This window comes from Anguilla rostrata, chromosome 2, assembly GCF_018555375.3.
Source record: "Anguilla rostrata isolate EN2019 chromosome 2, ASM1855537v3, whole genome shotgun sequence".
Taxonomy (NCBI): Eukaryota; Metazoa; Chordata; class Actinopteri; order Anguilliformes; family Anguillidae; genus Anguilla; species Anguilla rostrata.
In genome coordinates this window covers 34,578,774-34,722,952 of record NC_057934.1, presented here as the reverse complement: position 1 = coordinate 34,722,952, position 144,179 = coordinate 34,578,774, and the positions used below count along the sequence as shown (strand labels likewise).

At 41.4% G+C, this 144,179-nt stretch overlaps 4 protein-coding genes and 1 long non-coding RNA gene across 8 annotated transcripts; 2 read left to right on the top strand and 3 right to left on the bottom strand.

The window, feature by feature from the left end:
• Nucleotides 1-61,041: 61,041 nt before the first annotated feature.
• On the bottom strand, nucleotides 61,042-63,827 carry LOC135247857 (ADP-ribosylation factor-like protein 4D). The gene is made up of 2 exons (XM_064321773.1): nucleotides 63,656-63,827; nucleotides 61,042-62,434 (listed from the first exon to the last, which is right to left on the bottom strand). The coding sequence occupies exon 2, from the start codon at nucleotides 62,285-62,287 to the stop codon at nucleotides 61,685-61,687; it is 603 nt and encodes a 200-aa protein (XP_064177843.1). The 5' UTR covers nucleotides 62,288-62,434; nucleotides 63,656-63,827; the 3' UTR covers nucleotides 61,042-61,684.
• Nucleotides 63,828-70,215: 6,388 nt separating this feature from the next.
• Nucleotides 70,216-79,212, bottom strand: tmem106a (transmembrane protein 106A). The gene is made up of 8 exons (XM_064321771.1): nucleotides 79,061-79,212; nucleotides 76,478-76,657; nucleotides 76,224-76,287; nucleotides 75,904-76,057; nucleotides 75,083-75,223; nucleotides 74,505-74,548; nucleotides 74,033-74,086; nucleotides 70,216-73,084 (listed from the first exon to the last, which is right to left on the bottom strand). The coding sequence occupies exons 2-8, from the start codon at nucleotides 76,644-76,646 to the stop codon at nucleotides 72,979-72,981; spliced, it is 732 nt and encodes a 243-aa protein (XP_064177841.1). The 5' UTR covers nucleotides 76,647-76,657; nucleotides 79,061-79,212; the 3' UTR covers nucleotides 70,216-72,978.
• Nucleotides 79,213-80,143: 931 nt separating this feature from the next.
• Nucleotides 80,144-104,883, bottom strand: LOC135247854 (next to BRCA1 gene 1 protein-like). 3 transcript variants are annotated; one of them, XM_064321768.1, is made up of 21 exons: nucleotides 104,606-104,883; nucleotides 100,975-101,037; nucleotides 100,536-100,554; nucleotides 100,355-100,377; nucleotides 99,789-99,974; nucleotides 99,556-99,630; nucleotides 97,480-97,715; nucleotides 96,922-97,044; nucleotides 96,199-96,402; nucleotides 95,765-95,924; nucleotides 94,783-95,034; nucleotides 94,089-94,196; nucleotides 93,909-93,984; nucleotides 93,526-93,636; nucleotides 92,314-92,484; nucleotides 91,795-91,968; nucleotides 91,034-91,502; nucleotides 88,524-88,606; nucleotides 87,285-87,414; nucleotides 83,745-83,844; nucleotides 80,144-83,184 (listed from the first exon to the last, which is right to left on the bottom strand). In XM_064321768.1, exons 1-21 carry the CDS (start codon nucleotides 104,705-104,707, stop codon nucleotides 83,008-83,010), a joined length of 3,042 nt encoding a protein of 1,013 aa, XP_064177838.1. In that variant the 5' UTR covers nucleotides 104,708-104,883; the 3' UTR covers nucleotides 80,144-83,007. The 3 variants fall into 3 exon arrangements, with proteins under 3 accessions (XP_064177838.1, XP_064177839.1, XP_064177840.1); XM_064321769.1 differs by having other exon boundaries at nucleotides 87,333-87,414; XM_064321770.1 differs by lacking the exon at nucleotides 104,606-104,883 and adding an exon at nucleotides 104,112-104,459.
• LOC135247856 (uncharacterized) lies at nucleotides 86,114-86,672 on the top strand. The gene is made up of 2 exons (XR_010328317.1): nucleotides 86,114-86,241; nucleotides 86,519-86,672. It is a non-coding gene; the product is annotated as an uncharacterized LOC135247856 (long non-coding RNA).
• A 2,174-nt stretch (nucleotides 104,884-107,057) lies between the features above and the next one.
• Nucleotides 107,058-116,689, top strand: psme3 (proteasome activator subunit 3). Of its 2 annotated transcripts, none has more exons than XM_064321766.1 (11): nucleotides 107,058-107,237; nucleotides 108,743-108,775; nucleotides 108,866-108,928; nucleotides 109,581-109,685; nucleotides 110,097-110,169; nucleotides 110,573-110,691; nucleotides 112,572-112,640; nucleotides 113,897-113,964; nucleotides 114,052-114,106; nucleotides 115,108-115,194; nucleotides 115,567-116,689. In XM_064321766.1, the coding sequence occupies exons 1-11, from the start codon at nucleotides 107,196-107,198 to the stop codon at nucleotides 115,645-115,647; spliced, it is 795 nt and encodes a 264-aa protein (XP_064177836.1). In that variant the 5' UTR covers nucleotides 107,058-107,195; the 3' UTR covers nucleotides 115,648-116,689. The 2 variants fall into 2 exon arrangements, with proteins under 2 accessions (XP_064177836.1, XP_064177837.1); XM_064321767.1 differs by having other exon boundaries at nucleotides 107,060-107,237; nucleotides 110,115-110,169.
• The last annotated feature ends 27,490 nt before the right edge of the window (nucleotides 116,690-144,179 follow it).

Genomic DNA, 144,179 nt, shown 5'->3' with positions numbered 1-144,179 from the left:
CTGGAGAGCCACAGGGAATGCTGGTATTCCTTGTTACTCAGCACTTAATTGATCAATTAAGGCAGAATTTAAGATGAAAACAAAACCCAGCAGACACTATGGCTCTCCAGGGGATGGGGGCTTTTTTATGGGGAGAGAGACACCTCCAGGGAGTAGTTCTTAGCAAAAAAAAAAAAACATGCCCAAAGTAGAATTAGACATTTTCATTCTTTACAGTGGAAACTAACTTGACATCAAACAGGCAAATAGCTAAGTGACTTTGTTGAAAGATGCTTTACAAAATGCCCCTCTTGTTTGGGAGAGAATGCAGTGAATCATTTCAGCCATTTGGTATGAACAGGAGCTTGGGGAAGTTAGCATACTGCAACTAAGTCCTACCTCCTAAATGTATTTGTCATCTTTACTACAGTGCTAACACCATAGACAAATAATTCCCAAACTTTAAATTTAGACTAGTACATCCCTAATTTCACCTGGTCGGGGGAAAATAGGGCAGCATAATGGATAGGAAACTAATGGACTTGTAACTCTGACATTGTAGACATGCTTTGGAAGTGGTGCAGGGCTGTTGTACCTGAAAGAATAGTACTAAAGTTATTTGTATTCAAAGACTTTAAGATGTATAAGTCTCTCTGGGTAACTGTCAGCTAAATACCTAAAAAGTCAATGTAACTGTAATTCTCAGGTCTGATACTAACTATAAAATTGTTCTTTGTAATGTTGTTTTTAGTTGCCATTGAAGAGCTTAAATATGACTAAATATGAAATCCCAAGCTGAACTGCAAAGGTCATATTTATATATTAACTGACCCACTGTGTACCATCCATCAGTCAGGTCATCACAGTAATGAACTAATCTAGGAACATGTATGACCTTTACTGACCTTTACTCTATTTTCTCTGTAATTCAGTTAGCAATGGTGTTGTTGTACTGTCCAAGTACAGAAAGAGGTTTCATTAATTTATTTCAATGTTCACAGAGGTCACATTAAAAATTTTAAATGTGCTTTGGGTTGTTGAATTTTGGGCCCATTAACCTGCTGTTGTACTCTTGAGGAACGTATTTGCTTCAGTAATTATCCAGTGGTATAAGTGGATTGTATATAAAAAGAATGTAAGATGCTTAAATCACTCTGGAGAGGACTGGTAGCTTAATACCGAAAATGTTAATGGATTCTACATAGTGTTTCCATTGTCATACAGGGCAGTTGAGATCGAGTCATGCACAGGATGATTTAAAGGAATACTCTCCTGAGCCAGCCAGCCTTTCACTCAAAGTCCACGTAAACAGCCATGCTTTTGGCACGGCAACAACACAAATCCAATCTACCGCAAACTCTGCATCCTCCCCTTTTAAGTTCATGTTGGGTTATCCCTTTCCAGAGAAAATGTATTTTTGTTGTCACAGATCAGGTAACCACCCCATTTACTTAACTCTCTGCCCTCTCCTCTGTCCTATTTACCCCTCCGTCCCTCCCTTCTTCCCTCCCCTCCAAGTATTCCTGGGCCCATTACAGGCTGAAGCAATAAAAGTGGTATTGGGGGGTGATAGCTGGCTGTGATTTCGGGTTATCTCACGGGAGCACCTTGCGGCTGAGAGAGGCCCGGGTGAGGGGAGATGGGAGATGGATGTCTGTGAGTGAATTTTCACTCTTCAGTCAGTTATGATGGGCATACCTGTGGGGTTCACCCACCCAGGGTAGGAGGGAGTTTTTGTGCAATGTATTTCCATCGCACTGTCCAGAAGGATCTTTTTCTGGATTTGCCATGAGAAAAAAAAAAAAAAAAAAGCAAGGTAGAATCTCACTCCTAGCGATCAGTCATAATTCCACATCACTCCATGATGACTATTTAGGCCTGGTAATATGCTGGCATGAAAATAGTCTCATCTGAATGACAGATTATTGCGCTTATCCAAGCGCTTTACATTGATGCCTCGCATTCACCAGAGAAATACATTACATTCATTAAGCATTTAGAGAGCTTTTATCCAGAGCGCTTAACACTTTTACATAGCACTTTACATTGATCATTTATACAGCTGATATATACGAAGCATGCGGTTAAGACCTTGCTCAGGTACACGCAGTGTCCTTACCGAATCGACTCTGACAGCAGTTCCACCCACTGTGCCACCTGCCTTATGGGGTTAGGTGTCTTGCTGAGGGACACTTCGAAATGCCCAGGGCGGGGGATCGAACCGGCAACCCTCCGACTGCCAGACAACCGCTCTTACCTCCTGAGCTATGTCGCCCCTGCATATTGAATGCATTTTGCAATGTACTGCAGCCCAATTTCTGGTATAGCAGATGTAAAGAAAATGTACAGACATCATGAACATACTTCATTCTTTCAGCTGTCTTTAATGTTCTGAACACAAACGCACAGAACACTGAATGCAAAAACATTAAAAACAAATGTATAGCATTGTATCTTACAATTGAAAATTAGGCACAGTAATAAGCTTGAAACGATTGTACATTTTCTACTTGCACCTCATTTGATCCCTCCATGTGGAAAATGTTCATTGGTTATATCTCTGGGGTAACTTTGAAGCCTCTGAGGAGAAGTGAAGCAAGCTGGGATTAACAACAAAAAGCAAAATCACCAAGAGATGTTCTGTCATGTTTACTTTCTCTATTGTTAAGGAAACAAAAAAGGTTTTGAAGCTGCAGAGTACTACATCCTAGAGGGAAAAGATGGTAGGTCAATGAAGGACAATAAACATATGGATGAAGGCCAGTTTTTTACAATACAGAGCTTTGACTCTATATTGAGAGGTACTACACTGCTTGGCAAAAAAAAAAAAAGTTGCACTCTAATATTTCGTTGGACCGCCTTTAGCTTTGATTACGGAGTGCATTCGTCATGGCATTGTTTCGACAACCTTATGCAACGTCACAACATTTATTTCCGTCTAGAATTGCATTAATTTTTGGCCGAGATCTTGTATGGACGACGGGAGAGTCGAACCACTCCGTAAAGTCTTCTCCAGCACATCCAAAAGACTTTCAATGGGGTTAATGTCAGGACTCTGGTGGCCAATTCATGTGTGAAAATGATTCCTCATGCTCCCAGAACCACTCTTTCACAATTTGAGGCCGATGAATCTTGGCATTGTCGTCCTGGAATATGCACATAAATTCAGGAAAGAAAAAATCCATTGATGGGATAGCCTGGTCATTCAGTACATTCAGGTACTCAGCTGACTTCATTTTATTTCCGCATAACGTTGCTGAGCCTAGACCTGACCAATTGAAGCAACCCCAGATCATAACACTGCCTCCAGAAGCTTGTACAGTGGGCACTGTCCAAAGAAATCCAAACGGCGACTTTTTTTTTGGCCAGGCAGTGTATACTGTAGTATACCAGCCTGTCTTTTTCTTTCTCACCTCTAGGTGGATTATGACAAGCAGAGCTGAGCCTGCCCTTGACAATGTGCTGGGTCTCCCTGGAGTCTTTTTTTTAATACCGTGACTGGCAAATTACCACAGTCGGGTGCAAAAGTCACTGCAGTTGTGGAGATAGCGAGGAAGAGAAATATCGCCTGTCAGTCTTATCAAGGAGACTAGGGTAACCCACTTTCTAGCAACGTCTTTTGAGGAAAACCCTTTCAAATGTCACTGTACAATTTGACAGCTCATTGGATTAATTAATATCCTAGTCATACTCACCAAATTGATATGAAAAGAGGTAGAGAGCATTATTTAAAATGACCTGAGAGTTCCCTTAAAGGACAAATGACAAACACAATATTTTGGTGAAGAACTGAAGCGAAAAACTGAACTGCGGCGGGACTGGAAATAAACAGTAGCCCTCATGTTCCGTAAATAATTATCCACTTCTAACTGTTCACACCTTCAACACAGCTGACAGGAAAATAGCACATATTTGTTGTTCGTAAGTGGCAAATGGAGAATATACAAAAACACTTGAGTGTTGTCATATGAATGGCATATGAATGTATGTCATTCCATGACCCGGTGGACCAGTAATGCTCTATGGAGGAAGAGAGAAACACAAGTTCCCTTTAAGAGACAGACTACCGGCCGCTATGACTTTTTACATAGCAAAAACCGCGCTGTATTCAATCATTCGTTTGGGGTGGGAAATATCCCCGGTCGCGAAAAAGGCGACGTTATCAACCCCAAAGTGTCCGTGCTTCTGGCCCCTGGTCCTCCATGCTCTTTAATTCAGTCCAGTCTGTCTAGTCCCCTTTGTCCCAATAAGGGCCCATTGTCAGAGAGATATTTGTCTAATGACACGAGGAACAGCAGAGACAATAGTGCTTTTCCAGAGCGGGCACCAAACAATGGCAGCCCATGCATAATATAACCATCTGCCTTTAGAAACACTTAAAGGATTAGATACAGCGGGATTATCGGTCAGACCAAGGGGTGGAATGGGGCAACCGAAAAGGGGAAAGGGGGGCAGAGACAGAGCACACGGAAAATAGAGATGTCAGCGCCAAATTTAATTTATTTGCTTGCTAGATGATATAATCTGGAGCAGCAATGAGGTACTGGATTGGCAGTCCATACTGCCAGAGAAGTAGTCATAAGAGTGCTTTTTGTCAGTTTCGGCATTAGCACGCATGCACCTGCTTGCTGAGCGAGGAAGATGATTTTTTGATATTCTGTTTGCAAAGTGGCTAACTCGTAATGCTTTTCTGGAGGCCCAGAGGCCATGTGTAATACACACCTTATAGGCAGCATGACATCATCATGACGTCATCTGACATCAGGGGAGGACGTGCTTGCATTGTGAATATGGCCAGTGGTAAAGAAGATGGGAAACATACATATCTCGATGGAGTAAAGGGTGATTTCTTCTCTGTTTCTCCAGAGTCTGAGATGTTATGCTTGCCTGGCGCATACACCCATCCCGCATCTGCAGAATCACTTACAGTAGAGGGATGATATCACTTCTCCAATCCAGCTGTGTTTGTCTGTGTGTGTGAGAGAGAGAGAGAGAGAGAGAGAGCATGTGTGTATGCACGTGCCAGGACAATTCTGCCAGTCAGACAGCCTTTAACCATGGTCTCAGACATGCAGACATGCAGAAAAATTTTTTTCTCAAACCCTTTTCCAGAATGAAATCTGAATCTTCACACATTAGAGCATTTTATTTGGAAGCTCCATACTTTTGAATTAGGTCAGAGTTTTGGCACTTTGGAATTGGATATTCTGATTTAGCTTTCCCTGCATTAAGGGTAATGGCTGCCACCCTGTATGCTTTAGGTCTTAGTTGCAGCCAATCAGTCTCTCATGAAACTGCACATGATGCCTACATAGGATTTGAGGGACTGACCAGCTCCAACTGCATCCCTCTGTCCAGTAGACTATGCCACATCACTGCATTAGTCTGTGATTTTCAAAATGTCATTTCAGGAATGATAGTGCGATAGTCTTCGACATTGCTCTGCAATCTCAATGTCAATTTGTGATGTCATTGTATCAGTCTAATATCACTATGTCAATTTGTGGTGTCAGTGTGTCACTTAAGTCCAGGTAAGAGAAATCCAAACCAAGATCTTTTCCATTTTATCCATGTTTATTCATATCCATATTCTATTCATCAGGGAGGAAATTAATATTATAACAGATTTGCTTCTGTAACATCATACTATCCATGCATGGAAAATATATTATATTTTAATTGTGATCACTGAATTTCATCTAACTAGAACAAGTCTGATATCCCTGTCAAGGCATGCACACATACATGTGCACACACAAACTTGCACGTGCGCACGTACACACACGCACACACTGGACTGTTCTAGAGCTGTCAAAGCCCTGGTATACAGTGAAAAGTGAAACCTTTTGACCCCGGTGTCCACCCTACCCCCCTACTGGGTGGCCATACACTCAGTTGCATGTCAGTGACGAAAAATGAGGTCATGACACCTGATATTTCTCAGTCAGACAGGGGCATCTGCCACCCCAGCGGGGTACAGGGGGTCTGTTTTTTCTTTTTCTTTTTTCTCAGACAACTATCAAACCACACAGGAACTATTGATCTTTCCAGTGGGAAAACAGCTGAATGTGACCAGTGTGGTTATGTCTGTGTATACAAGTTTATGTCTTTCAGTAATCCCTTTTAATGATATTTTAAAGAAATAAACATTCATGGTTTAGGTCAGAACAGGCCATTGATTGTGTTTGTGAGATGCATTTCTCTATCAGTGAAACACAAAAACAAAATTTAATCATACTACAAACCGATGACCACCATGAAATTGGTATAAAATGCTTGCATAATCAGTGGTGGTCTTGGAAATACAGATGCTATTAAGCTGAAGGTGAAATGCTAAATTGACTATTAATTAGGCACATAAGTGAAATTTAATGTGCGTTCTTATAGATATATCCCAAGTATCAGCAATAGTTGTTGTAATTAAGTTATAATTAAATTACACAAAGGTCACCCTCTCATAGCACGGCAGAGAAACAGCTACATTGTTTCAGAAACATTACAAAAGAGTTGTAAATTACTGGGAAGACTGTAAATTACTGACTTCCGCCATCCTCCCCCTTCAACTCTGATGCTTGTCACAAGGTCAGTCAAAGGGACAGAGAAGAGTGAATGAGGGAGCACTAATGTCCACCAGTTGGGGAAAATCAGCCCTGCAGATCTAAAATGGAGATAAAGAGGCAGCAAACATGAAGATAAAAATCCACTCACTTCTGTCTCTGCCTCATCTCCCATCGGAGAAATGGTTCATTCGTACATGTGGCTCAGGATAAACCTGGGGCTTGTAAATTGTCAGAAAAAGAGTCCCCCGGTGCGGTAAGATTCGGCTGCTCCCCTCGGCTTCAATTAAGGGTGCCGTCTGAAAGCCTCTCCTTTTTGTCCAGCACCCAACCCCCCCCCCCTAACCCCCACCCCACCCCAAGTTCCCCCACCTCTCTGTTTTTTTTTGTATTTTATCTCATTAGTGCACCAAAGAAAACCAGCGTGAGACCATCTACCCTGCATCGAAGAGGGAATTTGAAAGTCATGAGCTTCTCTCGTTTTATTTTCCTTTTGTTTTTTTTTCCCCCTCACAACTCTTTTCATTTTTTCCTTGGGACATGAAAGCTTCATGTCATGTCAGAGTGAGAGATAAGGCAGAAATAACCTGGACAGGCACAAGCAGGGATTGAAAAAACAATGTTAAAGAAATTTCAGGCGGTAGACATATTTGATGAAGCATCTGGTGATTGCACAGTCAGAACGATAAGAAGATGTTCCTCCTCAAGCTGTGATCAGGGAGAAATGAGCAGGAACATGAGTGATTTTTTGAAGGCACAGAGAACTTTCAAAATGCATCTCACTGTAACAGCACTATTTATTAGCGTGACATGCTAGCATGATGCTTTTATTCATCTCCATTTCAAGACTTGAAAACATATCGGGCAAAGTATTTATGAAAGGAGGTAATCTATCTTTCAAAACTGTGAACCTAACAAATGGATTCTGTTGACTCTCTTTGACTTTTTTTTGACTCTCTTCTCATGTTCTTACAAGTATCTGAGATAGAGAAATAGGTTGCTAACAGTACGTGTGTGTGTGTGCGTGTCTGTGTATGGCTGAGAGTGTGCATGTGTGTGTGTGTGTGTGTGTGTGTGTGCCCGTGCATCAGTATGTCCTCCTGTCACCTTTATAGTGTAATAATACACCAGTCCACACAATCGCTTTCCTTAGCAATAAATATGAAGTGAAGCAGAGACAGAGACGGCTGCTGCAGGCGACATAAGTAGTCAGTGTAAGCACATCATTTTTAACACTCCACCTGGAACTCTTCAGACATAACACCCTTGGCACTGTTGACACTTTGACGTAACAAAGTCTGAATGGCCACATTTTCTACTAATGGTAAAATTAAAAAACACTAGGCGAAGTTACATTAAATAATTTAAGAAACATTGGGTAGCATTGCTTTGCAATAGAGCTTGTTTAATTTGTGTGAGCTAGATAGCCAATATTGTTTGTTGCAAGTTGGTCTCATTTCAATACCAATACTTTTAATGGCAGGCCTAGATTTTATAAGTTTTAATTAATGACTTTTAGACAGTGCTTTGTATGTGTGAGTAACTTGGCATTTTTGTACATGGAAAACATGTTTTTGTTGAGGTATTTCTTTTTGTTTGTTATGAGTAACTAATAATAATAATGCATATAAGTGTATGAACCACAAAAAACATGCCGACCACTTTCTATTGGCTGAAAGAGCATCACATGTGCAATTCCTTATACGTCCATTTTGCCAGTGTATCAGAGTATCATGCAGTTGGCCACTTCCATCAGATTACTTTCATGAGGTGTTGTTATTGGCAGATATAGCTAAATGTTCAATGAGTAGACTGAAGCAATAGTGGGCTGGAGCATGCAACTGGAGGATTTGTGACAACAAAATCAGCAGGAAAAATAAGAAAAGCTAGAAATAACCAAAGTTTGCGGCTTTATTATGTTGACGTGTGAAGTTGAATCTGAATTCTGTGCATTTTCTTGGGGTCAGAAGGTTCAGAACTTAATATTCTGAAGGGCTGAGAGACTGGTCATTGTGGTTATTTCTGTAGGAAACCTTGAAAAGTGCCAAACCCTCAGTGCTTTATAGGTATGAAGCATGCCCTGCCAAAGCGTAATTTGGCAGATGGTATACCTGCCAGATTAGGAGGAATGAACTGACAGTTCATTCCTCCTAACAACATATTTAAGGTTGCAGGTTTAAAGCCATCCACAATGGATGTCTAAAACATATAGTTACAGGCATGAGCTAGCAGTGATAAGCACTGCTGACTGAGCTAGATTTGTAGCTTCTATGGCATAACTGTTAGATGATGTAATCATCCATCCACTCATTGTTACTTCTGGTTAGCTGTAACTCACGGAGCCTGCGTGATTAATATATAAAGAAAGAAAAGGTGAATAACAATTAACTTTAGTTTGTGGAGTAAGTAAATGATCAGTCAAAGCAATATCAACAAACTTGTCCATGATAGTTTAACAAGCAGCAAAGTGATTAACCTTCTTGGTAGCCCAGGAAGGGAGGCCACCTCTCTACCTTTTTTTTGAAGGGGGGGGGGGGGGGTGCTCTCACTTGGTAGAGTTACCCACATATTATCCAGGCCTTAATGGACTCTTCATGTCTAACATGTGCATGTACAGAATGGAGATGACAGGGATATTAAGACCACTGACTCATTGGCCAATAACCCTGTAGTCTTGAAGAACAGATCTTGCCTCCATTTTATTGTGCTTTTCATGCAGTGCGTTCTCTGCATGGTCTGAAAAATCACTGAGAGAAATCAATTTTTCCTGTATGAGTCAACGAGCTGCTATGATAGGCTATTCTGTTGCACCACAGTGCCTGTAGTAGTCAATGAGAGCCAGCCTGGTGACAGATTACAGAGAAATCACATCAGTATTCCTGCATCATTTGCATTCCATGAGCTACATTATTAATATTATGAAACCATAGAGAAAATCCATTAAATATATTAATAGGTACTTTAGAATTGGCACCGTCCACGTGCTCCATTCTGAGCTGCTTTGTGTTCCAGTGTACATACAGAACAGACATAAGTAACTCCCGAGGACTTAGTCTTGCTTTAATTAGGCTGGCTAATGAACTGTAGAAATCCAGGAAACCCATATGCAAAAAAAAGGTTGTCTTTTTTTTTTTTTTTTTTACTATATATGAAGATCAAATGTACATATGACAGTAGCTGGGTTTACATGGAGCCTAATATTCCAATTAAAAAAATTTAAAAGCTCAAGCAGAATGAAAATGCTTCATATAAACACCTCAATCAGAATAAATAGGCCCATGAAATTTCAATTGGTTGCAGAGGTGTAATTTAAACCTTTTCATAAACCTATCAAAAGAAAAATTGTACCATGCAAACGATGAAACTGATTATTGTCAGGCTTTCTGCGCATGCCCACTGTCTTGACGTAAATGCATGGTGAGGTATGTTTCTCTCAACTGATCAAACACGTGATGTAGGGGTGGGCGATATGACGATATTAGATTGTGAACGATTGAAATGTCTCCACGATCTGCCTTTCTAGAGAGATCGGGCTACAGTGAAACTGCACATTCTATCAGTTGCACTGACAACGCTCATACAAGGCATCCAAAGTTTTTTCTCAGCCAAACCTAAAATCTATTTTTTCTGTGCCGGTAAATAAGTCAGAGGTGGTCCAGGGAGCTCTTTTGGTTGCTAAGGGGACGTGTATCGACCACCCCATATAAATGAATGAATGGAACTTGACATACATTTGCTAGCATACTGTAGAAGTGTCCTATCTTCCGTATTTGAGATTAATATGAGAAAGGGTGGTCGCTATCAGCATGTCTATGAATCCATACAGATTCACAGTTGTAAGCAAAGTCGCAGGAAGCAAAATAGCCGTTAGGAAAGCAGTTTGAAATTATTAAGCAAGGTCTGTGCCATTGCTTTTAATGGGTCGCGATGAAATAATTCCGAGCGTGTTGCTTGTCTTAAAGTTGATACTGTAAATAAGACTGTATTAATATAACTACATGTATGAAGTTGGTTTTTTACATTTAGAAAGTTTATTATGTGTATTTTTTACAGCACTTACATTTGAATAGGTAACGATGTCCAGTTATTTCTAATAAATATGAAGTAAATACACTACTGGTTAAGGTGGTCGATACACGTCCCCCCCCCCCCCACCTCCCCCCCGGGTGGTCGATAACAGGTGCTCTCACTCTAGCTAGCTATATTAGTACAGGTGCGCCATGGGTCTGGATGGCTGACACTATGGAGGAGTTGGTCCCTAAAAAAAATTCAACGTCTGTGATATGGAACTGGTTTGGGTTTTCCAAAACCAACACGGTGCAAAACAAACAAAGTTTGCAAAGAAAATGTTCGCACATCGGATGGCAACACGACACACCTTTTTAGAATTGCACTTGATTAAAATCTGGTACTTTGGCCCAAATGGTCTCTGTTATTCTTTTTCTTTTAGGTTTTGTTCCCTTGAAAGGCAATATTTTCTTAAATAGGGATATTAGTTTGATTGCACTGTTCATTCACTTGAAAAATAGTCTTAAATACCAACATGAAAAATAATCGTGATCATATCGTGGATCGTGATCATGCCTGAAAAAATCGTGATATATTTTTTTCCATAATGCCCACCCCTAACGTGATGTATTCATCACTTTTGCACATGTCACACAGCTGTTCCGATTAAATGCGGTGGCGCATGTAAACACCAGACCGTATTAGATCACATTCCATGTAAACAGTTGACCCGAAATCTTCAATCAAAATGATTTCAATCAGAATGAAAAAAAGTGTGCATGTAACCGCAGCTAGTGACTTAAACCTTTTCTTGAAATGTGCAATATATGTATTGTCAATTGTATTGAGAAATGACAGCAAAGTATTTCGCAAAATTGATAAATGTTGTGTGTCCAAATGTATATACAGTATATAATTTCAAAGGTGATATATTTTTTCCATAAGGGAAAAATGTAATGTTCCAGACAATCTGATCAACAATATAATGTGCCACAGATATGCTTGCTAAAGAGTTTTGGTGTTTACCTTGCTGAAACAGATGACCATTCACTTATTATGACCTGGCAGTGATCTATAAATTACACTTGTTTGCTGAAGTCTGGATATTGAATGCAGTCTGCCATAAAGGTATAGTTCAGAGTTGCCAAAAATCTGAGGACACTACTGATTGTTTGATTACTGATTGAAATGATTGTTTTCATTATTTATCGAGGGCTCATACAATTATGATGCTCCATTTATACTTCTTATTCAAGAATACATTGTTTTAGGTATTTATTGAAGGTCGATGATTGTTAGTACTTCATGTGTCTGCCTTTTGCCTTAATTACTGCCTTTACTCTGCTTGGCATTGATTCCACCAGCTTATGCTCATGTTCATTCCACCTCATCTTCCTTTTCTGTCCAGCACTTCCTCAACACTTCCCATAGGTAATCTGTTGATGTTACTTGGTGTTGGCCTTGGCCTTTTCCCTCTTCAGCTGCTCCCACGGATGTTCAGTTGGGTTCAGTTCCAGTGACTATGTTGGGAATCCAAATAAGCTTCCCTTATTCTTAATAATGTATTCTTGAATGAGAAGAGTAATTTAACTATCATAATTGCATCATTCCTTGATAAGGAATGAAACCATGGACTGTAATGTGCTCAGATTTTGGTCCCCATTGCACATACATTTGCAGAATGGGAGAGGGTGAGGTTTGTTTATATTGTCGCTAACTAATATAGGAAATATAGCATAGTCCTACCAAAATGAATGCAGTCAGCTAACTGGTTCTTTTCCATTCTGTTACCCATCTATTACAACTGAGGCAAAGAGAGCACAGGTAACCTGCTGACCAGATGAATCGCTTATCTGAGAAGTGCTGATGAAAAAGAGCCCACCAAATCTCTGCTCTTCATGAAAGAATATGGCCTTGCTGTGACATTTCTCCTTACCTATGACTCCTAGTTAAATGCCAGTGTCACACTTCCCATCCAAAACAGTTTGACAAGTTGAGTTCTGGTTGCGTTGAAAATATATTGTGATTTAATCGTTGCTTTAAATGTATGGACTGGGCTAAGTGTGTAGATGTGTCTAGTGGTCTCTCAGCAGGATACCCAGTAAAATCTTGCTTAATGTATAGCAGGTGAAGGTAACAGGTATCGTGTTTTGTGATAGCTATTCCAGCTAGTTTTATCAATGCCAAGGAACAAGAGCATCATTCTTTGAAATCGTTACCGTATGTTCAACTCTGTGCTAGCTTTATCCTCATATGATCTATCTAATGGAAACATATGGAGCATACCATATATCCAGACATATGTTTATAGGGCAGAACTATATAACTTCACACTTCGATTTTGAAGTGTATGTCTGGCTCATGTATCCACAACCACTGTCCTTACTTGCCTTGCTTAAATGTTGGGTGCTGACTTCACGGTACTGGCTTCACAACGTGTAATCTTCTGTTTTCCTTCTTAAACATTCACTGTACAATGTAATGTGACATACATACCAAATAATCAGAATTTAAAATCAACAAAATATATAAAATAATAAATTTTACAGACATTTAGCAGACTAAATTAACAGTTGAATATGAAATAAGATGGTTTAGTAAAGAAAATGTAATACCAAATAAGCAATATGTAAAACAAAAAAAAAATGTTTTATGTAAGACTGAATATAACATTTGCGGTATAGTGCCATGAAAAAGTTTTTGCCCCATTCCTGATTTCCTCTGTTTTCTCCACAGAATGTTTTGTGTTTACTCAGTTTCCCTTTGTCTAATATTGCATGTTGTCTAAATATGTGAAACCATTCAGTATGACAAACATACTATAATAGAGGAAATCAGGAAGGGGGCTATACTCTTCCACAGCACTGTATATGATTCATTATATAATTACATTTTACCCACTAGTCAACATGAACTGCATCCCTATGGACCATATGTGGTAAATCAGATATAATACCATATATGTATTTCAATATTTCAAGAGGATGCATGACTAATCACAGCAGCATCATTTAAAGGTGGCCGCAGCCAATTTCACAATGGCTTATTTTGAGAAAAAAAAAAACATTTACTAGCACATCCATCCAACAACAAGAACACCCATAGACAGCCACAAATGAATTAGCTTGATTACAAGCATTTTGATTAATAGCCTTCATTTGGAATGATTCATTACAAGATTTGCACAACCGTTACAGCCCAGTAAATGACAGGGTGGGGCTGTCTCGGGATTTTTGCCAAAATGTTTCCTAAAAAAAAAAAAAGGAATCAGGTCAGTCTGTGGTTTCCCTAATCCCATCTTAATCTAGAATACAATAATAGCATGTAAGCTCTGTGTTCAGCCCTGGCTTTGACCTTGTGTGTATTTGGGACAGGGAGAAAAAACATCACTGACACACAATGAGATTCAAGGCTCAGCGTGATACAGAAATAATTTTTGCTGAGAAGACTCCCCATTCCCTAAAAGAATGGCTTGCTGAAATGTCCCTGATGTTGTTACGCACTATAACGGTGAAACAAAGCTTAGTTGTTCAGATGGAGAAAATGAAATCACTCAAAATATGTGCATGCTTTTCTCTTTTTTGCAGCAGTGCAGGGGAGTTGCCATTGCTCGACCTTATCTAAACAAGCTCAGAAAATGATAGCAGAAAGCTGGACTTTGGCGGAGCCCCAAGCATGCGAGATATTTCACCTTTGGCGCTGACTGAAAAAGGACAAGGACGATGGTATTGAAAATCTCAAACTGGCCTTGTGGCATGCTGTTCTGTAGGTCTAAAGGCAGTTTGTCAACAGAGTCCCCCAAGATAAGGGATAGCCTCCAGACCTGGACAGTGCCCTGTTTGACCTGCTGGAATCTCTGGGTTACCTCTATGGGCAATGTTACGCAACAGGACAGGCTGTTTATTGACTTGTGCTGCCTGAGCCCTGTCAGGCAGCTGGAGCTGCAGTCTGGTGTGACTATGACAGAGAGTGAGAGAGCTGGGCCAATGGCACTGACAGTGTGAGACTGGATGCTGGTCGCTGTGCAAGTGTCCTAGAAATGTTCAAGGAACGGAAATCACTGGAACTGGAACTCACTCCTCTGAGGCCAACCTCTGGCTCCAACCTCTTCCAAAAAGAAGAGAATAAGAATTGTCTGTGCAAAGGGTAAATTATCTCTCTGTTACCTCCAGGGTGCGATTAGGGATGCCGTCATGCCTCACGTCACTCAGAGAATGCAGAGACAAACCAGTCAATGGTAGGCACAGGCCTCCATCCTGCTGTGTGTCAGTTCCTTTATTACAGAGAGCCTCTAAAGTCCGTTATAAAGATAGAGCAATAAACATATTAATGCTGTCAGAGGGATGATGGGGGGTTCATAGTGACACCGGGCGTTGTTTATTGTGGTGCAGGTGCAGCTTAAGCACTGGTATTCTCCTGTCACACAAACACATAAGAGAGATGAGAAGCGCTTCTGTTTCCCGACCCACACGTCTCACTGTCCCTCTCTGATCGACTGACCATTATTGCTGAGGGCATGGAGAAGCGGGTGGTGCTGAGAGAAGATCTTCGTATTGAGCGTCTGATTCATCCTTGACCAGAAGAGGGGCACACTTGGACAGTACAATTATGATGACTAGATTTAATAATAAAACATTTATGGCTAATGAATTTGTAATGGACAAAATGAAAGAGAATAAGAGACAGACAATTTATGCAGAAAGTTTAATATTAGAAACCATTCAATACGGATAGATTTTGGTTAAACCCTCCAACCATCATTGCCAAAAAAATGTATTAAAAAGCTTTCCAAGCTCTTAATCACGTCTGCCTCTAGCCTCACTGATATTGCCTGTGCAATACTACTTAGCATCAAAAATATAGAGAAACAAATATTAAGGTCAAAAAGCTCAAGGTGAACATTTGAAATTCTGTGCAGGAGCATAAATGCCATTTTAATATTACAGTGAAACATACTAACATAAATTGTCCAGAGAGTAATGCTTGCCAGTTAAGTTTCAGTTCTGTCTTGAACCCTGTCTGGTTTGATTAGTCCAGGCAACACTGCAAACAACTGACATACAATCTGAGGCCTCAACTAGGGCCATGCATCATCATTAGTTATCATCAGTTGTATCTCACCAACATCTCACCAACTCATTTGGTAACCAGGAGTTAAATCAGGCCAGAACACTCCAGAAGGCATCTGTTACCTTCAGTAAATAACATTGTACATGAATTTGGCAATCAGTTGACAATCTCGTCAGTTATTCATTTTCAGTGTGTCACACGCCTGTGTGACACCCCCAGGAGGGAGATGCAGCAGTTCCAGGGGTGGACATGGTTGCCACTAGGAGAACGAGAGAGCGCACTTACACAAACTCAAAATTAAATAAACAGACACCTTCACCCTTCCCCTTCATGGGTTCTGGGCAAAAAAAAAAACTAAAACAACAAACTAAAATAAAGACAAGTCAAAGTGTAAAATCCAGCGATTGCTTTTCAGTTCGCCGCTGGGATCTGCTGGCCAACTTTTCAGCTGACCAGTTTCTTTGTCTTTTAGTGTGCAGAAAATGAAACACAAAAACTCGCTCTCTCGGTGTGTGCTCCCAGGTTTCAGAGAGAGAGAGAGAGAGAGAGAGAGAGAGAGAGAGATCATCACAAAAATTAATAAAACAGCTTTGTTGTTAAAAAGAATTTATCCTTTGATTTACAATATCATTTAAAAAAAATACAGATGCTAGTTTGCTCATGCAAAGACACAATTTTTAAAGGCTCTCTATGGTAAATCCCATTGTTTCAGGGCACTTCCTGGGTCCAGTCACAGTGGGCAAGACTTGAACACTATATTTGATATAGTGTGTGTAGCCTATTTATTGCGGATTCAAAACTGTTAATTTAATGACGCAGCGCAGATTCAGAGTCTGTAACTGCGATCAGAAAACACGGAAATGACAACGATTGCTGCAAGAAACAACACAGATAACAACAATGGTCTGATAAAGGAGCATAAACTTCAACCACAGAACTGTATAAGTTCTTATACAGTTATGTGACTTCGACAGATGGACGTCCTTGATTTCAAAGTTGCATTAGATTATTCAGGGCTGCAAAAAAGACAATAAGGAATTAAGCTTGTCACAGTGTCCAGTTTGACCCGTGGCATAAGGTGCATGAGCTTACACAGGTGTAGGCTAGTTATTTCCACACTGCTAATACTACTGTTTTGTCATGGCAATATAAATATAAATGTAAATAAATAACTAAATAGAATTGCATCTGAAATGCTATTATTACATCACATAATGCTCAATATTTTCAGATTGGCCACATGCAATACCTTGCTGACTCCCTTGCCAGGTTGTATATATTAGCTAACACCAGACAGATTGTTTGTTTAAGCTATAGCTGGCTAATATGTTACAGAAGTTGACAGTTCTGTTCCAACAAACTTCTGCTTCACAGAAAGTCCCCCAGATTCAGGTGTGTCCAAAGACAAAGTTGTATGGAGCTGGGTGTAACAATCCATCAGTATTGCAATGCTCATCATATCAACCAGTTTTCCACACACACACACTCACAATTCTACGATTCACCTACCTCTCAAATTAAACCACATTTGGTAAATGGTAAATGGACTGTATTTATATAGTGCTTTTACCCAAAGCGCTTTACAATTGATGCCTCGCATTCACCAGAGCAATTAGGGGTTAGGTGTCTTGCTCAGGGACACTTCGACATGCCCAGGGCGGGGGATTGAACCGGCAACCCTCCAACTGCCAGATAAGCGCTCTTACCTCCTGAGCTATGTCGCCCCATTTGGTAACCCAGCTGCAAACCAAACAATGAAATTGGACGTGGGTTACTGTCTCAGTCCATGCATGTGAAAAAGGAAACCTTTTGGCAAACAGCCCATCTAAAGATAAGAAGCCATTGTCTATCAGCACTGTGATAGAAGAATGTACTGAATCTGTTATGCATATGGAGTTTCCTTACAGGAGTTGTTGCTCTTCAGCAGCTGGCAGTGGTGTTTGTAGTCCTTGATCTTTCGAACTTAAGATGCTTACAGGAAGCTTGACTCATGCTTTTGTTACATCTTGACATCTGTTGATCACCAACACCATGCTTGATTGAGTTTCACCACACACTGGAGTTTTAGCACATTTGATACAGAATGGTTGAGACTGATTGTGCCTAATCTGGAAAGATGCATGTTTAGCTCAAGCTTACCGTTGCTTATATTCTACAGTACCTGCCAATCATAGTATATGTCTGACTTTCAAATATTTTGACATGTTTGTGGGTGTAACAGCCCACCATTGTCCTCAGTGTGTCAAACAAACAAGCCAGCGTGGTTCCTTGTGCTTTAATTATAATTTATGTATTTATTTATTTATTATTAGTTTTCTTTAGAATTAATTTTCTTATACTATTTCAGAGACACTAAGGAAACCCAGCTTTAATTAAACTTCAATGGATCTTGTGTTATAGATGGAGAATTGTGCATTGTTCCAAGAAAAGGATAATTTGATTAAATTAATTTAAAATGGCATATTAGTCATTGTAAAATATGCAACAAAAATCTTAAAATCAAATCAAAAGGTAAGAACAGTTGAAATAATTCAGTATTCAGAGGACAAATTGCACTTTCTTTTGGCGTCTGATAAATGCATTATTGGTTAGGTTGCTCAGAGTGTAATGGTGCTACACCTGGTGTACACCACATACTGTATCTAAGAATAAAGGCATGATTATAATTTCCAGCTGTGGTAAAACAAAACAAACAAACAAAAAAATAAATCACATGAGAGAATGTGAAATGAACAAGGACATTGCATTATCATCCATGACTGACTAAGGTTTCCTGGTGTAAATAAAGCTCGAAAGCTAGCCATATGATAATCTTGCTCTTCAAAAGGTGAATCACAAGTATTTTGTGTATGATGCCCTCACCTCAGGCTGAAATATACAAGAGCTCTAGAGGATGCCTTAAAATTAACTTTAGTGCTTCCAGGAATTGCATTTAGTAAATAGACAGTAGAGCAGAGGCAATACAAGCCTCCAACCCATTCTCAACAACTGACACCTCAAAGTCTAAAACTCTTATCTTCATTCTGCATACAATTAGGAGCAGTCTCTCCCAGGGTCTTGTGCTAATTCAAAGCAAACATCAGCCCCTGCCCCAGCCTCATATTGCTAGATGGGCATATCTAGTGTACTCTAGTGACTGCAGGGATTTATTAACAATGTAGGCCAAGTTCATGATCTATTCTGAACATTTGTCTGTTATAGTCATATTTAAGACAGTCTGACAATGATAATGATTACAACTTGCCATATGCATTGTGCTATAGTGGAATTTTGCCTCATTGATTTAGTTGATGTGAAGGTCATAGAGACTTCTGTCAAGTCTGTAATTATAGTTTGACTATCATATTGCTTCCAGCCCACGCAATACTATGAAATGTTTTCAAATGTCCATAAGGACAAATCCATACCTCTTTGGAAAAGCAGGAATGTAATTAAGATTGTAATCAGAACAGGTCCTTTCAACCTTTGATGTTTTTAAAAAACAGTGAAACCCAATCTCTGTTTCAGTAGCACTGAGCTGATAGTCATGCATAGTAATGGTTCGCTATTTTGCCCTCTGTGTCAAACCAAAATAAATTCCAAAGAACATAAGCGCTAAAGTCTGGACGGAGTATAGCACAGTGGGTAAGGAACTGGGCTCCTAACCGAAAGGTCGCAGGTTCGATTCCCGGGTAGGATACTGCTGTTATACCCTTGAGCAAGGTACTTAACTGAAATTGCTTCAGTATATATCCACCTGTATAAATGGATACAATGTAAAAGTTGTGTAAGTCGCTCTGGATAAGAGTGTTTGCTAAATGCCTGTAATGTAATGTAAAGTTCATTGAACTCCCTATGTAATATCCAAGCTATTTGGCATAGTATACAGATTCAGTTGTGGACCAATTGCTTCGTTTCTATTTTAATACATTGTCCTGTGGGTTTAGATATGACTGTTTCTGCTTCAAATAAGCACACATTAGTGGGTTTTATATTAGTCATCAGTTGGAATGGAAAATAAAGTACCTCACATTAACCCACATTATATTTTGTGTAGGGAGGGAAAGCTTCATCTGAAGGGTATCCCCCAAGCAGCACTTTTCAATGGTGACTAATCTGGTTGATCAGACTTCTACAGTATGTTAACACATTTTGTTAACATACATCCATTTAACATTTGTGTTTTTTAAATACAGTAAATTCCTATATGGCTCCTGCTAAAATCATTGTTGTTGTCAAATTAAATTTAAAGAAACAGAGGGGCTTTTGTTACTTCCAAACTGGAACGATCCCTTGGAGAATCACGTCAGTTGCAGTCGGCGATTCTGAGACACCCCTTCCAAACTAGGGTTTTTCATTTAGAAAATGGTCTTATGATGAAATTGTACCTTAAATAGCGGCTTACACATAAAAACACGACTAAATGTTTTGGTTTTTTTTCATCCTGCTTTGATGTGGATATGATCATATCTCTACATAAATTTTATACTAGATATAAGTTCATTACCTGGTGGTTATGTTGTGGTAGTGAACGTGTATGAGCTGCACACAAATACCAGATGTGATCTCGCTTACGAATAACAATTAAGCGATAATCAATTGTAGGCATGATGAACGCAAGTGTTGTTGAAATAGGGTTCAAATTGAAGTTCATTTGAGGTATATATTGCTATGTCACAGGTGCGTAAGACTGTAATATAAATCAAGTGCAAGCGCAATTCGGTTTTAAGATTACGTTTAAGTTTAAACCGAGAATATTTTTAGAAATGAGGACCCAGTTTAACAGCTAAGTCATAACAGACTGTTCCTTCCATATGATAATTATAGGTTTCCGTCTCATCGTAGCATTAAACATGAAGTTACACAGTAACAAACCACAGCGGAACCTTGCTTTCCCCCAGGGTAAAAAAGGCCTTATAACTATTTGTCAGTCAGGCTTCTAGTACAAAGACTTTCTTTGAGTGTTATATGACATGAAAATAGGGGGCATCTACATAAGATCATGTCTGATTGCTCTGCACACGGAAGATTATAGACTTTTTCAAACAACTACAGCTATTTTCATTTATTCATAGGTCACAACTCAGATCTATATTTAGTTTCTACTGTCGTGTGTAATTATTAGACTTTTTATAGAAGCCCAGATCACATGGCCTTCAGCTGTGTGGAAGGATCCAGCCCATCTATGCCAGTAATAGTCCTGTGGGGGGTTTGTGGGAGAGATATATTTGGCGAAATGATCTTTCATGTGCTTTTTAAAAATCAAGTCGCACAAAATCAAAGGGAGGAAAAAGCAGGTACAAAAATGGAGAGAGCAACAGCAGCCCATCCAAACAGAGACCGCTGGCTGCACCAGGACCTTTGGGATTAGGAGAGCCCCCTGACAGGATCCACTGACTTTGAAGCTCTACCTTTTTATCTTACAGTATCTGGCTGCTAGCATTACATCTCTTCCCTCTATGAAGCCCAAAAGCATGGGCTCTCAGTGGACGTCCCTACATGTGTCACAGTGTGTCTCCCTCTCAGTTTCCATCTTAGCGCTATTGAAAAAGGCAGGGACACTTCCATGAAGTGGATGAAGTCACAAATGGGTGTATCTCCAAAAGTAAAATTCAGTGATTCAAAGTCACTAACATATAAGCGTGTTTGAATATTCTATATTTCAGAGAGGGATACACTGCTTTTAGCATTCTGTTTAGGTATGGGGGGAAATCACAGCACCAATAATATTCTCTTATGGGATGGTATGTTCCTGTCTTTCCCTGTGGAAACAGAAAATAGGGGTGAAATAAATGCTAACCTTGAAAAACAACGCATAACATTTTTTTAAAAAATACCTTCATTCAGTTGAAAATTTCTTCGTATTTCAAAGGCTTGCACTTAACACACCAAAATGGTCACTCATTCTGCTGGGACTTTTTTTTTTTTCTTTCTTTCTTTCTTTTTTAAAGAGAGCTGACAGTCTGCTCCCTACTTGTTTTTTTTTTTGTTTTTTTCTACATCCTTCAGACAGGAAGCAAGCAGAGGGGCTTAAGATCACAGCACAAACTGCCATGGTGGGTAATCTGAAGCGGCATGGCGGGGGGGGGTGTATACCTGGGTTGACAGTCGGCTGCCCTACAGCATGGACCACACAGCCTCCCGTTTCTGGAAAGAATATTGGAGTTCACTTAAGGCCCTGCTTAATTTCATTATTAATTTCTTCCTTTTTCTTTCTTTCCTACATGAATACTTGCAACATCACCACACCACAATTTTACCGTATTACACCTTTAATTATCTTGAGTTATAATGTGCAACCTTGACTGCTCTGACTCCTACCAGTAAAAGTTGGGATTGATCTGTTCTGAAAAAACTGAAAAACATAAAAATCTTAAATCGGGAAGATAGAGAATCATACATTTTTGTATTTTCTTTGAAATAGGTTCATTACTATGCTCTATGGACAAAAGTGTAACTGTATGGAACTGGAGGTTAATTAAAGAATCTTCGATTCTAAAATCCAAACTGTTCGTGAAAATTCTGGGTCACCCTGTCCTCTGCACAAGTCAAAAAAATAGAAAATAAGTAAAAATACTGCGGACAGCTTTCAGAACCCCTACTGGGCATCATTCAGTTGGGCCAACTTGTTTCAGCAGAATGCACTGGAGCGTTAAAGCCCTACGAGCTGCCCTCATCGAGCCTTTCTCTGCCTGTCGCTGGGACCGTTTTGAAGAATTCCCCTTTCTGTACGCACAAAGCGCATGCATGCCATAACCTTGAGAGAGAGAGCCAGTGTGCCGCGTGCCTGGGAGCAGAGCGCTATCTTTAGCCTGGGTCGCAAGAGAGCTGCGTGGGCCTCCTCCTCTTCCTCCTCCTCCTCCTCCACTTCCCCTCTCAGTTCACTGAGCACTGTTACCAGGCAGATTAGGACGAACCTATTTCTCAAAAACGCGTGCGTGTTTTTGTTTCAGAGAGGTCCACCGGGCCTGAGACACATAGCATGACACTTAGCATGAGCATCTTAGCAGGACTGATAGCCTACATCCTGCCGTATTCTGCTGCCTGGGATGTACATGCTGAGGTAGCTCAGGTGCTGAGTGGGAAGGCTGCTGTGCTGACAGCTCTATACTATCTATCCTGGCCAGGGACAAGCCTTCCAGCACACATCCGCAGGAAAATGACACTCACATCTACTGAAGCTCACCTGCTGGTGAGCAGGAAGGCCGTGCATTGTATTTTCGCATAATAGTGCCTTTTCTGAAAATCACATTTTTATATCCCGAGAGTGACCTTGGACTGAAGGTTTCTGAAAAACAAGTTTGACAGATACTTTTTAGTTCAACAACCCTGAATAGAATGAATAAAGCATTTTGGCTCAACAAATTCAATTGTTTGAATTTTGTGAAGGGCACAAAAGTTCCATAGAGAAATTATGGTTGAGAGGGAATCATGTCTTGTATATGCAGCCCTGACCAAATGTGAAGGACAGAGCAATCCAGTGTACAGTATTTTTCTCAGAAGGGCATGCTTTCTGCACAAATGCCTTCCCTGTTATGCAACTTCAGTGAGCCCTTTGTGGCTGAATCTGAGTTTAAGAGCTCAGGGACCTTGATGCTGATGTAGCTGTGGTTGCTGCCCTAAACCCGCCCTTAGCTTCGACCTTCACGGCTTGGCGAAGGTCCAGCTCGGTATCTGGCGGAAAAGGAAAGAAGATGGAACTGAAGGTCTCTGTTTCAGGCACCCCCCCACCCCCCCTCTCCTGGCTCTGGTTTTCAGATCACCTGCAGATTCGCTCACGTGCGCTCTGTCTGCCGCAGAGCCAGACCGGGCCACAACGTAAGCTCTCCCCTCCTGAGACCATGGATTAAAAAGGGCCCCATTGTGTTCAGACAGACGTGACTTCCTGCTGAAGCCCCGCCAGAGCAGAATTAGACCCACCTTTCTTTCACCCACTTCCTCTCTCCCTCAATCGGAAAGGTATACTGAGGGACGCTATGGCACGAAGCCAGTAATTATGCAGAGCAGTATCTTTATGTGAGGCACGAGGACTAAACTGTGGCGTGCTTCTGGTGAGGACGTGTACTCATTTAAATGATTTTGGGAGTCATCTAGGGCAGTGGGGGTGGGATGCATAAGGGGGGGAGCTGGGGGTGGGGTGGTGGATTAAACAGATGGTGGCCTCTTGAGCGTGACCTACTAATATTTCTATTTAAAGAGGTCAAGTTTTGGCCTTGAAAATACATTTCCTTCTCGTTTCTCACCCATTGCATGTAGTGGGAAAAACCATATGAACAGTGAAAACCGCATTTGACTTCCACATCATAAGATGATGGTGTCACATAAGTAACTCTCTCACATGGCAAGGTGAGCGGCACCTATGTTGCAGCACATAAAAAAAGATCTACAAGCCTGTAATCTTCATGCAAAATAGATGATGCTTGCATTGTCGTTTGGAGTGGTGAAATCCTGACGGAGGCACAAACCTGCTATTTTCTGGCACTTTTATATCCAACCCTCTGCAGGGAATGTTGAACATGAGTTAGTGAGTGAGGAAACAACAGCCCAACAAAGGGAGTGAAGTTAACTCCCACATCTCACAATTCACAATTGCCATGTATGAGGATGAAACACTCAAGGGTGATTCCCCCGAGACCCATAGCAGTGGCTTAGGGCTTTTATATTTAATTAAATACAAACAGGGAAAATTCACACACACATGCACATGTGTGCACACGGTAAAAATGTCCAGTGTTAAATAAACTTTTAGAGTACATATTAGACTCGTATGTACTCTGTTAGACTTGAATTAACACTGGAAATTTTACTGTGTACAATTTTACTGTGTAAAGCGCTTTGGATAAAAGCGCTATATAAGGGTCCAAGTTGAACTATGCGGTTGTTCCCTGCTCTTGGACCGGTACTTCTCTCTAGGGTTTTCGTCATACTTGTTCCTGGTTATGGTTATACACTTTGTTGTACATCGCTCTGGATAAGAGCGTCTGCCAAATGCCTGTAATTTAATGTAATGTAATATAAATGCAGTCCATTTACCATTTACAAGCACGGTAATTCACGCGAATGCATGCGTGTACCACAAATGCTGTGTGGATTTGTAATTAGAATAACAATGGAGCCACCAATGGTCTAACGTGCCACTTCAACTGCCTTATTTCAGTGCATTGTAATTAAGACGTCCCTAATCAGCTTAGTATACACATTAATCCATTTGGTCTCCTCTTTGGGGTGGATGCTATGCTAATCGGAGTGTGCTGCAGCATGGGTTTTTGGTGAAGGGGTGGGGTACTTCATCAGTCTGGAGTCATATGCAGTGAGGCAGGTCCAGTACAAGAGTCACCTGCACCACCAATGTTCACATGAGGCCATTTGGTCCGCAGTGCCATGAAGAAGCATAAGAGACTCTGCTGAAGTTATATGACATTTTCCCCAGGATGACCCATCAATAATGCCTTTGCAGAGAGACTGCATGGTAAAATGTCCAGTGTTAATTGAACTGTAGCAGTGTTCATTGAACAGATAACAGATAAAATTTTGGTTCCACTCTGGAATGTGAGTTAAATTAAAAGTTGAATTAACACTAGACATTTTACTCCAACCATTAGTCCAACCAGAGGTTAAAACAGCAACAGTTTCCCAAACTGAGGGTGGACATGGAATATAGCTTACCCACTGGTGGACCATCGGGGTATTCTCTGCAAGCCCAACCAAAATTAAAGTCATTTTTTATGATTAAATCTGAATGTTAATGTTAATTATTAAAATATTTATTTCCTTTTGATTTCATAAATAACCTGTTCTATTGGAAAATATGTGGGACCATTGTTCATTCAGAACTGTGTGATTTCCGAAGGTTCCTGCTGTTCCAGCCTCATGAGGGCTAGCAACGGTCTGACTGCTGGACAGCAATGAGTGGCAATGGATCAGCCAATCAAATTTTGGTGTGTAGCGATTAGAACATTCCCAGGTCACCTACTACATTTCAGCTACCCCTGTTTGATGTCAATACGTTTGTGTCAGTAGCACTTGTTCAGACAGGTGACTATTTACAGTTCTGAAAAAAGACAGTAGCAAGGTGAACTTGATCTTATTGTGGATTTAATGCGAATCTCATTTTCAAGACAAAGTTATCCAGTCAAAAAACTATAGCTATACACGCAGATATTCCCAGATCTTTTTTTAAGATTACAAGATTGTAAGCTTGTTGACTGGAACTGCAAGAAAATAATTACTCCTGTTTCTTTGAGGTAATCTTTGGGTGTCTTACATTTGTGTTATGTGACATTTATGCTTACACAGTTGTTGATAGCATTGCGAGATTCAAAGAGAAAGCACTTAATTTGAATGAAAAATCTAAAACAAAATGTCACACGAGATAGCTTGCTCAACATGAGTAAATTAAAACAGAAATTGCTTCTAGAGTTTTTTCAAAAATATTATTAGCCTGTGTGGCAAAATATTTGTTTTGATCACAATGCCAAAACATTACGTCTAGCTTATTTTATCATGATATTTCATCCTTCTTCTGTTAGAAGTGTCATAATAAATCATAAATGACATACATCCATTGTGTTAACATTGTGAGTTGGTAAATTATGGCAAAAAAAAATATTTTCTATCAGAACACAAGTGTATTAGTGTAAAATGCAGATTTCGAAATGTCCTGCAGTCCAATGATGCAGCATTCCATAAGCTAGCGTGACCATATGCTACAACGGTTGTATAACTGGTGGAAATGACAACCTCCATTTCAAATGCTGTAACTCTTGCAGAATACAGTGTAAACTGGACAAACAAGGCACACAGCAGTAATGCATGCAAAACAATTCAGAACTATTGACATTGCTGTTAACAGGGCTAATCCCCCACCCATTTGTACATAGGGAACTGGCCTAGCCACTTGGTTTACAGTCAGTATGATACCTTCCTTTCCATTCAGATAGTGATGTCAGCATTGCAGCCATTACTTACATGTGAGAGCTAATTACATTAGCATGATTAAAGAGTGGTCTTAATTAAGCCTGCTCTGTATTAAAATCAGCTTTCACAGTGATCTCATTGTGTTTTGTCATCAAACAGTTTTCCTAAGATAACAGTTTACAAAGTACTCAAATCAATGGGAGGTCCATCTGCAATAATTACAGCAGCTGAAGATCACCACTTAATTTTGTTGATCCTTCACATGTTTAGTCATCCCACAGATTACAACCACAAACAAAGCTTTTCAAGTTAATTGACCATTAGCAGTTACATTCTATACACTACAGCACATAGCACAATGTTCAGCCATTCAGATGTTGAAAGAGTTTAGTTTCATCCACCCAAAAGGTAGAAGAGTATGCTCCAGGAAAAAAAAAGAATTTTAAAAATAATTAATCAGCATCTACCAATTTATTCTTTCAGAGTTCAGCAGAGAAAGGGATTTTTACTTTGGAAAAAAGATAAAGTGTAATTAAGCTTGAAAGCCACCCTGCTTGAATTATTCAGGCACGGAGCTATCTATGCTAATTTTACAGTGGAGAAAAGAGAGGGAAAGCATGCTTTAGAGGCAGAATAGATTTGAAAGTGTGTACGTGCCTCTCTTGCCACTGCATTGCAGTAAACTCTCTGCACCTGCTGGAGGCTACAGAGGCAGGCTGTAACACGGCCACTCCCACCGGCGCCACCGTGCTCCACTTCGCCCGCCTTAATATTGACAACAGACTCAGCAATATGTCACACAATTCCGTAGGTCATTTGTACTTGCCCTTTGGATTGTGGAAGCTCACCTGTGATTGGCCACAGAGATCAGGACGAGCCCCCCTGGTTGTGAGACACTGACGGGGTTTTGAACGTGTCTGCCCTAGCAGTAGAATAGAATACGAAATTCACAGTGCTCCCCGGTGAGTTCTGTATCCCCGTTTTTTATAAACCACTCCAGCTTTTTCTGCATGACGACAGCTAGATGCTGCATAGACCAGTACTGACCTACATAGTTGTCAGGAGATAGAAGAGGAGGGGGAAAAAAATCACTTTGTCACAACAGCAGAAGACCTCAAGCAAGAATAGTTACACTGAATATAAGATAAATATCAGAGTTGTTATTAAAAATCACAAAAAACTGCACATGCTACAATTTATATTCATATCATATGTTACATCTTCTATCCATAATCATATTTGCATGTTTGTGAAATATAATAGAGAATTTTATACAAGCTGCCGAAGCTACACGAGTATTTATGCCTTCACTGGTTCATGTGTGGTGCACGGTGACAGGCATACATCAGAAGCATTGCTTTCATCAAGTACACTGTAATGCTTTACACTGGTATAACGGGCTAGATAACTGGAATGCAATTACAATTTGCTGGCTCTGGTTTCATCTCACCCCTGACTCCAGGAAAGAAAGAAAAAAACAACCTTTCCCCCATTTTAATTGTGAGAAACATTTTGTTTCTGTTCCCAGACTTTCCACACTGCTGAACAAGGGAGTAATGAACAACAAGGGAATGCTTGATATGCGTGATGACCACTGACATCACAGCTCATTAGTTCAGTCAATGAGTTTTCTCAGAACATCTCTATGCATCCTGTTGTTCCATACTGCTTTAGGAACTGAAACGTCAGGCGTTACATACTGTATGTGTTAGTGTTAGATAACCCAACGTCAAAGGCACACTGCAGAAACATAACATGCTACTGATTTTTTTAAACAGTTACGGCAGCAAATATTTAGATGGATACTGTGCAGTTCCATATGCGACTCCTTGAAACAGGTGAAGGTCACAGATCATTTCCAAGTGTTCCAGACCTGTATTTTTAAAGGTAGTTTCAGGTTTTGATACCACCCCTGTGAATGAAAGACACACAGCATTCACAATGACAATACCACAGATAACAAAGCGTCCCCTCAGGGAAGAAAGGAAGGAAGAAAAGGAAAATGTGGGTATTCACAAAGTTGGGTATTTACATCCCTTCACAATTAAAGTTACTGAGTCTTGCTCGATTAAATTCCTGACATATTTTGAAACAGATTATTTCTATGCAGTTGGACATATTGAAGAATGAAGTGAATTAAAATATTCTACCAGAAACAGACTCCTGAGAGACTTAGTTTATACTTTCTTTCACTTTATTTTACTTTCTTCCGAAAGACACACTCCTCAGCTCAATCAGCCAAAAGGGCCTCTGACCATGGAGTACTGAAACCCAGTGTCCCACGATCCCCTTCATCTCAAATATAGAGACGAGTTTGCCCCCGATGAACAGAATATTGTAGAATCCCCTTGATAAACTTAGAATGCCACGAATTCAGTGGCCACAAGGCATGACTTGTGTTGCTTGACCACAGCTCCATAGCCAAGCCGAGGGAATGACTAGCTGTGTCGGCAGGTTTCTTCCTAGAGTATAGGCATTTGATTGATGCTAACCGGATGCCCTGTCCTGATGTTCTTTCACATGTGGGCGGGGCCTAGGCACACGGAACTGAGAGTGTGACTCATCTCGTCCCCTCCCCTGGGTCGTGTTCACTCAGCAGCGAGTTGTGAGCGGGCGGCTTCACCTGTCACAATCTGATCATGTTACAAGCTGCATTACCAGCTCTGGTGATTGATTGGAGATTGAACCAGTCAATTTAGCGCAGAGCCTTAATCCTTCACATAACACACAGATGGACTGCGGCATGCAATCACAACATACGATATATGTGTTTGAGCTAAAAAGAAACATTGCATGCGCACAATCGACCTTGTTGCACCATCTGTGATAGTTTTAAATTGATATATGGGCCACATGCAAAAGTCCCCTTGTGCTTTTTGCTTGTGAGGATTAATCATAGGGCCTCTCACATCTTGCTGCTAACAGCACAGCTTGGTCTTGGAGCATCTGGTGTGTAGAACACTGGGTCTCCTTGTTGAGAATCTTCAGGGAGACTCAATTCATTGCCGTGGATGACGTGAAGCTGTTGACCCCAGGTCCACAAGCCTGCACGGAATCTCCATCCACGTTCTGCACAACTTCATCAGGGACAAGCAGACAGAGGGAAAGTGAGAGTTCACCCTTTGTTTTGCCAAAAGACACAGCCCTGTGAACATTTTTGTGGTGAAAAGTTGGTGAAAAATTGGTGAAACACTGTCTGGGGGTTCAGGTGAAACCTCCTTAAAATTGGTTGAGAAGTGAAAGTTTCACTGCCAACTAGATTGTAGGCAGGCTACATCAAGGTAAACCTGAGCTATTTACACAAATTCATTCTTGCTGTGTTTGTTTGTTTATTTGAGATACATAAGTTGATTTATACCGTTGGGGGAATGTCTGGACACAATTGCAGTTAGCAAGGGTATACATGAAGGCTGAAGTGCTGTGATACAGTAACAGAGCACACTTTCACTATTGTGTTCTGCAAAATAAAGTTTCTATATGAAAAATACAGCAGCAGTGAGTTGATCACTGCGTACAGCCTTCCACAAAGTATTTGACTGCGAACCAGAAGCCCCACGGGGAAGATTCCAGGGACTGGAGACACAGGGCCAAGTACCTGCACAAGCACACCTCTCTTTTTCCCTTCTACCCGAAATGCACCCTGTCCTTTGTTTCCCTATGCATACTGAATGACTGAATCATTTTGTACTGTGTGTTATAAGCTTCAATTTCATTACACACTCTGAACTTGTGAGCATGAGTGGGCACAATGCATTTAAATGTCCATGTTAGTCTAAAACAACCATATAATCATTCCCACATCCTCCACTGGAATGCATGTGCAGCATGCTCCTACCCCAGACTTAAATTACTTTGCAAAAATCTTGCTTTCCAGTCAGCATGCAGAATGGGGACTCAGGTGATGAAGGGGAGAGCGGAGGGTATCTGAGGCGAGCTGGAGAGCTGAAATGGTTTTTCGCAGCAGACGGTGAAGGAATTGACAGACAGGTGGAGAGATGGGGAGATTTCCCCCAGCATTGCCGCCAGATGCTGTAGTTGTGAACTGTTCTCCAAAAGGACTAATAGCCTGAAATGATCCAAATCAGGAGATGAGGGAAAAGAAGATGCTCCTCTCATATGAGATGAGTGGGAATTTCACCATGTCTGGTATTCCTCTTAGCCATACATTTGTACGATGGAGTATTTATGTCTGTGTCTGGGGGCCGTGTGCCAAAATGATGTGTGATTCTGCTATGTAGCCTGAGGCATAACCTCCCCACATCACCAAAACAAAATTACATAAAGGTGTTGTGAAGATTATTACCAGAAACCAGAAGAAAAAAATAACCCCTCCCATACCCCCCCCCCACCCCCCCCCCATTTCACAATTCTGCCTGTTCAGAATTTTTGGCTGTGTCACTGGTGTGTGTGTGTGTGTGTGTGTGTGTGTGAGTGATTAAAACAGATTAAAACGTGCTTTTAAACTGTCATTGTTGAGCAATTTCATTAGCGATGACATAAACAATATTAGCATGTCTAACTGTACACGATACTATTGGCCATAGCTGTTAACTGTTTCTGCAAAATGGGGGTTACGTGGCCATTCCAAGTGGATATTTTCAATAAATCTCACAGTTAGCCATTAGTGAGGCTCTATTTTTAGGGATCACCTTGAAATTAGCTGTGAACTGTGAATTTAAATATAACTTATTGCAGTTTTACAGTAACCTTCTTTGCCTGACCATGATATGTGTTTTGTTTTGTTTTGTTTTTTGTTTGTTTTTCTTCATTGAATGCCATATGCAATGTAAATATTCTCTCAGTATGATAGGACATGCTGATTAATCAACAGACATCAGCTTCTTTGCACATGATCAGGTATGGTAAAGCTAGCTCGCTAGTGCTGGCTAAGCGGCTAGTGATAACTAAGTTATTATAAGGTAGGGCTATCAAACAAACTGGTTTGGTCTTCAAAGTGACAGAAAATTTGTGGAATTACTTGGCTTAACTTCATACAGCTAGATTGCTTACTCTTAACTAAATGGCTAGTAGTAGGGCTAGCTTGCCATAATTTAAACAGGTCAGACCAAATTTTTGTTTACTGAAATCAGTCTGAAGCATTTCATGCTGCTCTCATATTAGCTAACTACTACTTCATGCTAGTGCATGCTAGTGTTGGTTAGTTTGTTTGTCAGTCTTTCCATCTCCCTCATTTCTTTGTGAGACAACATTGCACTCACTGAGAAGGATTAGGAGAGTAAAGACCCTATCCCCTACAATCCTCAGCATTCTGTATGACTGTCTCTCTCTCGCTTTCACTCTCTTTTGCTTCTTCCATATTTCTGGCCACTGATGTATACAGAGAAACAACAGAATACTTCCCTCTTGAGTTTGTGGATACCACTCCACCCCCCACCCACATTCTGTTGAGAGTAAAATCCAGTATGCAGTGTCTCTATACATTATGCTCACAAACTGACAAGGCAGGTTTTCAATCTTATGTAATTATTCAAGGCCACATATAGTCAGCTGTCAATATTTGCTTTTCTGCTGCATTTTCTGCTGTGATACTCCCTCGAAAGTGTTCAAATGTAATGACAGGCTTGCAATTAACTTGTTAACTGGTTGTTGACACTGTGGCTATGTTTTTCTATGCCTTCTCTTATGACTATTTTTTTTAATTTTTCCTTTATTTACTTGCAAATTGTGCATGAATATCATAACCTACAAACCGATGGCGGAGGATGATGAGTTGTGATATGGTGTGCTCTTTACTTGATTCTCAGAGCTCAAGCGGCACCCTCAGGGTTTGTAGCTGAAGTAGATTATCTGGTTGACTGTTAGGGATAAAATTACAGCAAAAGATTTTTGATTTTCTTCCCGCCTGACCAGCCAGTCTGTTCCCCATCTAGCCACCACCACTATCCAAAAACGGAAGTAGGAACATAAATGATAACCCCTGAGTTGCACTGTTAAAGAGGCAAGTAACTTTATGGATCCAGAACGAACAAAAACACTGGACTAAACACAGGTAGGTAAACTAAAAAAAAAGGCAGTTTGTGCAAGGGATATTTTTATCCTTGGTGTTTAGTCCTGGAGCCAGGATAAAACACGTTAATCAGTTGTGTATTGATGGCTGGTGCAGACAAAGAAGAAATGCTTTCAGGCTACCTTGATGGTTCAGAAGATACAAAACAGAACACAGGCTTTGTGCTTTGAGCAATAAATTGCACTTCGTGTTCAGAATTGCATTCTCTGCCGCTCCACATTTCCCTGAGTGTAAGCACCGCTTTGTCCAACTTGAAATAAAATTGCACTCACCTCTGGCGGAAGAAAAGCTTGATAAAGTGCTATTTATTTGTGTCTTTCATACCTAACAAAAAATCCAAAATGCTGCAAAGGGAAAGTGATTTTCATTGTATGGGCTGAAACTATAATTGTGTTAAATTGGTCCCGTCAATTTACGTGACTGTTATGTCCGTCATTTGCACAGGAAAATGGCGCATTTTCCGTTACACAAAGGAGATCTGCTGAGGTGCAAAGTGAGGGCATATGGGGCACTATTTCCCAGAGGGCCATGGGAGAGTAGCGACCCATACAGAGATGAAAGCTGAACAGAAGGACACAGGGGAAGGAGGGGAGCCGTTAAGCGGCAAAAGGGATTCGGGGAGAGGAGAGGGAACAACCAGAAAGGACATACAAAAGGAAAGGCTTTGACCTTGAGCTTGCAAATGGACATAAGAACATAAGGACATGTGATAAGAGAAGCAGTACATTCCACCTACCCGGCCTCATAGGCACTGTGTCAAGTCTGGTCTTGAACACTGTCTTATGTTTTTCTCTTTTATCTCACTGAAACTGAAATCTCATGAGGAGCAAGTCCTCGATATGATTATTTGATTATCAAAATAATGGTACAATTAGGGACCTCAATAAAGAGATTCACCAGTGAGCATTTCCAAATAATTTCCCTTTATTCACTCTAGAAAATAAAAGGGATTCCACATTTAGGGTATATATTAGCTTTCAGTACTGGCTGCCAGTTTAGAGTGGGATAAAGCAGCAGCTTGTTGGAATTTTTACAGATGGAGAGCACAGACTGAATGAGGGGAAAACTCTGAAATCTGGAAACAATGGAGAGATGCGTTCATTGCACTTACATCACTCATTTAAATTCCAGGTGGTGAACAGTTGTTCATGGAATGTTCTGGGTGGAATTCGACAAGCAAATAAAATATGAAAATAATTATGCTGAAAAAGCTGTATCACAATCAATACAGATGGTTATTGTATATCACCAATGGTGTGTTATTCTCATGGGTTGCTGGCCCATGAGGCTTTGGAGTGACGTGACTGACCTGAGAGTAAAACTTGACCTGTTGCGAATTTCCTCACCACATTACTCACTCCATAAATGAAACAGATTTGAGTCTGGAGGAGTATCATCACAAAAATATGCTTTTCTGTCCCAAAATATTCCACATGTGTTTTACTTCACTTGGCTATTGCACCTTAATTGGCGCCAGGGCTATTTTTGGGCTTGCTAACACTGCTGCTGCAGAGTATAACTCTCTGCCAACCTCTCTTCCCTCATCTTCTTCCATATGTTCCCGTGCTGCTGCTAATTCTGGATGGCAGGTCTTTGGGCCGCCTCAGTGTGCTATTATCCTGTCATATTTTTAGAGCTTTTCCAGTCTCCATCCCACCCATAATTGAATCAAGGCCCTGCACTGGAGACATGCTCATGTGGCTTTTTTAATTTGTGCAAAAAAAGTGCTGAGTCGTCCATGTGCTGTGCCTGCCTCTTTTAGCTAGTCTGCTGCAGGCTATAGTCAGTGAACAAAAGCACTGCCTCTCCACAAGGAACAGCTTTATGTGAGACTGCATGAGGTGTGCAATGTTCCGTAATTTAGACATAGTACACCCCTAGATGTGGGTGTTTGAAATAGCAGATTGAAACAGCAGATCAGCTCACTCGGGCTGTCATAAAGAAACTATCCGTGGAGCATCGAGATGAAGTTCTTCGGAGGCAAAAAGCTGGAGAACTTTCCTAGGGGCACAGTTATGTCCATTGTAACAAAATGGAAAAAATATGGCACAATCTAGACACTACCAAGATAAGGCCATCATACCAAACTGAACAACCTGACAAGAATGGCAATTGTTAGAGTGACCAAGTGACCAAGTGACCAAGAGGCCAGCTAGGACACTAACAGAGTTGCAAAGCTCTTTGGCTGAATCTCTTCAGAACTTTATTTATACAGCCTCTTTGAGACAGTGGCTAGACAGACATCAGTTCTGAGAAAGGTCAACATTAAGCCACAAAGTTTGCTAGAAGCCATGTGATAGACCCTGAGACCTGCTATATGTTGGGCTGTAAACTGTAGTTCAAATTCTGTAACAAGTAATAACTAAAATGTAGCAGGACCAAGTTAATATTAGACTAGTTAGATGAAGTACTTGGTAATATGACTGGTTCATTTGCTTTTTACCTTAGACAGCATATGACACTGTATTCATATCTGAAATGCACTCGTATTTGCTAGAAAAAAAAACATATAATCCCCTAGATTATATGTTAAACTTGGGTATATCATTTAAGATTCTTGCACCCATATGCTGTAAAACACATTCTGCCCCTCCACTGAGGGGGGGAAATGACAAAAGTAAGTCTTCCTTTTTTGAAAGAAATGTTGTAAGAAAACATTTTTGCATCTCAAATACGTTGAATGTATTGTTTTGGTGAAGAGGAAGATGCATTAAAATGTTCTGTTACACCAATGTGACCCGATGTTGTAACAGGACAAAATGCGAAAAAGTTAAAGGGCAGTGAATACTTTCTGAAGGCCCTGTATGACAATAAAGGAGTTGGTCCTCCAACTTGGAAGGCATTGTCCATGTGATGAAACTATGTTGTTGTGTTTCATCACAAGCTGCTGGTTCTGTATGTGGAAACGAATATTACTCTCAAAGCTGTCAGTGCAAATGTTAAGCAGTCACGCTCCCTGTCGCGTCGGCTGTTTTTCAGTTTTTTCAAACAAGGTGACTGGTGTCTGGAAACGATTAGGCAGACTGTTCAGCCTCAAGCAAATGCAGGTTTGCCGCCAAGAGATGAGAGAATGGAAAGGCTGCGAAACTGTGACTCAAACGGGCTGCGGCTGCGGATTCCCAACAGGCAAGACAAATCAGGTGGGCAGGGGATACGGTTGCAGCCAGTTTGCTTCGAAGCTTCGAGTTCAGACTTTTCGAGGGGGGGTATGACTGTGTCATCGTTCCCCTGAGATGTGGGGGTGGAAGCTGCTGGTGTGCTCGCACGCCAGGTAGCCTATCCATGTTGCAATCCTGAAAGGTCAAAGTCACACATGTCCCTGTGTGCTCGCCGTAGCAGTGCCTCATCTCGCCCGGGGCATTTGAGCTGGTAGCCGGGGTTTAGCGTTGCCGGTTACCTACATTCCCCACTACGCGAGTCCGGCTTTTAGCAGATGGAGGGATGCGAGACAAAAGAGCATGGCTGTTTTTCAGCCTCCTGCCAGGACTCAACGTGAGCCCTCTGAACAAAACCAGAGCCCGAGGGCAGAGAAGGTTCTGAGTAATCTCTTCAGAACTGACAACACTGGCAAAACAAAGAGCGCGGCACTGTCCGTAAAAAGGATGGCATGCAACAGCGGAGTACAAAGACGGCACTATGCAATCATCTTTTGAGAGGCGAACGGGCTAATGCCAGATCTGCTCCGCATGGGTTCCCCTCAGCGCCCGTTCACGCGTTCCAGCGAGCCTGTCCTTTTCCCAGCCCCTGGCACCACACAGAACACGTCTTACAGTGGAGCCACCTGGAACCCTGCCCCGTCTAAGAGCTCAGTGCAGCTACACAGCTCCCAAAAGACACAAACAGCATGAAACATATCGCTATTAATGCATATCATTTTTCAAAATAAATTCTGGCCATTAATTGAATCCATGCGGGATCCTAGTATAAGGGGTGGCACAGAGTTGCCTAATGGTTAGGGCACAGGGTCTGTAACCCAAAAGCTCTGGGATTGATGCCTGGTTGGTGCTATTCTGCTCTTGAGTGAGGAACTTGAGCTGAATTGGTTCCAGTAAAATATTTGGCTGTACAAATGGATGGTATGTTATAATTTAAAATACCATAACATTATGTTCACTGTAGTTTTATATGTGCATTCATGTTCATTCGATTCAGTGCGTAATCATAATTTAATGCTTTCGATGGATACGTTTGTTTTCATGGTTTTCAGTGTTTTGTATTTTCTGTATATTGCCCATGAACAAAAATGATTAATATTCAGACTGGCAAGGGAAGCCTTTGGGGAAAGGGAGGGGGACCTCTGTGTCTTTGGACCAGACACGCCAGGCAGAGGCGTCACGCGGAGGGTGCGGACCACACCGGGTGACACCATCAGAGGGGGGTGACATCAAAATGACTGCCAATAATTTTTTTGTGCAGTGTTTTGTGTAGCGACGAGTTGAAGTTCTCCAAAGCAGTTTACTGCCGGTTGATTTAATTTCCGGTATTAATGTGACGAGAAGCGCTTTGTCGTTTGAATGCATAACACGCAATTCCTTGAGCCCACACCCGCCAGCGCACCCCCCCCCCGTCGACGAACTTCCAACTTGCCACATATTGAACTTGAATGTCAAATCAGGTTAAACTGAATAACACAGAATTTTGTCTAAAGCATACCAGGAATTGGAAATGCAAATTGGTAAAATATTTAAGAGGGAATTATAAACCTTTCTGGATAGTCAGAGTCATTCTCAGGGGTCTTTATCGTGACATATCCTGTCACATGGGTATCATCATGTGATCCAATCGAAAATGGTGTTACTGAATGCATAAAATCAGAGAATTATATCCGCTCCAGTGTAGATGCATGGGGCATAGTGGTACTGTATTGCTCAATATTCAGGATGGAAGAAAAGGGAAGTTTATCAAATCTAAAAACATTCAGTGTCAGTGGTCATGTGATCAGGACTTTCATGGTGCATATTGAGCTTGTCCACCCGCACCATTCCTGAAGGATCCTGCAGATGTTCCCTACAGCCTGTCCACACGGAGAGAATGGAGGGCATTATCAGTCATCAAGGTCCTCATGCTCCTTCCTTCATATTGACAGGGAAAGGGTGTTGTAAAAGTTGCTAGGGGAGTGAGGAGGGGATGGGGGCGGGGGTGAGATCGCCACAGGCAGCTACATCACGTGGGGCTCGCACACTCACGTGGGCTACAGTGCACACGTGCAGGCCTCCTCATTGTAAACAGCAAGTGACAGCTTAGAGTGAGTTCAGATTCTCTCTCTCTCTCTCTCTCACGCTCGCTCACGCTCACTCACACATGCACATATGGAGATCAAAGCTCTAGATCACCCACACTGAATTGTTAATGTTGACATGCCCTCCAGCAACCCTGGAAAACAGCAGAGTGATCAGGGACCTTCCCCAAGGATGATCTGGGATCAAGGAAACCAGGGAAGACGTGGGCAGGTCCTGTGCGTGCAGCTCATTCTCTTGACCCGTCAACACGCAACATGAATCAGGTTGTTCTCTTCCACTCAGAGATCCCTTTTTGCCTCTGGAGATCTCGTGTACAAACAACATGGTAAATCTCTTCCCTTCTCTCTCCCGCTGCCTGTTTCTCTCCGTCCCTCTACCACAGGAGATTTGCACAGCCTTGGGAAATCGGAGCACAAACAACACATCATAATTTCTTCCCTTCCTCTCTCCCTTTCCGTCTCACTCCACTTCACACGGAGATCTGCAATGCAAAAAAATATTGCACACTGACAAAACAGTGAACTGCACTTACAGAGATCCACAGAAACAGACGTGGGTGAGGGAAACGGAGCGAGAGCAAGGAGAGGATCTCTGCAGACACACACTGGATGTACTTTTTCCCTTCATCACTCTCTCCCATATGCACACCCACACTGTCATCAGCATACAGACAGACAGGCTGTCAGCTTCATCACATATATGGGTGTTGTCTTTAACCTTGAGCTTAAATGGAAGGGCAGTTAAAGTGCCCTTCATTTAATAGGTTCATTCCTGCACCAAGCATCAGTGCTGTTGTGCTGAAAACAAAATTGTTCTTGTCCATCCACTCTGTCCATTACTGGGTATTTCACCCTGGCCTTATAAGGACCTACAGGCCTGCCATAGAATTTTGCAGCCCATTGATCCACAGAGATTACATACAAATCCACAGGATACAAATTTTTTTCTGCGTGTGAACTGGAATTGTGTCCTGATATTACAGCTTGGGTCAATGCCAAAACTGAGCAGCCTTCATTAGTTAAATGCAAACACAGCAGGAAATGCAACCCACAAATCTCCCTGAAAGCTAGCCTATACATTTTGCAGACCTGTGTGTGTAGTAATAGTGCACTGAAACACCAACTTCATCTTATTCGATGGCAATAATCTACCACTATAGACATATAATACATACAGTGCCAGTGTATGTGTTTTGAATTTACTTTTCTATTCTCACAGAAATAGACCAGACCAGAACAGGGTCTTGATACTCCTCAGAAATTATCCACCCATGAAATTAACAGAATTTCTGTCAACCATCGTCAAGATCTGACCGTTCCAGTTTCGCTTCCAAGATCAGCCAGCAGTGTCTTTAAAATGTGATAATGACCCCTGAATGCACCATTTCACCTCACTTTCCACCCACAACATTTCAACAACCAAAAACGAGAAAAACAAGATTGCAGCCAATCAATATCAGGCTTCTGCCAGATTTTTGAGAGCTCAAATTTTTCCCATTAATTCCAGGGATTTCCCTGCTGTCCGTGTACCCTGCACTCCTATAATCTCCTGCAGCCACGGTTGAGGAGACGGCCTGTCCAGATGGGATGCTGGGTAATCCAGACTGGGGATCAGGGGGCCTCTCGAGGGACACGCACATTAACAGCAACTCCAAGCTGAAAAACAAGAAGAGAGTCTGTCCTTTGCCTGGACACAAACAAGCTCCAAGCTGACATTGCCTTCAAGGGTCTTGTTACTCTGGAAGACTAAGTGCTTCCAGTATATTGTAATAATAATAATAATGACAATAATAATAATAATTCCTCATATTTTTATTGAGCTTTTCTCAAACTCAATGCACTTTTTACAGTCATGAGGGGGAAACCCAGCTCAGCCACCACCATTGTGTAGCACCCACCTGGGTGATGCACGGCAGCCATTTTGCACCAGAATGATCACCACACATCAGCTGAGGTGAAGAGGGAGAGAACATTTTTTTTGTCAATTAAACTGGGGGATGATTAGGTGGCAGGTTGGGAGGGCCAACATGCCCGGGAATACCCTACTCTGTGCGATAAGTGTGATGGGATCTTTAATGACCACAATGGGTCAGGACCTTGGTTTAACATCTCATTCAAAAACTCCTACAGCACAGGGTTCCAATCACCACACAGGACCATGGAGGTTTATTTGATGAGAAAGGAGATCAGCCCCTACTAGCCCACCAACTCCTCTTCCTGCTGAAGTTAGTTCCATGTACTAACCAAGCCCATGCTTGCTTAGCTGCAGCCATTTGACCGGATTTGGCAGGATACATGGTGGTATGGCTGGTGGCTGCAGGCAATACTGTCTGAAAGAAAAGACTTTCCCACAGTGATGCCTCCCAGGAAAGTCAAGCCATACTCCATGCGTCAATGTCAGGTCTGTGTTTGCACTTCTGCAACCTTGAAGTAGTGAATACAATAGCTGTGCCCTTCCACGCATTCTAGGATGGCGTGGAAGGATGCAATCACTTACCTGGCCAGATTTAGAAAGGACATGGGGAACATATCATGCATCCAGGGATTCAGGCCAAGGTGAATCAATGGCAGATTTTCAAAGGAGCTGCCCACTGTTCACCCAAGAAGGCCTTGTGTTATATTATTGTAACACAGAACAGATCAATATGTCAATGCAGTTAACTGGATTTTGTTTGTTATTGCATGTCTTTCTCTCACTTGCATGCTTTCAAAGTTGTGCATACACTTAAGGAGATGGAAGGGCTAGATCGCCAACACTGTTTACGTCCCTGCTGATGACTTTGTAAAACAAGTAGCGAGCATCAAAGCGTTGTGCAGCTTGATAGGCAAGTCTGAGTTTGTTGAATACATCACCATCCTGATGAGTTGAATACATCAGGACAGTAACATCTGGGGATATACTGTACTTTCTCTATGTTAAAGCTTCTGGAGTTGTCAGTTCATTTGAGAATGCTAATATTGCTGTGTTGCAGGCTCCACTGTCACCGACAGTTTTATATTGTGTTGAACTCCATGTGTCAGGGCCTACATTAAAATATATGTATACAGAGAGGTTTCTGCTCTCTGTGCTCCCCATTGAATTAAGCATAACCTGAGGCATGAATGGTTAAATATTAACTCAATAAACAACAAGGCAATTATTTCTGAGAGGCCCCATGCTAGTAGCTGTCTTCTTGCCAAGGTTGGCAGAACTATGTTTTCATTTCTTTCACTGTCAGCAAATATCTTGATACCTTAACATCTGACTTATGGACTGCTTTAAGTGGCATTACAGCCTTAAGTGACTGACAGATGCAATTCAAGAGATCAGCTAAGGTTTAAAGGGATACACCTCCTATTACAATAAAATGTTTCACCTACTGATAATTCTCTGTAAAATTAAGTGCATCCATTAAGAGCTTATTGCATTCAATACCCTTAAGGGGGCTAGCCATTAAACAATCAAAGTGATTTTCTGTAATAATTTTATGTGCCCCATCCTGTGTCTGAAACAGGGTTCTTTGACTTGGCTATGCCAGGCTCCAACTGCCTACAACTTATTACACTCTTTTAAGTTCAGTCAGAATGCTAAGCAAAAAAAGGCAAACCATTATATTAATTTGAACAAGAGCAATCACATTTCTGCACCATACACCAGCCATCATAAAACTGTTGTTATTTGTTTCTCTTTGCACAACAAGTTGTTTAATACAAAGAATAATCATTTACATGGTATATGTGTAAATATTATCCAGTTCATAAATCACTAAAAATAAACAAAAGTATTTTTTTTTATTTGTTATAAAAATGATGTGTCAGCAGTACTGTAATTACATGAAGCAGCATGAGTAACATAACAATGATAATGTTGGACTTCAAATAGTCTGTGAAAAGGGATTTGTTTAAAGAATTAGTTAAGCACTCAGCCGGTATAACAGGTACTAGGGCCAGTCCCATTCCTAAAAAAAAATTCAAACTCCACTTTAATGAAAAGAGAAGTAATGTTTTGTGACACAGCTGTGCAATTTGAAACACGCATTTTGCATACTGTAGTATTATGAACATGTTTAAAAAGCTAGAGAACAATGCTTCTTCAAGTTTTTATAAAAAATAAAAAAATGCCTCTGTTTACTTATTTGCATAACACAGAAATGTATTTGTCTTATTTATCCAATTAGAAACCCTCTTTCTATGGAAGGCTTCCACTACATTATCAGCCAATGTGGAAACATGACACTACCTCCTAAAAATAGATAAAATAGAACTTTCTCTAAAGTGATGACTATTTGTCTCATTTCGCTCTGCCTCGGTCAAAAGCAGATCAAATGTGATTTTGAAGCAACTAGACATTTCAATTATTTCAGCATACTATAAGGGACAACAACCAATTGAAGCCTCTACTTTGTTGATTCAGTTATTCTTGAAAGCATACAAATGCATTTTTAATTTAGAAAAAAGTAGCATAAATTGCACGCTGGCAGCATGACTTCTTTGAAAGTTTAAATTATTGCATGAAGGTACAAATCATCCAAAAGAGGGTGATTCTAACCAAGCTGAAGAAAAAACACCCAGAAAAAAGCCTTGGCGAGCTATTCAGAAGTGTTGTGGGAACCCTGGAACGGTGACTCCAAAACAAAGCCTGGAATATAAACAAAGTGCAGAAAATGACTGCCTCTAAACTCAACAATGACGGTTCAACCTCCTTCAACCACATAATCAACAGTCAAACATAGTCACCGCCCCTTCAGTAAATCATGTTTTTCTGAGACCAGAATTGTTGAGCTCATCAGCAGTAAACAGAGAGGGCCAGGGTGTTACCCCTTGTCTCAGAGCAGAGTGAGCCACATAAACAATGCAGCAAAGCCGTCCTTAAAAGGCTTTTTTGGATTTATGGCCTATCTATGGTCCTTCCTCCCCTAAAACTGTGCTGTCTTTGTCTGGCCTCCTCTCCCTGGTGATTTAACACTGGAGTCTCCACTTTCGGTTTCAGCAAAATGACGGCTTTATGGCCGTCAGACAAGCCTGCTTAGACAAACCCCCACCTCCTAACATCAACACTCACACTATGAAGTCTGTGCTCCCTCTCACACCAACACAGATACCCACTGAATCAGCTCTTTCGCCGAGAGTTTTTCACGCCAGATACAGGTTTTTGGGTACAAACTGTCTTGTACAAATCTGTCTTGCTCTCAGCGTGGTTTCTAAAAGTGTGCATTTCAACAAACACCCCACTGTAGAAATGGACATAAAAAATTTGAAATATGTGCTCTTGTCTTGGTCCCGCTTGGAAGCTACTGTTTAGACTGTTTGAGATCTGAAATCACACAGATTCACGTTATGAAATATCCGGTACTCCACGGAGACTGCCAGGCTGCGATGGCTCATGATTGCACAGGTATACTAAATACAATATGCTGATAGCCCCCTTTGATCTCCCCCATACCAGTTGCTTTGTTAGATGCTGATTCTATCTTGTATTTCACAAGAATCGTTTGACCTCCAGCTCCTTGCTATAAGCCAAAATCAACTTATGTCTAACCAGAGACAACAAACTGTGAAAACAAGTGAAGCCCTTCTTCTTGATCATACCTGATTTTGCATCATTTCAGTTCATACCAAAGCTATAATAATGATTTTAAAAAGTGAATGCACTGTATAAAACTTATTGCTATTGAACTGCAAGGGACCCTCTGTTTGTACTGATTCATAGATTATTATGGCAAGATCATGGAAATTAAGGCCCTTTTCATGGTTCAGTTCAGGCAAACAGTGACTGGACAATGCTGGATGTCCTAATGGACCAGACCATGGGGTTAAGGTTTTCAATGCGGGCCTTAGAATGGAGGTCTGTACCTCCTCACCATCCCCACTGGTCACTGTGCAACCCCAAACAAAACGTGCACCCAGCCACAAAAGCAATTACATCTTTACCGTGGCTTCGAGAGGTCACCCTTGGAAACTGGCCCACGGTTGCTGTGGTGACAAACAAGGAAGACGGGGCTATTTTGGCCCCTTGCCATTCAGAGAGGGGTTCCCTTGCACCTTGGCTGCCTTTGTGATTGCCTGAATGCGCAGAGAATAAAGAGACCATCGCACATTCCAGAGAAGTTCTCACCCTAAACTGCTCTTGTCTGCCAATCTCCGCAGCCCCGCTGCAACTTTTCACAGCTGGAAAAAGAAGCCACGCCTGATACAGAATGATCCTCCATACTGCTAACTGAGGATTTCACTGGTCCTACAAGCATAGCGATGCATGCAGTACCTCTGGTTTTCTACACTCCCTGTTGCTGAAGGTCTTGGCAACAACAGGGACCAGGTACACCATGCTCCATGTATAAAAAAACCCTTTACTGACCGTGAACCCAAGACTATGCAGGAGTTGCCCAGAAGATATGTTGCAATGCAGCCTCCCTGGGATAAAAAAGGTCAGCTGATATGCATAGGAATCCTCTCCCTGAAGTGCATTTTGACAGAGAACAGGGGACCACAGAAGGGGGGCTACAATAAGCCTGTGACAGGGAGGGGAGACGGGTGCTGCCAGACAGATAAGCCAACCTGTGGTGCGTGTGACACGGTTTCAGATCCGCACCTGTCAGTTAGAGACTCCCTCATTTAATTCTCCATAATCCCACAAGGTCTCTCTTTTTTCCCTGCATTAACACTCTCCATGGAGCCAGCCACACATCCCACATGCGCAGAGGAGAGCCCCGTCAAAGATAGAAGATTTACACCTTTCCCAACACGCTCATCGAAAGGTCCCCTGATTTTTGAGCTGGAATGTGACTCAGCAATGCGTGGGGAGATTGTTTAGAAACGCTATATAAATACACTCAGCTGAGGCCTACCATGCCTACAATGTTTTTGTTATATAACTATGTCATGGGGCAATTTTCCTTCTTGCTGTCACATGTTTGTTCTTATATTTGTGATATCCCCTCTGAAATACAAAACAATAGCATTAATAACCACACACTTTTGCAGTCATTAAAGACATTAATTTGGAAGAAAAAATGTTCTGAGTTAATGTTCCAGGGCACAGACCATTACATAATGTCACAAGCTTTGATCATGCTAAATAAATAAATAAAATTCAAACAAACTTCTGATAATTTCAGCATAATTAACTCTTACTTGTCTCTTCCCAACAATGAGAACACCTACGTAGCGCTCAACGCTACACCGCATGACCTCGGACTGTTCTGCCCCAGCGGGGCCACTACTGAGGGATTTATCACCCTCATGTGCAGGAAACTGAACTGGGGTCATGGCAGTACAAGTCAACAGCCGCATGATGCCTCGACCAAGAGAGGAATACAAATCAATTTCAGCCAGATCCTCAACAACAGAAACTTAACTGAAACACACTGAGACCTTGAAGCAAAGAGCATTAATTAAGCTGCGATCAAATGTTTAGTGGTTTCAGATGTTTCCGTTCCCTTTCCACAGTCCCTGCAACCAGTTATGTGCACACACATCGTAGCACATGAGGTAAACAGGAACAATCAGATGCTGAATTGAGCATGGCTCATCCCCATGAACAAATATGCACTTTGGCTTCCAAGGGGCTTAGAACGTCTGACCTGTCAACTGGTTGTCAAGCACTCGATAGGACAAACCTGTGTTCCACCGAGTCCAACATGCACTCGATTAAGCGAGTCTCCACGGTTGGCCAGTTGATCAATAGGTCGCACAATGCAGAGGTTGAGCCAGGGTGACCCTTTAAACCTACAGGATTAGGATCAGACCTGGAAGCCAGCAATCCAAATCCCCCATCAGGATGCTACTCTCTGGGAGAAATGCCGCTAATGCCTCACTGACATGGGGGAATCAAAGCCAAAATAAACCTTTCAGATTGGACCCTGTTTTCTGTATTTATCCCCTTATCTCTATCTGCCTGTCTGGGTGAGCTGACAGACAAATATTCCATCTGCTTAAGTCCGTATCTTAATAGGGTACAGATCAATCTCTCCATGACTGTCCCTCGGTAATGCGAGAAATTAATAAATATAAAAACTTGTCTCTTCCACCCATGAGCCAGCTGATTTCACTAATTAGTTCTACCTCCTGACTGAAGAATTGTGCTAATGAGCAAATCTAGGTGATTGAAACAAAATACTGGGAAGGACTGTTACTTTCTGAACCTGAATTTTCCACCTCTGGCTAAATGTAAACGATACCATGAGAAAGTATATAGTATAGCTCTCCAAAACATTGTTAATATTACAAAACAGAAAAATCCATGTATTTTGTAGAATGTGTAGCACAAGAAAGTGGCAATAGTGGTCTGATGTATGCAGTATATTTTGAAATAAAAAGTAGAATTTCCTATGTATATGTTCCTGAAAGAATGTTCAGCATTGAAAGTAAGAATTTACTTTCACGAGTGAATTATTCAACAGCACAGAACACCACAGCCCTGCTCTCACTATTCATCGCTATTCTGTTTAGCATGATAATTTACATTAAGGAAAACAGGGAGTGCTTGTTTGTGAGTGACAACTGAAGAAGCTACTAAATCCATAATTTATCTGTATCTCTTGACCATGCCTGCTAATAGGATGTTAACACTGGCCCTTACTTTCACATTACATTACATTACATTACAGGCATTTAGCAGACACTCTTATCCAGAGCGACGTACAACAAGTGCATTAGTTCAGGGTGCAGAGGTGCAAAAGAAACACACTAGAGTGAAGTAAAGATCGTAGTGCCAGAAGTCACCACATAGATCAGGACTCCAACCCTGTAGAGTAACCTGTTCAGCAAAGAACAATCCTGCCAAGTACAAATTAGCACTGAAATCACATTTGCCTAATCAGAATCAGACAAAAACAAAAACAATCCTGCCAAATAAAAACTAACGTAATTGTATTAGCCTAACTAGGTATATTGAGCTAAACTATAGGCTGGGGAGGGGTGGGGAGAGGTGCAGCCTGAAGAGATGAGTCTTTAGTCTGCGTTTGAAGGTAGTCAGATTCTCTGCTGTTCTGACCGCCACGGGGAGGTCATTCCACCAGCGAGGGGCCAGGACAGACAGCAGCGGTGCGGAAGTGCAGACGCGGAAGGGGAGGTGCAAGCGCAGAGGTGGCGAACGGAGAGGTCTGGTGGTGTGTAGGGTCTGAGATCCTCTGAATGCCTGGTGCTGACTTAGCTCCCTGGTATGCAAGCACCAGACTGGTGATGCGAGCCAACAGGCAGCCAGTGGAGGTCAGTGAGCAGGGTGACATGGGAATGTCTGGGGAGGTTGTAGACCAGACGCGCTGCAGCATTCTGGATGAGCTGCAGGGGTCTGATGGCGGATGCTGGCAGACCAGCCAGTAGCGAGTTGCAGTAGTCCAAGCGGGACAGGACCATCGCTTGAACCAGGAGCTGGGTTGCGTAGGTGGTGAGGAAGGGGCGGATTCTCCGGATGTTGTACAGGAAGAACCTGCACGTTCGACTCACCGCCGTGATGTTCTGGGAGAGGGACAGTCTGTTGTCCATCACCACTCCAAGGTTTTTTGCGGTGGGTGATGATGACACCACGGTGTCCCCTAGGGAAATGGAAAAGTCAAGGAGGTTAGAGGATGGAGCAGGGATGAAGATCATCTCTGTCTTACCTGGGTTCAACTTAAGATGGTGGTTATCCATCCAGCTCTGGATGTCCCTCAGGCAAGCAGAGATGCGAGCGGAGACCTGTGTGTCAGAGGGGGGGAAGGAGAGAAAGAGTTGGGTGTCATCGGCATAACAATGATAGGACAACCCATGGGCAGAGATTACAGGACCAAGAGATTGGGTGTACAGGGAGAATAGGAGGGGACCAAGGACTGAGCCCTGAGGAACTCCTGTGGCAAGGGGGCGAGGTGGCGATACTGCACCAGCCCAGGCGACTTGGAAGGAGCGACCGGAGAGGTAGGACTCGATCCAGTCTAGTGCTGTGCCACAGATCCCCATAGCTGCCAGGGAGCACAGGAGGATGGGGTGGTTGACTGTGTCGAAGGCAGCTGAAAGGTCTAGGAGGATCAGGACAGATGAATGGGAGGCTGCTTGTGCGGCGTGAAGCGACTCACTGACCGAGAGGAGTGCGGTCTCTGTCGAGTGGCCAGATCTGAAGCCAGACTGGTGGGGGTCCAGGAGGTTGCTTAGTAAGAGAAAAGAGGAGAGTTGGTTAGAAGCAGCTCGTTCAATTGTTTTGGATAGGAAAGGGAGAAGGGAAACAGGATGGTAGTTCTGGATGACGGAGGGATCCAGAGTGGGCTTTTTCAGTAGTGGGGTGATGTGGGCCGGCTTGAAGGAAGAGGGGAAACATCCAGAAGACAAGGAGGAGTTCACAAGGGAGGTGACAAACGGGAGGATGTCAGGTGTGATAGTCTGGAGGAGAGAGGAAGGGATGGGGTCAAGAGCACAGGTGGTAGGGCGGTGGGAGAGTAGGAGCTGGGAAACATCAGAGTCAGTGAGGGGAGAGAAAGTGGAGAAACAAGGGGAGGGAACAGAGACGGGGGAGTGGGGAAGAGTGGCGGTGGACGTGCAATTCTCATCAAAGAAAACTGCGAAGTCATCTGCAGCGAGGGAGGACTGAGGTGGGGAAGGAGGAGTGCTGAGGAGAGAGGAGAAAATGGAGAACAGTTGATGAGGGTTAGAGGCAGATTTATGAATTTTTGTTTGATAATAATTAATTTTAGCAGAGGTTACAGCAGTAGAAAATGTAGCCAGCATAGACTGGTAGGCAGACAGGTCGGATTGAGCCATGGATTCCTCCACTTCCTCTCCGCTGCACGTAGGCTGGCCCGGTTGGTTCGGAGGGGGTCAGACATCCACGGACTGGGAGGGGACGAGCGTGCCGGCCTGGAGACTAGAGGACAGAGAGAGTCAAGTGCTGAGGAGAGCGAGGAAGACAGAGCGGAGGATGCAGAGTCAGTGGGAAGGTTGGAGAAGGATTCAAGAGTGGGGAGTGAAGCAGTGACACTAGAAGCGAGAGAGGAGGGAGAGAGGGAGCGGAGGTTACCATGACAGTAGGAGTGGATGGAGGGGAGGGAGGGAGGGGAGCAAGAGGGTGGGAGAAGGAAATGAAGTGGTGGTCGGACTGGTGCAGAGGGGTCACTGTGGGATCGGAGGAGGAGCAATTCCTCAGGATGACCAGGTCTAGGAGGTTGCCAGCTTTGTGTGTTGGTGGGGAGTGCATCAGGGAGAGATCGAATGAGTGGAGTAGGGGCAGGAAGGCTGCAGAGTGGGAGGCATCAAGGTGGATGTTGAAGTCTCCCAGGAGGATCAGTGGGGTGCCATCCTCTGGGAAGGAGCTCAGCAGGGTGTCGAGCTCATCGAGGAAGCTTCCCAGGGGCCCTGGAGGGCGATAGATAACCACAATATACAAGTTAACAGGATAGGTGATTGAGACAGAGTGGTATTCAAAGGTAGAGATGGAGAGGTGAGAGAGGGGGAGAACAGAGAATTTCCAGGAGGGAGAGATCAGCAAACCTGTGCCCCCACCACGGCCAGACGGGCGGGGGGTGTCAGAGAAGGAGAAGGAGGAGGAGAGGGCTGCAGGGGTTGCAGTGTTGCCTGGTGTGATCCAGGTCTCAGTGAGGGCAAGAAAATGTAAAGAGAGGAGGGACGCGTAGGCTGAAATGAAGTCAGCCTTCTGCGTAGCAGACTGGCAGTTCCATAGCCCTCCTGCGACTGTGAAGTTGTCACAGGGGGTCAATGAGGGATAGCGAAGGTTGGAGAGGTTCCGTCGCCGCGGGGGGCCTCGTCTGCTGAAGCGAGTTCTGTAGGGGAGAGAACAGGTTGGGATGGGGTTGACACATAGCATAGCGTCACTCCAAGCCAGACTACAAGCCCTAATTACCAAATGAATAGCAGCTGATGACTGAGCAATTACCCCACAAGCCTAGCAGCTAACTAGCTCCACAGAATACCTGCCTAATGCAGTTAGAGCAAATGAGACTAATAAGATACTACACTACACAAACAAACACCAAAACTAATGCTGGGCAAACTACAAAACAGGTAGAAGTCTAATCTAGCTACACTAATGGCAAAAAACAGATACTTAGCCCACACGTGGTCAAGAAGAAAACATTACATTGTTGAAGAAGGAATCAGGGCATTTCTGTTTACAGATCCTTTCCTTTATAAATAAAACATAAGAGGAAGTTGTTCAATGCTTTTGTAAGTTACTAAATTGATTAAATTGAGGAAGAGAATGCATTTGAGTCATGTTGTAAACAATGACATTTATCTGACTGAGAATGCGGAAATTGTGCTTACTAGCTCAACAGGAATTGTGTTTCTCTGAGCCTTCTAACAAAGAATAAAACCAGATATGATAAAAACCACATCCTTGTTGATATCATCAACCTTTGTTGAAAATTAAAATGTAGTTAAGACTAAGTGTTGACTAAGACTCAGGGTTGCAGCTGGGTCAATATCTCTGAGAGGGAATGTGATATTTATTAATTTATTAAAGTATTAATATTTATTAAATATAATAATAGAATTATAGCAGACTTTTAATTTTGTAAACTAGTAAAAGACTGAATTTATTTAATAATGTTAATAAACAAGGAGTTTAAAAACAATTGAAATGGTGCAGGGCCAAAATGCTGGGATCCAGCAATACCTGGATATGGCCTGCAAGAACAAGTTAGATAATGTTGCTTGGCACCCGCCTATTCCGTAAGGAAATTATTCCATCTGATGTACTCTGAAATAAAATAGCCTTTATGTCTCAAGCTGCATCATGTTGACACTGTGGGAAGCATACTGCTTTTATAAAAGCTTTGGCAGGCATGTGGAACCTCATTACTGTCTTTTTAATGAGTTGTCAACCCATTAGCATAGTTTTATGAGTGTACCTCTGATCAGTTCTAACATCTCAAATACAAAGTGACAAGAGATTAGGTAATAGTTGTCTTCATTGTTGACATACTCTTTGAATGTCAGACGTAGTGTGTGTGTGTGCGTGCGTGTGTCTCTTTGAGTGTGCGTCTGTGTGTAGATACTTCTCTCTAAAGTAGAACAAGCTCAGGATACAATAAATCACTGGTGAAACACTATACATTAAACTTAGACTGTTTCAGGTCACTGTATCCCAGCTCAACAAAGATGAGAAAACATAATAATTTACCATTTGAAATGTGAAAGACATAATAATGATCTGCCATCTGTAATTCTGTTTCCTGTTGTTTTATGTGAGAGCACTTGCAAAAGTTTTGGATAGTAAATATGCCATCCACCATGTTAGGGGTTAGTGGGTGATTCTCCTTTTCCCACAGAAATAACTACAACGACCACAGGCTGTAGCTCAAATCAAGTTTGCACAACCACACAACAAAAAACCATACATGAGTTATTTTATATTTCTTCCCCTTCTTCCTCTGTTAAATTTTCCTGCTGACTACATCACCAGAACCACACCAGTACAACTTTATTCAATGGGGAGAGTTAACTTCATTAAATCTTCCCATTGATCAATACCTACTTCAGCCTATAAATGAAATCTTTTCCTGTTGGCTCCAATCAATAACAACATCTGTTCATTGAAACCACAGATTTGTGGACATATCAAATGATATTTGACCATTCCTCGATGCAGAATATTTTAAGATGAGTGCTTGTGGACTGCCCTCGTCAATTCAAACAGCACATTTTTGAATGGGTTGAAGTCTGATTTTAAAAATGATGGCCACTACAACACAGTAATTTTATGGTCAGTTTGCCATTTCTTTTGTTTGTTTTTTGAGATATGTGTTGGATCATTGTCTTGATTTTATTTTATTTTTATTTTTTGCCTCCCAAGCCATCTGCCTCATTTTTCATGGGGGCAAAAATTGGTAGGTTTATGACTGTTCTGATTGTATAACTGTTCCAAGTTTTAAACTAATGAACTATTGACCTAATAATGGAGAGTGGTATCTTTTGTTTTTATTCATTCGTTTGAAAATCATCTAATGACTGGGGAAAGTCAGCAACCGTTTATCTTGCCCAGTTCTTTTCCATTCCCCCTGGTGATAAATGAGACATGGGTTTTACATGTGTCACAGTATCAAGGTATGTAACTAAATGAAGGGAACACTAAAGAGAGTATTCCTCTCTGTGAAGTCCTTCACAGATGTCCTTGATGTAACTGCCCACTCTCACCCTAGATTGACATTTGCAGTCAACTAAGGCTCGTTATGTTTGGCCTTGTATCATGAACCAATGCACGGACATCATGATCAAGGAATATGCACTTTCAAACACATTAGCTCCTAGTTCATGTCACTCTCTCTGACTTCCATTCCAACATCACCTTAGCCACTGTACCCTGTAAAACATCAGCAAGTCAAGAGTCTTAGCCACTGACTTGCCAAACATGCCCCAACAACCACCCTCTTTCAAAGTCACTGAGATCTCTTCTTTTAGTCATGGTAGCCAAAATAATGGCCAACTGGGCATACCCAGCACTTTTGTATACAAACATGAGAATTCTGGAATGATAACTGCATAATTAACTCACTGTGTGGATGCACCTGAATTCAATATGTTTTGTTTCCCTCATTTATTCAAGTACTTCCTTTATTTTTGCAGTTATCGGGGGCTCATTAACTGCTTATTTTATATAGCTGTCTTTGCTAATCTGGTGTGAATACCTTTGGAGGGCACTATAAGCTTTGTCTGTATAACATTTCTTTGCTGAAAAGAAAGTTGCTTAGATTTTTGCTAAGACTCCATATATACCTTTGGAAAATGTTCATGGGAGTTGACTGGATGAAGCAATTACTGTAATTATGGGTCCATAAGCCATAGCCATAGTCTTAGCTGTAATTTAAAAGGAAGCCTTTAGCCCTGGGCTGTGTCAGCTGCACAAAAGAGTATGTTGTCTTCAGCTTCTTCAGGGTTTGGTTCTCTCACTCTCTAGCCAGGTCCCATGTCCATTCCAGTCAAACTACAGTACAGTCAGTATCCTGTTGACTCAGGGGTGTCAACCTCCGTATTTCAGTAGGGCTTACTGTCATTCACATACCAAACCCCATCCCAGAGCATTCCCTATCTAAAAACACTTTTATTCTCTGATCAAATAAGGTAGTCATACCAATCCATGAGTAAGATATTGTAAGATAAAGTGTCTTTTTATCCAAAATGAGGGGTACACCACATGCCACTTTATAGAATACACTGTTAACCCCCACAGAAAAACAGACTATACTGAAGGACAAGGGGATGTGATTTAAACTGCTGAACAGAGCTGTTACAATATGATAATAATCCTAAAAATGTATTTTTTTCTGTTGAATCTATAGTCTCTAAGCCCGGAGTGTCCAATCTTACCCGAAAAGGGTTGGTGTGGGTGCAGGTTTTTGTTTTATCCCAGCACTATGACACCAGATTTTAATAATTAACTAATAATCTTGAATCAATTGATACATTGACATTGATACGGTTAATAGAATCAGGTGTCTTGGTGCTGGGCTAGAACAAAAACCTGTACCCACACTGGCCCTTTCGGGATAACGTTGGACACCCATGTTCTAAGCTGACAGTGATATGCTTTTCATATGTCTCTGGATAAGACTACGAGACTAATACATAAAACACCATTGCTAAATTAAAAAGATATTCACACAGTTTAGTAATAATTTTACTATTAAGTGCAATTTTTCTCTTAAATAAGAGACCAGTGTACAGAAGGGAAAGTAATATGCATTATCAGACTTGTATTTGGAGCTTTGAGGAACTATGCTCAAAGTCTGGAATAAATTATAAATAACTCTTGCATGATGTGAGAGCTTTTATACAGTCTATGTGTGAGAGCCTCTCCCCAAAAGCATGCAAAAATGTTCCATTTCGTGAATTCAAGAATATGGAAGGAGTTATTTACATTTTATTGCATTGTATTAGAATTCAATTCCAATCCATGTTTTAAAAAGGGGACTGTTTACAAATCATTACTGCACTTGCCATTCTCCACAATGGCGTTAGTAAAGTTATTAATAGGTCAGGCAAGTTTCCACAATAGAGACTCTAATGCCCACATTCCTGAGAATAAAGTAGGAAATATTGGCGTGGGAGTTTGTATCATTCCAGTGGGAGTCTACAGAGAACATTTCACATGTCGGTACAGAACAAGGAACATCAATTGGTGTTGCTATACGAACGCGAATGGCTACACAGCAAACAATCACACAACTCTGTCACATTAAATCTGTGTCAAACACAAACATATTGGTCCTCAACTGGTTGGACCCCCCAGCAAAGGGTGCGGGAAGGTATTTTGAAAGGCGGAGATGAACATTTCACAAGGTAATGGTGAATTTCATCATTTTTTAGTTCCTTCTCAAAGTGTGGCCACTGCAGGGACCCTTAATCTTTTTTTAATGAGGCCAAATTAAGAGAGAAAGGACAGACTGAGAGACGAACGGCATATTTCCTGCTGCATCTTTTGCCACTGTTTCTAGACCGCGCCAGGACTGCCCGCTGGTTCACCAGCTCCAGTAGCCTGGTGCTAAATGACAACATATGAGGACCAGACTCAGACAAAGCCCACAGGGCCTCAAACAAACAAACAGACAAACAAACCCGGCAGTGCTGGTGAGTGATGACTGCGCGAAGCTGTGGATACGGAACTTTCCGAGCCAGTTTAATTACTCAAGACGCCGTGGCTCTGTTAGTTTCGCAAACGACCCCATGTTTGCCTGCCCTGGTTATTTATGTTGAGCATAAAGTAATTGGTCTCAAGCAAAGAAGTGCTACTTCACAAGCGACCGTGAGGTTCCCAACAAGCCCTTTACAATGCGATCATAATCCGGAAATGAACTCCCTCGCACTAGTGACTAGCATTTCATTTAGTCAACCAGTACAATCATAGGGCTGTAGCACTGAAGGCGTGACTAAACCACAAAAGTTACCAGGTCAAATAATAAACAAACACTCTATTTGAAGCGGCCTATCTGTCTCACTGTTAAAGAGAGCCTGGAGGAAGACACTGAAGGAGTCCTGCCAGCTCATTTTTTGAATGAAAGAAACTAAGCAGTGCCCTAGGCATGCTTACTCAACACAACGGCTATGAAATGAGCCTACTCTTCACTGTTCAGTGGTATGGAGGTCAGCGAGTTAGTACTTGGGCCCTCACAGCGTCAGTGAAACACAGAATCTCTTTATTACAACCTTCCGACCGCTTCCAGGAACTGAAACAGCAGGCGTAATCATCGCCGTGTTATTAAACGTGTGCATCACCCTCGACAGCCCCACCGCAGGATGTAGACCTGAAACCACGGTAACTTCATCCCATGGCATAACAGGCGGGGGGGGGGGTGCGGTCTCACAGAACTGACAATGGAATTAGAGTGTGCATTCTAGATTGATACAGAGTCAAAACAGAGTGCTCCCTACTGATCTGGAAACATACTGTTTGCAGTGAAGGCAAGCCTAATATAGTTTCATTGTGAATGCATTTGTGTTTGGATTGTACAGTAGCAACATAGCATTAAGGCTGTGTTATCATTGCTCCCCTTTTTCTGTGCCAGTTCTTTATTTAGCATGGGTGGCAGTAATATTGCGTACAATTCAGCTTCAGCTTATACCAGAACATGTGAAAACATTAAAGGTACCAGTTAGACAATATTAACTATCAACAAAAAAAAAAAAAAATCAAAAGCCGTGCATATAACTTTTTTTGTCTCACAGGCTCTGTGACCACATGACCTTGCAATGGAAATGTGTCTCCTGTAGGTTTCACTGGACATGGATGTGAGTAAGGCCATGGCAGGAGAAACACACACACACACACACACACACACACACATATGCACACATGCATGCACAAATTTGCAAACACACACATGCATGCATGCAAACACAGACACTCATGCACACACACGTGCACACACACAATCAGATTACAGAGAGACTATTTTAACAGATTGATAATTGCTGTTTTTATTCAAAGTAGAATGAGCGAACAAAGCAGAAGCTTGGCTGTCCTGTCACTGCAAGCCTGCCAATTTTCTATTGTAAAATGCCTCCTAAAAAGCTTTGTGCAAGCTGTATCTGAAAACAGCAAATAGTGAATTGGCATGCTCAAAACTGACAGAGAGGGGAACCAAAAGGAAGAAGCATGTTTTTTACGCCTTCACTGATCATTCCTACTCACTGAACACTTCGATGACCTCTGTTAGAGAAACTGATAGCTTTTCAGCATCGTTTAAGCCTCATGATAAATCCACTCATTGAAACTGGCTCTTCGGCAGTGTTCAGTTGTCTGTCTTTTGCCCACCTAACAAAGGCTACAGATTAAGTAAAGACAGCCTGAGAGAGGTCATAGAAAGTAATGGAACCGTTTTAGCCTTTCAATCGGTGAGACAAAGCAACTTTATGACCGAAAGCAAATTCAGATTAGCTGCCAGCCAGTAGACGCACCAGAGGATGCACATGCTCTTGTCAATTATAAGGAAATGAGAGTCATTTTTGTCCCTCGTGTGAGAAACATTGTTCCAGTTTCACCTCAGGGTGTGCATTAACATTTTTAAGCATTTCTTACAGGCCATCTGTTATTGGAGTGGAAATAAACAACAGTCTGCTTGTTTATTGTTTTCCACACCAGGCTCGCATTGTGTTGTTAATTTGCAGAATTATATTTCCTCTTATTGAAAGAGCCCCTTTCTGGGTTCAGCTCAGAGCCACTCACAGTCTCACAACCAATCAAGTGCATGGGTCAATGAGGGAATTCTGAGAGCCAAATGTAAATATCTGCTTATGACTGGAGGGGCAGCTGAAAACGTAGCAGGGGGATCAATCGAATGGGATACCTTGTCCATTGATTGATTTTTCCATTCTGCAAAGCTGTGCAAAGCCATCAGCTTCAGGAACCACAGGCTTTGGCTTGATGCAGTAGTTTAGTGAACACTGCTGCAACATTCTGAGGCTCTCCGGAGACCTTGTTGCCCTTTCCTGGGGTAGTCTCAGGGCAGCTCCGGCATCAGCCAACAGAAAGCCCCATCTAGCTCTAATGAGCGTGTCAGCTCTTTGTGTTTCTCTCATTAATTGTGAATTGTGGAATTCCAGCGCGTACGTATTCCGTGAGTCTCGCCCACCGGCCCGCTGTTCGAGGCACGGAAACCCTCCCGCCTCGCTTCGTTCTCCCAACCGGCTCCAAAGCAGAGCGCCGTCAGCTGCCAAGCGGTGTACGGATGGCACGGCACCGCTGTTGCTGCCTGTTCCTTCGGCTCTAATGAGCACTTTGATCTCCCACAGGTGCAGGCTTTAAGACCAGCATCCTCTGCCGGTCCACAAACTGCCCGTTTCCATGATCGGAACAGGACAGTCCACCAAGGCTGCGTTTATGTTCTGAGACATTTGGGGATAAAGAACCAGATACATTACACCAGTAAGTGCTCAAGGTCGAATTGCGTCACGTGACACAGTCAAGGTGTTCAGAGTGCGGTGGTCAGTTTAGCCTAATTCTCGCAACGTACTGAGAACTCCAGGCAGGCCTAGTTCATACATAAGCAATAAAGAACGAGAGGCAGTGCTGTATCGTGAATACAGTCATGGCTACAGGGGAGTATTTAGGCATGACGCAAAGTGGAATGCCGGCAACCCCCTGTAGCTGTGACTGTATTCATGACGGCCCAAGGCCTTTTATAAAACAATTACAAAGTATAGAAACAATTAATTGATGAGACATTATTTATTTTGTAATTTTATTGCATAGAGTGATAGGGTTTACAAACAGGCTGTTTGAATAACTGTGACTGTATCGGATTTAAAATCACTGTAGAGCGCAGCCAATCAGCATCCAGGATCGAAACAACCTATTTTATAAATCGGAAATATTACATACATACACCCATACTCGCACATGCCACACCTGGCATCCTATCTGCCAAATCAACCTTTGTCCACTGTTCATGGAAACGAAATGTGCTGCTTTCTGCGTCTCTTATGTTGGCCAGTTGAAGCGAAGCTTTGGCATACGTGCTTTGACAGTCCAGAATTAGTTGTATAGAACCAGACATTTTACACTAAATATGGAGAAATTATTTGACTGGACCTGACTAAAGCAATTATTCAAATACATAACAGCAAATAATATGGAATATGGATTGCTCAGATACAATGTATTAACCCAGAGCCTTACCAGATCTGCTGGGAAAACATTCAATCTTTGCCAAAAGCAAAAGTCCGGAGACCCTATTACTGAGTACAGGGGGAGGATGGGGAAAATGTTTGCATGTTGGTTTTGCAGCCGATAGTGTCAGTGTCTCCTTGTAATTGAGCATCTCTGCAGGGTGCTGTACCTCTGAGCCCACAGACCCAAAAAAAGTATAATCAATCTCTCCATACTGTGTCACCACCATTTGGTTTACCCTTGAATGTCATTTCATCTACTGCCTGGGGGTCAAAAACATGCTGTTCATTTTTTCAACACTGAGATATTCTTCTGAGACTGGGTGTTGACCACAGAGGCTGAATGACATAATTGCGCTTTACGTATGTACTGCTTATTTTAGAGCCGACGCACTTCCTGCAAAGAATGGGATGGGTGCGATAATACAAATTCAGGAGATACGGTTCTTATTAGTCTCGGAACATGTATTCCATATAAATAGGTGATATCTGAAAAGCCAGAAAGATTCTGATACCGACTTAATTATGCAAAATTGATGTTTGTAGTATTCAAACTTGAGCTTTGCTTAAGATATAGTTCACAAAATAGGCCAGCCAAAGATATACATCTGGAACACTCTGTGAAATGATGGATGTGGCCAAGAAAACCGGATTGGCGGGCAAAGCGTGTCACGATTCTGGATCTCAACACTTTTCACACTCTACTGACAAGCTCAAGAAGTCCCTTGTGGCAGAAATATCCCCGAAGGCAAGATCCAATAAATTTAAATGCTTTGGTGTACTTAGGTTGTCCAGTTTACTCAGTTCAGCCCAAAATAGCACCCCCAATTAATCTAATTACAGCTCAAACAGCTGGGATATTAAATGTTAATTGGATTTTGTGCAAAGTGTTTGTGTATTTGAGGAGGTGAGGGGGTCACGCAAATTCCTCTGCAGCCTGAATCAGCAACCAAGAAGTGTGGATGAATGTGGAGAGCCACTAAGATAAGAAAACCTAATTTGATTATAGTCCCACTGCCCTTAAAAAGGACAAAAAAAAAACACTCCAGTACCTGTCTCCTTTGCCACATAAGAGCTTTTTGCATTTGGCGAATAAATTCTAATCTAATGTAACATTTTGGTTTGAGACATGCTTTTCCTTTCGTTTTGTTTGACATTGGTTGAATGCAATCCCTATCTTTGAGATGCTGCTTCCATATTGAACTACAAATCCCAAAATTCTTACCAGTTAGTGCACAAACTAATATTTGCAATGGCTTTATACCAATGACATATTTTTAGGACAAAATTTCACATTTTAGTAGTAACAGGAAAATGTACAGGAGTCTTTTGTAGCATCGATTTTTTATTCATTGCAAATTTATTGGAGGTTCTATAATGCAACTTTACACCAATCTTGAGCAGGCTGGACTGCAATGCTCCCTGTCCCGAACATGATTGCTTTTTGATTGCCAAGATACTTCTCTGGGAGCGGGCTAGAATTCACATTAGTCCCTGTATCTGCATTCTGAGTGCAAATGGAGGCCTATTTGAATTCTGACAATACATGTGAAAGGCCACTTGCTCCCTAACTATGCTGATGCATGAATTAACAAAATAACAATTGCAATGACGGACTATAGTCATGTTGCTTAAGGGCATCTTGCATGCAATCAGTCATGTATCTCAGCAACCCAAAGTTATCTCATCATCTTCACCCAGTAAAGAACAAGGCTAACACTTTCAGCCATGGAATGAATAGTCATAGTACTATTTATTTTACAGCAAGCCTGTTCTCAATAGTAGAATACTGTGGCATACAATATGGAGCATTAAGGTACGCTGTCATGCCCCCATTACCATTACCTCCTTTAGCATTCATAGATTTGCACAGCTATGTTCCTGTGGTGTTTTACTTGTTTGCATTATGTGAAGGTCCACACACTTGATAATAGCTCACAAGGTCATCTGTTTTTATGAGTTTAGGTTAGAATAGTCTCTTCTTGGTCACAATGAATCGCAGCAGGGCATCACATAAGAACACTTGTTTTTAATTTCATAAGAAAATGAAAAACAGCTCTAAAGATATATTGATTTCTTCTACTGTGACGGGGGGGGGGGGTGTTCAGTTACAATAGGGCCCTTGGCAATGCTGATTCTGACTCCAAACTGAATGTTATGTATTTGATTTATAAGTATGTTTTGCTCTGTAAATCCCCAGACAGAAATAATCCCAAAACTCTTTCAGATGATTAATCCCGTTGATAAAAAAATGCCACCAGCAATGTCCATGTATGAATTTTAAACAATAAAATAATAAAAGACAGTATGAGAATTATCACAGCAAATATAGACTCATGAGGAGTCATTAAATTAGATTACATGGAAACAGACTTGTAAATAGTACTTATGAATCTGAAAATGTCCATCTACCACAAATATCCCCCACCAAATGAACGTGTGCTGTGTTTCTTTGGGTTTTGCGTGCAAGATACACTCAACTGTATAGCAATATAGATCTCAATGGAGGCTCTATTCTAGGCAGCTTGAGGTCAAACACGCAGTTATTTAGCCCTGCCATGGGGTAACAACCAAGAGCAATCTACTTTATGTTAGAGGTGCTCCTGGGTTGAGTTTTATTTTTGTTCTGATTCAAATTCTGCATTACTTTCTTACGCTGTTAAAAGAAAACATTCTTTCTGGGATATACAAGGATGCAGTCACCATTCTTGTTGACACATAATTCAATGCATAGCTTTGAAGGGAAGGCTACATCTAGTCATCGCTGGAGGACATATTAATAATGGGAAACACATTTAAAATGAAAATGAAATCATATTTCTGGCTGGAGGAAAAATGTTTACTTCCTTTATTGTAAAATGCAAAGGATTACATGAAACTGCTATTGATACATCAAGCATACTTCCCATGGTGAAACTATATGCTTTATACTTTTGGTTAGAAAGAAATATAAAGTGATAAGAAGATATGAATGTCAAAGATTTAATATAGCATAGAATATGCTGTTTTAAATCATTCTTCTTAATGCTTTGGTGTTTTTTCAGTGAGTTTCCATTGTGATTTATTCTGATTTAAACAACTTGCCCAACTATCTTTTTTACCCATTGGTGAGCTGTCCTTCAAAACTACTGTCGACTCAACAGCAATGAGTTTAGCCTCATCCTCTAGAAATAACTGCCAAATGATATTTCAAGTGGTACTTATGTCAAAGGCTTCAATAATTTATTTATTCATAAGAATTACAAAATATTTACAGATTGTAAAAACAGTTGGCTATCTTAAATACAACTCAAGCTGTGACTGGACAGGATTTTACCTCTGGCATTAAGTCCACATCTACAACAACAAACAGTACCTTGGTGGCGGCTCACATTATACACCAGTGCTGGCATTCAGCCTCAAACCAATGAGTTGTGTTATCTTTTCAGACAGCCAAGGGAACTGACGTGGTTTTATTATTCTTGTGATTCTGCAAAACCATTATCTCTCTAAGCTATTATCCTCAATGCAGCTGTTTGGTAGAAAGGAAAATAAAATAAGTCTGTCAGACTTGTTGGTGCTGGGCTAACTTCTGTTGATGCTACAGCCTATTCGAGCATTCACATATTCCTTAGATACAAAGAACGGCTGCACCGCAAACACTAGCTACAGAAGAAGGAGGTTCAATACTGCATGTCACATAAAGGACAAATCCATTTCTCCTGACCCTGGGGTCATCTGAAAGTGTTCCTTTGTTTGGCCACTTGCACCAGATTCCCTCTTTCTGAAAGGAACCTTAGCTGGGCTTCGACAGTTTAAAAAAAAAGGTTGACTCTGCAGGTATCCCTGCCCATAGAAGATAGTTCATCTCTTCTTCTTGCTGTGTCTGACCATCTTCTTTCTCTTCAGAATCATTTCGTACAGTTTCTCTAGGCCGTGCTGCAGGCCCTGGCCGTCGACTGCGCTGCAGCCCTGCGTGTGGTGCAGGGTGGAGGCGCTCAGTTCGTGGAGGGCGAGCACCTTTTCCACCTCCGCCACCGACAGCGCAGACGTCAAGTCCTGCTTGTTGGCCAGCAGGAGCACCGGAACCCCCTGGTTCTCCGAAGTGCGGGTGATCTTGTGCAGCTCCACCTTGGCCTCTTCCATGCGCTCGGCCTCGGTGGAGTCCACCACGAAGACCATGCCGTCCGTCCGCCGCGTGTACGACTTCCACAGCGGGCGGAGCTTCTCCTGGCCGCCCACGTCCCACACCTGGAAGGTGATGGCGCGCGAGTTGCCCACCGCGACCTTGATTTTCTCTGTGTTGAAGCCCTTGGTGGGGATTGTCTTCACAAACTCGCTCAGCTTCAGACGGTACAGCAGGGAGGTCTTGCCTGCGGCGTCGAGGCCGATGACCACCACATGCAAGCACTGGAAGTTTGGCAGGAAAGGAGTGTTAGGAGCAATCTCCGTCAGCTGGTTCCCCATGGCAGACAGGGTCTTCTGGCCTTGTTAGCAGTGAGGTGGCAGCTTCTTTTGAGGAAGGTGATTCTATTTATTGGCTCATGGCATTCACACCTACTTCAAAGGTTGTGCTGGCAGACAGGGGGTTAGCTGGCCGGAGTCACCGCAGACCTTATCAAAACATAAACAAAACATTTGGTTACACATTTCTAATATAGATTAAATGTAATCATTTCAAGTTGTTGGGAGGGTGTTATCGTTAAATTAACAACTAATCAACATAACACAGATTTGCCTGAAATGAACTAAACATGAAAAAAATGGTAGAATTATAAATGGGAGCTGATGGTTATATACAAATGTGAGATAATTCACAAACAGTATCTCTATAGAATAAAGTTATATTGCACTGGCATCCTATATTATCAAATGTAGCCTAGTCAATGGCTGACGGTCTGACAATTAGACACCGTTATTACAGTATCTTAGGGATTGTATTGTTACAGAACAAGTGGGCATCTGCAGTGAACATACCACTCCGCTAATGTCAAGCCCCTTCACATTAATGCATTGAAAGGACAGATAACATTACAATACGAAACACCCTAGTTCTAACATCTGCGAAAATATAATAAGCCTTTGCCCACCCGTCATGGGTACTAGCACAGAAGATTAACAACCTGCTGGTATGCGCAACTGCACCACTTTGATTATTTCATAAAATATTTATTAACTTAAGAAAATATGTTTACAGTTCTTGACATCGTAAAATTTGCGCTATTTTAGATTAGTAGTTTAATTGTTCACATTTAGAAGACCCTTAGTTGCTGTTGTCGCTTTTAAATTCAGGGGAATCCGCTTAGAACACTAAATCGTGAGGGATTTGTTGCGGGAGGAGACTGATGTCAAGACAATGGTTTAAACTGCAAAGATAGACCTTGTCTCCGAATACTCATAACTGATTTTGGGTAGGCTACCATTTGTCACACAATGCTCTGTCTGGGTGCATTTAATTGCCTTTGAGAACACTGGAGCGATGATAGGATGTATCACTACATCTGTACGCAGTGAACGCAGAAAACATAAACATATTACCACTCAAGACGTCACCACAAATGATAGTTAAAGCATACTGATCATGCGTTATTTCACGCCTTGGCTGCCTGGCAGTGCAGGCTACAAATAGTTCTTCACTTCATATTATTGTTTCGCACAATCCGAGTTTCAGTAGATCGGTCCTCAAAATTGAACAGATTTGTAACTTTATTAAAGCATCTGTATCCCATCTATACACACGACAACATATTTTAAGCCAGGGACCGCATAACATAATGTTAGTGCTTTTATATTTTCGAAAATGATGCTGGCTGATCATAATTAAACTGAATTTACCTTAAGATGTATCTCGTATTGACCAACACAACATCGTCTTCTACAACGCGATTAAATATCCATGTATGTCCACGTTCACAAGTAAATCCAAATTCGAGTTCGGCCGATATTGCGCTCGCATCCTGTCCCCGTTATCTTCTGGTGAGGTGTGAAGCGGAGAAGAGAGGACACAACATTTAGAGCACAACCCCCTAAGTGACGTGACCCAACACGCTACAAAGAATCCTCCGCCACCTCCAGCACCTAGGCGGGATGTTAAAGGGGACGCAAGATGTTTATCTAAAGTCAACCTTTGTCATATCTACTTCCAAAAATAGCCTTGCAAAAGATGTTTTGCTTTGCATAATGTATGGAAAGATCTCTCCAGGACATAACAGTAATATCATAGAGCAGTTTAAAGATAGGCCTACTGACAGTGTGAAACAAATATAGGCATACCATATGTAAATATTGTTTTCGAAAAAGTTAAAAAGTTTATGTAGTTTTATTAGTAAAAAAACAAATAAAACTACATAACGCAGCTCAGATTTGCTTGTTATAATATTGCAGAGCTGCCATGGCTTCACTTCAAATTTGTATTTTATCTGGTGATTTAGGATAATTCTAATAATGCAACAATGCATTTCCAAATTGAACATTCTGAGCGTCCTAATCTTGAGGCTTAAAGTCTCATGTAGTTGCCCAGCTGTAATTGAAATTAGGAAATTAGGCGTCCTGCTTAAAAATAGCCTACCACTGATGTAGCAAGGCTGTAAGTATCTGATGAATTTTATATGGTATTGAAAATATTCGGTGTATCTCAGTGATGTGCACTTGTGGGCACATCACATAGTGCCATTTTAGTGTATGGGCTACCGAGATAACAAGCTACTCCGGACCGAGATCTGCGCCAAATCTGACCCGAAGTCAGCACTGCCGGCCTGGTAGTAATCGGTGGAAATCTGGGCCGGAGTCACTTACTATCTGGGTGAGGAACAGGGAGAAGTAGTGGAGTGCCCAGTAGTATGAAAAGACGAGATGTAGGCTTTATAGCACACGCTTTGTTCACTTTTATCAGATTTTCTCAAGCATGCCTAGTAGACAGGCAGCAGAAATGTAGCTTTTAATTAAAAAGAATTTTGTTTCCGATATTCTATTCAAATAGACTGTCACTACTGTGGAACAGAAGCAAGCTCAAGAAAGTGCCGCAGTTTCCTAACCACTGAAGACATACGAATAACCAATGACATGCCAAACTACAACAGTTATACATAGGTAAAGCTTTTCCTCACCTCAGCTGGATGCAATTTGAAATAGCCTATTAAAGAGAAAAAAAAATTGTCATAAAAATCAACACGATAAAGCATCCCAATTTATTTTGTATGATTATTTAGTGGTGACATCACCTCTAAAGTTCGCTGCGCTTCTGCACCCCCCTGTGGTCTTGAAAGTGGTTGTCCCATTATTTTTAGTGAATAAATAGCCAGCATACCTGGGTGCATTCTGTTTTTTAATGCTGCATTTTACGCTTTCAAGTATTAGTTCACATTAGAATATATGGTGACTACTGTAAACTGAGAATAAAAAGCATTTAAATGTCAAGTTAATATTTAGTACCACAGCGTAATTTGTACCATTTCTTTTGTCTTAAACAGTAACTATATTTCAGTTCAAACTGGAAGGGCCTTCCTGGAATCCTCCAGGACAGTGGGTTTGATGGTGGGATCATTCACCATCAGCCCAATTAACGCTAGACTCAAGTCCCTCTTGAAGCCCTTGAATGTTTCAAGGACACTCCGTCACATTCAGTTCTCAGCAGAGAGGACCGAAACAATTAGGGCAGCAGTGCTGACTATTGTTTAGTATCTGTCGTGCCGGGCTGAGATGGGTGCTTAGTGTAATGACTGGAATGTGGTGGCATTTATCTGGGGGTGTATAATTGTCCACAGGTCTGTGGAACAGTTTGCTGACAAAATGTAGAACCCCCCCCCACTCCTCAAGACATGCTCCAGTGTCAGTCATGGCACGACATAACAGTCAACCTCAGAGAGACTGTATGGCATTAATTTTGTCTTCACTGTGGCTGTCCATGTCCCACAAAGAAACACTTTGGCACAAAAGTTACTTAGGCAATGTGCAGGCAACACACTGAGCTTAAGGTATGATTTCACCACAACAGCCAAATGGAACAGAAATAAAGGCTTCAGGCATACTCTTATACACAATCACAAGACATGAGTGTTTGTGATGTTTTCCTTCTGTGCAGTTGAGCATATTACAAGTCTGTACTGGTCTGTGAGCTGTGCTCGGAGATATCCCCTGAAACTCCCAAAACCAGCAACCAGCTCCCTTTCATACAATAATTAAATGTAACAGTAATAGAAATAACAGGAAATGTGACTGATCATCCCCTAATAGAGATTAGGCTCCAGGCTCGTTTGCACCATCTTGCTGCAGGTGGTTTTACAGTGCTAATTATAACACCTATAGCATTATTCTGTAAATACGAAACAGGCCCTGAATAACATTTTTGGATTTGGGAACTTGTTAATTATTTCCTGTAAATTGATGTGAGTCTCCCTCTTGCCTATGTGAGAAGTTCAATAGCAGCCCTACACAAAATGAATGGTTAGCTTCCTTTGAGCATGCTTCTCGTCTTATCGCCATGGGGAAAGGAAACCGGATGAGAGGTTGGTGAAATGCAAATGGCCTCTTTAGGCCAATTAGGATCCTTTTCCAGAAATTCCGGCTGCAATTCCTAAATGATGAAACCAAAATGTATAAAAATACCAATTCATAAAAGCTGAGAACCTACACTTTAACCGCATGTAAATTGTTTAATTATAAATCTACAATTGTTGAGTACTAAGCCAAATCAAGAAGAAGAAAAAATACATTTTTTTGTCCTAAACATTATGGGGAATCTGTATATGTTCCAATGAGATCCCAATTACTGGTTAGGATTAGTTTTGATTAATTGGTGTTATACATATAGCTACAAATTGAGATTTGCTTTTAAAATAAGGCCATTGTAATGTGAGTAACAATTCAAATAAATAAAGAATACAGATTCTAAAAGGTATATACTTTAAAATCGTGGCATTAATTACCATTCAAAAAGCTGTACTGAAAACAGCATGAGTTAGCCTACTTAAGGTTCTCTTTCTCTCAGAGGACCTCAGAGGAACAGAAGCAGCCTATTGCATCTATTGAGACACCAGGTGCATGCACTTTTCCAAATCAAGCATAGGTAATTTGTTATCAAACAAACTCCTGTCTGGAAGATAAAGATAATGTCAGTGTAATAATTCAGTGTCTCCCTCCATGTTATTTTGTATTTGCACGTGAAGATTAAACACACAATGCATGTGTGGGTAGCAGCTGAGATCTAAAGTCCAGTTGAGAATCTCACTGGGTCTTAAGATCTTACACTGTTAAATTGAATAGGCTTAAATTTAGTGGAGAAATCACTTGGCTGTATATTGATGACGAAGTATGCGGGGAAAAACTGAAGCAATATAAAGATTTTATTCTGAATAACTAAAGTTGCTAGTAATATTATAGTCTCTGAATTAGCCTTTCGGATATTCATTCTTTATGGTATGATAATCCATTACAAGCACACTTTTATTAACATAATGAAAACAGTTTGGAGTCATAGCAATTGCACTCCAAACCCTTGGAAGTGTGTGTAAAGTATTGATGCATATCGTTTGTGGAATTTTAACTGCTTGTTCAAGCTGGCTTTGTCATACCATCATTCCATAAAGAGAAAGTGATTAACCCACTGTTTGTATAAGTACCATTCATCTATTTGCTAATTCGGCTTTGTAAACTAACAACAGTCAATAACTACTTGACTACATAACTGCATCAGCAATTCTCATTTACAAAGTCAACAATGGGTTAGCCCCAATGGACACATGCCAATGCTTTCCTCAAATGGCAATCTGAACCTGAGCTAAACCTGCACTTCTGATTGGCTCTTCTCCTTTTGAGCAAGACATTCATTAAAAGCTGGCTGCAGCTAGGCAGCGTTCAACTCCACTGCAGCAGAACCTGTCACACCCAGCTGCTTACGGATTAAAGAGGCGGGATGTTAAATATTGAAGACTCCCAAGGCTACTGTAGGGCTGCTATTCAGATTTAACGTGAGAGTCTGGGATTGGAACACTGAGGTTGTAGAAAGGAACAGCCAAGGACACAATTTCTATACTGTTACATGGATTCTGAAAAGTCCTTCAAGTCTAAGCACTTGGCATACCTCTTACGTGACATTCTGTGAGCTGGAACTGGTTTGGAGGCATTTTGTGACTAGAACGTTTGCTCCACAGAATGACATCAGCCCTAACGCAGATGTCAGACAACACCACACTTAACCAATACAGATCAACACAGAAGACTGGTAAGCATGAGGTTGTATTGTATGACAAATAAGATTAATTTCCTCATAGAAAACCTTGATTACTGTCAAACAGTTAAAGAGCTGCTATTATTGAAGGATAACTGTATTGAACACAAAATACTGGTTTAATGCCTACCCAATAGCCATTCATAAACAAGGAAATCAATCATTCATTTAAGTGGCATATTTGTTTGCTTATAGAACAAATATAACACTACCATATAACCATCTACCATTTGTAGAAAAATGCTATGAAATGGTATTTAATACAACAGATACAGAAATGCCCTGATTTACACCCTCAGTACTATGTTTGAATTAAATAACAAAAAATCCAACAAATTCAGTTGGAATAATGTCTAATTAAACCTAGTGCAGATTTTGTGTTAATCCAGCTAAAAGTTATTTGATAAGGGAATATTTTTTCTGCTCGCCTCTGTTCAAAGTGTAGGCAAATCTGGAAATGGTCAATGAACTTCCATGAACTGGTTAATGCTTACATAGAATTTGGTTAAGGAAGAGATTGCAATAGGGTGTGATAGTTGGAGGATGTATGCAGGATATCACATAGTCTACCATCTGTGAATTCCCATCCATGCTTGATGCTGCTGTCGTGACTTCCAAAGGCACACAATTCAGTCCACTGGAAGTATGACTTACATGGCAGTGACTGCTACAATGGCAAGATCAAGAGCAATGAGCATTCCAGAAGGAACATCTGAGCTGCCACTGGAATCAGATACAATGCAGCCTGTCCATTCTAGTACTTTCCACCTCTGATAAATCTTATTTTAAAGAATCCTTGATTCATCCCAAACATATATTCCAAGTCATATGCTCCAGACATATCCTCTGTACCTGTTTGAGTTTGGGTGGAGTGCCTGCAGCAGCAACACAAAACAAGTGCTACTTCACCATTTCATTCGCTTCAATAACCTACAATCCTAGGGATGTTCTTACTGTGAGATAACTGTTCTGTACAGTGGACCACTGTCCTGCCCTGAGAAGGAAAGCCCGCTTGATTGCAGATTGTTGCAGTTTTCATGTTCTTCCCGTGTCTGCGTGGGTTTCCTCCCAGTACTCCGGTTTCCTCCCACAGTCCAAAGACATGCAGGTAGGCTAAATGGAGTCTAAATTATAGGTATAGGTATGAGTGTGAGTGAATGACGTGTGTGCCCTGTGATAGATTGGTGACCTGTTGTAAGTGTACTCCTACCTCTCACCCAATGCATGCTGGGATAGACTCCAGCCGGCCCCTCTGCTACCTTCAACAGGAACAAGCGGGTTTGATAATGGATGGATGGATTGATAGATGGAGGAACTGAATTCGCTCAAAGGTGACAGTCACAAAAGTGAGAGGAGATCAACAGTAACATTTTTAATGGATGCCCGTTCATTGTTTTCCCTTCTTAAATAGCGCCTATAGCACCTGTGATGGCACAGAACAGCTCTTCCGGCACACAGGCATTCAGGAATTTGCGCTCAATGCAGCCTCGCAAGAACAGGCCCGAGTAACCTCACAGCAAATGTAAGTGGCAGGTTTAATGTCTACTGGAGAATGAACAAATCAACATTCATGGGCTGCTGGAAGGCTAACCCTGCTAAGACAATGGGTTACGTGTGTGGATGCACCCAATCAGACTGCAACAATGCTAACATCAACCGCGACCCTACAAGGCAGCGCATAACAGTCCGTTGCATCAGCCCGGGAGAGAGGATTTCAGACGGCACGCTTGCCCTCCTCTCACTGCACATCAGTAATGACTATTCTGGTCAATCGGGTGTGACCACAGTGGATCTGCACCAGCTGCTCATTAAGCGTACTTCTCTGAGCAACAATTAAAACTCCGCCCAGTAAGTCGTGGAGAGAAAAGAAGCAGTACCTGGCAGCCCGCACATCATGTTATTAGTAGAAAAAAAACATGAGCACTCCAGCACTGATAGCGGACATATCAGCAATGAGACCTAAAAATGTAACAGGGCATTGCAAATTGAGAGAAAATAAGAAAACAACAGGGTGAACAATTGGTTTAAAAAGAAAGGAAGTCAATACATAGAATTATTATGTTATTATAACATAGTGACTATGTTCCTAAGACATCTACCTGACATCAACATTACAACTTCACATGAAACAAAACAATCTGAAGAGGAAAAATTAGACAAGAGGCAGTGCCCAAGACTTCATATTTAATTATAAAACCATAATCACGATTGGAACATGACATGTTACACATACTGAAAATCAACGCAGTAAAATGATAAATGAAGCATAAGGTATTCACAAAGACACAGTAAAGTGCATACCCCTGAGGTAAAACCAACCATACATAAAACATCCCTTTACCACGCTCATTTCCATAATATCTAGAAATGGGTGTCTGGTATCTAGTAAATATTCAGTATCTAGCCACAAGTCTTTTATCATACTAATTTCCAAAATATCTAATATTTTTCAGTGGGTTACGATGAATTCAATGATATTTCCAAAAATGTGAACACAGTCAGACAATGAAAACGTCCCTTTCAACAATAACAAAGTTGTTTTTACTTCCAGCTGCAGGGTTTTCATATTAAAAAGCCACACAGAGCTTGATCCCCACCTAGTGGCCGATGGCTTAGAGTAGCAATCACTCCCATCCGTACATGAGTACTTCTCAGTGGGGAAACACGATAATTCGGTTTCACTTCCTCAGAGACTACAATCACGGCAACCAGCTGTAATCCCATTTTTCATTAAAGGTTTTGAAACTGACCTTGTTAACTGTGATGTCATGACAACCGCATATTCAATTAATTAACAAAATGTAAATCAAACTCACACTAATATAATCTGGGGAATACCAATGGTCATCTTCAGGCAATATGAATATCTGTATAAAATGCACCATCTGTGCATTGCAGAAGCATTGGATGAAGAGACATTTACTGTGATATGTGTACAGAAACACCAAAATTGAACTTGTTAAGAGTAATATATTCTGGCATTTAATAGGTAAAGTCCTTGCAACATCCACTGAATAAAACATTTGAAATTATCAACTGCAAAGTGGTGCAGTGTTTGTATTAATCCTACTAAATATTACTCCTTAAGGAAATAAATTTTTATGAGGAACTAAAGTGAACCATTTCATTAAAAAAGTCAGGTCCCATATCTCTTATTCATATTCATTTAAAAGGGAAATGAGTAATGAGAACATGCATGTACATTTTGATCAAAGCAGAAGTGAGTTCCCTCATAACATTTTCCCTTTTAAAAGTGGGCAAATACTTGTTAGTGCATACATACAACCTGACATCCAACATCTCATCCACCACGCTTTACTGCTATGATAACCTCCACTCTTCCGTGAAGGCTTTATATGAAATGCTGGAGAATTGCTGCAGGGATTTCCTTCCATTCAGCCAGAAGTGTTAGTGAGGTTGGGCACTAATTGGGTGATTAGGCCTGGTTCGCAGTTGGATTTCCAATTGATCCCAAAGGTGTTGGATGAGGTTGAGGTCAGGGCTCCGTGCAGGCCAGTCAAGTTCTTTCTAAACCGATCCCGACAAAACCATTTCTATATGGACCTCGCCGAGTGCCTGAGGGCATTGTCATGCTGAAACAGGAAAGGGCCTTCCAAAAAATGTTGCCACAAAGTTGAAAGCGCAGAATCATCTTAAATGTCAATGCATACGATTTGTTTTCACTGGACCTATGGGGCCTAGCCCAAACCATGAAAACCAGTCCCTGAACAAGGTGGCCAGATACTTTTGGTCATATAGTGTATATACACAGTGAGCTCCATTATGTTTGGGACAAAGCTATAATTTCGTTTCCATACTTCATCATTTTATATTTGTAATCAAACAATTCATAAGTGATTAAAGTGCAGATTGTCAGCGTTTATTATCACATTTCAGGGCGCTATAATATTTGGGACAAATGGCCTCACAGATGTTTCTGATTAGTCAGGTGTGTTCAATTGCTTTCTTAGTACATGTATAAGAGGGTTTTCAGTATCTAGCCTTGATTGTAGGCTTTTGATTGCCTTTGGAGTCTTTTATTGCCATTTGTCTACATGAGGTTCACAGTTGTGCCAATAAAAGTCTAGGAAGCCATTATGAGGCTCAGAAATAATAAAAAATACATAGACATAGACAAAAACTTAGGCTTACAAAATCAACTGTTTGGAACATCGACATAGCTCAGGAGGTAAGAGCAGTTGTCTGGCAGTCGGAGGGTTGCCTGTTCGAACCCCGCCCTGGACGTGTCGAAGTGTCCCTGAGCAAGAGACCTAACCCCTAACTGCTCTGGTGAATGGTCAATTGTAAAGCGCTTTGGATAAAAGCGCTATATAAATGCAGTCCATTTACCATTAAGAAAAAAGAAAGCACTAGGGAGCTCAGTAATCCTGGTAGGCCAAAGAAGACCTCTGCAGTTGATGACTGAAGAATTCTCAATTTTTCAATGAAGAAAAACTCCCAAACACCTGTCTGACCGATCAGAAACACTCTTCAGGAGGCAGGTATGGATGTGACAGTGACTACTGTCCACAGAGGATTTCACAAACAGAGCTACAGAAGCTACACTACCAGATGCAAACCTCTAGTTAGTTGCAAAAACAGAATGAGCAGTTTACAGTTTGGTAAGAAGTAACTAAACAGCCTGCAGAGTTTTGTAGAAAGGTATGTGAACAGATTAGACCAAGATTCACTTGCATAAGAGTGAGGGTAAGAGCAACGTGTGGAGGTCAAAAGGAACTGCCCAAGATCCAAAGCACACCATCTGTGAAACATGGTGGCGGGGGTGTTATGGCTTGGGCATGTATGGCTGCCACAGGCTGCCCAGCAGAAGAGGAGTCCCAAAGCTCCTCACACTGGCCTCCAGAGTTCAGCCCTTCAAGAGTCAATTCACACCCACGGCGCGCTAAAATGCCGCGGTCTCGGGATGGAGGGGCTAAGCGATGTGGGGGGTGGTTGAGTTATTCCCGCAATCAACGTACTGGAACGTGTCCATGGACAGCTGCTCGGCGTGTCCCAGATAGAACACCTTCATCGTCATCCTGTGGAAGATACGAGGACAAAACTGGATGTGTTAGCCATGGACTTGGAGCATCTGCACGCACGCTCACTGTCTGTGTTGCTTTACGACTCAGCGCTTACCAGGTACAGCATATGTATGCTCTTTCTTTCATGGTGACAAGGATAGGCTTTGCAATCAAAAAACTCTGAACTCGCTTGTGCATCGGTGTTAACAGTTTATGGTAAAGGGAGGGTTAGGGGGGGAATAAAATGGTTACAGTGTAACTTCAGGTACTGTTTCAGAATTGCATGTTCCAGGTTGGCTCACAACATGCAACATGTGCGATCGACCCACACTGGAAAAGCTGGACAGAACAGCCAGTTACATGACAGAGATCCTAAACGGCTGTTTATTTTCAGCCTCTCAGCAGAAATCTCTTCGTTCGCCGCAAAAGGTTTGATTGATTACATAAGGGGCAGGGGCATTACAGACATAAACCACATCACAGTATTTCTGGACCTCTTAGGAAGATGATGATTATTATTATTTTAATTTGTAAGCCTCTGACCTCTCTGTACATGTATCAGTCATTCTCTTTATATGCATCCGCATCAGTGCCTGTATGGTCTCATGTCCAAAATATTTATTTGCCTGAAACGCACTTCAGTTGTACATGGTACTATAGGTACTATGGTGTAATTCAATGGTTAATGCCAGATTAAATGCATGCAAAAATCATCCAGCTATAGTTGCTGATGGCTTCTTTTGTGATGCAACTGAGATAGACTGTGAAGCATTTTACTAGAAAAAACAAGCTGTGTTTTTGGTTTGTTTCTGCAGAGAAACAGCTGCCAACTGTTCTTCTGATGGCAACTGATTAACATGAATCCACAAATATTTCCAGGCTCTACCCGTAATGGATAAAAGGGTGGGCAGAAGCCAATAGAAGTTTAGCATAGTTTTAAGAAAAATAAAAAGGTTTACTCACTGTAAATGCAAAAACAAGGTGTGAATTCTGAAGGAGGTCGACTTGCAGTAATTGCTGTAAAAGACAAAGAAGTTTCATTTATTGGGGCAAGAGGACCTGACTGGTTTATCGGGCCCAAAAAACAGTGGTCTCAAAGCAGGAAGCCAGGTCTTGGCTCAGGGCCTATGCCCCTACAACGGAATGCATCCACAAATGATTAACCATCTTTCTTCCAAATAAACATTTTTATGGCCTTCTACATGAAGTCAAAACCCTAAAATGAACGGCAAGGTTGCCAGGGATTTTGCAAATCTCTCATCATTCAAGGTGATCTTATCCCAATGTCTTTCCTGAGCGTATCTAATGATCCTTCGAGAAAATGGCAGGAGAACAGGCTTCAGCCTTCCCAGGGATCTCCCATCACTTCCTTAGCCTAACATGGAGATGATGATTATTATTATTATCCCCTCAGACACAACAAACAAGTACTTACTTCAGGCCCTGGTCTGCAATTGTAATGGGAATCTCGTAAGTGTACTGCAGAAGAGAAAATAAATGGTAAATGGACTGCATTTATATAGCGCTTTTATCCAAAGCGCTTTACAATTGATGCCTCTCATTTGCCAGAGCAGTTAGGGGTTAGGTGTCTTGCTCAAGGACACTTTGACACGCCCAGGGCGGGGTTTGAACCGGCAACCCTCCGACTGCCAGACAATCGGTCTTACCTCCTGAGCTATGTCGCTAGGTGTAAGTGATTTCGAGAACTTAGATTTGTACGATTCTTTTCGTAGTGCAACAGTTTTACAGTGGATCCCTAGTAAGAAGATGCAGGTTTCTTTACACCGATGGTTACTATAGAATCAATTTAGCCTTCCAGTGTTGTTGTGCTTTGGCTTATTTGTCAGTGTAAAGCGAAGCTGTGGAACTGCATTACTATAATAGGATACAGCAAATACAAAGGCATTGTGTCACAATGAGACTACAGGATGCCTTGCAATAATCCAACTGCTCAAAGTATCAGAAATAGGTTTACGGAGCAACAGAGCAGCGCAACAGTGTGGGGGTCCTCACCACTTTCTGAGAGCGTGGTGTGATGGTGGTGACATTGGCGATCTTGACCTTTCCCACAATGGTGTCCCAGATCAGGACCTGTAGGTCCAAGTCACAGGCCTGGACAGCAAGGAAGTTCTCATTGGTGATGTTCAGAACATTCTGGAAGGAAGTGGGTGAACAGAGCACAGTCAAATGGGAAGGAGGGTGAGAAGAAGAAGAAGAGAAGACTTTTATGCCTTTTAATATGATTACAAACGGTAATCCGTTTTAATACCGTTCTTTCAATTTGCTGCTCTTTTGTGCGAAGAGAGCATCCATCAGATTGAGCTGTGCCTTAACCTCCCTCTCAAAGGCAGTTAGTCTCATTGAATATCATGGGTAACAAGCCCTGCATAACTTTCCAGGCTAGAAAAGTCCTGTTTATCTGAAATCACAGCCCACATCAAAGAATATGGGCAAAATAATCTGCCACTGAAACTGCTTCTACTGATCTGATATTTGTAGAAAAACTGTTTGTTTATTAAACTGCTACTTGAAACCACAGCTAAATCTTCTATATTGTCATAGAGATCTAGAGAGTCAGTTCAAGCTGGTGAATTTCTTTGCAATGTTTGTGAGTATGCTAGTTATTCTCTGAAGCTGAAAACCACATCTGGAAATGCACATATAATGCCTAGATTTTCATTTTTCCTGACATTGATGTACGTCACTGTAAAATAAATTTTATTTGTTACCAGTTTTGTATCTCATTATGATGCTCTAAACCAGAATCGATTTCCTCATGGCTGTACCTCATGACATCATGTCATATCCGTTACCAATCCCTGCCTGACACCCACCGTGAGATTCATCTGGATGGTTGTAGGCAGGAAGAAGACATACGATGACTTGAGTGCCACGGGCAACAACGAGACAGTCCGGGGGAAGAGGAAGAAGAGGATCAGCGCGCAGATGAAGAGGCACAGCACCACCGACACGCATACGTACAGCTTCCTGAGGGAGGGTATGGACATTACGTCATGCTCACAGAAACAGAGGAAATAAACACTCGCTCTGCTTATTTCATGTAGGCGAATAATTGACTCTATTTTCATTTTTGCTGGGGTATGTTGGGCAAAGAGACAGTCAACACAGGAAACATATCTTCTGGGACACTTACGTGCGTTGGGGCTTCAGTCTTTGGTCGCTGCAGGGGATGACTGCCACCAGCTGGCCTTCCTGACCTGTGAAAACGACAGCAGACAGCGCTACAGGACAGCTCTGATCACCACTGGCTAACACTGCCTCTGTGCAGAGTCATGTGGATGCAGTCAATCATAATCCGAAACATCTTCACATATAAGGAACAGTCAGATGATTAGCAAAACATTTATGCAGACATGCATTTAGATACATTTAGATGCATTTAGGCACCTCTCGGGATGCGCCCTGTTCCATGACAAGTGGGGCAGTCGCTGCAGCTGTCATTACTGGTGCTTCCATAGTCCTTCCGGGAGAGCTTCCTCTTTTCTGATTCCCTGGGCAAGATGTCCTCCTCTTCCTGGGTCTTTTGGCGATGCCCCATTGACACACCCATTGGCATTCCCTTCTTACCTGGAAAATACAGTCAAAATGTATCCTGGGATTGTCTGTCATCCATACAGCCCAGGGATCAGGGTGTGTTTGTGTGTGCTTGATCATGCGATAAGCACCGTGTGTGGTTCCAAAAAAAATACAATACTGGTTTATAAATATTAAATTAAAGGTGCAATGTAACTTAAAACAATCATACATATACCTGCAAGTAGGAATTATAGGGTTCCAAGCACACATCACAAAAATAAACAGAGAAAACATTATGAAACACAAACAAGATAGACAGACAGACAAAAGGCAAATATTTTGTGAGGATTAGACAGGCAGTTGGTACGATATGGCTAATTTTGTGCTAAGCTACAACCTTTCGACGTGTCTATGAATCAAGGACATCAAAAATCTTTCTTTTTTCCAGCAACTTCGCTGTGGGACCATAGTGTGACAACTGAATTTCCATGTGGGATCATAAAAATCATCCTGCTTGCACTGACAATTTTTTGTGGTCACTGACTGCTCATGTCTTGGACATGGCAGTTTTAGAATTTGAACCAACAACTTTGTGTTTCAAAGGCTTGATCTTTATTCACTAAGACACACCTCTGTTTAGTGTGTTGTAAGGGGAGGGGGCTGTAAGGGGTGGAGTATCTTGACAGTTCAAGCTATATTGAAATCCTCAAAAAGAATATTTTATCTTTATTAGTCCCTTCCATCAGTCAATTTAAACATGGCTTTACAGACATCATCTTGAAAGTCCTGACATCATAAGTCTAGTTTGATGAATATTGATCAAATTATACGTGTTTTCAAATTGTACACGTGTTATTTGTGAATGAGACTAATTGCTGTTTGTTGATTGGCTTAGGCCGCACCCCTCATGTATTTTGCACCTGCGTGTACTGTTTTTGTATCCCCCGATGAAGGCAGTTACTGCCGATATGCGTTGGGTTAGCCCAAAATAATAAAGAATTTTTTAATTGCTAATCTGGAGATTGGGATTTTTTCTCTCTTTCTTACATTGATCAAATTATATTGAAAGTTCCACATTGTCAATTCATTGGACCAATTATATCTGGACATTTCTACGTGTGGAATGCTCCATTTTTGATGTATCACGTTTGACATTCTTATGACTGAAGGCCATCAGAAATAATCTTTTGTTAGCAATGTAGGTGGACAAAACCATGAGATCAAATTTGACAATTACATTTCCATTTGTGGGATCAATGAAGTGTGACACATCTTTCCATTAATCAACCTCAACATTGTTTTGCTGACAAACATTGTCTGGATTGCGCTGACAGGTTATGACAATAGAGATGCTCACTTTGGGACTCAAACTGATAAAAGCCTGACCCTCAGATACTTTAATCTGAGAAAAAATGAGAAATAATTAATAATAATATTCAATATTATAATATAATAATAATAATAATGGCTTGCATTTATAAAGTGTTTTTCTCTCTCTTCAACCATCACCAATGTGTAGCACCCACATGGATGATGTAGCAGCCATTTTGCACCAGAACACTCACCACACCTCAGTGTGAGGCGAGTTTTTTTTTACCCAGTTAAACTGGGGGGAGGATTAAGTAGTTTAACATTTCAGTTGAACATTTAATTTGAATGACATTTTGAAGACATTTTATAGGACACAGAAATGCATGGCTATGCCTTCATGTTTACTGCACAATAGTACATTTTAGCATGATCGAGGCAGCAAAAAACAAAAAAACTTACTGGCCACACTGAGTACTTTTAAACTGTTGTTTCAAGCACATAAATATTGTCTGAACCCTATATTCCACCCTTTAGCAATCTACTCATCAAAATGATTCCACAATTTTTGGCAAGAAGTTGGACTTTATGCAATTAAAAAGCTTTAACTTTGGGAACTTAGTCTAAGTTCTTCCACAAAGAGTAGAAAAATAGCCAAAACACAACTGTCCTTAATCAGATAAGTTTATAATAACAACTGAAACATACTGAAACATACCTTGACTAGATAATTCCAGATAATTCCAGGAAAGTTTGGAAAGGTGAACGTTCTCATCACGTGTTTTCTAAACAACTCTTGAATATTTGTATAGCAGAATCGGCCTCAAAGCACTGAGTTGTCAGACGTTAGGAGACTGTCTAGCAAAGTTATATCTCAACAAAACGGCCATTAACTAGCATCTTCTCCAAACTTTCTGGAAACCTTTCTGTTGGTTGATAACGTGCAGAGTGAATACTTTTGTATTGTCTTTGTCATTATGGCAGCATTATGAAAACATGTCCATTAAAAAAAATCCGAGCTGACACTTCTAGAACCGTTTCCAGGGACATATTTTGCATGAACAAACCAAAAGAATATGAGATACAATAAAAATAATATAAAACCGAATTGCGCATTATTAAACTATTGCGAAATTAGATACTTACCCGTTTAGCGCATCAAGAGAATTTTATGCCGTCATGTAACATCTCGTCCAACAACAAATGGAGAAAAATAAAAAACCAGGAAGTTGCTGTTTCTCACACCAATGAGTATGAACTGCGCGAGAACACGCTATTTCTTCCGCACTTGGTGAATATAGGTTTCGATATTCAGTAAGAACAAACCCCTCCTACTTAAAATTGCTACCCATTCTCCGCGCTAAGATTCAATACTGCATTTTGATTAAACAATTTAAAAATAAATGGAAATTTTGTTTACTATTGTTAAGTTTATTATGTTGCAGCTTTGAGATCTGAAGGGATTCCATTAGTCGTTAGTTTTTAGAGACTACATCTTTCTTCAGAGGATATTTTAATTATAGCTGAGGCAAAATGTACTCATTGAAATGGGCCTTCAGTGCCTTCTTAGTGATTGCACTTTTGTGTTCCTGAGACTATAGCACCGTCTTTCTCCTCTTTTGTATGTTTTTTTTTTTTTTTTTTTTGCAAGTTGCTCAGCATAAATGCACCAAGCGAGTATTATGTAACTTTGAGAATGTGTATTATAATAGATATCAAACAATGACAAGATAAAGATAAACAAACAAAACAAAAAAAAAAAAAAAAACATACAGTACAATAGACTGAGAGGACAAATGCAATCACCAACAAAAACCTTGTTTTAAACGCAACAGGACTTACTGTTAATGTTGTAGGGCAATGCGGTCTTACAAAATCCCGTATAGAACATCCATCTAAAATGCGCTTATTGTACTTGAGGTGCTGAAGTAGGCTGAACCTGGGCAGAAGCCAAGCAGCCAACTGAGCATAGCAGTTGGTATTACATGAGGCGTAAGGAGTAAGAAGCCAACCTCCTCGAAAAGGCTGTGGCCAACAGTGCACCACAGCAGGGTGGCTAGCCAAAGACAGAGAGCACTGGTATTTTCAGAATTCATTTCCAGGTCATGGGGTGCATAGTTGCACCAAAGTATCTAAACAAACAAACCCCCTCACATCCATTTTTCACTTGCTTTTATCCTCAAATAAATCCACACAACTAAACAAAGCAAAGACGAATTATCACAGAGATGATGTAATTATTCTTTATTAAATCATATCAGCAACAAGTTTTACACGTGTGTGAAGCGCTTACCCTATGTGATACAGTAAGAGCATGATTGCTGTTCTTCCTATTCTCCCAAAGCAAATACAAATGACTTGTTGCCACCAGTTTGGCCGTTCCACGATCCTTTGTGTCGGAGGAGTTATTCAGTGCTTTCTTCCATTCACCTGTGAGCTAACTCACTTACAAAATCAATCAGGCCTAACCAAAAACAGTGAAAAGCAGGTAAAACAAAGCTAGAACATTTCAACTGTAATCAATTTCAGTGTTACCAATAGTTCCTCTTTCTGGATACACAAACATTAAAGGACTCTGCTTGCCGGTGGAAAATGTTACTTCTAACATTCTGTGCAGGCCATGTCAAAGCTTGTGCACATTCAGTAATTCTACAGGAAATTCATGTCAATATTCCATACTAAAACAGCATATAACATGGCATCTTTTGACAACGGCCAATATGAACCCTGTTTCAGAGAACTAATGAGGTATGAACACATCCATTAATGGGTGGGTGGGGGGGTGGGGGTGGGGGGCTCTGCATGTGCAAAGCTGAGAGAAGAGGTTGAACTGAAGGCAATCTTAGTTTCTCTATAGGACCAGAGAAATGTCTAACAGGCCCATGGACACCTGGAAAAGCATCTTGATTTTCCAGCCATTCTACTGCATTTACTGTAACTGAGTAGCAGTTACTGTATGCTTCGACACAAGGAAATCATGATTTAATCTTCAAAAAATATGTTTTTTTCCCCCAGCAATACATAAATAGATGTAATACAATTGTACTGTTTTATAGTATCACATTTTCAAAGTAAAGCTAATATGATCATGTGCAAGTTTCTTCAAATTCTAAATTATTCTTCAGATACATTCATGGTTTTTTCTCTGACATTAATCTACAGAAAAACAGAGCACCTCCAGGGCTTAACAAATGCCAGGTGCGATAAAAACAACGAGAAGCCACGTTAGTCGCCAAATAGCTTACGTCTCCCAGACTGCTTATTCAACTCTCTTCACAAACCCAGTGTGACAATTAAAATAACCTCTCCCCTCCCCTGCCACCATTTCTGAGTTTCTAAATTCCTGTAATAGCTGGGATCAGAATTTAAAGCAGAGGCCAGTGCATTTTGTTGCACTGCAAGTCTGAACACTCACTGATAACAAAAGGAGGGGGGGAAAGGATGTGAGATGGACACTCATCAAGCTGACAAAGGGGGAAAATATGAGCACTTCCTCTGCTTATATAACCCCACTTCCCTTTGCTTTTGTATCTCTGAAAAAAATATATAGTTGTTTTTCTTAGCATTTCAGCAATTTCTTCCAGAATACATTAACTTCCTGTGTGTACATTAACTCACTGTGCATTCAGGGTTTAAGTTCTTTGGGCAATTCAGGCTTTCGGAGATAGAACTGAACGCCTCGCAGAACTGCCCAGATCTCAGATTTGGTCAGTTTCAGCACACAGAGGTAAGGAAAGAGTCAAACGCGAATCCCAATCTAGCGGCACTGAAGTGGCACCTTTAAGCTCTCAGGCAACATAAGGAGGCTGCATGCATTCAGTTTAAAGGGCTGTTAAGATGTTAAGTGTCCTATGCCCAAAACGTTGAAGACAAGTTCAAGGAGCTCTTGTGCCAAACTGATTCTATCCAGCCTGCTATTTTCTGTACTTAAGTGAGCAAACAATAGTAAAACTGAAAAGAGGATGCATTTTCAAATTCAGAAAAAGTAGGAAACAGTGCAAAAAAAAAAAAAAAAAAGTAGAATTTTTTAAAAAGTAGAACCCTAACCCTAACCCTAACCCTAGCTCTAACCCTAACCGCAACCGAGAGGAATTTAATTACTACTTTCAAACATTAAATCCTTTATTTTCCTAATTTCTTTCTGAGAACCAGGCCAAAAAACTAACTCTCTCTATATAAAACTAATACTTCAAAACCCATTTACAAATATGGCCCTAAAATGCTCAGTCATAACTTGAATATATTATTTACCAATATAGTCACTGCACGAAATGGCTTAATAGCCAACGATGTTCTCTTCAAAAAAAAAATTCTACAGATATGTGGGAATGTTTATTTTTTTCTGTCAAGCACTGCAGACATTTTTTTCCCTTAGATCTACAATAGCACGCTTTACCTTTGGCCCTTTGTGGATAAGGAACGGTGAGACAGCTCAGCATTGAGGTCAGTAACATTCAGCTGGCTGTCTCACATTTGATCCCTTGCACGTCTTTACACCACCGCGTGTCCGTTTTCTTCAGAATGGCTAGCAGGTGACAAAGGAAGCTGGTTTCGATGGTACAGATGGTCATGCAAGCTTTTTGCAGGAATTATCGACTACTGGTAATATTGACGCATTGTCAATTTGCGAATGGCTGCAAACTCTTGCCGCTACCTCAGTTAACATAATGCTATGACACACTGTTTCAGCAGATATTCAAACAAATATTCTGGAGGGTATAATATCAATATAGGCTTTCCATGCCCCCATGTCATATATTTTTGTTTATATCTGCTGTTTGCTCATATGGTACATTCTTAAAGCCATCTTGAAAAACTGCAGTTGTGAAAGCACTTTATATGAGCGAACTATTACTCGATCAGAAGTCGCCCCCTTCAGTTTAAAAAAAGGGGCGAGGGGGGGGAGATGGGTATATAATGGCCCCCAAACAGTGAGAGATGGCCACCAATGCTTCCACACAATCAGGTCAGTTCGGGTGAAGCCAAGCTGATCTACACTATGACAGGAGACATTTTCCTATAGGACAGGGGTGGGGGGGTGGGGTGGCCGGCACAGGTGGGTTCGCCCCCCTGCAGGAGTGGTTCCCTCCTCCTCAGTAGCGAGTGGCGTACCACTCGTTGTCGTTCATCTGAACCAGCTCGTTGACCACGTCCAGCAAGTTGTAGCCATGCTTCCTCAGGAGCCGCTGGTTGAGTTGCCGGTTGCCGAAGCCCATCTCCAGCAGCACCGCCATCATGGTGGCCTCCTGGCTGGCCGCGTCTACGGGGGGCTGCACCAGAAACGCGGGTAATAGGGGTCAAAAAGTGCATCTCAGCCCCTTCCAAAAATCCTCATGCAGCCTTCAACCGACAGGCATGTCATGATACTAGGATGCATCTTGGCAAATCACGGGAAGGGGCAACAAAAGAAGTTCACCTACCACTGTCACTGTAAATATTTCCTCTTTTTACACATGCTTTAAAAGCCTGATTTTGGAAATGATACTTGATACACCAGGGCTGCTCAACCCTGTTCCTGGAGATTGACCACCCTGTTGGTTTTCATTACATCCCTAATTTGGCACACCTGATTCTACTAATTAGCAGCTCAATGAGATCTCTATCCATTGAATGAGGTGTGCCTGTTCCAAGAACAGGATTGGGCAGCCTTGCTTTAGACCAATTAATTAATTACATATTAAGGTTTGGCCCTGACAAAACCATAGACATACAAGCCATGGAGGGCGAGAGGAGAGCATCAATAGAATCTCTATCACCCAGCAACAGACCAATAACATCATCCAAGGTCAGAAGCAGAGACTCCATTGGCTGCTCTTTGGTGAGGACTGACCTGTGTGGGGCCTGGCTGCCCGGTGAAGAGGGCCTTGTAAGCTGAAGCTGCAACAGACAGGGCTCCCTTAACCAGTCCCCCGGTGATGCCACCATGTGTCCTGTGATGGAGAGAGAGTGGAGGGGACAATCAGCTGGATGCACTTGTACCAACACAATTAATAACACAAAAACTAACGTATATATGGCATAAATCAGGGGTGGAGAACCCTGGCCCTGGAAAGTTTTCACCTTAAAATTAGCTGCCAATTTACACCCATGAAATCATATACAGCTGATTATACAATTAATAACAGTTAATTGCATAATCAGTTGTAGTGATTCATAAGTTAAGTGCTGAATAACTGTGTACACCAGCAGACCATACGGCCCTTCAGTGTAAGGGTTGGCCACTCCAAACAAAGAAGAACATAGCCCTAGGAATGTAACAGCAGCCTGTTACAATACACTCCAGATAAACGATTTTCCTAAAATCAGTCTTTATGTAAAATGTAAAACACACTGAGTATTAATATCTGTCAAGGTCTGTATGGTTTACAACACTGCAATAAAAAATGAAGTGAAACATAAGTACATACACCCAAATTCCCCAAATAATTTTACAACATCCAATGTAATGTGCTATGTATTGTTTTTTTTATAAGCTTTGTATTTAATTTACACGCCTATGAAAAATGGAAAATTCTACAAGGCCATAAATGGGTCGGAGGAAAGTCAAGCCACCATTGCAGCACACTGTGAATGTACAACACGCGAGCTATATAGATATCTCAATATGCTTTGTAATAGCTCAGTTCACATTCGTGTAGTACAATTTAGCTCCAGCTGAAGCCTGCTGTTTTCATTTGTGTACATGAGCTAGCAGGATAATTTAAGAGAAAATGGTAAATAACACCACCCTTTAGTCACCATAACAACGTGATTTCATATCACTTTCTTTTTTCAATTACCAACAATGTGTAATGTAAAAGTCCTTCAGTGAAATTTGACACAAGTTGTGGGACAGCATATACAAAACAGCATATAATTATAGAACACTTCAGATAAAGCAGTAAAATGAGTTAACCACCAACAGTAGTCCCACAGAAGCTTGTGCAAATCGTGTGGTTTTATGGCCGAGGTTACAGCAGGTGGTAAAGTCCACCACCTGCCAGGGAAAACCAAGCTTTCTTCCTGACTATAGTTACATTTCCACTCCCTCGCACTTACACTTTCCTTAAATACCTTTTATAAGTGCTTCTCCAAATGGTATAGCTTCACAGGAGACGCAGCACTGCTCTAATCGAACCAATGGAGTAACAGCATTCTGAACTTTGATGCGACTTCCACTTGCTTTATGATGTACTTGTTCTTGCAGAGCAACTGTCCCATGACTGACCTCATGACATGTGGATCAGCTTGCTTTGGCTTTCAGTTATATAAGAGGCATTCAAACTGTCCCGGGGGGGCCCACTGTGTATTCTGGTTTTCTCCGCAACAAGTAGTGAACTGGTCTCAACTAGACACTTTATGCGTTTATTGAAGGATTTACACGCTTAAGGCCACATTTCATGAGACATGCGCATGGCATGAAGAATAAATGTCTCACAATCGCATCCCAGAACTTTGAATCGATTGGATCAAAAAATGTTCTCATTTTCTGTGACGTGATCAATGTTCCCTCTAAGCTGCGCGCGTGCGCAATCGCGCACTGCCCGCACATTCTCAGCGCACAAGAAAATCTATCCAGCGCATAAACAACATCAACATAACGTATTAATTCATATCTAATATTAGACCTAATCTAATCTAATTAATTCGCCCAATAATATTGTTTTTTTGTTTCTCACTCAGTGAGTGACAGGTGTCCAGCCAATGATACGATACGGTTCACTTACGGTACGAAGCCAATCATGGCATTGACGGTGCTTGCGTCTGGGCCCTGCCTATATGCGCCGTGCAGGTTAGCTAGCAGGTTAATAGATGCTAATACAAACCCCGCATCATGGCGAAACGAACAGGCAGCGACACATCCACTCAGCAAGCCACAGTAAAAAAGAAATGCAGTTCCTTTAAGATGGAATGGCTGTCGGAGTATGTGCAAATTGAAGAAAAAGCGGTGAAATTGGGTGAGATTTTTTCTTTTTCAAGTGAGAAAGGTCTACTCTGCAAAACATGCAGCGATGCCAAAGTAGCAAGTGAGTTTTCAGAGGGAAAAATGTGGACTGAATGGAAGCTGGACTATCTCAAGCGTCACGTTCAGCATAAAAGTCATTTAAAAGCTGTCGAAACTGTACGAAGACTCAAGATGGGACAGGGGATTGGTACATTATTGCGGGAGAGCGCAAAAGAGCGAGAGAAAAGGAACGAGCTGAATCCAGAATCCAGAAATCGTCTTGAAGTGACACATTTGGACCAGCTGATGCGCATAAAGTCAAAGCAAGAAGCAGACGAAGCCATCAACCTGGACAAAGTGTACAACCATTGGAGAAGTGAGAAGGACAGACGTGAAAAATAAGGTAAAATTTAAGTCAGATTTGTGCATATTCTAGTGACGGTTATTAAGATTTTGTCTTTATGGATATTAATCATTAAATGTTGTTACTATTAGATCATTTATGGGTAGTAGAAATGCCAAGAAAAACTGTGTAATTAGATATTTTACAGACAAAGTGTTACAGGAATTTGCACTGTATCACAAGCTACAGCACAAGTCATTGTGCAAAATGTGAATGTTTTAATGTAAGCAAAATGTTATGTCTGAAAGGTGTATATGTCTCATATCTTCCAGGACAGGACCCTCAGCCAGGCAAAGCAGGACTCTTCCCATGGCCAAAGCAGGACTCTCACATACTGTATAACATCTACACATCCCATTTTTCAGATTTTTGTCTTTTTTTAAGTGGACCAAATTACTTATTTAAAAATAAAGCGTGCATATCTAATGTTGCTCACAGTAGTCCTCAGTTTGCTCAGGGAGCTTGTGTGTATGCCCAGATACATGAAAAATTAGAGGGAACATTGGACGTGATCGATGGCAAACAATTCCTTTATAAACAGCCAATGATTTGACTGATTATAAACAGAGAGGTGAAATCACTGGGATCGGAATTGCTGGAAGTGTGAACACTCATTGAAACTCACAGATTATTTCATTGAAATGAAATCATCTGTGGAAAACGAGCAGCTCAAAGACTGCTGAGCAAAAGGTAAGGACCCAAATCTGAATTGTGTTAAAGTAAGACTAAGGGGAAAATTCTGGAAGAACTTAAAACCCTTGTTTTCAACAACCTCAATTGATTAAAAGACTGGATGTAGAAAATTGAGCAGTGGCCCAAATTTGGGAATCCCTGATTAAGATGGATCATCAAAGCTCTGCAGGTACTATGGACTGGGAAAGACTAAACAGTGTTTTAGGTCATTCTTGATTTAAGTCAAAAGTCATGGAGCCAAATCTTAAATCATGCATTTGGTTCTAACATCTGATCCCTATATATGCAATTTCAGTGTGCTTCGACACATGACATTACAACAGCAAATAAGACGGTGCTTCTGCATACACCTCTTGTGTTGTGAGCTACCCCGTGGTCCACGGTGCCGGACGTCCCACCTGAGATCTTGAGAGGTCCGCGGTCGGGAGTCACAGGTCTCCGAGGGCCTGGCGGGACCCCGTGACTGCACCGGACTGAACCCTGGGGTTACAAACAAGAATGGCGGTCCAGAACAGCAAGCACAAGTACAGGACAGGAGAACAGAGAAACGAAAGTGCTGTGGCCTGGTAGTTCTAAACCAAATGAAATCACTCCAAACAGAGAGCGAACAAAACTTCACTAGTGCAGCAGTGAACGTTCTCAATTACTCACATGAAAAAAAAAACATCACACATTTTAAGAAAAGGAAGCAGGAAGGAAGCTACTGAAAGTAAGGCATCGGGTGGCAAAATTTAGACGAATCGCTTCATAAAACAGTTCACTCATCTCCAGAAATAGTTGTGAATAAACAACAGGGAATCCTCGTGCTGGCAACCATACATACTGAGTAGGAACAACCGTAAAAGGGGAATGAAGCATCTGGAGCGTGCTCGTTGTAAACCTGTGCCCTGACGGGTGGTTTCCTGCCGGCCTATAAGACAGAACGCCAGCGGTCGCACTTCCCTTTTCTACCGCAAAATGTATAGACAGGGGGGTCACAAGGGAACCAGATCTTGTCAAGCTGGTCTTTTCACGACTCTGGTCTCGCTTCCTTGTCCTGAAAACAAGGCTGGCCACGAGGCCGCGCTCTCTGCGACGATGTCCAAAATATCAACCAAGACCGAGCACCCCTGGAGAGATGCCAAAAATCTGTTCAAGTCTGGCATCAATACCTGCTGATTTTCCATATTTTTAAATATACCATCACACTGTTCTTGAAGGAAGCTCATTGAAGGTCACTGTGGTGCAAAAGCACAAGGTTCTAAAATGAGTTTTATTTTACCAAAGTGTCTTTTCTCATGATAAAGTCTTGCTTCCAAATGACTGGTTATGTTTATTCGATTCTGGAACATGCCTTTTTGATTCAGCACTTTCATTGGGTTGATGATCATGCTATGATAAATGTATATTTCATCGCACGAAACTTTCAAAAAATGGCTTTTGCCATTAAGTGATACTATGTGGGGAGGGTTCTGTTATCTCTATGGAAACACGACGCCAAACTCCTGACCATTTGTTTATATTTGCGAACTGTCCAATTACACTGCATGACAAAGTATGACAGCATCGCCTTATTTAGTTGTGCAAATCATAAATGAGGCTTCACTCACCATTTGCTGTCTGCTCGGGTCCAGCTGGGTCATTTATGCTCAGGGCCTCTGCTGCCATCTCCATTGCACAGGGGGCCTCAGACCTGGGACAGAGCAAAGCCAGTGTTGAAAACACCTTTAACTCACACTGAATACCAGAGAAATCAACACCAAATTAACCTCTTAGCACATGTCCTATGGTTGGGCAGCAGCGCTGAACAAAATACTAAACTAAATATATTGCTGTGCTACTGCACCAAGTGTGAGATGAAAACAGAACGCGTTTGTCAAGTTTCATTAAATATAGACGATTACATGACAATGATGCCGAAAGGAGTTCCGGGCCACCACCATGCGCCAGCGTCGTTCATGTAACACACCACCTCCCTGCCAGTCTCATCTAAAAACACCCCCACCCTTGACATAATGGACAATATTGTCTATCTTGGCATTCATAAAAATATTCTTTCACCACTAAAAATCGTATTCCGTCATAGCAACAAGATAAACCCGACAATAGCCTTAAGATATGCCTATACAGCAGCGAAAACGCTGCTCACTGAATAACGAAATAAACGAGAAAAAGTTTTTAAAAATGATACCATGTCATTCTACAGTCAATATCTGGGACTAAATATTGAATAAATATAAAACCTTACTGTTGGTTTTACGTGTAGAGATGTCCCTTTTGAGACTGCGTGGTCATATATTGTCTTGGACAATCCGTTTGGGAAATATAGGCGCATCTGTGACGCCTGGGTATCTTCCAAAATAGCTGTGCGTAACACCACACCTGTTGTTTACGGCGTCGTCGCCCTTTTTGGTACAGTCTGACTAGATTTACAATTCATTTATTCGGTAGGCGAGAGTATAAGCTTTCTAACGATGTATAACATGTCTAATTCTGCTTTCGGAATAGCGTTTTATAGGTCAGCGTAACAGAAAATATTCTTAGCATAGCATTCACTTACGCAATCACACTCTGTTAGCAGACAAATACGATGCACCTAACGAAACATGTTCAACCATATTTCGTAATTTCTTGGAAAATACTATTATTATTGAGGACTTCTGAACATAGCTAAGCCATATGTTTGCTGATAGACCTAGCTGACATCGTTTTCTGGAGCAAACAGAAGCGAATAGAACAATATAATTGATACTGTCTCTCTGTCTCTATCTACTGAACATAGAGGAGATTTCACTATTGCTATGTAAGTATTATCGTTCAAAATATTTCGGTTATATACGTTCTTTTTGAAATTGAGTATTTTTAAATAGGTTAGTGGTGTTATATAATGTAAATATTTCACACTGTAATGTAAGCGTTAGACGGAAGTGTAATAGTTTTTGTGAAGCATGAAACAGTGATGACGTCAGAGCCGGAACATTGCCAAAACGTGGTGGACGGGTGAAAATTGTTTTCATGTTGTCTCATCCCCATACAATAAAACATACGAGAGTACAGAGTATAGAAATACACACGAGTTAATTATTACACATTTAGGTACTGTACCGCATTGTGTGACAATGTTTTTGCATTATTTTTTAATCTGATAGCAATGTTTCATCTTAAACCCTCATAAGGGGCTCATTTATATGCTTTATAATGGACAAAAAACATTTTATTCAATTTTGGAGAGATTTTGGATATGTTTCTGGACACCTAGCTATATTAGACCACTGTACTGACTGAAAGCTTATAATTCCCATTTGAAAATTATGCAACAGTGATTTTCTTGAGTCAAAACAGTTGATTTGTAGTGAAATACATGGATATGTTATGATTTACAGCAATGCATAATTTAGACATTTTGGATAGATTTGGAGATGCTGGGTACACTGCTTAGTTTTTGCTTCATACATCTATAGTAGTTCTACATATCCACCCTTAGATTTTATGAACTTGTGGTCAAGAAGTTTTTGACCTAGCACATGTATAGTTTAACCTCCTGCATATATTCAATCTCGCAGTATTTCATTGCGAACTTAAAAAGTGCAAATTTATTTTGGATTTTTTGTCAAAACAATTGCATGTGTGGCACTTTATTTCTTCCAAAATTATGAATATAAACTAATCTGTGTTAGTATTGTAAATTGTACAAATGTCTTGCTTCATTTAAGCCATTTTTCAAGTCTCTGTGGTGTTCACGTCTGGAGTTATAAAGCTTTAAATAGGGTACCCCCTAAATGGGCAAGGATTGGCAAAATTTGGCTTGTGCCTTAAGAGGTTAATCAGCATCATCTCGCCTTCACAAGTGGTTTCTATGGGTTTTGTCTAAAGTGTTGAAGCGTCTGAAACAAAAAACGTCACATAATAATAACAATAATAATAAATAGATTGCATTTATATGCCACCTTTCACAGTGCTTTACAGTGACCCACCCCCCATGTTTAGCACACACCGGAGTGATGCACGGCAGCCATTTTGTACCAGACTGTTCGCTACACACTAGCTTAAGTGGAGTCAGAGGGAATTACTGATCCAATGAATGCGGCCATTTTGGATGAAGGGTCCGTGGTTGGCCTACCTAACCACGTGGGCCGAGGCAGGCGGTGGCTGCGACGGAGGGGAGTGGACGGGCACCACTTCAGGGGTGAGGGGCACGGCGTCCAGGGTCTGGGAGGCGCACAGCATGTCGTTGACGCTGCTCGGCTCGGGCGCGGCGAGGGCGGGCACCCCGCGCTCCTCCCTCTCGCCCGTAGGCGCGGCCCCGCCCAGCAGCTCCGGCTCCGCCTCCAGCTCAGCCTCGGCGTCGGTCTCCGCCCCTCCTTCGTTGCCGGGCTGTGACATGGCCGAGCTGTACATGGACTCGCCCAGGGGCCGGCTGGTGTCGAAGCAGTCGGGCAGGATGATGATGTAATCCTCGGAGGACGCTGACGAGCCCTGGCTGCGCACCTCGTCGTGCTCCCCATCTTCCTCCTCCTCCTCCTCCTCCTCCTCACACGGGCTGACGGGGTCCTCGGCCGTGTTTTCAATATCCGACTCCGCACACTCCTCTGAAGAAAGCGCACAGCAAAATGTCAACCGTCAATTCTTTTCTGGAAGTTTCCAACAAAATACCTGCAGCATTTGCGTCTGGAAGGTCTAATTTAGACCTTCCAGACGCAAATGTACACTCTGTAAGGCAAGGCAATGGACTGATGAAGAAGCCAATCCCTCTGTGAGTATCTGTGCACTAATTCGCTAAGGAAGCCAAATTTATAAATGACTCATTCCGTGAACGGCAAATCTGGAAAGTATAAAAACGGCGCAAATGGACAAATGATGTGGGCGGGGAGGTCCGCTCACCTGGGATTGCCGGCTCTTCTTGGATATCCTTGGATGGGGCCAAGGCTGGGGCCGTAACTTCAGGGGGGTCTTCGCGGTTCCTGTCTCCTCCCTCCACGGCTGGCCCCCGCCTCGCCCCCCCCTGCTCTGTCCCAGCTCTCTCCAGAGGCGGGTCCTGGGCTGCAGTGAAGCCAGCTGGGAAAGGAAGCCGAAACAGGACTAATATTAACCATCTCAGGTCACAGAGAGTCAGACAGGACTGATATTAACTACCTCACATCACACTGTATGAAACGGCTTGCGTATAAAAGAACCACAGCTGGGCTAAACACGGTCAGTGAAAGGGCAGCTGCAGTGAGGTGAGAGGACGGCGCTGTGCTGAACACAGTCAGTGATAGGACAGATATGCTGTGGCGACAGGACGTTGGGCTGAACACGGTCAGTAATATGGCAGCTGCACTGTGGCGAGAGGACGGCGCTGTGCTGAACACGGTCAGTGTGCAGCTGCGCTATGGCGACAGGACGGCGCTGGGCTCTCACCCTTATTACCGCCGGGCCGGGGCCGTCGCAAAGGCTTGCGGTCCGGCGCTTCCTCCAGGGTGAGGGAGCGGATCACCGTCTCGCACACGAACTGCGTCCCGCTGATGTCCTCCTCTCCCTCCTCCTGGGCTGGGATGCCGGGTGCCTCCGCCTGTCCCGCCCGCACCCCCCCTGCAGAGCACAACCGAAAAACGGCGGTCGCGGTCACAGCCACGAACGGGTCACCGCCACCACCAGCTTCCCACGACCCTGTCCCTCCCAGAACGCTGCATTCTCATTGGAACGGTCCGAAGGTGCTCTAGCAATGAAGGGAACTATGAGGGTATTTAATTGGATCACTGGAAGCAAATTAAATTTGGTTGTGGAATCAGTCTGCGCAAACTAATCTTAGTTTCAGTTGAAAATGCAATCCCTTCCGAAAAACTAAAAGGTTTAATGAGCCATTAATCTAGCTCTCTGAATTTTTGACATAGCGACAATTATATTTGTGATAACTGATCACCACAACACAATCTTGCACCACACCACAATCTTGCACAAATAATTAATTAATTTTCAGCAACATGTTTTCTGTGGTATCTTACTGGCTGAAAAGGAACTGAGACAAATATAATTAACTGACAGGTGAACAAACAGGTTGAATTAAACCAGAAAATCGGAATTAAGTGGAGTTGAGTCAGAAAATCTAATGTTTGTGACATCTCAGAGCTAAGAAATTAAGAAAATAAGCTAACCCTACATTCAGATTTAAAGCAACTATAAAAACAGTTAAATAAATGTTCTCAGTGACTTGGAACAAGAGGTGGCAAACCCAGGTTTTCACCAAGAGCCCAGTTTGGAAATACAGTATCTTTTTTTTGTGTGTCACAAGCAAAGACCACAGAAAAAAGTAATGAATATTGCTTACATGGCTTTGTATAATAAGCCTGTATGACTATGAGAAAGGGTGACACCTTGTGGCAAAAAGAAACACCTGCAGTATTCACAATGACAACACAAAACAGTATTGACAATAACTACAATGCAGTTTGTCATCAAACTTTGAAAACAAGAACCTTAGCATGAATTTTCTTTTATAAATTACACAGTGCAAACTGGAAAACTGGACCACTTTCCCACCAAAGCAGAATTCCGCACAAAATGACTTTCTTTCCCTGTCAAACTTTCCTCTCAGACAAACGAGAAAAACCACTGGAGTTGTGGCATTCTTACCCAGAATGCTCTGCACCATCGAGGCCTCAGCCTCTTCCTTGATGAGCCCCAGGCCCGGCTTCTCCTGCGGGGGGCCGTCGTGGGGTAGAGGGGACATGCAGGGGGTCATATCTGGGGGATTGGGGAGAGGTTACACAGGAAGTGACATTCCGGAAGTGACATTGCACAACATTTCAGGTATCAACAGCGCACCTCCCTGCTTATTAATGCTCCCAGGAAAAAATGGAGTAGCAGCAGAAAGTGTGGGTTGTAGTTTTATTACCTGGAAAGCTCTCTGTAATATGCACTGACAGCCAATAATGTGTCAGAAAGAGATGTGCCACAATTTCTCATTGGCACCCCTACAGTCACCAGCTTTTAGGTATCTTTGGCCATTCCCTTACCCACTGGGGTGTTGTGCGGGACTCTCTCCAGCTCCTGTACGATATTGATGTCCAGCAGCTCGAAGGACAGCAGGTCCTGAAAAGCAGAGCGGGTGGATGCATCAGCGGCTGTTTCTCCCCCCCCTCCCAAACCCCTCCCCCTCACCGCCACACGCGTGACGCGTCGGGGTCGGCGCACACCTGAGCCGTGAGCAGGTCCACGGAGGGGATGAAGAGCTCCCGCTGGCAGTCCGTGGGCGGTGGCGCCGCGCGGCTCCTGGAGCTCGAGCAGCACGTGTCCTCCTTCTCCTGCAGCCACAGTGTGCAACGCCGGGGTCACAACGGTCACTAGGAGCTACGCTCTTAAGGGCACTCCCACACTTTTATACAGGGAAATAGTCATTTCCTATTCATGCTAATGTTCTATTCACTTCTGTCATTTCTAAACATCGGAGATGGAGGTCTGACATGTCCTCTCTGAGTAGACATTCTCTATCACTTCTAATAGGTAGCACTGCTGATTGGATAAAATGTAGCATAGGTTAATAAAGTATGTTAGTTAAAAATAATGTCAGTTATCCAAATAACCAATAATAACTCCTCTTGCAGCGACAAGTATATTAACTAGTTCCAGGTAAAGAGCAAAACAATAAAATCTGCTGCTGTCAGTATGAGAAAACTATTTTAATCTCAACTGAATAAAATATGCCTAAAATCATAATACTTGTGTTCGTTATAATTAATATAATATAATATAATATAACATAATATAATATAATATAACATAATTGCTACAAACTACCTTGGTTTCGAAAAGACAATATCTTCAATTAGTGACAATTGAAGAGGTGGAATTATAAAGGACGAGGGCAGGGGTGGGGTGGTGGGATCTTACCTGCAGGGTATTGGGGGGAGGGGGAGGCCCTCCGTCCGCAGCAGGGTCCACCACGATGCTGCACCACACCCTGGGGCCGAACTGCTCCCCGCGGTGCGCCAGGCGCCAGTGCGAGGTGTAGGTGCCCTCCAGAACGGGCGCCAGGAAGGCCACGCTCACCACGCCCTCCTGGCCCGGCTGCAGGAAGGGCACGGCCACCTCCTTCTGCTTCTCGCTGGAGGCCAGGGCCAGGTTCCCCCACATGAACTTCAGCTGCGGGGACAAGCAGCATGAATACGTACACATACATACACACACACACACATATACACACAGTCACACACACCTCATGCACACACACACACACACACACACACACACACACACGCACGCACACACATACACACGCGCACACACACACACACGCACATGCGCACACACATACAGACACACACACAAAGCACACGAACGCACACATAAGCGTACACACATACACCAACACACCCAGACATACACACAAACATGTACCCACAAGCACACGCACAACCGCGCACACACACACACACACACAAATACACATCTGCACGCACACACATACACACATACAGACATACACACGCGCACACACACACGCACATACAGACACACACAGGCAAACACAAGCACGCATGCACGCACACACACAGACACAAAGCACACGAACGCACGCAGGCACACACAAGCACACACACATACACCAACACACCCAGACATACACACAAACATGTACCCACAAGCACACGCACAAACGCACACACACACACACGTATATAACACGGACACATGCACATGTATTTCTTAACAAACCTAGGTTGACGAGCGGTTTTTAGGTGATCAGCAAACTACGCTTTTTAAGGACTAAGGTAACACCTGAATGTAACGCTCTATGAGTCAAAGTACATTTTGACTGAATCCAGAACTGATTGCTGAGAAGAGGGCGAACGTGCGGTTCCAGGTTCGTTACCTTGGTTTCTGTGGTCCAGCAGACGGTACCCGTGTTCCTCATCTTCCAACACTTGATGAACTTAGTGCCGGGCTCCAGACGGGTCCCGTCCGGCAGGTTCTCATCCAGGAACAGGGCGGTCATGGTGGGCACCATGGAGGGGCAGCAGACCTTGGGAGTCCTGGTCATACCACACAGGTAACTGGTAAAATAGCCAAGCCACCTGCCAGTTTCACCATCACAACATTGCTGTTCTACCACATATTATCTCAATATACAAAGCAGGTTCTTCCTAAGGTTCACTTCATATAATAAAGTACATTAAATGGGACTTATTGGTCATTTCTCAGAGAGTAAAGTTAAGTTCCTTCATGCTAAATAACGCTTTTCTCAGGACCGGGCCTACACAGCCTGGACCTCGCCTGACTGGCTGCCCCCTTGCGTGGTGCTCTTACTCTGGGCTGTTGGCCTGGGCGCTGCGGGGCTGGAGCAGGGCAAGGTGCGCGCTCCCGTCGCCGGTGCCATTGCGCTGCGGGCCTCTCCTGTCCATCCTCAGCTGCTTCTTGATCTCCTTCACCTCCGCCTTCAGCAGCCGCTTCTCCGCCTTCAAGCGCTGCTTCTCCGCCTTCCGGAAGCTTCTGTCTCCCCTCCTGTGGAACCTGAGCCAGGAGACACCCGGGCGTGAAACACAGCCAGGTGAGAAGGGCTACCAACCATAAAGGCTAATTAATTCATCCTAAAAAATATATTTATTTAATATTAGCTCTGATACTTACCTTGAACTAGTGTACTTTCTTAGTGATGACAACTACATTTTACCAAACCTACATAAATACCGCATGATTCATATCTTAAAACAAAAATATGAATTTTATCTTGACAAAAGAAACAGTCTTGTTTAACGTATACTGTCTGTTCTATAAACATATTCCTGTTCTTTCAGTAACAGAAATTCAGACCCCCAATATTTTGTGGCAGTATTTAAAATTCTTTGACACAATACACACACTGAACAACAAAATATGTTGCAGTGAAAATATTTTCAAGAACATCATTGATATTATTTTTATCGAATGCCCCTACAGCAGAGTGCAGTATATGGTTTCTGAGATTAAGACCCGAGCCTCCACAGGGGACGCGGGGTTTCTCCGTAGCGTGGAGGAGAGGAGGAGACCTACCTGGAGTGCTCCCCGGCGACTCCGTACTCGGGGATGGAGAGAGGCGTCCTGGCCCTCACCAGGCTGTGGCTGGGGTCGTGGCTGAAGCTGCACAGCTCACACAGGGTGCAGGACGGGCACACGCTGGAGGGAGAAGGCGGGGCCGAGCAGTGAGGGCAGTGAGGCAGCTCCCACAGCTAACTGAACTCAGTGCGGCGGAGAAAGGAAACCGAAGCACCAACCGCTGATGCCCAGAAACAAAAGCAAAAGCCGAGCCTCAAGCCTGAATTCCCCTGGCCACAGGCAGAGGGGGAAAGTCCAGGGATAAGAAAGTAAAAGTCCGGTTTCTTCCACCCATGAACCCAGCCAGCTGATTTCACTAATGTGTTCGACCCCCTGGCTGAAGAATTATGCATATTAGCAAGTCCAGGTGATCGGAACAAAATACTGGAAAGACTTTTACTTCCTGAACATGGATTTTCCACCTCTGGTCACAGGTGTTCCTGTATTTCTGTCAAACGGTCGCATCTGTTCTCATTCTAGTTAGCGACTGAAAGCTAGGGAGAGAGAGAGGCCTACCTGCATCGATAGCCTCCCCCTGAAGCCGGTCCCAGGCAGCTGCTGCAGATGGGGGCAGGGGCGGGGGCGGGGGCAGGGGCGGCGGCTTGCAGCAGGGCAGAGCCGAACTCGGCCGCCTGGGTCTGGGTGGCGACGGGGCCAGGGCCGGGAGCCTGAGGGGGCGCGTGGACGCAGCACTGTCCGGAGAACTCACGGCAGAGCTTCTCCACCGTCTCCTTCACCACCTGGTCTTTGAACTGTCAAAGGGATCCCATTAGACCAGCCACTCAGCCCTGCAGCTCTGCATTTCCTTTCAGGATCAAATCTATATTGGCAAATGTATCTTTTGTTCTCAATTAGATTATCCAATCCAAATGTATTTATAAAGCACATTTGAAACAACAACAGTTGACCAAAGTGCTGTACAATCAAAAATGGCAAAAACCATAAAAACAACACAATAAAAACACAAACACCAGTTTAAGACAAAAGGACAATAAAATAATAAAAACAATAAGATCATAAGGAAAAGAAGAGCAACTCTCATACTAAAAGCCAAGGAATAAAGATGTATTTTAAGATGGGATTTAAAAACAGGCAGTGTAGGGGCCAGCCTAACATGCAGAGGCAACTCGTTCCAGAGTTTGGGGGCTACCACTGCAAAAGCGCAATCTCCCCTGTGCTTCAGCCTTGATCCTGGGACAAACAGAAGCAACTGGTCAACGGACCTGAGTGACCATGATGGGACGTGTGTCTGTAAAAGGTCAGAGAGATAGGCTGGAGCTAGCCCATTTAATGATTTGTAGGCAAACAATAAAATCTTAAAATCAATCCTAAAATGTACAGGGAGCTAGTGAAGGGAGGCCAGTACGGGGGACATGTGCATCAGCATCAACATCAACAACCATTTTGGTTCCATGAATATTAACTGTTTTCAAGAACAACAACCTGAGCATGACCGCAAGGGTGAAATGTCTTACGACAGTTCCACAGTATGGTTAGAAAATAGTGCAGATGATAACTGCCCATCGCGTACTAAAAATATGCATTAACAGCATGTAGTATGCTTAGGCCAAAGGCTGATGGACACAGCCGATGAAACTGCAGCTTTTGATTTGTGGTTAACTCACTACAATTGGATTTGTTTCCGGAGTCGAGATCTGCATCATAAAAGTGACCAAATCTACAAGTCTAGCATCTTCAGCTAATAAGAGGAGTTTTCCACTAGAAAAGGGCCATTAAAGATCTAATTTCTTCCATGTAAATGTAAACGAGATCAGAGAGAATGGTGACAGTGCAAGCATTCTGTAATCAGTCAAACCACTGATAATACAGAAGCCAACACAAACAATACAGGTGCAGCCAAGTTGCCAAAACACCAAGTCAGTGTGGAACTTGAACCGACTTGAGGACCATCGCTACAAACCATGGCTTTATGAAAAAAGCCAAGGAGTGCAACCAATCCATAACTAAAGCTAAAGATCTCCATTAGATAATGACACTCCTAAATACCCCAATCACAGAGCAGTGTTTAAACAATGCTGTTTTAGACAGGTTGTTCAACAAAACGTTAAATGTTAAACTAACATTTTATCTTCTCTTTTAACGTCCTTTTTCATAATTTTCTGGTCTCATGTTCTGTGATGTCTCTGATGCTTTTAACCAGGCCTACTGGTGAAGCCAATTTTCATTTATAATGCCATTTACAATTTACATAATACAATTCTGACCAAAGCCGTAGGGATGCACTGCCGCTTGTAGGCAACACAACCAGTCAGTGAAGAGAAGCAGGGCAGAAAGGAGTTTCATTGAGTTGCCTACTCTGTACACTGTACACACAGTGGAAAAATTATACATAAGAAAACAGAAGTAGCATTTTACACTGGTAGCATCAGGGCCATCTGGGAGGGCACCAAACTAAGGAAAGAAAATAAAAATAAAATTCAGCCGGACAAGCCCTCCCTCCCCCATCCCCCAGTCCGCGATCTCACCTGCATACAGGCAAGCATCCGCTAACATAACAGTGTTGAAATATGGCACCATTAGCAAGAAGAGCAGCTTAGCATAGACAATGAAAGCTGTACTCAAAACAGTCACCTGCTCCATGTAAGAGGTGAACCAAGCTGGGGTCTTATCTTGCTCCTTGGTTCCCTTGACCTCCTTTATAATCGCCTACAAACCGAAGAGAAACAAGTCACACTGACAGAACATGATCTTCTCAGCTTTGCACGCGCGTGCACACACACACACACACACACACAGACATTCACACACACACGCGCACACACACACGTGTCTGGCCCCGAAGCCAGTGTTTCGACAGGTCTTACCGGATCCAGCTCGGGGGCGGTGACCTGCGTTTCCCGGTCTACGGTATTGACCATTGAAGGGAAAAGTGGGAGCGGCCTGATTCCATTTTTCACTTCTTTGGCCTCCTTCTTCACTGCTCCTCTGCTCGCCAGGCCTTTCACCTTGTAAACGTTCATCTGCAGCTGGTTTCCCTGCTTCATCGCACTCTGGAAGGAGGTAGGTGGGGAGAGGGCTGTCAGTCACTTGTCCAACCACTCTACAGTCTACAGATTTACAGTCACAGGGACATACATGTAGATATAAATACTAAATAATGAAGGTAAAACGCAACAATGCCTTTTTTGCACTATAATGCATAGCTGGAGTTCAACCCAAATTCCCACCAGTGTCAATTCTACGGAAATCTCTTTTACTTAAAAACATAACAAATAATTTAAAACCTAACATATAAGTCTCCTATCTCATCAAAACACAATCAAAGACAATTTCATGGTGCAGCTATTTAGTCTGTGATTATGCAACCCATTCAACTTCTTCATCAAATAGATGCTAAGGTGGATGAAACAAAGTAAAAGTTCTGCTGTACCTTTAAAGCTTCTTGGTATTCCTCTGCAATTTAAAAAAGACATTATCAGTTATTACCACTAATGACTCCCACATTTTGAATAGCTATTCAGACCTTCACAAGAATTCAAACTCATAAAATGAGAATATAAATGCTATGAGTCTTGTTTGTCCCTTCGCAAAAAATAATTCAGATCACTTACCTTGGCTGTTGATGGACACCTGAAATACAAGGACAAAACTTAATAGGGAGGGGGAAGTTATTCACCAGTTTGGGGGGGGGGGGGGGGCAGCAGGAGTCAGTTGGTAATTTTACTACTATATTACTGTAGCCAGTTACAGTAAATAAAAATAAAAAGCCAGTTACAGTAAAACAAAAAATTTAAAAAAAGGTTACAGAATTGGTATTGATTTTATTCATTGTAGGCCTATTTAAAATAAGCTAGGATATCACCTGGTTCCAGGAAGCAGGACGTAAAAATAAAAGGTGTTCCAAAAATGCTGAACTGCAGCATTCACAGAATTACTCCTGCTCAAGCATGGAGATGAAATAACCAGTGGGGTATTTCACAAAGCTGGATTTAGATTTAATTGCTTTGCTATTTTCTTTAAACCCTGTCCCACATGGCTTGGTTAACTCACCTCCTCATTGTCCTCATCAAAGTATTTCACTTGAACATTGCACAAACCGAAGGAAGTTTTCAGCTGAAAAAAGAAGCAAAACTGATGTAAAACACCCCCAGGATCTCTTCACTAACTTAACTGAATTTGAAATTCAGAAAAAAGTACAGAAATAAAAACTAAATGAAAATAAATACAGTCCTGTGTGTATAGCTATTCACAACACTGAAAGAAAACCGCAATTCCACACAAAAACTCCTGCATAAACACACTCTGGGATTATTCAACACCCTCATTTAATTGTAAATGTCAATTTCTAATCAAGATTGGGTCTGGTGATTTGCCAACTTTTAAGCAAGTGCAGTGGACCACAGCCTACAGTAACGGTAGGCCCATACTGGCACTCTTGGTGGTAAAAAAGCGAATGTAGTGAGCCTACATTGTTCAAATCAACCTCAAAGTGCAATCGCCGTGGTTTGCTTGTGAGCTGTAATTTATGACATCAAGATGGGCAGTCGGCAAGTCTAAGATTTAGACCAGATGCAATTGATACTCTTCGTCGGACAAATACCAACAACACGTGAAAAACATAATTGTCTATGTCATGTTACCTCTTCTGTGTCCACAAACATGCTGTCAGCTGATTTGGCTCAGCCTTTCATTTCTTACAGGTGTATTGAACAATGAACATAACTTCAGAAGAGTAAATTTAGCCGTTAAATCTTGGATGAAGTCTGCCTGCTGCTCAGCTCTGTTTGTATTTTTTTTTTCTCCACCGACAGAAGACTCCCCCTCATTGATTAATTCAGTCTGCAATTGATTGCTTTTGTCTGTAAATGGAAGTCTGGTTGTTTTTGTTTTTTTCTGATAGTATGGATTTGTTGCAAACTGCGGAAAATAAATAGACTCCCGTCAGTGTGCAGCATAACAGGAGGATATTGTACAGGCCTCTCGCGCGTGACATTCCTTCCTCTACCCGGTGTATCAGCTTTGTATAATTAGCCAGACTATTACCACAATCCAATGCTTGCAGTGCCCCAAGGGGATTTAGATGGTAATGCAAGTTTAAATCATGCTGTCACCGGTGTCCCAAATAATAATGGAATGCAACTTTTTCTGCATTGCCGGTTTGACTGAAGTGCCTCATACCCTCTGTTTTTCTAGGAAGGACTCATCACCATGGGAACAATGTAAGCCACTTCAGCTTGAGGATGCACATCATTCTCTCAGAACCCCCTTCTCTGTGTTTCCATGGTGTAGACCAGGGGTCTCTAACCTCACTCCTGGAGGGCCGCCTCTGCCAGATTTTTGTGATTTCCTTTCAATCAGCAGGATTTCGTGATTTCCTTTCAATTGGAAGCCAATTTAGGCCTTGGAAATGAAGTGTGCAGATTCTTTAGCCAATGAATGACTTAAATTAAGTACTTAAGAGGAGGAACACATCAAAGGCCCACAGATACAGCAGCCCTCTGGCCTTTGAATTTTAGATCCCTGGTCTAGACCAGGGGCAGTTCTTATTACTCTCGAAAATGAAGATCTCTCTCCTTTCAGATAACTGCATTCAAAAGATCTGTCCTGACCAAGCAGACCCTACCACTGCTGCATACAAAACTCTTAACCATTTCAAACTCAAACATTAAACTGGGAAGAGAAAAAATATCAAATATATTCAACATTCTCAATTTCGGGAAATTTTTAAAATTCAACACAGCCACAACAGCCACAGTGTGTTCTAAAGGTGTTTTAGCTCCAATTATTCATTTAGGTTGTTGAATGGCTAAATAATCCCTGTTCTTAAAGCCTTAGGGCCTGATTTACTAAAGCTTTTAGCACATACAAAATCTTTAAGCATGTGTGAAACCAATAACATGACCAATGATTGGTCAGGGTATTTGTTTTGCAGCACTCATTGGTCGGGTTATTAGTTCTGAAAGTGGTAAAATGGAGTCTTAGCAAATCAGGCAATTAGTTGGCTGCAGACTGAAAGGAAACCACAAATACCTGCAGACCCTGTGGCCCTCCAGGACCTAAATTTGACACCCTTGCCATACAGCAATACTCCCCTGGCAGCACCTGTTCAGGTATTAAATCACATTTTTCAATATATCACAAAAATCACAACTTCCATGTCAGCACGTAGCTGATGGAAGTAGCTATGGATGCAACAAACATTTCTGGAGTGCTCCAATGAAATTCAGCCTTCAGGCAGGCTTTTTTTCATGCTGTGATCTTATTTATAATTGCATACACATAGATCCTGTTGGGTAACAGCAAGGATCTAACCTCACAGACTTCAGGTCTATGTACTCACAAGACAAATGTCTAATGAGACAATTAACAGATGAATACAGAAAAGTTCCCCAGCTAACTACAGAATGGAATCTAGCTCTTATTTTCAGATCTGAGCGGTGATATTGGCAGTCGACACAATGAACCCAGTATATAGATTTCAAGTGTTAGATATAATGTAAAAAATAAATTAGGAAGTACACAAACAGACAATGAATATCATGCCATTGTAGACTTTATGGTGACATCACATCTTTATATCTTTTATTATTAAGATAGATCGTATGGTTTATTTTCTTAGCTTCAGAAATGTCTTTATAGCTCAAGAAATGACTCGAGAATGACAGCTCCTTTTGCAGATCTGATTAGTCCGTCAAAAAGGCTCCACAACACTTCATTTCGAAATAAATGGAAGTCTATGGTCCAGGCAGATCTAGCATCGATTCTGATAATCTACTCTAATACCAAAAATATTAATAATAATTTAATTATTTCCAAAAAAACAAAAAACAAAAAAAAAAAAAAACAGTAGCTTGGAGGCTGTACGTAAGATTATAAATATATCCAATATGACATAACCTCTTCAAACATTTCATTATCAACCTTCATAATCCTGCCTTATTACATTTCATCATGTCAATTTTCTAACCATGTATCCTAATATATTTGTGCGGCTTTTATGCCCATTGTTCGTCAATGACCAGCTGGTCTGCTGTATTTGTCGCGACATAAAAGTTGCTTTGTAGTATAGGAAATGACACACGAGTATAGCTAGATGAAGACCAAGACTATATGAGTTGTAACAAATAAATGAAATACAAGAAATAAAATTTAAAAAAATGAAATTATAAATAATACACAATCCTTACCACGCTTACTGTATATAACTAACATTTCGCCAGCTTCACAGGTTGACGTTGCAGGCTAATAACTGGGTGTCTAGTCTACGTCAGCTGCCTGCTCTGTTATCAGCTAAGGTGACCATGCATTCTCCTCCCCTAGCAACAAACGAATAAGACGGCTGCGTCATTGCTTACAGGCTACGACTGATCTGTGCGTCATTCCAAATCTCATGAGTTTTATCAATGTCTAATGCCGAATGTTCACTGTTCAAGTTAACCAGCTAGCAAGTAAACTGCTATATACTTGCAAAGGACGATTTTTCAGATTGTACGAAAGCCCGTCGCTTTCTCAAAACAAATCAGCGACAGTGAAACAATCTTTCTTCACAAAGAGGTGCTTTAGGTCAAAATAATCGTAAACTTTGAATTGTTGTACGGAGTTCAAGAACTATGAAAGGGCCTTCTGCTATTCGACGACCGTATTGCGATCTACCAAATTAGCACAAACATTAGCGACTCACCATGGCTTCCACGGACTCCCAGCTCGTCCTTTCCGAATCTGTAACTAGGAAAGTCTCAGTATTTCCCCTAAAATTCACCTTCAGATTTACATGGAGGTCCATGACTATTGACTACTGTCAGATAAAGGGTTTCATCCAAAAAGTGATGTTACTCCTATAAATATATATATATATATATATATGTATTTGACTGTTAGTCGTCCCTAATTTTGAGCACGAAGCTTCTTTCCTAATGTTTACATCAGCTGCGATGTACCCGCCCCCGACAATCACGTGACAGGATACTGTTATACATTCGTAGGGGTCAGCAAACTGGTGTTATGTGCGCAGAATCACCGATTGTGTAATTACGTGCACGGTTTTTTCTTATCTGTAGCCTAAAATGTAGCCGATCTATTCATTTTAAACGTTCGTAATCTGCGCAACATTACCTGTTTTGGTATTTATTGAAAAAAATGAACAAAATACAGTGTAGCCTACAAACGAAATAAAACTGGACAGTGCAAATTGTGGAATGTTAACTTTGTAGCCTACATTGAACGTAACATTGATTGCAATAGTATTTGATAATTCTGCTTCCACGTGTTATTTACTTTATACTGATGCTCGTGAGGTAGCCAGGGTGATGTAAGTCGCGAGCAATTCCATTTTACTTTTAGGAAATGATAGTCAACCATTTTTATTTTTATTTATTTTTGCGAGGGGGGTGCTCGAGGACGAAACGTGGGTGACTATCTTAGTTTTAATCTGGGTTGACTTTTTCATTGTCATCCGATTGGAAACATTTTATACAATATTATGTCAGTTGATCTGAGTTTTTAAATAAATTAAATAGCTACTCTTGCCTGCCTTTATTTTTATGAAACGTATGACATGGAAATGCTGTTACTTATTTTTACTCTGCAAAAAAGTCAGAAACTGAACAGAAATGAAAGGTCATCAAAGGAAATAAGTTTCTCCATCAAATGTTGGATGTTGCTAGTTATTTTTATGCCAGTTTGGTAAATTGATCCTTCACAACTGACCATGATATGCTCATGTAGGCTAAAAACTGTATGTCCCCAATCTTATGGCCACAGCAGCTAAGGTGACTTAATCAGTTGAATATTATAGTTTGTTGAAAATTACAACCAAAAAACAAAAACAAAGACACCAGTGCTTCTGTGAAGAAAACAGTGCTTGGATACAACTGTTCATATCAGTTCATGTCCAGTTTCTTGCTATGTGAACCTGCAAGTATTGCAAATTATTTTGTATTATTGGAGTATATATGGACAACTTTCACTCTTCCCACTAGATAGCAATCAACTTATGCAATTCAAATCCAACAGAATTTGTGGGTTTTTGCTGTTATCCAGCTAACTCAGTAATCCTGCCTTGTGAAACACTCCCCTGTTCTGATTTTTTTTTATCCTGGCAGGATACAATATCTGACAATGCTAATTTGACCCCATCTTCAATGTCACAAAATATAATGTAGGTGATCATTCCAAAGATAGATGTAAAAGGGAGGCGGCACAAAAAGAGTAAGCAATTTGATCTATTATGGCTTATTTCTCTCCTTTGCTTCAATAAAATGTGTTTTAAGCATAGTGAATAGTAACATAGGACAACCTTTTCCATTAGGCTAATGTACTTGATTTTAAAAATATATAATATCTGGTGATTTCCCTTTAACAGTTGACAAAAGGCATTGTGTGTTGAAGGCTTTTCTGGCTTTCTCCAAACATAAACCCAGACTCATCAGATTTTTTCTATTGCTCAGGGATCCTGATTTAGTGCACCTTACAACAGGTTACACATCATTGTGCATTAATCTTGTATAGAGGTGGTTTTTGAATAGTGGCCCTGCCATAAATACCAGCTTTGTGAAGCTTCTCCATACATACACATGCATATGTGTCTATCTGTCTGGCGGTATGTATGTCTGTCTGTATGTATGTGTGTGTGTGTGTGTGTATGGAGGAGCTTCACAAAGCTGGTATTTATAGCAGGGCCAACGTAGCTGGCAGCTATGTAGCAGATATTTGTAAGGACTGGTATTTGTCTGACTATTTAAATGAAAATATGATTTTAATTTACCTTTATCATAGTTTAATTTGAATAGTGCGACCTATACCAGTCCTAACAAATATCTGTTACATAGCTGCAGCTATCCTATTTTTGCACTGAAATGTTTAGCTGTAGCTTACAACAATGGCCAGTTTACTCCGTCATTCATCTAATTTCTATGTGGAACGGATCTAATAAGTTCTCAAAAAAACCCGAGCCATTCCTAGCCAGTGATGCCAAATTAAGATTTTGCCATGCGACATAATTTATACATTTTTCCAGAACAAATTTTATTATTTCTATGATACTCGAATAAAAAAACACAACACAAACAGAACCATATTTTTAAAGTTAGGGAATCCATTCAGGACATTTTTTCTTATTTTGTCGCACATTACATACGTCATCTCTTGCTTCTCAAGCACAGAACTCTCAAGTGAAACCTTGTGGCTGATAGGAGCTGAAACGAAAAGCCACACGGTTAGACTTCCCAGCTGTAAAAATACTTCGAAACCGTCCGGATTTGTCACAGAATAGAATGTCTTCACTTCTCAAGGTGGACAATGAGATCAAAACCAAGGTAACAAATCAAAATGTTCAGATACCGAAGCCAGACGTGGACTGGCATTTCGTCAGAAATTTGAGCATCAAGGCCGGAGAATCCAGGTTGCTAGTTGCTTTAGTTAGCTAGCATTAGCCTGTGTAATCCACGTTTGGAGCTGATTTAGCTTTCCCGCGCGATACTATGCATGAAGCTAGCTAGTATTAAACGCTTCTTTCATTTTAGAAGAGGAATTGACGTACGTTTCAGTCATATAACTTGCTTAGTTAGCTACACACGATTTCCCCTCAAGGCACTTGACTCGTCATGGTTCCGTCTCCAACCTAGCTACCACTATATTACTAGCTTGCAGGCTACCTTCTTGTCCGCATTGGTACCGGTGAGGGGATGTTAACGTCGTGCTGTGCCTCCTCATGACTAAACCAGTACTAGTAGTGCTGCCAATGATCTAACCGCATTATATACTGTCTCTGCTTTACTACGGTTAAAATAGTGTGTATGGGTAGCTATCTATAAGGTAGTCTCGCGCATGCACCTTGAATTCAACTTATTGCTAGCCTCATAGCAAGCTGCTCATTTTGGCACGTGCCAAAAATTTTGCGAAATAACGTTAACTCATGTTAATTTACCCGACGTTAGCTCTTCTCTGTGTGCGCCGACACAGTTTTGCTCATTTTGGTTAGCCAATTGGAGAAAAAAAACTATTTTCAAAAATGACAGTTGAGTTAGTTAATTAGCTACAATTCACATCCGAATCGTGTTGTCTAACTAATGGATATTGTTGTCTAACTAAATAACCAAGTGTCGCAGACTGTTCTCACTTCGACTCGTTAAGTAACTAGTTAGACTAGCTAACTGTCGGGCAACCTGGAGTGATGCCCTACCCGTCAATTAGACGAACGTTAGTGGTTAAAATTTTCCTCGCAAAATATATTCGGCACTGATGTAGCTAGCTAACATAAGCGATACATAATGGTGACGTTAGTGCCTTTGAGTGTGTATCGCTTGCAGAAATGGCGAATTTGACAGTAGGTTGACTAACGCTAGTCTAACTAGGTAGCCTAGTTTACTTTCCCTTCCAAATTGACGAGCAGCAACGGGTCACTTAAAATGGCACCGTAGTTTATTGTAAATCTAGTCATCCAGTTGCTTATTTAGCATCATCTATTTATACAGAACGTTAGCTATCTTGAACGTTAAATTATAAGCCCGTAGTTGCGTTAATTGACAATGGCTGAACATTTAGTAACGCAAACATACATATAGAAAGCTAGCTGACGTTCGTCCTGTTCATCAGACAGTTTGGTCTGGCTAATTTGTTGTGCATTTGGAAGTGTTGTAACAACTCAAAAACGGACTTTAATTTTGTCAGCATGGGATTGCATAAAAGGAACCTGAATGCCTTTAATTCTCTGAAAAGTTCAATTAAGTCAGTGTATCATGTCTGTATTCTCTGATAGCGGTGCACGTCGAATTAGTATGTGCACATCACGACAAGGCAGCGTTTTTTTGTGTCTGTGCAGGTTGATGCTTTCAGGGAACGGATCACAGGAGAGGTGAGAGCAATTTGGCTTCTTTGCATAAATAAATAAGTCTGGATTCTTTTGTCCAGTCTTATCTTTGTGTAATTTTATTTTTAATTTTAGGCAGAAGATTTGGTTGCAAATTTTTTCCCGAAGAAGTTATTAGAACTCGATCATTTCCTCAAGGTAAGCTACATTTTTTTCCTCAAGTAAAATGTTCTTTGAAATGGTCATATTTGAGTATGAGCATTGTGACTAACCCATTAAGGTGTAATCTCACAAATAGTGATTAGAATGTTCTTAACTGAATATTCTAATGCGGATGTAACAGTTGCTACTGGACATTGAAAGCAACAGGGTTCTAGACACTGATGTAGAATTTTGAAGAAAAAAAAAAACACCCTAAAAACCTACACTTCAAAGGGCTCCTAAGGTGGCTTACCTAAAATAATAAATCACGTAAAGTAGGTGATTTGTATTTTTCAGATATACAAATCACCTACTTTTGAGTGCTGTTTACTAGTGTCTGTTTCTGGTCCACACAAGCCACCACTTTATTTCTTTTTTTGTCATTTTAATTGTTTTTACCGACTCAAGAATAACGGTAAAGCGCGGTGTACTTGTTCAGTCATAACCGAAATGTCAAATCTTTATCAATTTTAAAAGGTGAACCCAGAGGTCTGTCAAGGCATTTGGGGTGTTCTTTCTATTTCTCAATTTTTGCTTTGGCTATGGAGGATTATGCATTTCCCTTTATAAAATCGAGACACAAGGACCACTTTTAACAGCACTTTTATGTAAGCAGCCCTGTTTACTGTGAAATTTCACACTGTTGCAGGACCCAATCTTAAACATCCATGAGCTGAAAGATATCCACTCAGAGATCAACTTGACAGTGCCGGACCCCATTCTTCTCACGAACAGCCATGATGGGCTGGAGGGGGTGAGTCTGCTAAATGTTATCTCAACTGAACTTTTCCCAGGACTAAATGGTATTTAAAAAATTGTGTTTTTCATGACAGGAGTGTAGTGTGATTTCTGGATGGAGGAAGGTGCATAAGTGATTACTTTAAAAATAAATAAATCTAAATCTAAAAAGTTGCTGAGAAGAAAGTAGAGGGCATTGTTAAGTGATCATTTGGAACATGTGAGTGCAAAAAAAAGCACATGGGAGCATAAACAATGTAATTAGCTGGAATATTGATGTCAGGGACCATTATTCAGAATACTCTGAATGTGTTTGCAGTGTGTTACTGAATACTTGGTAAGGAAGTGGGCTGTTGTTGCGATAAATATGGCATCTTTGTACTAGCATGTGTGTTCATCAGTAAAAACAAGATTTATGGCTAATTAGCCGCTGTTTGCATCACAGCAAAATGCCAAGAAGAGGAAGCTGGAAGATGCTGCAAGTGAGGACAATTGTCAAGGTGAGTTTTCTTGTGATGAATTTAGCTTTGTAGAGCACTATTTAATATTTACATATTAAAATGCCAATCCTTCATTTTTCAGTTGTGGTGGATTTGGTGATTCATATGATGACACAACAGTTTGGTGGTCACAACAGTTTGTTTTCATACTCTCTATCTCAGCAGTGCTTTTGAAACAAAGATACATGTTATACCCTTCACTATTAAAAAGATCCTCACATAGGTTGGTTCATCTGTATGTAATAGTGTGTTTAAGAAGGAATTCTATGCCTTTAGAGTTTTTCATCATCTTATTTTTATGGGGTTTTAATTGAGTGGTTTTAACTGGCCTGACAATTGCATACTCCATGCAGTTCCTTGATGAAGCTTATCCTGTCTCTATTCTCCTCTTCCTCACACTCAGTTGCTGGCACAAAGGTCTTCGTCATGCCAGGTGGGATGATGAAGAGCAACAACAAGCTGGTGGACCTTATTGAGAAAGTCAAGCCGGAGATCAGGACGCTGATCGAGAAATGCAACACGGTAGGCCCTCCTCGCTCACTACGTGCCTCATGCTTAAGCTAGGTGTATACTTGATATGAAGGTGAACTCAAAACTAAACCACAGATTAAAGACCCAAGAATCTGGTACACTTCATCAGACTGTCTGGGGCACCACACGCACACACACACTCACGAGTGCAGGCACACGGTTAACAACGATTGGTATCAATGGCAATAGTTTGGCTAAGAAAATAATGTCAAGCCCCATTTCCATTTTGATCCTCATTATTCAGTTATAGTAAATACTAATTAAGCTCGCCAGAAATGAACAATGCACACAAAACAATGAGGCCTGCCAAATCGCACAGATTTTTCTTTGCCCTTTACTGTGTCCAAGTGTGACTTCAGGTGACAAGCACACACAGCATTAACGTTACGCGTACAAGCGCAAGCACAAGTTTTGTTTTCGTAAGGCAGAGTAGATAGGTTGTTTCAGAACTTGCCTTTCACATCATTATGACGATCACCATGAAGCAGCTGGAAATGACAAAAAATAAAAAGGTGGTTTTATACGCTTTAATCGCCTGATTGTCGATACGGCTCGCGCAGCCCTCCGTCCAGGTTGTCCTTTAAAGGGCAGCCATGCGGCGGCAGGCTGAGAGGTTTCCCTGCTGGTGTCGCTCCCAACGTGTTTCCACAAACGTCTCCACACAGGGTGTTTGCAAGGGCGTGTCCCATTTTTTCAATGAAACGGTGAGAGCTTTGTTCAAAACGGACAGTTAACTAGTATTTTACATTGCAAATTCTTTTTCAGACTATTGTAATGTGCAGATTAAATACAATGAAATACCATTGAGGACGGTATTGAAAAACCACATACTTTTGTGTGAATTCATATAGGTATACCAAAAAAAGCCCTGAGGAAACAAATTAACATTGCATTGTTGTGCCTTCACATTTTGGCTGCTTGATATGTTGGCAGACTCATATCTTGGCTTTAACAGCAGTAATTATTACTACAACATAGTAATAGTTACTGCTGTTATTTGTTGATGTATTGACAGCGTTATCAAATTCTAATGTTAGCTATTCTTACTTTATGCAACCAGCGTTTTAATAATAAAAAAACGGAATTATGAAGTTTGCAGTCGGTAGAAAATTGTAATCACTTCAAGTGTAAAGTACAGTCACACATGTTGCAGCTCTGCCTGCCCAAACTTATTCAGTTTGACAACCACAGAACTGTATAATATATTAGTTTTGTAGTGATCACAGGTGGACCAGGGTTCAGTGACCCTCCGATTACCTCATATGAGTGGAGTTGGTAGTGCCCTCTATCTGTGGCTATAATTTGTTTTTTCACATCAAATGCAGAAAACTAGAATGGCTGTGATGAAGAAGCCGAAACTTAAGCAGAGGATGGTTTAGAAGTCTCTTTATTTTATTTAGTGCTGTTAGGGTTCCCTTAAAAAGGTCACAATACTGTCCCATGTCCTTAAGGTTTCTAGCTGCCGTTTATGGCTCCATCGGTTTGCAGCAGTGGAATTGATGAAAGTCCAGACTGAAGAGAGAGAGGTGCAATATGGTGGTTAGGTCACTCAAAATTGCACCTTGCAGTGTTGTAAAAAAAAGAAAATAAAGAGTAGATGGTTTATTTATCCGCTCCATAAGATGAGGAGACGGGATGGAGACTAATATGCTATTTTCATGAAATGAAAGATTAGTTTTCCCACAAGGCAATGTGGCCACCCAGGCGATATTTTTCCAGGAGGGATGTGCACACTGCACTGGCCAATGTGGCAAACTGCTTTTATAGCATCTCCCTCTTGTATACAGTTATGTCTCCTCTAATTGAAAAGGTCTTGTAGTCCCTTGTTCTTACTCTGCCTTTCTCCTTTTGTTCTCTGTACTATGCTACAGGTCAAAATGTGGGTCCAGTTGCTAATCCCAAGAATAGAAGACGGCAACAACTTTGGTGTTTCAATTCAGGTAAGCCTTCATTTATGTGCCTTTTACAGTTTATTGTGAACTTGCGGTATTTCTGTCTTGAATATAATTAAGGAAAATAAGGACATTTTAATGTTGCTTGCAGGCAAAAAAAATAATATTTTTTTAAACAAAAAATACAGATGTGGTCACTTAGCTGGGTTAGTTTTAAAACCCTGTAGAGGGTAAAAAAGTCACTAATTAAAAAAGAGTGAACTAAATCCATAATACCAGTATAAATATACAAAGTATCAAAGTCATAGCCCTCATAAATTGTCTGTGGACAGCCATTAGCTTTGTTTACATGCCACTCGCAAACATAAGCATAATTCAGACAAAGAGAATTGGGCATCATGGTTGTTCCCGCTTTAAAGTTCCACGTTTATATTTCTGGTCTTCCTGGTTCTTGATTCTGCTTTTACACACTCCACATGGTGTACATCACATCCCTGTACAATTATTTGCTGTTTACTGCTCAAAACCAAGCAGATTGCTCAATTTTGGAAACCTAACTTTATTTTAAAGGCAAATGCTAGCAACATATACTACACATCCCAGGCAGTACTCAGTAAACAATTGCCCACATTCATGTAATTGTATTTTTACAATTGAAACAAATTAAGTCCATTGTGATGCAATGGGGGGTAGGGGGGGTGTAACTGATCCAGTAATCCTGTGGCAGAATAAATTTGCTTTTCACCAAACAACCAAATTACATGTAAAAGGCAGAGTGGTGCAGGACCTTTCATAAAGGAGCTGATGAGAAGTTATATAAAGGAATATATAAAGTGATGGGGAAGTTCCTAGCCTAAGATACAGTGAACCAAACATCCCTTTTAAAGCAAAAAAAGATGGAAACAAACATACTTGTGAAGGGGATACACATCCTCATGTAAAGGTTGTAAAATCAGTTGTTCCTTAATAAGGGAACTTCATATTCATTTGCGACAATGGAAATATTCTGCAATATCCATTTTTTTTATTAAACACTGCTTTCCAGTGCAAATATTTTGACTGTGCTGAGTAATACTTGGTATGAAAGAGAAGCATTGTTCATTGGGTTTGGGTCTACCAGACTGGAGCAACATTGTCTCAAATTGGCAACATTGTGCATGCTTCGTGTGAAAGTTGCCGCTGGGATTCTGCAAATTGACTCTTGCCTCCATTTGAAAGGGTGGTGTCTTTTTGGGTTAATTAGAGGGCCAGCTGTTCTGATTATTGCCATTCCTGAGTCACTGTAATTTTTTTTTAACCTGCAGGAGGAGACAGTAGCAGAGCTAAGGACAGTGGAAGGGGAAGCGGCGTCTTACCTGGACCAGATATCTAGGTACGGTCCTTCACCACGTCCATACCAGTGAAGGCACAGGTACAAGCCCAAAAGCTAACACCCTGTCTTCTTCCCCTGTTCACTCAGATACTACATCACAAGGGCAAAACTGGTTTCCAAAATTGCCAAGTACCCACATGTGGTAAGTGTGAATATTAGAAGCACATATGTGTGCGTGTATTCTGTTCTTTGTTGTCTGGTGACGCCAGAGTCTGTTCAGGCTTCATTGCTGAGTTATAAAAGGTTATTAACTGCTGGTGAGTTAGCTTGGTTCAGATTGCTTAATGAATGTGGCATTGGTTTGTTGAATGCTAGGTAGCTCTTATTTACTGACAAACATCACAATAGCAGTCATACTTGGTAATTAGCATACATTGATCCAATTCCAGAGAATTATTTGCTCTGCTACCCATGTCTGTGAAGCCCAAGAATTCAAAAAAGCTATATTGTTGGACTGTTGCTAACATACGTAGCATAACATGCGTAACATACTTTGGGTTAAAGTTATTTAGATACCTAATATTTAATGTATGTACTACATAAGCATGAATTTTAGCACAGTCAAACAATCTGACCTCTTTATTGATAGATTAATTTCCTCTGGCAGGTGTTTAAACAAATCTCCCTTATTCATTCTTTTATAATACATTTTCATTAAATTTGTGAATTAAATACTTTTAATGGGAAGCTTATTAAAATTGGTGTAGCTTCCTGGCAATGATATCATATCTATAACTGCAATAAGCTAGCTAATGTAGGCCAACAAGCTCCACATTTATCAATAAGCTTACATGCAAAGAAATGTCAATATGACAGCCAAGCCAAAATACACAACTTTGTTTTGATTGAGCACCAAATGCACTGGAGTAGTCAAAGTAATATTAGTCAAAGTAGCTGACCATTTAAGAATAATACTGTAAAATCTGGGGCAACTATTGGGGTTTATTATAATGCAGAAATGTCCGCTAACTGGTCTTATTATATATATATAAATGACTGAATAAGTAGGGCCCCTTCAGGTAGCATGTTCAGTCAGGCTGTAGGTCACAGCTTTCAGGTATGTCATCCACTGTTAAGGGCAATTCATGTTTAAAGGGTAACTGTTAATGCCTTGCCCCCTCAGTATGTTATGTCTGATTCCAGGAGGACTATCGGCGCACGGTGACTGAGATTGACGAGAAAGAATACATTAGCCTGAAGATCATCGTTTCAGAGCTGAGGAATCAATACGTGAGTCTGCGCCTGTCTCGTCTCGACCTGTCCTGTCATTACGTTTTGAGCTTTTGAAGAGGTGATAAAGCCATGATAATTTATTCTTATCGTATTAACTTAACCACCCATTGCTCAGACTACATTCCTGGCTCTGTGGAATTGGAGTTATTATTTGAGTTTCTGAAGGTTTCTGAAAAGCCTCCAGTGCTTATTAGACACCTCCACATTTAAGGCCAGTTATAAGGCCAACGTTAGAATGGCAACCATAGATCTTTTGCTTCTCCTGAACACAAAATAAAACTTGTTCCATGGCACAAGCTATCACTGAAATTACTCTGCAGACAATGAACCGAGTCATTGTCTCAATGCAACTGAACCGTTGCGCCGCAGGTCACGTTACACGACATGATTCTGAAGAACATCGAGAAGATCAAGAGGCCGCGGAGCAGCAATGCCGACGCGCTGTACTAGGACCCCCAGGAAACGTCTCATCCACTCCCATTCCAGCCCCAGCGCCCCCACCCTCCCCCTCCCCCTCCACAGTGCTGTCTACATGGCTGGAGCCCTGGTTCGGTTCTGGTGAAGCGGACTGCTACGACCGGGTCAAAATGGACCGTCATGTGACAAAACCACATGAAATAATAAAGCTTTTTATGTTAGAATTTCAAAGTTTATCGCCATTTTAAACCTCATTGAGGATACTTCAAGTTCCAAGTGGCAGAGCAGGCCTTATTCTGGCCCAATGCAAGGTAAATGTTAAATTGCATCCCCCAGAGAAGTTCTCTCACAAAAAAAAGGCCATTTTTTTGATTTGTGAAACAATACTAACAATGAAGTTAAGTCTAAATGCTGGATTTTCCTCTATTTTTGGTCAAGCAGGCTTGAATCAGACAGAATTTATCAGTTTATCTCCTGCATTGCAGAGGTCAGAAGCACGTAGGGCAGTTTACTGCATTTCGTCAGACTGATCCTGTTGACATTTTACTCTCTTTGGTTGGCAGTCTGCGAAGGGACATAGCTATTCAATTTTCTTTGAGAGAGAGAGAGAGAATTTTTAAAGTCCATTTAGCTCTTAGTTAATGAAACATGCAGTGTTCTCGTTTTGTTTTCCATTGTCCTTTGGTGTTTGTGCGTGTTTTGACTGACATTTGATGTCTAGTACAATTCTCAAATAAGGAAAACTTCCAGAAAGAAAAGGCAAATGAAACTCCTGTTTTGAGCAATCATTAACTTGAATGTAAGGCTGAAGTTTGTGGCTGCGTTGGGACAATGTGATGTGTGAAGGAAAGGAAATGCCAAATGTTAGGAACCACAATTGGGTTAGAATTAAATGGTGGTGAGATTTTGATCTCGCTTCTGGAAAAGTCCGTTTTTTTTTCCTCCCTCCCATTACTTACTCCCACATTCACGGCAACATTCATTCCCTAAAAGAAGCTGCATTGTTAAGGTCCTCAAAAGCATGTGTTTTGTTCACATAACTATTATTTTACTGAATAAAATATTATTTTTAAAATCATTTGTAAATTTAATCCTCCCACCCAAAAAGTTCTTATTTTATTGTGGTCAAGGTGAAGGAGATAAAGAAGCGTCCAGCTTCATTGGAGTACCCAAACTTGACCAGTGAATCATGTGCACATCACCAAGAATTAGATAAGTTTGCTCACTCGAGGGGAAAAATCTCTGTCCATACGTAATTGTTGCCTTAAAGGGCAAGTTATTCAGGAGCAGAACCATGTACGAAGTCTGTTTACATAATGACATCTGTATACATTTTTATTTAATGAGCATTTTACAGTCTTGTCACTGAAATGGTCATTCCAGAGACACTGTTTTCTGAACTCTCCCACACTGTCAGACTGGGTTCAATATGAATTTTTTTTTTTTTTTAATGAGTCAATGACATTCATGTAATATGAAGAGGTAAAAGGAATGGGTCTTTGCTGAAATGGTAAACAGTTTCCCTCCTCTAGATCTGTGCAATTCATATTCATATTCCCCTGTGTGCAGATATACTACTCAATTGTGTGTCTGTGGTGAGCTGTTCCCAGCTTTCCACCCGTTTCAGGCTGTGCGTTCTTGGCTGACTGCCATTCCGATCTATGATGGTTCAGGTTATTCATTTCCCTTGCAATACCTAACATTACAATTTGATGATAATGTAGAACATTATCTTGGGCGTCTCTTGACAGACTTGGCTAAGGAATGAATTTGTACGGTTTCTAGAAATGGGAACGGCAGAATGGGGGAAACTGATCTGATAGACACTGAATTATTGACTGGGTTAAGAGCGTTTGGTTCAGGTTGGGTCACTGAAATGCGTGACCTGAGCTCTACCAGTATACTGGTTCTCAAAGCCTCATTTTAAAATTAGCGGTAGCTCTGAGTCTCAAGAAAACTCATCATCTCCCGATAATTTATTCACTTTCAAGGTGGTCATGCTGGCGAAATGCGAACATTTAGAATTCAGAATCATTGTTTCCATTTCATATTTCTGACATACTGTGTATTTATTTTCATTGCCATTTGACTTTCAGTTACTGGTTTAGTGGTGGAAAGGCAATTGCATGATCAGTAGCCTAAAAATGAAAGAATGTAATGAATTCAGGATTACCGGTTTCTGAATAATACTTGGGGTCCTGGGAAACAAACTAAAAGTACTGACAGCATGGGCACCCCCTTTGCACAGTTCTTTTTATCTGTCTTTGAATGGACTGCACCAGGCAAGCTATGTATGAGAATTTAAATCTGTTAAAGAAAGATGAGTTATGTAAGCTGTTGCCCGGAGTAATGAAAATAGTTTTGTGCTAAAAATGTGTATTTTGCCCAGAGATTGGAGAAAAAAAAAATGTCTCAACTGGATTAAGTGATCAGACTGTATCCTTTAAAGATCTCAGTGCATTTAAAAGGACCGGTTTAAATTAAACTACATGTGAGAAAAGATCACTGGGACAACTTGCAATTATGATGTTATATTTAAAGGACAGCAGAATATGCAAGTACAGCTTAATGTCACAGAATGACAAATGAGTGTATTGAACAGTGAATTAGAGCTGAATAATTCAATAATTTATCCTGACCAGTTACATTTTTATCTAGCTAAAATTTGTATAGCAATTGCCATACATTACTATAATTTCTTAGGCACTTAATTCATAAATTTGACATTAATGAAATGGTTTTTATGGCCCATTCCCCGTGCTTGTACAGAACAAAGGAGTTTCCTGAGGTTATGTCTTTGTCTTCTGTCGACATACAGAGTGTACCCCTCAAATCATTATTTTTCATTGTTTTCTTGACATTTTTGAGCCCTCTCCTCATATCCTGTGTGGATTATGTGGCTTATACACCGATCAGCCACAACATTAAAACCACCTGCCTAATGTTGTGTAGGTCCCCCTCGTGCCACCAAAACAGCTTTGACCCATGGAGAGTTTTTAAAATCGTGGAAATAATGCACCCTCTAACAATATCTTAGCTTTTTATAGCCCTGTAGCAACTAATAATGTAATAAACAACATAATAATAATACCAAGAGTGTAATAACTCCCAATAATGTAATCCATTTCAAATTTTTTATGTAATAAAAACCAATAATGTAATAAGTAGTAGTAGTAGTAGTAATGTACTTTATTGATCCCGGGGGGAATTTGCACTGTTGCAGCATGAAAGACAGCAAAGATACAATCAGATACAAATTCACAGTAGATACAAAATATCAGATACAAATATACAGTAGATACAAATATATACAGAAATCCAAATATACCGGAGGACACCTTCAGAGGTGGAGTCCATGCCTCGACGGGTCAGAGCTGTTTTTGTGGCACGAGGCGGACCTACACAATATTAGGTAGGTGGTTTTAATGTTGTGGCTGATCGGTGTAAATTGGTTGTATACTTTCAGTTAAAAGAAAGATGTCTTATTTTGTAGGACAAATTGCTTTTGGCACTAATACAGCTGTTAAAACATTATCATAACCAAATATTTTAATTATTTATATTTATAATTAATCATTTATATTATTAAGTCTTTGATATAACTGTCTAAACAATATGGTTACTTGAAAGCAATTTCTTATTTTGAATTTGGGTGTGTGCAACTTTGAGCTCTGATAGTGGCCATTCTCTCCTCTGGCACTTTGCTGGTATGACAAGTCTTTTGGGCTCTTGCATCTGTGGGCTGACCACATTGGCCTGTATAGATAACCTGCTGTCTGTGCATGGATCAAAGCTAAAATATCTCATTTTATTTTGAGTGTAGGACTGTTGGGAGAGAAGTAGGCTTTTGAACAATGTAGTTACATGTATAATTTTCTCGGGCTTTGCTGAAGAACTAGTTGCTGCAGAGCATTAATAGCACAGCTTCCACTGAACATGAGATTCGTCTTAAGAGGCTGCACCATTTCAGATACTGCTCGTGGCATGCTTATATTTGAAATAACCTGTTTTATACACATACTTCTAATTCCATCATTCTCCCTGATAACAATCTACAGATAAGTACCCCAGTATATTTCTGTTTCTTTTCACTTCTACACTTTGTGTATTATAGCGCTGATACTAATTCCAAAATAATTTTACAGACTCAAATTTAATTCCTAAAGTTGCTGTGGATTGAAGGCAGTGGTTCGATATTCAAGAAAAATTAGTTTGAACGATTTCAAGCACACAATTGCTACCCTGAAACAGTTCAGAAGGTGACTTGCCAAAAGAAGAACACCAATATAGGGGTTTCCATTTAAAGTACAAAAGCTGTTTATGGAAAAACACAGGAGTGCTGACCTCCAAAATACTACTTGTTTTGAGATGTGCTCTATTCATGTCTTTGTTTATTCATAAAAATGAGGATAGACTATATCTATTTTGAGACCATAGGCAACAGAAGATACATAGACAACTGTCATTGTTGTAACAGTTAGGATACATTGGATCTTACTGAGTAAACTTAGACGGCTTAAATCCACGTTTCCTTTTGGCTTCAATTTATCAGAATCCCACATTTGCATATGATGATCACCATCCCAAATTCTCTTTTATCAAATACAGACTGTCTAGGTTAATCTGTAGGTACCATAGTATCTCTGTGACTGTGACCTGGTCATTTCAGTGCTGTGTAGTGATTTGTATGGCATTAACAATCACACTCAGACCTGATCTCTGGTAGTTAGTTGGTTGCAATGTGTGCTAACCACTAATCTGGCTGCCACTTGTGGACTAGTAAAGCCGCACTACATTTCTATGACAGTATTACATCCACCAGTAGCTATTGCTGGCAGCCTGAAGGCCCAATCAGATTCCCAAACATAGTCTAGAGTCAACTGTGGCTGGGTGAACTACCAAAATTTCTCCAAAGCTATATGCACAAAATTTGATTAAATATATCACTGCCTCTCCACAATGTACTAACAATCAGTACATAAATATGAATAAATATAAACTACAAAGTGTAGGTAGGACCAGCAGTGTTCAGTCCTGGGGTCAGAAAGTGAAAATTGTCCTATGTTTTGTTCCGCCCATGAACTCAGCCTTCTGATTTTACAAATTAATTATTCCTAATTGTGCTAATTAGCAAATCTAGGTGTTTGGACAAAATACTGGGGAGGACTTTTAGTTAAGTTAAAAAAGCATAAAAAGAAAGTGGGAGACAGACAAATAAAAATTTACCAATACCTCAAAATATTTCTTACATTGGATGCAGCTGTTAAACTACCATGTGACCACTAGAGGACACTAAAGACTTACAAGTGCTTGACAGGAAAACTTCACTGAGAGGCAGCCCTAAATCTCCATAAGATAGGCACCCAATACTTCCTCAGGGTTTTGTTATGTGCGATTGCATAAGTACATTAGGCAATAATTTCTCTGTAGACTGTAACAGCAGATGCTTTTGTCCATAGAGCCACTGAAAGGCTGAACTGGCTCCAGTCATTCAGGAAGGTGGTTTTGAACATCAGCAGAGATGAGAGAGTAGGCCAAAAGCCTGAGCAATGTGAGGGAGATGCAGAAGGGCTCAAGTCCAAGTCCTCTAGTGCATCTTAGGACCCTATGGAAGCAGGTGCCATGAGAGCAGTGGATTCTGGGTCCTGCACATGTAAGGCAGAGGAAGGCATCAGCAGCGTGGGCCTTCTGCTTGACATTGTGCTGCCTTGTACAGTGCCTGAGAGCTCACTGGATAGTGTCTGTAGATGCAGGATAGATTAGGGCCATCCCATTCACTCCTAGTGTGGCAGTTTGGTGGGCTACTCTGTTTACCAGAATCTCAGTGGGCTACTAAGTGGAAACAAGTGTAATGCTACAAGTGTAAGGCGTTCCTGATTCAATACTCAGATGCAATAATTAAGGACCTTACATTCATAGGAATATATGAACATAACAGCATTTAAGGACATGCGATTTATTCTATCTCAATTACTTTGCTGTTTGCCTTCATGAGAAATAAAAACATTGATTTTATGGTGTTCATCATGGAAAAAATTAAAGAATTATTAAACAGAAACAATATAGTCAGAATAAAACATAAATGGACAAATGAATTGATTACTTGTTGATGTGATATTCTCACCAAAGTGGAGTCAGGACAGTAATAAAATAAAATAAGTATGCTGTAAGCACAGGAAAGAGGACGCTGAATAAAAGACAGCTACCGCGTAGCGGTCTGAGGAGGTGACCTGCGACACCCTTCACCAGGGAACCAGAGAAAGTAGCAGCATGGTTGGGAAAAAGGCCAAATATTAAAAAGCCTTCTTGTGTTGAGAGCGGGCGCCGGTGCCTTGGAGACCTCCCACCTTAACACGCTGCCATTAAGAAGGCTCCAGGGTGACCGGGGTTCGATAAGTGATGGTCCCTCTCGCCACAGGTTCGACCTTTCCTTCCTTTTAGCCTCTTGCTATTGGTGGTGTCCCAGAATGTTCTCTCCTAATCAGAGCGAGGAGGGACAGCCTGCCAGGATGAATCTGTTTGACTGAAGTGCTTGCTTTGAAAGCTGCCTCCACTGAATGAACGTGTTCGCGAATAAGAGAACAAATGGAGACTATTTTTGAAAGGTAACTTTGTTTTATTCTGGGGGGGAAAGACGTACTTAGCCTCCCCATGACATTAAAGCTCCTGTGTGTCATTGGGCTCGTATACACAGGTAAGAACAGGCTGAGGGCTGCAGACAAATCTTTGTTTAATGCTGAGTCTAGAAGGTTTCTATTAAACTGCAAAAATCCCCAGGGCAAGAATTGGTAGCTAAATTTAATCAATTGAGACCACGCATAAGTGAACTCGACTACTGCTTAAGGTCAATTTGTTCTTGAAGAAGAAGCACTTTTAGATCACAGCGGTTCACTGGATCATCAAGTGATTCACCCAAGTGCGTGTAACACAAGCTCTTTGATTGAAACAACTTTGTATCTCAAAACTTTTTATTTGCCCCCAAACCATTTGCCTCACTGTGCAATATGTACTTATGTCCTCTACCACTTTTCTTAATCATTGACCTAGTTGTGGAATGTGGTATCTTCTAGTCTTTTCTTTATTTGTTTGTAACATTTCCAGATTTGAATATTGACAACCCCTTTTTTTTCCTTCGGAGAGTTATTTCCTTTTCCCATGATTATGATGACACATGGATTTTAAATGTGTTACCTCTTTTTTTTTTAGAGATAATATAGAGTGGCTGTTCTCAACATTGTCTCCTTCAGCAGAACAACAGTTAATGTATTTTGCCTGGGGCAAATCTGATCGGGTCAATTGCAGTGTGCTTAGCTGGAATTTAAAGCTCAGTTTTAAACCATGGACTGTAGAAAAAATATGGACAAAGTGACTGTGATGTCACCCATTGACTTTCCATGGGCTTGTGAAAAGTGTTTTGAAGCTGCAGAAGTGCAGTTTTTGCACCGCCTTCTTGTACAAATTAGGAACAGTAGGAAACAGCTCAACAAATTTGTGAAATAAGGATAAGCTGTTTCAGTTTTAATTCAGTTCCATGGGCTGGGGTTTAAACCTGAGGTTTAAAATTCAGCTAAGCACACTAATTGACTCAAAATGATGTTCCCCGGGCCCTTCACCCCAATACATTAACTGTACTGCTGAAGGAGGCAATGTTGAGAGCAACTATTTGATATTATCTCTGCTGCTGCTGCTGCTGCTGCTACTACTACAACTACTACTACTACTAATAATAATAATAATAATAAAAACAATAATAATAATGTGTTATTGTTTGGCTTGGGCCTTTATCCATTGCCTATTACATGCCTGGTTCAGCGTATTCTTTTGCTCTCTGTAAACTTGTAACTTTCTATTAGTCTTAAAATTTCTATCAGTCTTGTCTCTTCCATATTCTCGTCCATTAATAACAGTATAGAGAACAGGAGCCAAAAGCATTGGGATAAAAACGATCATTACTTTAAGTGGTCCTGTCCTTTTATGTACAACTACAGATGTAAAAGTTTCAGCAATTAGCCATAAGTGATAGGCAAAGATGTAATGTACGGAGATAAATCTTTAATTGGTGTGTGCTGCTGCTGGTACTGAAGGACTACTATAATTTCATACTTTTAAAACTATGACAAGGAGGAACATACAACAATATATTAATTATACATAATATATATTTTTTTCCAAGGTCATTACGAAGCCATACTATTACAGATGTTCCTGAAAATGATCATGCCATATCTTATCTTTAATTACCCAGATAATTCAGATGTTGCCGTGAGCTTTGAGTACGCAATATATATGAACATTTGACAATAAAGAAAAAAAGCACATTTCCAATAAAGTTTATAGTGTCATTCCCAAAACTGGTGTGATAATTACTACATCTCAAACATTGCAAAATAAGTTTGACAGTAGAGAAGTATAAGAGGTGATAATCAGTTTATCAGTGGAATTATTGAAATTATAAACTGGGTGCATAAATCAACAAAATAAAAGACTGAGACTTCCCAGTGAATTATCGTGATGTAATAGATGAAACATGATTTAAGATCATGTGGAAAGAAAATTACATAACTGCAACATAAAACAATCATTGTAAATAAATCAGAAGCTGTCTTTAAAAAGAGCCATCAATCATAGGAAAAATAATGTTCAAATCTACTGCAGATTAGAGAAGTGAAATATTGTATCTCACATCTACTGCTCTAGTCATTGCACCAGTCTAAACCAAGCTATAATTATCAAATGAAATGTGTACAAGGGATGTTTGTACGTTCCAGCCAATATACACTCCCCGGCCACTTTACTGGGTACGCCTTGCTAATACCGGGTTGTCTCTCTGCTGTACCTCGTTAGGTTCCGTGTGTGCATTCAAATGCTTTTCTGCAACTCGGTTGTACAGTGGTTTTTTGAGTTACTGTTGCCTTATTCTATCAGCTCAAACCAGTCTGGCCATTCTCCTCTGACCTCTGCCCTCAACAAGGCATTTTCGCCCAGAGAACTGCCGCTCACTGGATATTTTCTCTTTTTCGGACCATTCTCTAGAAACCCTAGAGATGGTTGTACGTGAAAATCCCAGTAGATCAGCAGTTTCTGAAATACTCAAACCAGCCCGTCTGGCACCAACAACCATGTTCAAAGTCACTTAAATCACCTTTTTTCCGCATTCTGATGCTTGGTTTGAACTTCAGCAGATTGTCTTGACCATGTCTACATGCCTAAATGCATTGAGTTGCTGCCACGTGATTGGCTGATTAGATATTTGTGTTAACTAGCAGTTGAACAGATGTACCTAATAAAGTGGCCGGTAAGTGTATTTCACCCAGGATATAGACAATTTAACTGCCAGGTACTACTGTAATAAATGTACACAGGGACTTTGTTAACAAAGCTGAACAATATATTCTTATGAATTTAAAGCCATTGATCAATTGTTCTGAATGCATTCTGTGCAGCTTAGCAAAATGTGAGTGAGGGTCTAACCACATAGATTTCTTAGTTTCTCCAACAAACTCATTCATTTTTGTCAACTGAATAAGCACATCAAGGTCCTCGAATTTCACAATAGGGCTCAGGAGTTCTTCACCACCCGCTGTGGAGGATGAACTATGGCTAGAATGACTTCAATGCATGCACTTTGGTCTATGTCATCTTTCAAAATATTCTGTCTGAAAACAAACTCATTATTCAAGTTGTGCATCGAGCTGAAAATAATGACAATTGCAAAGTCATTACAATGGCTTTTGCATTCCATTGTATTTGAAGGTAGGTAGATAGACAATGAAAAAACAAAACTTAACATTGACCTTTTTACCCATTTTGATCAATATGTGCTTGTCTCACAAACAACTTACAAATATTTTTAAGTTACAATACAATAGTGAAACTTACAATGCTGAAAATGACCATGAGCATTAAGAATTTTTTTCCCCGTGAAAGTCGTTGATTTAGTGGGGTGGTTACTAAGCAGTTGCGCTGATAAATACCTTTTAGAAAAATACATAAATCGTATTCATATATTCTGTCACATGCATTACAGTGGCATCAGTGTATCTTAGTAACTAGTTTAAACTGCTTTCCTATCTCTTTTTCTACACTTTAGTTTAGAGGCCAGGCATATGTTTCTGGTCAAGAATTATGTTCAAAACTATAATATTCGTGTGGTATAATCTAAACCATAGCAAGAAAATGTGGAAGGTGTAATGTGAGTTATGTTTTTTTTTTTCGTTTTTTTTTTGCTGCAACATCTAGGGGGAAGTCCTATTAACATTGGGTACAGCCATGTGCTGATCCTCTATGGAAACACATTTTGTGCTTTACAAATACAGCAGTAAAAGACATCAAAAACAGGGGGAAAAAATAATTTTTGTGATGTATTTTAGAGAGGTCAAAAATCTACTTACCATTATTGTTATCACGTATTCATTTACTTACTATATTTACAGTTTGGAATGTCTAGTCATATGTATGACCTCTTAAAACCCGGCAATTAATTTTTGTCTTCTCTAGGGGACATGTATTTCTGGTCTTAATCTGAAGTACCATATATTCTTCTTTGCTGAAACCCACACAGCAAGGGACATTCAATAAAGATAAAATAATATTTTTAGAAAAAATTTTCACCGCAACATTTTTTTGTCATCCATGACACTTTATTATGTCAAGAATTTAAATACTGGGACTTATTTTCTGCTGAGTCACAGGGGGTAAGCATATCTCAATGCTGCCTCACTCTCGCGGGCCCAGGCCAGCACGTATGTCCTTTGAGCACGCAGCCCGCCTTTGTTTCTTTACTCTGCGGCCTACAAACTGAGCCATACAGGTGTGGTAGCAGAGGACTGCTCTTCTCCTGCAGCTGGTGCAAGCACGTTACCAGATTCACCAGAGGAGTCATTAATGTGTTAATCGGGCGACTGGAGGCCCCCTCTCCCGATGGTTATTTTGGTTATCTTCGGCCCTGAGGAATTCCCAGCCGCCCTCTACACCGGCATATTCGGGATTTGTTTCCAGATCACAGGATGTGTCACTGCGACATGGACGAGCGTTTTTACTGGACACGGTCACCACCTAGGAGGTCAAAGCGTTGGCTTTTATGCTGAATCATTCATGTGGCCCATGGCCCTCTGTTTTAATGATTAAAAATATCTTATAAAAATAGGCTCGTCTTCATGTCATGTAATACTTGGCTTAGGGCAGCATGCTGTCCGCAGCATCAACTGTTGCTATTTGTTTTAATTTATCATCTCTCTGTCTTTTTTAATAAAAACAGAACCTCTCTCTATCACTATCATACAATTATCATCTCAAGCTTTTATCTTTAATAACATAGTACACTGATGGTCCAGAACAGAGCTGTTCAATAGCCCCTATATTACATGATTATTGCTTGCATTAGTCATAATCTGTTGATTTCTGGTGCTACTGGGCTCAGGTTTGTGAGTTTTAAAAATAAAAAAATAAAAGTGAGAATTTTAGGATCATTCTAATAATGGTTTGTCTCACATGACTGTCTAAACTTGTAAGGGTGATATATTTCATTTCTGTAATACCTCCTCTTGCCAAGGTTTAGATGCCAAGACTTCACAGGATGCACTTTTCCCCTAAATTCAGACACTGAACATAACGGAATTTCCATTGATTTCTCTGCCTGAATCTATGCCCAAGAAAGGAATGATTGCTCTCACAGGGTGGCTAAACTCAGCTATCATTAATATGAGGTCAGCTGTACAGTATTGCAGATTCGTGAGAAAGATTACTCATAATTAGAAAGCATTTGATTTTTGTTAACCATTTGCCAATTTCATGGTAGAATCCCCCCCAGGTCATATTCAGTATATATTGACCAGGCATGATGTTATTTCCAAACGTCCATTAAGACTCTCCATTGAGGTTTTAATTTGGTTCACAGAAAGTAGGCGAGAACTGAAATATGAAGTGTTCAGCACGGCACCCGTACAGCTAACAAGCACAAATTTAAAAACGTCTTCTACCTGCTGATGATCCAAAACACCCCCTCACCCCCCCTCTCTTCTCTTGAAACATGGTGGTGGGAATGTCATGGTTTGGGTATGTATGGCTGCCACTTGAACTAGCTCACTTGCCTTCATTTATGATGCGACTGCTGACAGCAGGATGAAGTGTATAGAAACATCATGGAGGAACTCAAGACAGCTGCAGTATAGCCCTGGGACAGCGTCACCAGGGAATATAAGGAGCATCTGATGATATCTATGGGTTGCAGACTTCTTGCAGTCATTAAATGCAAAAGATTTATTATGTTAAGTTGTCCAATTACTTTGATCCCCTTAAATGGGGAGACTACGTATAAAAAGGGCTTTAATTCCTAAATGGATCACTGTATATGGATGTAAATGTCATCAAATGACAGTGTTTTTAACCTCATATTCATTTAAAATCCAATGTGCCTGAGCCAAAATAAATATTCCAAACACCCATGGACTGCACTGTATGTCCAATCAATTTAGTCTTATGTCTCATAACAACTGTCTGAAATTAGCTAATGAGAAAAGTAATCATCTCTACAAATTTGCCTTTTAGACAGATTTTTTTTAAAATGTTTTTTTAATGATAAAAATGTATACTTTTGGACATATTACAAAAATGTTACTATCATGTTACTATGGAGGTCGGATACTGCGTGGGCGGGGTCGAGGGCGTACTCCTTGTGTTTTGAGTGACAGCTAGTGGGCGGACCGTCTGAAAATGTTGACTGTGACAGCCATCAAGATAAAATAATAGGGTGACGGGCTACATTTCAGTAGATAGGTAAAGCTAAATGAGTTGTCATATTGCACAAAGTCAACAAATCTCCGTAGCTAACTATATAAATAATATTCGGCTTTCCTGAATTGTTGCTTTATATTATGTGTGAATATTATGTTGATGCTTTCAAGATTGCTTTCAGCTATGCCAGCTAACGTTAGTGAATGTAGCTGTTAGCTATCCTAAATTGTAAGCCGGGCAAAGGTAATTCATACACTCAGTAATTATGCATCCAAAATATAATAATATAAGAAACTTACTTTGTGGTTATCCGTACTGCTCCGTACTGTGCTTGATCGAATTGTGGGGACTGCTCAACATATTTTTAAGTTGCATTCTGTCGTGCATTTTTTTATTATAACTATTGGCTAAAGTTGCTATATGGTACTAGTCAACTACAGCCTTGGCCAAAGTGATAATACCATGCCATTTTCAGAATAATATATATTTTATTTTGTACCGCATAGGAAAAGTCCATGTGCTTTACATACATACATTAAAAGACGTTTTGGATATTATAACAAGCGCAGTTGCAAGCGAGCCTGTTACCAACAATATCTGTTTATCGCGCCACTGTGAGCGAAGTTGAGAGCGAACCTGTTTCCAACAATCTTTTTATCGCTCTGTACAGCAATAAATGCAGATCCCGCACAGCAGCATCTTTACAAGAAAACACAATGCAGAGACAACCCTGCTACAACTGGACAGTGGTGACTGCTCCAGGGTTCAGTAGCAGTTCTTTGCAAAATCCACTCTGTTTTTGCGCCCAATTCAAGAAGTCGTCTGTCGTTTAAAATGCAGACTGCAGACTCTTTTATGTTGTTTGACACTAATGAACCCGATAAAAATTCTACCCACTTGTTTTTTTACATTTGTGTCCTTTGGGATTGCGTGTAGTGAGTCAGTATTTGTGCATCCTTCAACACAACAATGCCGCTTACAAGGTGCCATGTTTTCCAGACTTGACAGTGGCAAAGCCTAGCCCTCAATGTCAATCATAAGGAAATACACGCTGTGATAGGCTGCATGCAAATGAGACCGCTTCCTGACGTCAAGAAGCTGCAATTTAAAAAATGTGGAAAAAAGCACAGTAGGTGGCACAGTGATTTTTAAAACATCAATTTCTATAATTCAAAACAAAAAATGATTAATTGTAAATGATTTGATAATACAGCTGACACAGCCTATTTTATCCCCAAGGGTAGTACAAAATATAAGCGAAGCAATTTCAGTCCAACTTTAATCCCTCTGTTACCATGAGGTGTTTTCCAGAAATCACATATTGTCGTAAGATAGGAATTATGTTGTATCTGTTACTATTGGATGTGCATCAAGGATCTGTCAGTTCATGTATAGTTGTGTTTGTTTCTGATTCACCAGATTTTGCATGATTTAGAATAGACCCATTTGGTGGACAAATCAATGTGCTGCTGGACTTGGGTGGACTTCATTCCACAGTTGGAATGAAGTCCACCCAAGCAGTTTCCTCCTTGAGCAGTGGTGAGTCTCTGAAGCATTGTTGCTCACTCATTAATATGAGTACCACTTTTAAACTCCCACCCACTGCCCTCCGCTCTCCTTCCAAAGCCCCTCCCCTCCAAACACATGAATGCGCTGCCTGACATCTGAATACTGTAGACAGAAAGCATTATGTGACCCGTTCTGATCATAATCAGTCAGAAGTCCATCCATCCATCCATTATCTATGCCTGCTTATCCTGAGCAGGGTCACGGGGGGTGCCGGAGAGAGTGGTCCTGATTGGTTGTTAAGATTCAGGCTTGCTGAAATTTGGAGTGGCTGATTTTAAAGCCTGGGACAGTCAGAGAGACTGGATTTTTTCCTTATACCTTACAGACCTCATAATTTATCGACATCCGTTGGGATGTGAAGGAAATTTAACCGAATACTGTGTTCTACAGCAAACTTACATACTGCACCTTTAAGCTGCATGCAAGTAAGCACTATGTATAGCGCTGACTGCATCAGCACATAAAAGTTCTGTTGATCCAATGGAAACTAATGGCCCGTGTGATCCCAAGAGGTCCAAAAAGCAACTGTTTGAAAATTTTAAAAAAAGGATGGTCTGTTATCCTTGCAATTGCTGCCTGTTCTACTGTTTTGGAAAAATGGTGTCAGACATCAACAAACACTGTGTGGTCCATTGAGATGAAGAGTTTGATATATTGGACTAGACACATAGTACCAGATGATGTCAAAGATCCAAACGAAGGAACATTCTCTGCGGTAAACATTCTACCAGATAAAAATGTTTTTTTGTCCATGTTTTGACACGAGGCCAAAGTGAACAGGCCCTACACAACCCTTTGGACATAGTAATCTATTTGCACTTTTCCCACCCAAATATACTCACTAGGTGGTAATATTTTCCCTCATACGGCCAGAACAAATGCAATTATCTGTGGTAACTGGTAAATCTTGGACATCTTGTTCAGGACATCAAAAGCATTAAAACATTTATTTCCCTCTTGTGGTGAAAATGTCCAGTAATTCTGTATTTGAAGGCTTAATAAATATTAGCATTCACATTGGTATTCACCCACACCAGGTTAAAAATATCACAGGCCCTTGTCAAACACCCACTGGCTATTCACTTTAGAATAACAAAAAGAAAAGGTTTCACAAATGTCTCACCAAGAAAAAGTAAAAAATAAAACTGCTGTCTGCTGTAGGAACAAAATAAATACAGCATACAAAATTGTGTAATTCAGTCACTATTTCTCATATGTTGTTATTTACTGTAGCATCTCTTTGGGTGTGATGTGAAGAAAAAAAAGTCACCACAGAATACCACAGTAAAACACTGCACATGACATTTCAGAGGTATTATTCCAAAACAGCTTGATGAGGTCTATTTACATCAGGTGTGGTGCAGTTTGGAACAGTGGATACACTTAATTACCTTGCATCAAGGGCATTTTATTCCATTTGATGTTTTTTCTGGAGCATTCATGCAGGGCCTCAATTCACTTATTGCCTGTTATTGCTGAGAGAAATGGGCCCTAATTTGTTTTGTTAGAGAAGAAGCTGAATTTGTTTTAGAGGGTAAATTAGGCCGCTGGAAACGACTGGGAAAAACTAGAATCCTGGGGAGACCATGTGGTGCAGTTCGTAGGGCAGCTGACTCTCAAACCTCATTAAAATCCACCCCCCCACCCCCAAGTGAGGCCGGTGATTCGACTCCCCACCACGGCGCTCTCTCTGCACTTTGATCCCATCTCTATCTTCAATCCTCCCTGCCTCAATAAAGTAAAAACTCCATAAGGAGGGTGGTATGCAAGTTCTCCATAAAAGAAGGGTCTTTCAAAAACTATGACTGGGCCTTAAAGGGGGCTGAAAGGATATATATATATTGAAGGAGCTACTTTGTGTAGCTTTATTTTATCTGTAAACATTGCATGTGGTACGAGAATTTGCGGAAGAGCTAAATAATGAAAAACAGTTTATTACTACAGTCCTGGAAGACCAGTGGGAATGAGGCTGAAGGTATAGGAAACATAATTATGAGGTTACCCGTGTCTTGTTAAAATTACAAGGCTACTGAAAGCTCATCAATTGCAGTGTTCACTGTAGTAACTTCACTCAAAAGGAATAAATAAAGGAAATCAAGCGAGCATTCCTTTTTTAACCTGATTTTTTTCCCTTCCTCATTTGGATTTCCCAGTTTTAGCACTGCCCATAACAGTCAGTTGTCAATTTGGGGGGATTTAGACAATCCCTTGCTCTCCTCTGAGGCATGTGGTAAGCAGCTGGCCTTAAGTCCTCCAACTGAGCTTTACAGTCACTGTGTCAGAGGAGTACACTTCACACACATCAGACACGGACAGGCTTCAGGCTGACCACAGGACTTGCTCTTACAATATGAGATAAGGACCCCCCATGAGTGAAGCCCTTACTGTGTGATGCTACAGCCAGCTATGCCTTGAGGGAATAATAATAATAATAATAATAATAACCTTAAAAACATGACACAAGCATGAATTTCTTTTTGAAGATCGTTAAAGCATAAATATAGCTGCAGAGTTGTTCCTTAATAATAGAACCTCATTCCAGTTTGCTTCTAGTTTGATTCTAGTATGAAAAAACAAAAACACAAAAAAGTTATACTATTACTATTATTCAGCGTGCATCCGCGCCTGTCAAAACTAAGCAAATCCGTGAGGTAAATGAACTGATGTAACCCCACTGCCACTAACTGAACCAGGTGTGAAAGTGTCCCCGGCTGTACGTGGCTTACGGCTATATATAAAGAAATTGAATGACTGAATGCCATCAACACATTTTCTACTTGTTTCTGTGAGATGTGAGGAATATCAGTCAGGTTAAATGTAATTTTTGCTTCCAGGATGAATTTGGAATGTCTACTCAATCAAATAATTTCATTTCCTCCCTGCACGATCCAGTCTTTTTCAAACCTCTCTTCCTTTTTTCAAAACTTTCTTGCCCTTTATTTTTGAAAGGGACAGAAAAGATCAATGTTAAAAATCACACTAGCACGCAGAATGTACGCACTGTTAACTGTGGTGGTTAATGGATAGTGCATTCACTGAGGTCCTGTAAGTCCACCCATCAAGTGCTCATTTCCTGCTGCGTCAAGGATGCATCAAAACAGCATTGCGTTGCATTGCATTGAGCACCCAGCACATCTCAACCCTGAGTGCCTGTGACCCTGTTAATGGATTAAACAGCGGAAAGCTAGGGGTAGCAGCGCAGCAGAAAAGCAGAATTACAGCAGGCCTTTATAAATGAGGGGCACATCTGACGTTCTTTAACTACAGACACGTAAGAAAATGAACGAACAAAACAGTGGATGATTGTACTCAACAAGTCAGTATCAGTTTTGCAGTTTGACCCAATACCAATAAACAAATGTACTATCTCACCCTGTCCCATGAGGTTCCCGTGTCTTTCGTCCTGGCTGTTTCCACCCCTTAGATCTTGTATTCAAAATGAAAACAGGTTCCCCCAACAAAAAACAAAACATCGGGTTACTATTATGTATAAACACTGTTCTCTGGGAACAGAGCAAGGTATCTCACAATGGGAGGCACCTTGTGATATTGCTTATTCTTTCCTTATAACGGTGTGCATCACTTGGGAATGACATTCTCAAGCACCTTTCTTTCACGTGCCACTGCAAGTCAGGCAGTGCAGTGAGATACCTCACTCTGTTCCCAGAGAACGGGGTTTACATAATAGTAACCTGACGTTCTCTATTGGACTTTGCTCGGTATCTCACAGTGGGGGATATGACCCACTCCCGAATTGCATTACGCTCTGAAACCATCCCCTTGTATAAGGTTGCGGGAACACCCCAGTAATAGCACACCCTGTCATGTGCAGCCTACACTAAGGACTTAGGGTGCCACCGCGTCCAGTCTGTAAAACCTCACAAACATGTGAGGGGTAGCCTAGCTGTACAGAGACTGAAACACCTCTGACGAGGCCCCTGCTGGAATGGGCCCGCAACCCTTCAGGCACCTGCAACCCCTTGGACTGGTAGGCCCTGCTGATGGCCTCTACAAGCCAGTGGGACAGGCGCTGTCACAACACATTCTTACCCTTGTGCGTGGAGGCCCATGACACAAACAGCTGGTTATTCTTCCTGAAGCCTTTTGTTCTGTCCACGTACGCCCTTAGGGCTCGCACAGGGCAGAGTGTTTTGAGCTGCCTTTGCTTCTGGGAGGCAAACAGAGGAGGATGAAAAACCAGCAACTTCGGTGGGGAACACGTGAGCTGTGTGTAGAGTCAATGACTTCAGGAATGAAAGCCAGGTTGGCCTTTTATACCACCTTGTCATAATTCAGTGCAAAGCAGAGACAAGAGGGGTGCACTGACACAGCCTGAAGCTCACCAGCGTGCTTCGCTGTTGTCAGGGCTAGGAGCAGTACTGCTTTAAGGGAGGGCAGTTTAAGTGCTATATTCTCCACTGGCTCAAAGGGCGTAGACGACAACGCCTATCAAACAATGTTTAAGTTCCAGGATGGAGCCAAGGGGTTGGAGACTGGTCGCAGCTGGGGTGTGCTTTTCATTAAGTGTTTCACCAATATGTGGCACTCGAATGGCCCATCTCCCCACCCAGTGGGGCATGCCGATATGGCTGCCAAATAGATCTTAATGGTAGAGAAGGCCTTGCCTTTATCCAGCATCTCCTGCAGAAAACATACTGTAACACTTATCCCAAATCCACAATGTAGTGCCATGAAGCATTCGGGCTTTCCATTTAAGTGACGTATCAAATCTATGTGAAGGGATGCCACTCACCACTGAAAATCTAATTTTCAATAAACCGTAGGGAACTACATATAGCTAAGACCCAGACCTGGGTCAAATACGCATTTGTTTTGGATTCAAATACTTTTGTGTGCTTTATGATCTTGCCTGGTGTAATTGAGCCTTCCAATATGACCAGAAGGCAGGGTTTGCACTTTTTCATTGGCTTCAATACACCAGACAAGATCAGTAAAGTGTAGAAAAGTATGTGAATCCAAAACAAATACGTATTTGACCCAGGTCTGCTGAGGCCATGAGTGCTGAAACTCTCAGACAGGCTCCCAATGTAACTACGTTCTTGAGGGCTAGTTGCTGCGTCCACTCGACTCTGTGACAGATCGGCTTGGTATGACAGCATGCAGCCTGAGCCCCACATATTCCGTACCCTGAATTGTTGTGCGAATACTCTTTTTCTCGGTTGACTGAAAAATCCTGGTTGCCAAGGAGGCTCAAAAAAGATTGATGTTCTGAACTACTATTTCGTTGGTTCAGGAACGAAGAAGGTAATAGTCTGAGCCCCAGATTTCTCATGGGTGTCAGAGCTGCCTCCACACTTTCTGAAAACCCTCAGAGTTAATGACAGCCTGAAAGGCATCGTTATGAATTCTGAAACACAAACTTCAGATATTTTCTGTGTGAAGGATAGATGCTTATGTGAAAGCCGATGCATCCTGTAGACCGACTTATGTGAACCAGTCTTCTGGAAGAATAGAGTGGAATAGGATCTCGTTCATGATAATTTTGAACGCACGTATTCAGAGACGGGCATTCAGAATATGCAGATATAATACTGAGTGTAACGAGCCTACCCTTTTCTATCGCAAAAAAAAAAGAAGCCCTGTTGTATATCCTCCCCTGTCAACCTTCTTATTGCTCCCTTGCTCCGTAGAGAGGTGATTTCCACCTCTAGTACCTGAGCTGACTCTCCCACAGGTGGGGGAAACACTGCTCCACTGAAATGAAAGGTTTCATTGCAAACGGTCCCTTTTCTATTGTTGCAAAAACCCAGGGACAGAGGAAAAAGGTTTTTTTTTCTTTTTTCCCTTGTTTTCTGCACCTCAGCATTGCACCTGGATAGGACAGTTAGGTTTTTTATTTTTGTAACCCAAATGGGTACTGAGAGGGGGAATTTAACAATGTGTGGGGCACTGGAGGAACTTGTGCATCCGGTCCACAGGCGCGGAGAACTGGGGCATTAGTATGGGCCATTGCACAGCGACTGGAGGGACTAGTGAAACTCTCTTCTCTCCTCCGTTTGCCTGGGAGAGGGAGGTGAGTGAAAGTGCCTGGGTGGGAAGGGGGGGGGGTCAGGGCAGAGACCTCTGTTGAGTGCTACCAACTGGCCCCCTTGGGTGACTGGGCTTGCCCTCTCGGGGGACCACTTCTCCTTGCCCTCTGTAGAGTGAGATTGGCGGTGTTTACCCACTGCTACTGTGAAAAAACCAGCGTTTTCTCCATGGCCTGTGGCCCACGGCCCTGCTGTGATGCAGCCCGCTTGACAGTGGGGCTTTAGGGCTCCTCGGGTGCTGTGGGGTGGTTTCTCTGTGAAACAAGGGGGGGGAGGTGGTGGTGCTGGTGAAGAGTGGGTTCGCGTGGGAGGCACAGGTTAAATGACTCTCCGTGCTTGTTCCTCAGGTCACAGGCTTGCTGCATTGAGGTTACCACTGCACCAAACAGTCCCTTGACCTTGTGGGGGAGGGGGGAGGGGGGGTTCAAGGGGGAGTCTATAATGATTTGTTTATCCTGTTCTGGCAGACTGGAGCCAGAGTGACCTCTCCCCAGATACTACCAGGCCCATTACTTGCCCAACTTTGTACAGCTCCACATGAGACGCAGAGAGAATGAGGTCCTCATTCACACAAATCTCCTCCCAAATTGTCAGGTCAGGGAACCCCTTGTCAAGAGAAAGCCCCTGCAACAGCTCTGACTGATAACTAGCTAGAAATTACTCTGCATTCAGGTTCTAAATGGCTGTGGATGATGACTTGTATATCTTTTGGTACATGGATGCTGTGAATCTCTCCAATTTCCTGAGCAGGGAAGGGCCAGCCGGTGACATGGTAGCTCTCCTATTCAGGTGTAGTTGACATGCTAGAGTCACCCCCACCAAGATTATCTCCCCCATCTCTTTCATGCAGGCCAGGATGATTACTGCAGTATCTGCTTGCCAAGTGACTGGCGCGAGGGGAAGCCATTTTCCATTCCAATGCAGGCCAATCAAATCCCAGTTTACCAGTGGATTTTCCATGCATCTTGTGTCAGTCCTTAATAGGGGGTGTTGTACTGCTGCTTAGAGCACCACTCAGCTTTGATGACTGAGTGTGGATAGCATCTTTCTCCTTGTTGTCACCCACCTGATCACCAAGAATGTCGATGCTAGCATCGTCATCGGTTACCTCTATTTCCTCTCCCTCCTTGTGTAGTGAGGATTGGTCAGGTTTATTCAAAACAAGTGAGTTCAACAACCAGTCAGTATTTGGTGCATCTTTGAAGCCAAACTTAATGAAATAACATAGACATGACAATGGTTTGGAAATAAAGGATATATATTTATTGGTTATGATAATATATATGTGAATAAGCTAACTGAAAACAATAATTTGCATAATATGAGGAATAATATTATACAATTCTTAATCAGAGGAAATTATAATTCTGTGACAGCTAACCAGAGGTTAACAGTACTACCATTTAACAAAGGTTAATTCGTGTAATGGGTTAGTGACACGCTACTCTATATTACATGGTTAGTTTGTTTAATCAGTTTCAAGAAATGAAGTCTTAACAATGTAAAACAACAAGGTCAGGTAATTTGCTATTCCAGACCAACATATGCATAGCAAAACAAACACAACAACAAACATCAGTAAAATGACAATCAGGCTGAGGCGTAACTTTGGTTTGAGAAATGGGGACACAATAAAACGGGGAATCTGGGGGTACTCCCCCAGAAAAAAATTTGAGATTTGAACACCATTTCCTGCATGGCGTGTGCTATTTACGGCTGCACTGGGGGGTGGGGGGTTGCTTGGTAAAATCCTTCTTAAATTACATTGTTATGAAATGTTCGGTTCCGTTTATTTATACCGCTAGTTCCACGATAGGAGATGAATAATGTAATTGTGAAAATAACGTTATTTACCTTAGATAAACATTGGATCGTGTGGCCCCCCCTTGCGTTTGTGGCCCTAAACAACCGCATAGACCGTTTATGCCACGGGCCGGCCCTGATTTCTACATACATTTTGGGACTACGGTAACCAATACAAACTCATCAACTGATTCGGACCAGAGCAAACAAACTATAGGTGTAAAAATGCCTTAACGTTAAAGTAAACTAGCAGCGAGAGAGACTCTGCTTTTCATACATTGTTGACGGATACTTGCTGCGGTTTAAGGTGGACTCATTTTCAAGTTACATAGGTTAATAGAAAAATCATGCTGTTTTACTGTACACTCACTAATCAACCAACTCACATGTCCTTTCTTTCTTTTCATCCCCTCTCCAAAGAAAGACATAAAATTTAACTGCTGTTGGTCTTTCATTTTTATGAAGTGCCGCTTCCTCATTCAGCGAGCAATTTTTCAAGTGCGCATGCGTGGAACACGTCCGTGTCCACAGATGCCAAAATGTACTATAGAACTGTGTAGGCAGGCTGTCCGTGTCCGCTACTTGTCCGTGGCAATTTTTTGGAGTAGGCTATATCAGGGCCTTACAATCAGCAGCTTAATTCACATTCTCAGCCAGATTCTGACGACTGGCCAAACAGTAGCGTATTAAGCACGATTTTTGCGGTTAAAAATGTGGGGGGACGGGGGACGGGACACAAACGGGATTTTGAAAAGAGGGGGGGACATGTCCCCCCCGTCCCCGGTGGAAATTACGCCCCAGTAATCAGGTATTGTCAGTTTTGTGATATCATATGGTTTGATGTCAGTGTTAAATGCATTTCAATACTCAATAGCAATAAAAGGGGAAGCCCCTGCTTAATTCTGTTCGGTGATGTGTCAGCTTGTCAGCTGGTCCAAGCTCCGTGGCAGGTGCGCAGGGACTCTAGAGGAACTTCATCTTTGAAGTGAGGGTCACGACGGGGTTCAAGTCAGCACAACTTTGGATGTGCACAAATCTTCCACTTGGGTCTGGGCAAAGGAAGTTATCAGAGGATAAGTATGTAAATACTTGTTCTTCAGAACAGCTGTCGATGGGAAATAAACCAGGTTGGTATATTTCACGGACAGTAGCAGGCCAACTATGTCTCGTTGATTAGACAAGATGCATGTTAGGGCGTGCAGCAAAGTCTGTCAATTTCCTCAGTGGTGTCAGGTTGAGTAGGCAAGTGTTAACCCTCAAAGCTCAAGTTAAGTTTTTGGTGAGTTTTTATGCGCACAGTGCCATTTACGTAATTCTGTTTTTTGTGTGAATTGTTTGTGTGTTGATTGTTGATGATGATTGTATTTACTGCTGGCTGTGCAACAAATCGCCCCTCGGGGATAATAAAGATTACCTTACTGATGCGATGGGACCCCCAGTTTGTTTCCTGGGATCTGGTTGGTGGACAAACATTTGATTAGCTCATGGTATTGGGTCTGTCAATCTAACACTGATAGATAAACCAGTGATTACTGCTTTAATGTTTATGTCTGATAAATCGGGCTCCCCATTTCCGCTTAAAAGAGGTGTTCCTGCCCCAAGTCGGTGGCTAATTGATCAAGCTGTGAGTTTATTGCAGAGTCACAAGAGGAAGGGGACAGGCACTTAATTATGCCTTGGTTGACCAGAAAAATTAACGTGACTCAGGAAGCCAGAGGCCACCAACGTTTCTGTGTATAGTTACATCGTTACAATTGTGTCGAGCCGAAAATCGACCATGTCTCCCCAACTTGCGAGGCTTGTCGTTTACCTCAGCACTGCCACTAAGCCAGGGTTTTCCCTCAAGATCTTTTCCAAATCCATGCTGGCATTTTGATGCAGTGCACGCAGAATTCCAATTTTGCCAAAGACTCCTGTGCATGCAATGCAGAAAGAGTGCAGGTTCCTACCCCTACCCGCTACTCCTTCCCTTTGTCGCCTGTGCTAGTGTTCTTCTATGGGGGACCGCTAACTCCCATAGCTTTACACCAAATGACTACTAGTTTTACAAGCTGTGCGAATGAAAAAAGGAGCTAGGGGCTAGCTGTTTCACAGCAGAGACTGTAAAAAATATGGACAAAGCTACTGTGACATCACCCATTGACTCTCCGTGGGTCTCTAAAACACGTTTTGAAGTCAATGGTGGGCACGGCCATGTTGTCGATTTGGAGCAGTTCCGTGATTTTTACTGTGTGATTGACAGTCCGGTGCAGAAAAGCCCATCAACCTGAACGAACGATTGCAGAACGAACTCGAGGTAAGCTGACTGTCTGCCGTTATGTTTTAAAATATATTATCAAATGTTTACGGAGTTTAATTTCCATCCGTGACTGTACTGTGTCATGTAATCACGTTATATGTATGACATTAATAATACAATTATGTTCAGTTATCTTCAATTTATGTTTCTCAGCAAAACGAATATGCTTAGCTAGCATATCAGCTTGCCAGTGAGCTAGGTAGGCTATCCGTGGTTAGCTCATGCATTAGCAATATGAACCACAGGGGAAGAACATCGACTACACTGATGGTCAATCAATCAGAGATGTGTGCTGGTGATTTTTGACTAGGCTAATTTTCATATAACTGTCTGGTAGACCTGCTGTTAACTGAGCAAGTTATCACCGTAGGTTTTCACCACAGTTAATTAATGAGCCAGTAACTGTTACTCCACCGCCTTTTGTGGTGTTCACTGGCTGGGTGACGCTAGCTGACCGATCGTTCGCAAGTCACTTTTAAATGAATAAAAATTAACACTGTCAGCAGTGATTAAGAAATCTACCAAGTATTTTAATAACTGATCTGCAGGCGTGTAAATATGACAATGCACTTCGTAGAGCAAGTTTTCCACCTGTTGCATGAAGACAAAAATAATGTATATTGAATTTCTAATTATTTGTTTTTTTCTTGTAGATCATCAAAACCAATGGCGAACATACGCAAGGACCCCCCAGCACCGATTCTGAGAACCAGTGGCTTAAATGCTCTTGTCGGTCTCTTAAATTCTATAAACATGTTCCTTTCTGAATGTCAGTCTTACAATGATGGTTAATTTTGTAAAATTTTGTGTGTGATTTCACTGTGTGTTGTATGTTATCCAGCAAATTAAATCATAAACCTTAAGACTCTTAATTTGCTTTGTGAAACTGAAAATTCTCCAGTTTATCCCAAAATAGGGATAGTAGCTTTGTCACATCTGTGAAGCATGGCCCAGGTAGACATTTACGAAATGTACACAACTGACAAGCCGTCAAACACGTTTGACAGATTGAATATTTGCCGGTTAGGGTTAGCTAGCTAGGTTGCTAGTCAAATAGCTTGGTAGCCGAAGTTGCAAACTGTTTTAGCATACTGGACTACCAATATAGCAAATAAGCATTTACGCTTTCTGCCAACTAATTATCTGGTTAAGTAGGCTAAAGGAAATAGTAAAAATGACTTGGCTCAAAAAAACTTCAGAGGAGGATTATTTTATGGTTGATCAGTGCAGCCGTAAATAGCACACGCCATAATGAAATCACTATGAAATGGGAAGCCTGCATTTTCTGACTTCGCACAGGTGGACCGTGGACGATGAGTAGGAGCCGCAATGTCCAGGCCAAGAGACGCCACCTCTCACCCCAGTGACTGTAGTGTAGCCCTTACTGTAGCTTAGTCCTCCGCAGTAATCAGGAAGTGACGCAAACTGTACCTCATTGGTTCACAACAAATATTATAACAGTGCCCAAATGACACAATAAATCATGAAATCGGCCCATGGACAGTCAAAAGACAAATAAAATACACAGATTGTGACTATTTGTTCTTGTGAGAAAAAATTACTGACTTTGTATTTTGACCGCATTTGTACCGTAGACTTACATGGAAACCGGATATGAAAACACCTATACTGGAGCCAACCGCAGTGGCGCGAGTGAGCAACCAGGAACAACAAGACCAGGAAATGAGCTTCAAAAACGCAGTCTGGTTTTGGCCGCTTGGTTCACAGTAATGCAATTAGCTTGCCAGCTAACTGGAAGGCATAATTAAGACTGGTTAGGGTGTGAGCACAGCTAATCTAGAGCTGTCCACGTAATTAAAAAATCAACTTCTTAATGAAGTGTAAACAGTACAAACCAGATATGGGTCCATGTTTAGTGTCGCTAACCCTGATGTAGCACACTATAAATAGTTAATGAGCTCTCACCAGTGCACTGAGGACGATCTTCACGGGGAAGAAAGCAAGAATGTCATTCCCAGGTGATAAGGGGATAAGTCCCCGCTAAATCATTTCGTGGAGACAGACGTGGTGGTATTGGAGCTTTTGCGGTGGGTCATGCCTGAAGGTGCCTCCCATTGTGAGATACCAAGTGAAGTTCAATAGAGAACCTACTGTCATCATCTAAAACAACTGGTGGTTCAAAGCATGACTGCATCTACACTTCTTTATGGTGTAGTAAACAGACATTTCACACATGAACAATATTCACAGGAAAAATATTGCCCAGAGCAATGTGTCAGAAAATTCAATGCTGTTGCTGTTTCTGCTGATAAGGGTAAGATTTGAAGCGCAATAACAGAACATTATCTCACAAGCGCGTCGTTGTATTAATGGAGGGCCGATCTACATAAAGAGCATCACAGCAATATGAGTCAGCCAAGGATTTACCTGTATGCACAGCATTCCCAGAAAGCATTATAAAATGTATCTTAACTTGTTAGCGCAATTCCCTAGTGGCTATGATGCCTGAAATTGTTCAACTCCGACACTCAGTGCTCCAGCAACCAAACTATTTACCAAGAACCCCTCGCTGCAGTCTCATCTGCAACTACACCCCCCACCCATGACACACTGGACTATAGTGTCTATCTGGACATTCATAAAAACATTCCTTACCACTAAAAATTCACATTTCGTTGTAGCAACAAGATAAAGCCAACAATAGCTGAAGGTATGCCAGTACAGCTGTGAAAAATGCTGCTTACCGAACACTGAAATAAACAAGAGGAATTATATAATTATATTCTAGGCATTCTAATATCTGTGACTAAATATGGAATAAATATAAAATCTTACCTTTGGTTTTACACGTAAAGATGTTCCTTGTAAGGTTCAGTGGTCATTTATTGTCTTCAACAATCCGTTTGTGAAATATACTGTAGGTTCAATTGTGACACCTGGGTACCTTCCAAAATAGCTGTGTGTAATACCACACATGTTGTCTATGGTGTTGTCGCCCTTTGTAGTACAATCTGGCTTGATTGAGACTTCATTTATCCAGTAGGTGACTGTACAAGCTTTCTAACGATGTATAATACGCCTAATTTTACTTTTGGAATAATGTTTTATAGCCCAGGGTAACCCAAAGTTGTGAATCATTATCGCCGCATTACGCATTCACTCTGTGGTAGCAGTAAAATACACTGGACCTGGTGAAATGATATCGATGAGATTAGTAATTTCTTGGAAAATATTATTATCCTTGAGAAATCCTGAGCATGGCTAAGGCATATGTTTGCTGATAGACTGAGCTGATGCTGTTCCGGACCAAGTCAGAATAGGAGAATGACAGTGATGATTCTCTGTCTCTGTCTCTATTTACTGAACACAGATAAGACTTTTGAATATAAACTAATTTATAAACTAGTATTGTCAATGGTACAAATGTCCTGCTTCATTTAAGTCATTTTTCAAGTTTCTGTGATGCCCACATCTGGAGTTATAAAGCTTTCAATAGGGTACCCCCTAAATGGGCAAGGATTGGTCAGATTTGGTTTGTGCGCAAAGGGATTAAGGAAACATAAAGTCATGCATTGTGCTGAAATGAATAACTATAGTTTCACACAACTGAATGAAAGATGGTGAAAGAACGGTGTTGATTTAAAAATAATATTTTCACACAGATTTGTAGAATTACAATGGTAACAAAGTTTATGGCCAAATGGTCATTTTTCCATCACGTCTTCTGTGGTACACATTATGACCAAAAAATTGTTATATCTTTTATTTTGGTGAGAGAGAAAGGCAAACATCTTAAGCTGCATGCCTCTTCCACGCCAAATGGTGTGCTTACATCAGTGATGTCCTCTTGTTTCTTGTCCTCTTGACTTGTGTCTTCCCCTGCTGTTTGTCCCGGGGCAGATGCCAAGCTGAGCTTGTATTTGGCCAGAGCCAAATTCTGCAAATATGATAGCTTGCCACATCACAATGCCCTGACTTTCAGAGACAGAAAGAGAGAGGGAAGGAGAGAAATTACTTTTGACATTTTGTTACAACGCAAGCGAAAAGTGACACAACACAACTTAATCATGCCTATCGAAATGATAAAACAAATAGACATGTTGGAGATTAAAAGCTTGAATCCATCTTGTACATCCCAAAGATCCGTCATA

Coding starts and splice junctions, on each gene's coding strand:
- LOC135247857 (XM_064321773.1), bottom strand. CDS start 62,287: ATGGGGAACCAGCTGACGGAGATTGCTCCTAACACTCCTTTCCTGCCA.
- tmem106a (XM_064321771.1), bottom strand. CDS start 76,646: ATGCCAATGGGTGTGTCAATGGGGCATCGCCAAAAGACCCAGGAAGAG. Junction 76,058..76,223: donor AGACTGAAGCCCCAACGCAC/GTAAGTGTCCCA, acceptor ACCCTCCCTCAG/GAAGCTGTACGTATGCGTGT. Junction 75,224..75,903: donor CCATCCAGATGAATCTCACG/GTGGGTGTCAGG, acceptor ACTTCCTTCCAG/AATGTTCTGAACATCACCAA.
- LOC135247854 (XM_064321768.1), bottom strand. CDS start 104,707: ATGGACCTCCATGTAAATCTGAAGGTGAATTTTAGGGGAAATACTGAG. Junction 96,403..96,921: donor GTCGCCGGGGAGCACTCCAG/GTAGGTCTCCTC, acceptor CTCCTGGCTCAG/GTTCCACAGGAGGGGAGACA. Junction 88,607..91,033: donor GCCTCGGCCCACGTGGTTAG/GTAGGCCAACCA, acceptor GCTCTGTCCCAG/GTCTGAGGCCCCCTGTGCAA.
- psme3 (XM_064321766.1), top strand. CDS start 107,196: ATGTCTTCACTTCTCAAGGTGGACAATGAGATCAAAACCAAG. Junction 110,170..110,572: donor AAGTGAGGACAATTGTCAAG/GTGAGTTTTCTT, acceptor CCTCACACTCAG/TTGCTGGCACAAAGGTCTTC. Junction 110,692..112,571: donor TGATCGAGAAATGCAACACG/GTAGGCCCTCCT, acceptor ACTATGCTACAG/GTCAAAATGTGGGTCCAGTT.